At 36.7% G+C, this 124894-nt stretch overlaps 2 protein-coding genes and 1 non-coding gene across 7 annotated transcripts; 1 reads left to right on the plus strand and 2 right to left on the minus strand.

Moving 5' to 3' along the window:
• Positions 1-1592: 1592 nt before the first annotated feature.
• On the minus strand, positions 1593-49422 carry U4-U6-60K (U4-U6 small nuclear riboprotein factor 60K). Of its 4 annotated transcripts, none has more exons than XM_081763363.1 (10): positions 49268-49422; positions 45398-45611; positions 38472-38676; positions 33588-33718; positions 31210-31414; positions 21250-21432; positions 19814-20029; positions 10933-11040; positions 8025-8193; positions 1593-3058 (listed from the first exon to the last, which is right to left on the minus strand). In XM_081763363.1, exons 2-10 carry the CDS (start codon positions 45591-45593, stop codon positions 2915-2917), a joined length of 1557 nt encoding a protein of 518 aa, XP_081619489.1. In that variant the 5' UTR covers positions 45594-45611; positions 49268-49422; the 3' UTR covers positions 1593-2914. The 4 variants fall into 4 exon arrangements, with proteins under 4 accessions (XP_081619489.1, XP_081619483.1, XP_081619486.1 ...); XM_081763357.1 differs by having other exon boundaries at positions 49210-49278; XM_081763360.1 differs by having other exon boundaries at positions 49167-49270.
• Positions 46325-46396, minus strand: TRNAQ-UUG (transfer RNA glutamine (anticodon UUG)). The gene has a single exon. It is a non-coding gene; the product is annotated as a tRNA-Gln (tRNA).
• Positions 49423-73873: 24451 nt separating the features above from the next.
• LOC145689234 (uncharacterized) lies at positions 73874-114881 on the plus strand. 2 transcript variants are annotated; one of them, XM_081763372.1, is made up of 6 exons: positions 73874-74063; positions 80290-80424; positions 89016-89746; positions 102578-102655; positions 104220-104336; positions 114122-114881. In XM_081763372.1, exons 3-6 carry the CDS (start codon positions 89096-89098, stop codon positions 114776-114778), a joined length of 1503 nt encoding a protein of 500 aa, XP_081619498.1. In that variant the 5' UTR covers positions 73874-74063; positions 80290-80424; positions 89016-89095; the 3' UTR covers positions 114779-114881. The 2 variants fall into 2 exon arrangements, with proteins under 2 accessions (XP_081619498.1, XP_081619502.1); XM_081763376.1 differs by having other exon boundaries at positions 80293-80424.
• The last annotated feature ends 10013 nt before the right edge of the window (positions 114882-124894 follow it).

Genomic DNA, 124894 nt, shown 5'->3' on the forward strand with positions numbered 1-124894 from the left:
CCAGACTGCAATCTGGTTTGATGTACAATTCATCTTTATGCATGATGGAGCTCCATGCCACCGGACCAAAGCTGTGACAAAATTCTTCGAGGACAACGAAATTAGTGTTCTTCCGTGGCCACGCACTAGTCCTGATATGAACCCGATTGAAAACTTTTGAAGCTTCATGAAAGAAAAACTAGAGAAGAAGCACACTAGAACCAAACTTCAATTGATCAAGGAGCTCAACAATTTGTGGTATCACGATGCTGAATTTAAAGCAAAATGTGCTAAACTCATACATAGGATGCCACAAAGGATAAAAGACTTAACAAAGAATAAGGGATTTCATAAGAAATATTAATCTTTGTGTGAGAGATAATTTTCTTGTAAATATTCAATTTCAATTTTTGTTTCCAATTTGGATATACACACTTTATAGTAATTATATTTGCATGTTACGTACGCATTTGTTTTATTGATATTGAAAAGCATATGCCACACTCACAAGAAATTAGGACAGAGTTACAAAGTAGTAATTTGGACTAAGTTCGAACGTATTTTCTCACGTAATATTGTTAAGAACAGTAAAATATTCAGAAACTGAATGTTGAGTCTAATAATTTGAACACGTCTGTAAGTGTGAATGATCTACATTCATACGCATCAGAAAATTGTTAATAACCGGTATAATCAACATTAACATAAGGAACTGACTCAAGATTTTCTTCACTATTTTATTGTCTATCCACTATTTTGTAAATTTATCTGGACATTTGTGTTAGGTATAGTGGGAGTTCAAAAAATGGAAGTTTTATAAGAATTTTATATTAATTCAGCAGTCATAAAAATACAGCTTTAAAAAGAGATTTGGAAAGCACACATTTTATTACACTCAGACAGCTGTCAACTAGTCAGCCAAGATTACCCAGTTTCAAGTAATATGTTTAGTTTCTTAAGAATTCTCTTCACACACCCATTATCGGACCCAACGTAAAATATCTTTGGCTACACGGATTAAACAATCCAGTATGTCTTCGTTGGAAATTCACTTTAAGTTATGATCAGGACATAGTTCTTAATATTTTTACTGTGTACAGGGTGCGACAATGAAACGGAAAACAAGTAAGGAGGGATTGAAGCTCACTGGAGAGTGAGACTGAGGGTTCTTTGCTTGTCGACTTCTATACACCCTACCATTTCAACATTCAGTAACGATGCAGCACTGGACGATTGGGACGATTGAACAGTGCGCTTTTTGTAATTATTTCAACGTTCCATGTAACTAACTAGCTTTACCGCCTAATCTGAAATAAGAACGTGGATAACCAACTTCGATGAGAGTAGATCAACAGCTAAGAAGTGGAAGTGCAAAAGTAGTCTAATCCCCAAAGAAAGACGTGAATCTGCAAGAAGTCTTTACCGATAGGCCAGGCGACATGCTACTCTTCTTGAAATCAGTTGCAAATCTGTGCGGAGGAAAACTTTCTACGACCTTCGCTATCAGCCGTACAAAAATCTCAACATTCGGAATTATGAGGTTCGCTGACGCTTTCGTCAAGAAATGAGGAACTAGATAAATGAAATGAAATCTTTGAGTTTTACGTCCCACGGTTATGTCAGTTAGGCTTATGACCCTACTATATATATTAAAATGAAACTCGTAATGCGGTGACAAATAATACTGCGCGCTTTGTCAATATACTACAGAATTTTTTTACTCGCCCGTTTTCCTAATCTTGAAACTGCATTATTCCAACAGAATAGTGCTACGATCTACATGATAAGAATCTCCACAAATACTGTGAATGTTTTGTTTCCAAACCGTCACTTCCACGAGTGGGGATATCCTATGTCCTTCCCGTTCCCTCGACTTAACCACTTGACGTTTCTTTTGGAGATGCCTGAAGACAAAAGTGATTGAGACTAGTTCATCAAGGACCCAGCACTAATCCAGCGAATTCAAGATGAAGATGCAATTTCTTTGCAGATGTTTCGGGATGTAGTGAACAATTTCAAGCCCCAATTTAAAGAATGTCTACGCTCAAATGGAACCCACCTCAAAGACGTTATTTTTAAAACGTATTCAATGGACATAAAATAGTTATTGCTGTATTTTTCATTTCTTATCAATAAATCTAAAGAAAGAGAAATGGATCAATTATTTTCAGTCTTTAAAATCTTTCAGTTTCATTGTCCCATCCTGTGTTCAACTAAAATATATAAAATACATTTTTAAGTCTTTCTAGGTTTATATTCTGTTTATATATATATATATATATATATATATATATATATATATATATATACAAAAAAACCTTGCAGGTATGCGTGCGTACGTCAAATTCACGTCAATAGTAAATATTTTAGAATTACGATTCAACAGATCAGACGACTGTAAGCGGGTTTATTTATTTATTTATTATTCTTAATAGACTCTTATAAATATGTAGAACTTTGTTTTTGTTATGCACCCGCTCGAAAATTAATATACAATAAGACTGAATTTTGTCTTGAACACGATTAACGTTATGGTCGCAATTTCTTTTTGTCAACAAATATATATATATAGCACATTTTCACCGTTCTTTGCTTCTATTTTAGACAGTAACCTATAAAACCTATATCAAGTTGGCAGTACTTTTTCCGAACCAGTACGATAGTAGGGTACTCTACAGTGAATTAGGCTATTTACATTCTCTTCTAGAATTAATTGTAGTTCATAGAATAGCTCATTGAAATACGTTGCTTCGTAGGATGGCGAAATATTACTGAAATCTTCAAAGAATTTCAGTACAAAATAACTTCTCAGCACGACTTTACCAACAGAATCACCCGTATTTTACTATGGTGGAGGTAAATTGTACACAGGCCTGTTATAACAATACATGCCAATTGTTTATGACCATCCATTCTTGTTGTAGTGAACGTAAGTTCATTCTGGTGCCCAAAGTTTAAATGTCCGATCGTAAGAACATGTTGCAATATACTGGGAGTCTGGTGAAACATCGATTCCCATAACTTTTCCGTCGTGGCCTGAGAGTGTCTTCAACGGCTGCCAAGTTTTGTGAGACCAGACCTTAAAAAAGAAATTATTACATTATATTAAGAATAAAAACATATACTAACAGATAATTCAAAGAAACAAGTGAATCCCGTTTCACATTGTCAAACTCCTAGAATTGGATGAACAGTTTATATATATATCACAATATTGCGAGCGGTGATTATATTCAATGAGAAAAAGCGGAAAGGCTAGTACTCATCCAAGGATGTTATAAATAGAGGAACTGCCCATATGTATCTTCATCCTATTCAACTGATAAAGCAAAGAAAAAAAAAGCATCGGCACGTCTGATTGGCTACTCTCATTTCTGCCATCGTCTGATTGGCTACTTTCGTTTCCGCCATGATTGTTGGCTCAAAACATTGCGATCCTATTGGGCGGAGTGGGCAGAGTAGGGGTGGCGAAACTGTGACGTATGGCTTCAAGATTTTGTTGTAAGGGCAGGTCTTCTATTTTATAAGATCCTTGTTACTCACCGCAAAAAAATATGTAGTAGAATTTTCTTCTACACGCAACAGGTAGCGCTTTCGGAAGATGTAACTTCCCTCATCAGACTGTGGTAGACTTAAAAAAAAAAAAAAAAAAAAAAAAAAAAAAGAGAGAGAGAATGAAAGATGGTTAAAAGGTTAGGATATGTCAAAAACAAATCATCTGTCAAATATTAAAACACACGGGACTCCCAGGGAAGTTGCATCTTCCGAAAGCGCTACCTGTTGCATGTAGAAGAAAATTCAGCCACATATTTTTTGCGGTGAGTAATAGCCCTTCCGCTTTACTATATATATATATATATATATATATATATATATATATATATATAGAGAGAGAGAGAGAGAGAGAGAGAGGCTGATTCACTTATATTCATCCGAATTTGAATGTGCCACTTACCTAGGAAATGCAGTGTTTCCACCACCGGTTATGTTCGAACTGCAGGTCACCTCTAATGACTATTGTCCGGTATCGAGTTTCCATTGCAGGAGACTGCGTTGCAGCTGTACCATGGGTATTTTAGCCCACTTCTCTTTATAGGCTTTCCACAGACCGATGACGATGCGGATTAGACGATGGGACAGGAGCCACTTGAAAAGTTCGGAAGCACAATAGTCCATTGGGCTGGCATCTGAACTCTTGACTGGGATGTGAGAGAAAGCAATTCCCGCAATTCCACTTTCCTATTCATAAGAATTCCTATAGAATTCCACCGATGTTTTCGTCGTGTGGCTGGATGTCTTGTCTTGGAGCAGTTCAATCTGGTTCACGTCTTGTCCGTACAATGCTGGGATTTCATGCTGGTACATTTCAGTCAGGACATTGATTGGACATTTCTGGTAGTATGCAGCATTGATTTTGACGTTCCGCTCCATCTTTCGGAGACGCAGTTTGCCCCTGTACGAGAAATCGAACTCTTCTGGGAAACGGTTCTAGCTAGTAACGTCGGTATGTTGCTCCAGGACTCTGTGCCACATATTTCCGTATAATATGATTCACAGTGACACGATTTACACGAAAACTACGAACTTGACTCATTTCTACGACGCGCGACGCCGTGAACTTAGCGTAGGAAAGGGACACAATGAACTTCTCCCAAAATTTGTTCAGTTTCGGCGGCAACAGATTCGCTCGATCACATTGCTCTACTACGTGACTAAAGAGACACGGCGATGGGTTCCGTATGCGCGGTACAATTGCACATTCACTTCGACTTAAGGTTGGTTTAAAGGGACAAGTTTTGCCGATAGATGGCACTACAGTCTTCGTATCTCTCCCATGTATTTTTTACCTTTCACGAAAATTCACGATTTCTCTTACAAATTTCAACCTAAAGACTTCAAATTTTTAGAAAGGGAACTTCATAATCTATCGAAGGCAATAATCCGTACCGATTTTTTATTTAGAATTTTCTTCATTGTTGAAATGGCTTAATTTCAAAATGGATATCAAAACCTTTAACAACAGAACTGTTTCAACAATGAAGAAAATTCTAAATAAAAAATCGACAAGGATTGTTCCCTGTGATAGGTTATAAACTTACTTCTCTAAACATTTGAAGTCTCTAGGTTGAAATTTGTAAGAGAAATTGTAAATTTTCGTGAAAGGTAAAAAATACATGGGAGAGATACGAAGATTGTAGTGACATCTATCGGCAAAACTTGTCCCTTTACACTAACCTTAATATATGTAAATCAACTTCCGTACACATCCACTCTCTAGAGCCATTGTCACTTCCAAAACTATAAAAATGTAATACTGAAACCGGTAGATCTACAACTCCTAGTTTTAACCTAGGTGGAAATTGAACCTATAAATAGTACTGCGAATCGATGATTTAAAAAAAAAGCTTTTTCTTACTATTTTTGTTCTGATATCAACAGGATATAGTCGTTATACACTGCTAGAAAATGAAAACGTTGGCGTCGAATGCTGTATATCAGCTCCACACTGCGGACGTTATATGAAACTAGTACTATGAAAATTCTCGAGTTCACAGCAACACTTGATCCCAAGGAGTGATCGAGTATTTCCAGCATCGTATTGAGCGTCAAATTGGGAAGGGGGAGGGGGGAGACATGGATCATATGCCAGAACGAAATACTGAGCTCAGTTAGTGCAGTTAACTGAGTTTGGACAAAAGCGTATCGTGAGTTTACGACAGAGCAAGTGCTCACTGCACAATACGATGAACCGTTAAGTGTCCTCTGCGCATTAACGTTGACGTTGCTGATCCGAGGAAGGTTCACACGGGCGGCAGCTGCATACGTATGCATACCTGGATTGTCGCATCCAGGTATCATTGCGGATCCCACGATTTTATCCGCATCACGGATTAGTACCGATATCCTGCACGGGATGTCAACTAGAGCAGTCTGCATGCCGATGTTCTCCAGACTTCCCCTCACAACTTGCCATCGTACAGGCCCGTCTCCAATTGTGCCTTGAAACTATTGAATGGATAAATGACGCACATAGTAATGAAGGCCACTTCTGCGTCGGAGCTAGTGATGGTTTGTGGTGTGGCGTCAACTGGTGAGCAATAGGACACATAACCAACCCCTGGTATCATAGTGCGGAGAGCCCTAGCCCACAATAATGTTCATATAGGAAACATTAACCAAAGCATCGTACATCCAGATCATCATCCAAGCCATTCTTTGCCGTTACTGCACTGTTTCTCAGTAATTTGCTCTTCCAACAAGACAATGCCCCCCACACACTGCTCATATTGCTCAATGTGCTCTTCAAGGTGTGTCAACTTCCCTTGTTTGCATAATATCTGACTGTTTAGCAATTAGAATAACTTTTATATTTTCAAAAAAAAAGTGTATATTTGTTCAATGAATTCAGCATATTTTTCTATTATTCAAACCAGATGTAAATCCATCGAGCATGTGTGAAACTTGAACTCTTTCAATAAATTGTAACTAATTACACTGGAAGATCGGAAGAGAGCAATATGGTATGATGAGTCAATTTTCCTCTGTTTTTAACAACAGGCTGAGTTTATATATGGTGAAGCCCTAAGAGGCATTTGCTCCAAATTACTCCCTTTCTACCGTTCAACACGGCGACTCTATGCTGGTGTGGGCCGCATTTTTTTTTTTTTTTTTCAAATGAATTAATGTCAATAATACGTGGACACTTTAGGTGACCAAGTACGTCCTATGATTCAAATCTTGTTCCCTAATAACGACGCAATCTCCAAAGCTAAGAGATTTGCTCCATCAGTGCTGACGCAACTGAGTATTGTACTACGCGAACAAAACCCCACAATCTCTGGAAACGATCTATGACTTCTTGCCTCAATTTCGAAACGATTCAAACTCTATTAGGGCTGAAAGGAGTCTAATGCCATATTAATTAAGTAAATAAAGTAATTAAGTTCTTTCAATATTTCGATACCTATCTGTATATTCTTAGCGATATTAAATGCCCTTGACATTATTTGGTATCACTTGTAAGTAACTTAAAGTTACTTACGCTTCTAATAATATCCGGAATATAAGGTTACTTTTAGTGTTGAAGGAAAGGAGAACCGACATTATGAGGTAATACTTCAGTTACCAAACGTGTTACGAAAGTTACTGTTGTGTATAATTTTCTTATTTTAAAACCATCGACAAATTCGTGTATATTATTTCGTGTCGCACTTTGTTTTAGTTTTAACTGGTAACAATGAATTCAATTTTTCTACCATTAAATCAAAGAAATAGGTTGAAGTTTATTTAAAGAAAGTATCTGACCCAATTGTAATACATTTAAGAAAATTACAGGCATGGACCTACCTTGCTTGTTGCTTAAGTGAGACTCTCACAGAGTTAGTGTCTATAGAAGATTCGTTAATATTCAGTGAAAGAATTTCTCTACAGAAACAACCGCTTCATCAAGAAGTCAGTCTTTCAATTTTCAATTTCTGGATCTTTACATCTAAAAAGCAATATATTTTTTATAAAATGATCCGATCTTTATGTATGTGACTTAGTTTGTTGAAAAACGCCACAGAATAAGAGGTTGAATTTCTGCAGGTAAACTCTTAAGACGCAATAAATAAGGTAGGCTTATGCCGGAGAGTTTAAAGTTCATTATTATTGTAAAAAGGAGATTTTTCGGTAGCTAAAGTCTTCCCTTTATGTAAGCAAAATTTCAACAAATATCGAGATAAAAAAGAGTTGTTCGTGTTCGATATGTAATTTCACTATTCTGAAGTTATAATTTTTAAAGCCCAAACGAAGAGATATTCGTCAGTCACTCTTCACGTTATATGATCAGAAACAAAACTCATTTTCTAAAGCCCTGTGTTCCTACATGGTAAGAATACAATTTTGTTTCTTAAAAAAGACCATTAAAATTATCTTTATCTTCTCAGAATGGGATGTTTAGGAATCTTAAAAGGAAAACTTAGGTTTTATTTTTTCATGATTTTCAAAACACATCATCAACTGTGTATTTAGATAACGAAGTTGGTTTAAATTTACTATCTTACCTTTGCTGTATTGTCATAGGATGACGTGACTAAAAAGTGACCTCCTGACTGTTGGTATTTCACCTGAGATAAAAGGTTTACGTGAGCTGGAATAGTATAAATACAGGATCGTCTTCTCAAATCCCAAATTTTGCATGTGTTATCTTCGCTTCCAGTAGCAATATGATATCTAAAAAGAAAGAAAAAAAAAATCAGAAAATATTTCCAACTCCATTACCATTACCGTTTTGATGAATGCAGGTACACATGGTGCGCACGTGTTTAGACTTTTTTTTTTTTTTTTTTGTTTCCAAATCAAAAACCCTATTTTGACTGACCTACTTTTATTATCATTATTATAATACGGAGTGCCTTAAATGAGTTTCCACTACTATATCAATTGTAGTATTAAAAAGCTAATTTAAGAACTTACGTTTGAAGGTAATGTGTAATGTATAATTTATAATATAAAACAAGGTTAATCGTTAGTTTGAAATTTAACATTCCCTTCAGTACTGAGGCTATATGATACGCAAACCTACAAGTTAACATAGAATCCTTACCACACGAACTTCTACTGGAAGTCAAACTCAGACCTCCCACACCGAAGGCGCATACATCAAGCATATCGCCACGAGAGATGTCACAAAATAGTACTAGTGTTAGGAACTTAACGATATAACTAACCCTTCTCTGTCTACATATTTACCCAAACAAAGTAATTGTAAGAGCCACACTTGCTATTTTCGTCCGACTAGTTCTATCACTAAGGTAAGTATAGGGTGCGGCAAAAATATCTGACTTTTTAGCTATTAGAATAACTTTTGTATTTTCAAAGAAGTGTATATTTGTTCAATGAATTCAGCATATTTTTCTATTATTATTCAAACCAGACAAAAAAGTTTTAGAAAATATCGTCTTGCAACTATCCGCCATTTTCAGTTTCATTCACACATTGCTGAAGTCTTGTTCTGAATCTATCATGACATCGCGAACCATGTTCAACGGTACTGCTTTAATTTCACGTGTGATGGTAACCTTCCGTTCTTCCAAAGTGCGTGGTTTATCAATGAAAACTTTCGACTTCAGATGATCCCACAAAAAGTAGTCACACGCATACAGACCAGGTAAGCGCGCTGGTCAAAGGATATCTCCGCGACGAACAGTGGTCTGAAAATGGAATTTAGCCGGACAAAAATATTTGCTCAACAACTGATGCTTCGAAAGCCTTGAAATTGTTGTAAGGATCGAAAGGAAACATTGTCTATAATACAATAAGCACAAACAATTCTTTTACTGATAAACTGGAGAGAATATGAATGTCCACATGCATGTCCAGGCATCTTCGTTTCTGGCATTTGCTTCTCACTGGTGAAGGATGAGATGACAGGATTCGACGACACGAGCAATTTATGTAATATATCTGTCGTAACACGGATTTGCGACTTCTTTGTTTCTAGATTCTTGTTCTTCTTACGATAGGATGCCTATAGGAAGCATACTGTGTTTGATTACCTATGATCCGTGCATTAAAATCTTATGCACTGTTGGAAGCATCCGATACCAAGTATAACATTTTACGTACAGTGATGCAGTTGCTTTAATGTACTCATCAAATTTGTCATAGTTAATGGGCCAACCACTGAACATAACTATAACAATGATGCCAAAGCGTTTTGTTAAGATTCAAGTCTAATCCAGTTGCATTTACAGCCTTCCGTGATGTCCAATTCTCTCCTCAGTGACTGCTGTGTTTTGATCGCGAAGTTATTATTTTTTTTTCATATCCCCTGTAGTTCCTCTAAATGAAATCTTTAAGTTTTACGTCCCACGGTTATGCCGGTTAGGCTAAAGGAGACGGATGTAATGTCTCTAACTAGATGATCCGTTTAGAACGTTCCTTACTTTCGTATCTAACACTGTACTGAGAAGAAGAGAATAAACTTTCACATGTTCTTTCTTAATGGTTACTTCTACAGGCTGCAGTTAACTGATTTCATTCCGGACTTTTTCTGTCTCTGTGTTTCTATTTGTTCGAAATACATCATATGATCATCAACCCTCCAAAATTTGTTTGTTTTCCGATGTTTATGATAGTGTAGCGTTTTTAGTTTAGCATGACAAATGTGGTATTGTATTTTCCTTTAACATGTAGATTTGAAATATGTAATAATCCGAAGCAATGTCATTTAAAAAAATACAACTTTATGCTCAGTTGGCAACACTATTATCCTTGTGGTACCAAAGAGTATGTAAAACCATGTACCCCTGCCGTTGTTTGCATAGGACAAAATTTTAGCGTTTCTTATCCATTAGTTTCAAAGTTAGAAAAGCGTATCAGGATAAATGGTCCACACATATATATATTCCGCGGAGAACCCAATAAAAAATCATATACATATTGTCAAATATGATCCGCGTTACTAACAAAAGAATCTGTACAAAATGAGCCTATAGTATTGCTAGCGACTGTGTTTATCAACCGACAGGTTACACTTCAACTTAATATCTTCTTGGCTATTAATTATTCTATTCAATATGAATAAAAAGTCTTTGACCTACGGCACGTACATTCCAAATTTATACTTTCAGCCTTGAAGTGAAGTATATCGCCTTGTAAAATTAGAGACCAACGGTTGTGCTTAATGACATTGGATCGGAAAGAAATATCACGTAGATGATACTAGACATGCATGGAATAATAACACATTTTTCATGAAAGTTAGTACCTTTGTACAATCGCCAGTAAAAATGAATATTTACTACTAACTTTGGTCCGGGTAGTCCAATTTAAGTGTAATCATCTCTGATGTTGATAAAAGCTCACTACCTTAAAAGACACTGAAACAGATATTGTAGGGAGGCAAAATTTTACGACTGCCTGTATTATAAATTTGTGAAATATGATGTTTAATTCTATAAAACTTACCCATCAGGAGAGAAGTCGATTCCATATATTGACTTCAAATGGCCTTCCATAAACATTACACACCTTCCAGTACGAAGATCCCACACTCTCCCAAAGGCGTCGAGGCCTCTGAAATGAAATGAAATATGCTATGATTGGAATATTACACGGGAATGGCAGATGAAACTTTATTCCAAAAGGAACTTTGTACTCACTATTTCAAATTTCAAGACTAACTGTATAATGTATCAAGTTCTTGTGTGACTCTTTAGTTTTAATTACATAAACTAAGCTTTATTGGTTGTAATAATAACATATAACCAAATCTAGTAGTAATATTAATAAATAAATATATATTGTAATAGTAATATATGTAGCATCGAATAATAATAATAATTTCAGTAGTTGCAGTAGTCGTCCTTTTAACTTCTTAACTTTAAAAAAATGAGGGGTGGGGGGACTGAAATTTTTTATGATGGAAATATCGGTAGGAGGACATTGCTTAACATACCTCAGATTAAAAATGTTGTCAACATAACATGAAGTTATATATTTTTAAAATAGCTCTACGTTAGGTACTAGACTAGCATTTTTGGTGGGGAAAAAATACTGAAATTGGTGGGTGGAAAGGTGAAAAAAGAACACGGTATGCAATGAAATGAAAATTATCTTAATAATAATAATATACTGCATCGCAAACACAATTTTAATATTTGTTTATGCAAAGTTATATACGCATCGATGCAAATCTGTCTTCAACATTAAGGGGGGGGGGGGTAAGACCGTTCCCATACTATATAAGCGATGTTCAAAATATTTATGAAGTTGAAAAACAATGCTGTGAAGGATCAGGGCAGCAGAATTGTCTTCAGTGGCGTATTTAGGAGGCTATCGGGCTCAAGCTCCCCTCGAAATAAATTTGTTAGTTTTTCGCATTCCACGTACAACAATAATCCTTCTTACTATTTCTAAGAATGTCATTGACTTTCCATTTTCTTATGCTCTTTGTTCAGAAATAATACTGTATTTGTCAAATTTCATTCCATGTAAGAACTGCGTCCTTTTGTTCTTTCTTTCGTCCTTTCTCCTTTTCTGTTTCTTTTTCTTGACGTTACGTTCTTCCATTTTGCCTATCATACTTTATCGACCGTTGTTAGTTGTGCTTCAAGTAGGCCGTCATCAGTAACCCCAAAACTAAGAGGAGTTAATAAGCGAAACTGGTGTTCCACACCAACTTGCGCGGATATCAACATGACAGGACTTTAGTTATTATAGCAAAGGAAAAAAATATATCGTTTAGTTATTTTTTTTTAAAAAAAAGGAAATGTTTGAATTAAAGAAAATCAAAACTGGGGAATAATTAGCCCGGGATATTAGGAAGGCCAAGAGGACGCTTCCTTTTTCTTGTATGAATAGAATAAAGAGTTAGATTCACTCCTAAATTTTTGTATCATACCGTACACAGGATTTATCGGTCTGCAATTCTTGCCATTATAACTTCAATTTATGCATAAATTAAAATATATTTAATTCTCAAACTCAGGTGAGCAATTGCCCACTTCCTTCATTGTGTTGGGCATAGCCCCTCGAAACAAAATCCTAAATACGCCATTGGTTGTCTTCAACATTGGGAAGTGGGCAGATTTGAGGCTTATTCTAGAGAAGGGAGACCAAATTCACATTACGGTAGATGAATCTGATCAACTGTTGTAGAGTATATTATATATTAGGCGATGTGAAGTTATAATGAAGTAGTAGTACATATCAGTATTACAAACACCTGCCGTGAACACATTCTGAAATCTGAATACATGCATATTTATAATTGATATGTTTCTAATTAGGCATTCACAAAGATCCACGTTAAAATTGTTTTATAACAATATAAATAATGACTTCCCCAACACTATGAAGAAAGCATATCAATTATGTATGACGCAACAATACTCTTTGAGCAAAATGATGATAATAACATTACAGGAATCGTTACAGAAATCTGACGCATGTCATATACTCTTTAGTTAACAGATGTAACTTTTAAGATTATGGAGAAAAATATTCCAGCAATTGAATTCTTTTCTTTGCTTACGAAGCATCCCCTCTCAAAAGAAAAATTGGGACACGCGGAAATACGTAGGAAAAAGCCATGGTTCGAACTAGCAGAGTAGAGAAAACAGGCAAAATTACGTCGGCTACAAAATCCGAATGAAATAACTACGCAAAATTTCGTAGACATCAGGCGGGAAACTTCCAAAACTTTTAGAACAAAGAAACGCAATTTTTTGAAAGCTAAAATTTAGGAGCTTGAAGATAATAGTAAAAATAAAAACATTCGGGACATGTATAAAGGGATAAACGAATTTAAGAAAGGCTATCAACCTGGTGCTTATATTAAAGAATGCTGATAGAACAGTTCTCACTGTGATACAGATAGCATTTTAAATAGATGGAAAGATTTCTTTGACGATTTGCTTAACACGCAGCCAAAAACTAATGTGCGTGGGAAAGGGAGATACACACCGCAGAACCGTATATTTCAGAACCCAACCGAATAGAAGTAGAAACCGATATAAAGAAATTAAAGAAACACAAATCTCCGGCTGAGTTAATTTTAGCTGGAGGCGAAAAATTGTGGAACAAGATACACAAACTCATTCTCCTTATCTACAACAAGGAAGAATTACCACACGAGTGGAAAGAATCAATCATTGTTCCAATCCACAAGAAAGGCAACAAAACTGACTGTAATATCGAGGCATCTCTCTTCTATCAACATCCTATATTTCCTGTCAAACATTCTATTAGCAAGATTGACCCCATACGCAGATGAAATTATTGGAGATTATCAGTGTGGATTTAGACGAAATGGATCAACTATCGACCAAATATTTACCATTCGCCAAATACTCGAAAAGAAGTGGGAATACAATAGCCCGGTACATTAACTATTTATTTATTTATTTATTTTGAAAGGCTTACGACTCGGTTAGGAGAGAAACATTATACAACGTTCTTCAGAATTTGGAATACCGAAAAAGCTAATTAGATCAATTAAGGCATGTTTAAATGAATCCCAAGGTAAAGTCCGGGTAGGAAAATTTTTGGCCACGAGCTTTCACGTCGAGAATGGCCTGAAACAAGGAGATGCGTTGTCGCCATTATCATTCAAGTTTGTCCTGGAATATGCTAAAGGAAAATCAAAGATAGCAACCAAGGCCTAGAGCTGAATGGTGTTCACCAGGTTATGTGTACGCTGATGATGTAAATTTAATAAGGGGTGATAAGAGAACAACAGAAAGAAATGCAGAGGTCTTATTAAACGCTTGCAGGGACAAGGGATTAGAAGAAAATGTAGAGAAAACTAAATACATGGAAGTGCGTCGGGACCGTAATACGGCAAATTATGAATGCGTTAAAATATTAAATAATACTTTTGATAAAGTGGATACTTTCAAATATCTAGGATCAATATTAACAGACGAAAATCATATTCACGAAGAAATTAAATGTCGACTAAAAGCAGGGAATTCGTGTTATTATTCAGTTCAAAATCTCGTGTCGTCGCGAATTCTGTCGAGGAATTTGAAGCTTAAAATATATAAAACGATAATCATACTTGTTGTTCTGTATGATTTCGAAACATGGTCGCTTACTCTGAGGGAAGAACATAGACAAAGTATTTGAGAAAAAGATGCTCAGACGAATATTCGAACCCAAGAGAAACGGGAATGGGGAATGGCGGAAACTTCATAACGAGGAACTTCATAAATTATATGGCTTACCAAACATTGTTAGGGTCATCAAGTCTAGGAGGCTTAGGTGGGCAGGACATATAGCCAGGATGGAAGAAAGTAGGAATGCTTTCAAAGTGTTAGCGGTAAGACCAATCGGAAATCGACCATTAGGAAGACCTAGGCGCAGATGGGAAGACAATATTAAGATGTATCTCGCAAAAATAGGAATACAAAGTAGAAACTGGATCTAGTTGGCTACGGATAGAAGTCAGTGGAGAGCTTTTGTGAACGCGGCATTGAACCTCTGGGTTCCATAGGCTATACAGTTAGTTAGCTTACGAAGCATGAGTAGATGCCTAGACTGATACTACAAATAGATTAAATGCGCATTTACTGACAAGATGGGTTCTACTGACATTGGATAGACTATATACTCTTCGTGTGCTAGGGCCTAGGGGGGGAGAAGAAGATAAGATTTCATATCAGGTTACGTCACGCACAGTCGCACGCCTTCATTTTCATTAAAAATGGAAAAGCCAAGAGAAACAAATTTCATCTCACTTTCCTTTGAGGCAGTCGGACACAAATCATCACATTTATCTGCAAAAAGCACTTTTGAAATCAGATTATTGGAGCCTCCAGTTCCAACATTGGGGGGGGGGGGACATGTCTCCCCATTTCCCCGGAATTTGTGCCCGTACCTATAGCTGAGACAACTTTCCAGCATGAGGAGAGGGGTATATCCTCCTCTGGCATTTATTGTAATTTGTACCCAAGTGGCGGAAGTGGAATTAATACATATTGATGAGACTACTAAACGCACTACAGCACGAAGTTTAGTTTGAAATACTACAGAATACGATTCTTTTTTTAAAAAATGGAAAAGCTAAGAGAAACCAATTTCATCTTACATTCCTTTGTGGCAGTCGGGACACAAACCATCACACTTATCCCAAAAAGAACTTTTTAAAATCAGATTATTGCGGGGACAGTCCCCCCAGGTCCCATCCTCAATGTTGAAAATATCCCACTTTCTCGCTTCACCAGGAGCACTTTACATTATTTCCAGAAACAGCGTTTCATCGTCTGTAAATACCAAAGGAATATACTGTTTGCATGAAAAATCTCCAGGTTCGTCACATCAGTTGGATCTCCAGCTTCTAAGAGGTAGGGTTTTTCGCCAAACTACTTTCAAGTTAGAGTTTTGCTGATTCCTACAGATTATCCTTTGCAACTTGAAATACATTCCATTTTTCCTGCTTGGAAATGCACTGTGCCCCCAATTTCGTTATACAGTTGACAACCATTTCGCAATCATAAGCTTCATGCAGTTCCTTAATTGTCTTCATCATCAATAAGTTTCTGAGCATTGTTCACAGATTCTGCCTCCGACGGATCAAGCTTTCCCAGAAAGTCTTTTATTATCAAAACTTTTACACCAGAATACTATGGCACATACCCAACTGCTTTATCTCGTGACAACCGGATCTGGAGGAAGCGGAAATTTCGTTGTCTTCTTATACATTTAAATATGGTAAGGACACGTAAGTTTATATATATATAAGTAACGAAAGGAGTACTTTACAATATTTCGATTGCACAAATTCACATACACACTGCAATGTCTATGCTATAGATGTAACATGACGCACTTTGCTCAAATATTTCAGCGATCTGAATGCAGACAACACATACGCTGCCTCGTCGGTTAGAACTAATCAAATCATACTTAGTATCAAAACGGCATAAAGACACACAAATGTCGCTGAACGCCTGCATTACATTCATAGCATTATTTTATTTACGCAATACATCTTCAAAGGTTAGCTTAACTGAATCACCAGTTACGGGAGCAGCCAGAATATAGAGAGTACATATCTTTTCATAGAATCTATAAGCTTCGTCCAGAATAAAATATAGTGGATGATTCCACCGGGACTGACAGCTTGTGTATATTTCGAGAGGACTTCACAGCACGGTATTTCATTTTATTTAAAAAGGCGGAAATTATATCTGCAGCAAATTCATATTTTTCACCATGAATATTTCTAGAAGAAATCAAACGTTCTCACATGAATAATTTTTTTTTCCCCTGTAATATCACGCAGTTTCTTTATTGAAACATGCTTCGTGCTACGTATATGGCTAGTAATCCTTAAGGACTGGTGATTCTCGTCTACATGTATCACTGCATTACATGGTTCACATCGTATTTTCTCACCATCTGTAACAATTCTTTTAATTTGCATGTCCTTTAACAATCAATCTTAGCTTGGCAGCATATAACTTAACCATTTTAAAACAACAAAAATGCAGCAATGATGCTAAAAAATCACTCAACACTCCTAAATAAAGAATTCACTTAATACTACAACAGAGTTGCCGGTTACAAAGAAGCAAATTTCCAATCAATAATCAAATATCCCATATCAAAATTAATTTGTATCCTCAAATAAATGTAAATAATTCTAGTTAGAATGTGATATAACCAATGCTTCATCTGTGTGTATAAGAAATGCTGGAGTAGTTTTATATGTGCACATGAATATGCACGTATGAGATGGGACAGAAATAGGCTTTAAAAATCGTGTATTACGTTTTCTGAATGTTTCGCTTTGCTTTTGTATGTGAATACATGCTATTATACTGGGCCTACAACTCTAGATGCAGAATGTAAGATATATTAAAGAGATGTGTGTGGAAACTTACAGGTAAAAATAAATAAATAAAATAAAAAATAAAATTTGACTTTATAGCTTCCACGCGTTTTCCATCGCTAATTTGCTATGTACGAAGTATTTTCAAACATTGGCTCAAGCTCTTTTATGCTACGAAAGATAATGTGTGATTTTACTCCCTTTAGTCGAAGTTTCAGGAGGTTTTTATATTGTCGCGTCAGTATTTACATTCTCCGCAATCTAAGAGATGCCGGGAAACTGTTTCATTTCTCCACCTCATGTCTTGCTAAGCTTACTTTTTATATATATTTTCTACTATATTGTGACATATTTTAAACAAACTTATGTGCATGTTGTAGATAATGTAAGGATACAATAAATCACCATTAATACTGGTAGGGAACGAGAAAGAACTGAAACTTACATTAGTACAATATGTACGGATAACACATGAGAACTTAAAATTTGGTGCTTATTTGGTGGACATAAATTTCAAGTTTGGAGCCCAAAAGTAATGCGCTAATTTGAAAACGTTGTTTCAGCAACACCTTAAATTCTGATTTGGTGGAGCACCAAAAATCCGAGCACTAATTATTACATTTTTAAATTTACACATTAAACTAAAACTTATAGTACCAACCATCCAAATTTTGGAGGCCTCTACCTCAGTAACAAGGCAAGTGAAACGGACGAGGCAATGCACATCCAGAGAACTCTAGCGTCTAACACCTTGATCATAATAGGATTTATTTCTAATAAATAGCAACAAAATTACAAGGAGTTGAAATTTTGACTTTTTTCTAAAGGGTTTTATTTTGAAAAACTTAAATGGGTATCATATCCAATCATGTACATGGTTTTTGATGGAGGTAGAAATCATTTGATACCTTAAACCGTTCCGGAGATATGATGAACATCAGTGAAGTCTCAAACACAGATTAAAATTATGTAATAGAAAGTTGTTATTGTACATAATTATACCTACCAAAAACCAATGCTGTACTGTTATAAAAGCAGAGAAAAACAACAATCATTTTAATATTTTCCCATAAATACATCATTTTAAAGAGTATAGCAATATCTACCCATGCCTTTCCTATCCGAAATGGTTTCAGATATTGAATTGCTGTAAACAACATTATGATCTTTATTTTTACTACAAAACATTTTCGTGATTGGATGTTATATAAGCAGGTTTTCGAAATAAAACTCTGAAATATGTCGCACCCTAATCATAGTATTAGATGCTACGATACTTTGGTTAGGCATTCCACTGTTCATCTCATGATTATTATTTCTGTTGTAGAAGCCTCCAAAATTTGAATGTTTAATATTGTACCGTTTCTAGTTTGTTACACTAAATAATAAATCTGGTATTTCAAGTTTTCTTTTTTTAACATGTAGATCTTAAATATATACTGTATTAACGTGAGGTAGCGCCATTTGCAAAACTAAATTTTTATATTATGATGGCAACACTCTTTATTTAACATACTCTGTAATATTATCAGATTATAAAGGTGTGTTCTAAAAGTATCGAACATTTGGTTGGCAAAAGTACATTTTATGATTTGGAAATCCGAAGCACTAATCCCCTTCAAAGTAGTCTCCTTGGTAATGTACACACTTCTCCCAGCGCTCCCGCCATGGTTGAAAACACTTCTGGGATGCAGTTTTTGGAATGGTGAGCAACCATGCCCTCGCATTCCGCATGACGTCCTCTCTTGACTCAAATCGGGTCCCTTTTAGTGGTATTTTCAGCTTGTGAAATAACTAAAAGTCACATGGAGCCATATCGGGTGAGTAGGGAGCCTTACGTCATACAGGAATGTTGTGTTTGCCGATGAAAGCCTGAATCAAATTTCGAGGACATTCTGCTCATGCCCAAATTCTCTTTCAAAATTCAATGTACCGATCCGATTGAATGGTTTCCACTTGAGTATCACCAAGCTTTTGGCAAAATTTGATACAACATCGCTGTTCAAGTGTTTGTCATTTTACCAAAAACTGGAATCCGACGTCCGTTCACTACACGTCTTCACTCGTTGGCCGACTGCCAGCGACTGACACTTTCTGCGGGCGGAAAAAAAAACATGATTGCGCATGAATGTTCCCTCTATATCTACAGTGAAGTAAGTCTCCCGCGCTTCATGGTTTATGCGGGAAAAAAAGGTTCGATACTTTTTGAACACATCTCGTATATACACATAAAATCAAGAAAATGATGTTCAGTTTTGAAACAACTTTGTAAATTTCAGATCTCAAAAACTTAGACGATTACCAGGCACACACCGCTCACAGGATATTTCTAATTATCAGAATATTACACATTAACATATAAGCTACATTAACAACAAACAAAAACCTTCAAAAACTTCGGAGACGCTACTATTAATCCAGCTATGGAAATAATAATAATAAAAATAAAAATATTTACACACTACTTCTTTTGTTTTCTCTTGTAAAATATTTAGTGCGATAACATCTTACCCCGTAGCAACGACAGAACCATCTATCTGGAACGAAATACAATAAACAGGTTTGCAGTGACCCTCTTGATGCAGGACTTCTTGGCACTGTTCTAAATCCCACAACCTCCACGAGCTATCGAAGCAACATGTCCCAAGGAATCTTCCGGAAGGATGAAAAGCGAGTCTGGACACTCGATGTGGTGTATGGCCTTCAACGTCAGCCAATGGCTCATCACTGCAAACAATGATTTCTTAATACAAAAATGATGGGAAATTTTCTTCAAAAAACAAAATCACAGAAATACATTGCATAATTCAGGAATAAAACTTACTACATTGCATGCATTAAAAGAGTAATCAAATACCTGTAATCTTAGCACGAGATTCTAAATATTCTTAAAAGGTTTTACTATTTTTTTTTCTCCATGAAGAAAAGCAGAATTGCTGTTTTGCTATTCCATTTTCGCTATTATTTTTCTACGATATTTCAAAAACCTCCATTTGCTTATTCATGTAGTCCAAATCTCCGGATTACTTTCTGAACCGTTTAATTCATGTTTTCCTCTCATGTTCGTTATAAAGGTTCTGCCATCTTCCTTTTCTGAAACAACAGTGGGCATTATTTAGTTTCCCCCCAAATCATTTGGTAGTGACTCTGGTTCACTTGGCAGTGATTAGATTAGGTTAGGTACTGTTAGCTTTGATTCCCGGTAATCGTTCACAATGGCTCACTATAATTCACAGTACCGGCTTCGAAGCCGTCGATGGATTTGGGGGGAGATGCTAAATGCTACAACAGTGTTTTCATATCCATTAACACTTGTACTACATGGATTTTTTTTTTTTTTTTTTTTTTTTTTTTTTAAAGTATACTGACTCGAATGATGTAGAAATTTCGTTTCAGCAACACTACGTATAAGATTTTATTGTTTGTTGTCATTTATGATTTAGTTCTATTATTTATCTACATTTCCTTTGTCCAGATTTAGTTTTGGTTCCTTGATCCTGATCAAATAAGATCGTTCTTCATGGCTCTAATATATTCATTTATTTTAGTTTCAATTTTTCTCTTTACCATACCTATCTAAATTTGGTCACAAATACACAGAATAATAGAGGCATATAAATCGTAAATAATAGAGGCATATAAATCTATAGAATTTCAATCTAAAGTGAAGTCATCTCTTTTAATGAACGCACGAGAACAAACATGAATTATGCGGTAATCCAGAGATTTGGTCTATATGAATACACAAACCGTGAAATTTCCGAAATATCGCAGTAAAACAATACTCCAAAATGCACCACACAGGTAGCAATATTTGCTCTCTTTTCTATAAATTAGTGCGTTAAAATGCATACAACAAAGTAGTTATATCATGTTTTTGCAACCACAGATTTATTTCTTATAAAATATGTATAATAGTTTACTTCTATTCTCTCTCTATTACTTACCTATCTAAATTCCACAATTTCACACTACCATCCTGCGCACACGACGCCATGGCACACACTCGTTTCTCTGATGAGTTTGTAGCATGAGGATGAAACACTATGGCTCCCACATTACACTTATGACCACGCAAAGTTCTTATTAATTCACACTGAGGCACAGACCACAATTTACACAACCCACTCCTGAAATTACAAAAAAAGAAATTTTAACGATATAACATTTCACAGAACTCTTCTATTTTTATTTGTTCATTTAAAGAATACAAACGATCTTGTAAAAGTATAAATATTGTTATCTATATGGTGCGTCTTGGAATTATATTTTGCTGCGATATTTCACAAATTTTCCTGTTTCCTTTTTCCAGCAAGCCTTTTCTCTAGAATACTTCTTGAACTGCTACATATTGGTGCTGCTTCTCTAGTATATACGGGGAACAAAATATCACTGCAAATAGGGGGGGGGGATTTCGACTACTTTTTAGGTAAGTTCATTTTTTACAAGAAATTACTTATACCTAGCTTTCAAAAATAATTAGCTAATATACACTTATATTCTTGATACAGATCATTTGTAACTATGCATAGGGGCATCAAAATTATTGCTACAAGGGATACCATTTCCCCGTATACACGAGGAACAGAACAACATAAGTATGTAGTGGTCCAATAATAACCAAGAGGAAATGTTTGCTGGAAAAAGAAAACAGTAGGCTTGTGAATATCCCAGTAAACTATTATTTCACAACGCATGACACGGATACCAATATTAGTTCTTTTATATAAATTAGTGCATTAAAATGCATACTTTGATGTATAAACTCTTAAATATGAATAGATAAGATAATCTATCTATTCATTACATTATTTGCAATTCCCCGCTACTGTCTGATACTAATAAGAGCACTTTATTCAATAGCGATTTAAGAGTAGAAGCACAATTTTTTTCTCCAAAATATTTGTCACGGCTCATCAGTCAATGAGTGTTAAGACTTGAAACATGGATATCAGTCTGATACATGATCAAGTCATGACTAGAGCCCGGAAGTTGAGGAAAAATACTCTTTTTTACGAGTGCCCAAAGACGAGGCTTAACATAGTATATGTTCACTTTGGGTTATTGTAAGCCGGAAAATGGTAGATTTTATTTGTTCTTTTTTTGTCTTTTTCGGTGTTTCTTGTTTATTCTATTTTCTTTTTTTAAGCTTTTCATAGGTCTTAACGTCTTTTTTTTCACTTCATCTTTTGACAATAAACTTACTGGCCATTAATTCGTATCACCATTAATTCTTAAACATCTTTTCTTTAGTAAAGAAAATTTAAAAGACATTCTTCAACGACTGGACTGATAAGACCAGATCTGCAACAATCACAAGTCAGATAAGGTGTAACAATGTCCTCCAGTAATGCGGGGGTGAGGGAAAGTTTTTTTTTTTTTAAATCTTAGTTTGTACTTCAGTTTGTGGAAGGACAGACCGTTAACCTACCAGAAGCTTGTATTTCTTGAGCATTATATTCATTCAGTATGTAATTCTAAGTAAATTGGTTCTTATTTTTACTTCCTTTTTTCCACTTTTAGGTCCTTTTTTTTTAGGTCTTTTATAGGTCCTTTTTAGGTCTTCAACTTCCGAGCCCTAGTGATGACCAACACCCACTAAGGTCTAAATTAGTGCTGTTGATTTTTTGTGACATTTGCGGTTTTCGGTTTTTGAGAAAACCGGTTTTCTGAAAACCGAAAACCGCAAAAGCGGTTTTCAAAACCGAAACCGCAAAAGCAGTTTTCAAAACCGAAACCGCAAATGCGGTTTTCAAAACCGAAACCAATGTTTTTAATTACACCTTTTAACAATTGTGAAAGCATCTATCGATCGAGACAATTGTATTGATTTATGTCTGTGTTTCAACTTTTTTTATTTGCTCCCGTTTCCTCCCACTTTCTTACGGTTTAGAACTCCGTAAGTACTGATGTGAACTTGTGTGTTACAAATACTGACCTGGGATCATTTGCACTTTTTTTTTTTAGTTACTTCTTTGATGACACTTCCAAGGTACTTTTCGGTTGCAGGGAAGCAAACTGGACCCCACCTGATTTATATATATTTTGTAAAGTAGAGCACGAGGAACACGAATCTTAAGGAATTTTGACATACCGACTTCCCGAACTCGAGATACTAGAACTTATACAGTAGTTTTACATAGTATGTATAAAATTAACGAAGAAAGTTCTGTGGCTTTTTGACCTATCACCTTAGAACATCGATATGTCACCAAAGACCAGGGGTGTAGCCAGCAGGTTTCTGTAGGAGGGGCCCGTCGTTTTTGAAGGGGGGCAGCTACAATCTAAAAAAAAATGTGTTACAGCTAGTGTTTTTGAAGCCTGAAAAAAACTGGAAAATTTTGGTTTCCTTCCGGAAAACTAAAAACACTGTTTTAGCTTATTATTATTATTATTATTATTATTATTATTATTATTATTATTATTAATAATAATAATAATAATAATAATAATAATAATAATAATAATAATAATAATAATAATAATAATAGTAATTTCATAAATTATATTACAGATAGTTTGTATTATGTTTAACCAAGAACTACTGCCCCCGACCAAACATTATACCTTTGTGCATAACTATTTCAATACACAGAACCGATCTATATAGGTAAACAAGAAAGTTCTATCGCTTTCTCACCCACCACCTCCGGACATTCATATGTCACCTAACACGTATCTGGAAGATCAAGAATAGATCGACAACCTTCTGCAAACGTTCTGGAAGGCCATTTATCCCATCGCGGTAGAGGTTGGTGTTCCGTGAAGTGAAGAAGTTATCAAGTGCATTTTGCACCTCTACTTGGGATTTGAGCTGGCATCCTTTAAAGTGATTGTCCAAAGAAGGGAACAGATGATAATCGGACGGTGCAATGTCCAGGGAGTATGGCGGATGCAATACTGTTTCCTATCCAAGGCGTAAAATGGTGTCCCGGGTCATCCTAGCCACGAGGGGCTTAGCGTTGTCCTGTAACATAAGGACCCCTTTGGGATTCAGAAGTGCTGGCTCCAGAGTTTTGAGTTTCTCTTGAACACAGCTCAACTGCTGACAGTACACAGTTGGATTGATGCGATGACCAGCTGGTAGCAGTTCCCGATGCACGATGTCACGAGCAGTTCATCAACACACAGGAAGACTTTCTTCTGGTGTAGTACTGGTTTCGGCTGTCTTGGAACCGTTTATGGGATGCTAACCAATTATGACGGCGCCGTGGAACTTCGTACAGGACCCATTTCTCATCACATGACATTGTCGGCTGAGAAATGGGCTCCTTCCTCAGACGAGACAGCAAAGAAACACAGGTGTCTGCTTGCGTTGCCTTTTGACCCGGAATCAAGTTATGTGGGACCCATCGACCCAACTTCTAGTGTTTCCTCAGTTGATGAAGGTGCTGCTGAATGGTTTCGCCACTCACACTGAATTGTCCCCATGCCGTAAGCGTCGGTGGACCACAAATGGGCAATTAGCGACATCACGCCAAACATTGGCGGCGCCGCAGCGACGATCCCTGGTGGCCCCTCTACCGTTTTAAAAATTATGCCACCAGCGGCAGAGATGCGACAAAACTCCAATGAACCACAAAGTTACTCCCCCAAAATGTTAAATCGGCTATATGTGTGATTTAGTTACATTAAGGTGAGTCTAAAAAACACTTTTAAAAAGTACCAAAAAATTACCCCGAAGGGGACTCAAACCACACCAACCTTATGATTACTAGGCAAGTGTTCTTCCTACTTCGCTACGATGGCGATGAAGGAAACGTCGCTTGTAAAGGGATAAATCGTTAAGATGTTTTTAATTTGGTCAGTCACAGTGCTCCTTTAACCGTGTATATTCGACGATAACTGTTTGGAATTAGATAAAATGTGTTCGCCATGTAATTTTGTAACAAAATGACGTGTGTCTATTTACTTTTTCATAGTTCTCGCATACTCACTTTCTAATGATCGACGACAGTTGTCATCTAAATTCATACAATTATCGCACTTATCTCAAGATTTTTCACGTCATGATGTTGAGGCAGAGGTTATTCTTGACCCTCGGAGCTCACTTTAGGAACAATTCGTCAGCAAAAAATAATATATAATAATAACCGCATGCACATGACTGGCGACAGTTCGTGTTGGTCCCTTCACGATTCTCCGCGAAGAATCTAAGAAGTGCGGACCAAGACGAAGTTCTCGCTGGTCGCTGCTACGCGGTGGTACTTCAACACCCCGACGCGAGATATATGTTTCGACTCGACGAAACCCGGCCGCCAGTGAGGGCCAACTATCGCAGACCTACGCAAAAGGCGACAGAACTTTCTTGGTTAATTTTATACATAAGGCTGATTTTCTTTGAAATTGCACTTAATTTATTTTAAGATTTTCTGAAAAAAATGTTTATTTATTATTCGTGACTAAAAAGACATAATTATTTTATTAACAGCTATATCTCACTTCCTGTTTTACAAGAAATAGCATTTAAAAATGCGAATGAAATCCAGACTGAAAAACTGAATAAAAACGTTGCTTTTCACCAAATTTTCCATCTGATAAAAAGTTTTCTTGAAACACTAATTACAGCATATATATAATATAATGTACTTACGATTTAGTATAGTACCATTGTTTTTTGATAGAATTTATAGTGGGGGGCGCGGTGGCTCAGGGGTCCCTGGTTCGATCCCAGCTCGCGCCGTGTGGACTTTGTGGTGGACAAACACCGTGCTCATGGGTTTTCTCGGGGTTCCGTTTCCTCCCACTTTCTTCATTCCACCATTTCATTCATTTCTCATAATCACCGTCTCCTTTGGCCTAACCGGCATAGGCGTGGGACGTTAAACTCAAAGATTTCATTTCATTTCATAGAATTTATAGTACCTTGTCAAAACGTTTGTCTTCAAACTGTCAAATACAAATCGCCGTAAATTGTGTAATCTACTGTCACAAAAAGTATATCATACTATTTTCGGATCGCTATAAGGAAGAAATACCATAGTATTTTGTGATCGGTATGGTAAAATACTATTTTTCCGTACTATTTTACCGTAAATTATTAATTATATGTAAACATTGTTATTTTTAATCTCACGATGATGTTTTAACATCTGGTCATTAGGGGGGCCAGGAAATCATTTGGGGAGCCTGGCACCGATGGGCCCCCCGTGGCTACACCCCTGCCTAAGACGTACCTGGAAGATCAAAAATAATACCCATCAGTATCAACGACCTTCTGAAAAATGTTCGGGATGGGCATGGATTCCTTCGCGGTAGAACTTGGTTTGCCGTGAAGCAAAGAAGGTATCAAGTGCATTTTGCACCTTTACTACGGAGTTGAACTTTAGTTCTCTAATGTGAGTGTCCAAGAAATGGTTCAGGGATAATCGGACGGTGCACTGTCCAGGGAGTATGGCGGTTGCAATAGTGTTTCCCATTTAAGGCGTAGGATGATGTCCCGGGTCACTCTAATCATGTGGGGCTTAGCGTTGTCCCGTAACAGGAGAACCCCTTAGCGATTGAGAAGTGCTGGCTCCAGGGTTTTGAGTTTTTCTTGAACACGGCTCAACTGCTGACAGTAGACAGTTGCATTAATGTTCTGCTCTGACCAGCCGGTAGCAGTTCCCGATGCACGATGTCGCGAGCAGTCCACCAAACACACAGCAGGACTTTCTACTGCATTACTGGTTTCAGCTGTTTTGGAACCAGTTCATGGGATTTTAACGAATGATGACGACGCCATGGAGCTTCTCATCACATGTCAACATCCTGTCCAGAAATGGCTTCTTCCTCAGACGAGACAGCAAAACAACACAGGTGTCTGCACGCGTAGTCTTCTGGCCCGGAGTTAATTCATGTGGGACCAATAGACTCAAATTGTAGTGTTTCCCAAGTTGATGGAGGTGCTGCCGGATGGTTTCTCCACTCACATTGAATGTTAGCCCCAGTTCCTCACAGGTCTCTCCACTGTTCGCCTCAATTGCTACCTGAAGATCTTCATTTTGTAAATGTGTTGGTCTTCCGGCACGTGGTGCGTCTTTCGTGAGTGTTTTGTCACCGTCCTTAAACTTTCTAAACCACCCTTGCACTGTCTGCGTAATCACGACACCCTCACGAAAGGCCTGAGATATCTTCCGCCCTACTGTAGTGGCGTTTGATCCAAGTTTGAACTCTTACAGCATACACACCCTTATGACGCTCTGTGGAGGTTCCATATTCACTCTGTCCTTACACAAGTTCACGTTGTAACTGAACTGCCACAAGCAGGTAGAATGTTGGATATACCCACACCAACATCTGACCTTCGCCTTTTCTCCATTCGCATTCAACTCACGGTGTAAGGATCAATTGAACACAGACCTCCACAAAAAGCGACAGAACTTTCTTGGTTACCTTTATATATCTCACAGGACATATGTTTCGTATAGAGAATATATCTATATTAAACTTAGTTTTAATATCTCGAGGTCCGGAAGTCGGAATGTCAAAACTCCAGATTCGTGTTCCTCGTGATCTAGTTTACAAAATATATAAAAATCAGGTGGGGTCCACTTTGCTTCCCTGCAGCCTACTTTTCAAACGAAACTAAGTTTTCCAGAGTGTACATTTTGCTTCAAACTGAGTTCTGCCCTGGCTAACATACGTAAATTCGCTTCTATAAGTGTCGTTAAAGTTACACTTGAAATTGTCGTTCGGCACTCTTGTAGCTTATGAAGGCATGAATAATTCAAGTATGTTTGTCACAACATCTACAAAAGAATATTCATTCGTATAGAACCTCCAATACATTACATTAAAAACACATGAATTACACAAAGAAAACTATTGTGCATTAGAGCAGATCTCTTATTAGCGAATGGCCCTACACCCGCGCACTGCTCAGATAGCTCACAGCCTGAGCCTGAGCACAATTCCAAATTTAACTCAATCGCGATTAAGATTGTCAAAGGTGTAGCGGTTTACGTTGAATATACCAACACTTTATTCACTAAGTCGTCTTAGATTTTTCTCCAATCCCAAAAAGCAGGTGGTTTTTCGTGATTAAGATAGCGAGGGACGAATATAGAACCTGACAATCGGGTGGTACCCGCAAAAATCGGGTAATATGACAACACTAAGCTAAATAGAAAATAAGGTATATCCCTATTTAAGATCACTACACCTGCAACTCATGAAATTCAATTTGAAATATCATCCACTTAGACTGAGATCTTTTATATTATCATTACTCTTTCACTTTGTTTCTAAATAGTACTGCCACTCTTTCTTTTGTTAAAAAAAAAAAAAAAAAAAAAACCATCACCTCCCTTTCTTAGAAAAAAGAAAAGAAAAAAATTAGATCGCAATTCAAAATTTTATTGTTGATTTGTTGCCACTCCGATAAATATGAATGTTGTGGTTTAGCATGTGTTGACTGGTTTCTTATCGCAAGTCCCAGACACCTGCAATAGTTCATACGTGAAGGGAACACCGATCATATTTTATTCTATATCTTTTTACTTCCCAATAACGATAGCCGTGCCTCTTTCTGAGAAACTGCAACTTATTTTTTCTATTCTGCCAATTGTAAAAGAATACTAAACAAGAATTTCCCTACACGTTAAGACATTTTAAGAAAAAGTATCTTCTTTCACCTCTGCAAATTTTGAGCATTTTTTCCCTACGCCGGGGAAAATTTCCCTCCATCTGGCAACTGTGAGCCGAAGATGGGAAAGATTCTTTGCTGTTTCCTCGTCGTTACTTGATATTAGTGCTGTCGAATTTTTGTGACTTCTGCAGTTTTCGGTTTTTGAGAAAATCGGTTTTCAAAACCGAAACCGCAGATGCGGTTTTCAAAACCGAAACCGCAAAAGCGGTTTTCAAAACCGAAACCGCAAATGCGGTTTTCAAAACCGAAACAGCAAAAGCGGTTTTTAAAACCGAAACCGCAAATGCGGTTTTCGAAACCGAAACCGCAAATGCGGTTTTGAAAACCGAAACCGCAAATGCGGTTTTCAAAACCGACATTTCGGTTTTATGAAATTTCACTTTTTTCAAAAACCGGTTTTCGGTTTTTTCAAAAACCGATTTCGACAGCACTAGTCTAAATTACATTTAATACAAATTTAATGTAGTATACTTCAGTACCGCGAAACGTGACAAACTTAACTGACTTTAGTATTAAGCAACTATATCAAATTTTAATCTTTGCTTTTTTTTTTTTTTTTTAATGAACAGTGTAATATTGTGAGTGGTGATGCTATTTAATTAGAAAAGCAAAAAGGCTAATACTCACCACAAAAGATATATAGTACAGTTGTTTTCTACATGTAACAAGTACCGCTTTCGGAAGTAACCTCTTCCTTCATCGGCTTGTTTAAGTTTCAAAAAGGATTTAAAACATAAAGGAAAATTTGGAAGAGTAGAAAAGGTTAAGAAATGTAAACAACAAATCTTCTGTCAAAGAATTAAACACATGGGAATGGCACTCACTGTCATTCCACACTCTTGTTCACTGTTTTCTTTTCTTGCTTTCCAGATGGCGAAAGTATGTAGTGAAAAGATTATCCAAATAATATTTATTTCTCCTCTATTCAAATTAAGTATGGGTCTCTCTTTATGGATGTAATTTGATCATTTGATGTTTCATTCCGTTGGTGTTTTTGCTTTTTCAATTAAACATGACTCTGCGATGTGATGGTTAAAATCTCTAAGATGTGTTGCTAGACCAGACAACTACTGCGGGTTCCGAGACTTCGAAGTACGAACATGTTCAATTATTCTAGTGCAAATGTTCCTTTTTGTTTGGTCTATATACACTTTATCACATTGACATTTTACCCGATAGACGCCACTACTTTTTAAAGAGTCAGTAAAAAATTCCTTAAAATTTGTTAAGAATTTGTCTATGGATTTAGGAGGAACTTCTGAAATTTTGATGTCCTGTCTTTGCAGAATCTTCGTGACTTTTGCCGAGAAGTGTGGAACCAAAGGAACATCAATCCATTTGTCAGTTGCGGCATCTGTTGGTTAATGGTGGGTGCCGACGATCTCCTATGCGGGGTGGTGGGTGCATGCTGATGATACTTTGATTTTGTACAAGGACTCTCAGAAATTAAATAAATTGTTTGACGAGTTTAATCAGATTCATCCTAGAATAAAATTTACGATGGAACTTGAAGAAAATGATGCTCTTAACTTTCTTGACTTTACCATCAAAAGACATGACAGTAAGTTTGTTACTTTGGTATATCACAAACCTTCTTCTGGTACAAAATGTATCAACTTTAAATCATCACATTCATGGCTTCAGAAATTAAATGTCTGGAAAAAACTTTTTCAGAAGAGCTCTTTTACTTTTAGACCTCTCTGAGGATCTCAATAAGGAAATACAATATTTATCAGAAATTGGACAACAAAATGGTTTTCAAAAATCTTTATTATTCATATGGTACAAACAGGTAGAACAGGATATCGTGGGCACCCACCATCAACCAACAACAGATGCCGCAACTGACAAATGGGTTGGTATTCCTTTGGTTCCACACTTCTCGGCAAAAATCAAGAAGATTCTGCAAACACACGACATCAAAATTTCAGAAGTTCCTCCTAAATCCATAGACAAATTTTAAGGCATTTTTTATTGACTCTTTACAAAGCAGTGGCGTCTATCGGGTAACATGTCAATGTGATAAAGTGTATATAGACAAAACAAAAAGCAACATTTGCATTAGAATAACTGAACATGTCCGTACTTTGAAGTCTCGGAACCCCGCAGCAGTTGTCTGGTCTAGCAATGCAACGAGATTATAACCATCACATTGCGGAGTCATGATGTATTTTTTGAGCGTGAACCATAAAACTGTATATTAAAATGAAATTAAATTATGTGGATTTATTAATAAGTTCTTTCAGATAACTACTGCAGAGATGAACATGAAACTAACCATGAGGCAGTAGCTAGTAGTTTTGAGTCTGGACTAAACTGACAGAAGGACAAAGGTCTTGTATCTCCAATCTGACTACAAAATATTGCGAATGCCTGCAGCTTCTTTTGAAGTTCTTGCCGTCGAGCTGTCCTTGTGGCCTCGGGTAACCGACGTTCTTCTCTCGCTCTCGCCAGTCGTTCTCTTGCTCTGGGAAGGGAATACTCTGTAAAGAAAGAAAGAAAAAAAATGTTATAACAATGGCGTCACGAAACCGGAGCTTGAAACATCAAATATCTTCGAAACAATCGGAGATCCAAATAAACGGACTGAAAACTTAATAAAGATTAATCCAGTTATCTCCCTTAATAATGAATTATAATATAAATATTTATAAGTGACCGAAAATGGCCATATTTGATACTATTTTGTCTATTTATTAAGATATAGAAAGAGGCAAAGTTATCCATGGAGTCCCGCATATTTAAGCAGTTATCCATTCCAGGGTTCCTACTGATCTGAAGAAATCTATTTCCCTGACTTCTCCCTAACCTTTGGCAGCAAATTCCCTGACTATCATGACAGGTATCGGATGACGTTGACATATAAATAAGGACTAAATAACGATGACTATTTATATATGAGAACATTTATTTCAGAGAGACAAATAATAAATTGTTCATACGTACATTCCATTCACCACCCATAAAAATCTGAGCAACGTTCCATACTGTGATCATCAATGGCTGGTTAAGCTGAAATTGGTGTACAATTAATGTTAGAAAAAATATATTTTATAAAATTTCCCTGACTTTCTCTGATTCCCAGTCTTTTCCCCTGAGTTTCCCTGACCTGCACCATTTTCCCTGAGTTTTCCCTAATTTCCCTGATCAGTAGGAACCCTGCATTCACTATTGATGTAAGTAATCCAAGTTTCTATTACCGGTTAGAACCTCAATCTCAATGCGTGATAACCATGCGATGTAAAGCAAGGAAAAACGTAAGTTTATGCACACCAAGTAACAAATTATTAGTAAATCATCAAAGCGTTCAGTTCGCAATGTTCAACAACAGCATATAAATGCAAATTAAATTAAATACAAAGGAATGAAAATGAGCTACTGGGTGAAGAATCGAACCTAAGTTTCCGACTTAGAGAGCCGGAGTGATAACTACAACCCTTTTCAGTCCGAAACTTAACTGAAATGAAATTTGTACTTTAACGACCCATGATTATACCGATTAGGCTAAAAGAATCGGATGATCAATAAAGGATAACTGGTGGAATGAGAATGTGTGAGGAAACGGGAGAAGTCGAGAAAATACACACACACACGATATTCTCCCCACAAACTTGCATGGCTCGAGATCGATCCAGAGATCTTCCGTTTCTCAATTCAAGACCACAACCTCAGTTGTGCTTGAACAACGCAGTGTCTATTAAATTCGTTTAACTTCAAATAACAAATTAATACATGAACAGAGAATACAACAGAGATATGAGTAAAAGAAATCTTTTGATTAATAAATAACTATCTCTAAAAATTTATATGATTAACCATATTGAATAATATATCTAGAGAATCGTGCACACAATACTGGTTCATTGTCAATCCTATACGTGTGCCGGATAAAATGAAAATACTTCTTTCCTGCAGAACACATTGTTTAAAGGTTAATTTATGGAGCAATGTGCATAAACAATATTACCCAAAAATACCACACCTAATATTCCTTTATGTACCGAACAATTAATTAATCTATCTAGCAGATTTAGGTGTAGCAAAGCCAAAATTGAAGATAAAAAGAAAATGAAGTTGCTCTTACTTCTACGGTTTTTGAATTACATGTAATTACAATCAGTCAATATATTTGTAATTTCAAGTGTTCAGATACGATAGTCATAAGGCACAAGACTTAAAAAGAAAAACACATAGTAACAAAAACAGAACCTGATTTTGTAACTTATAATAGAACTGACTTCACTAATCTAGTCTGTTATGCTTTGAGCGCTCACTTGAAATGATTTTCCTTGTTTGATCTAAAAAGGAAACGAATCTCTGTCATTTCCAGAGCACTTACACTATGGCAAACTGGATTTGAGGAGTCTGATTAAAATTTTGTGCGCCTCTGCAATACTATCTAATGTATTTTTATAATTTTTTTTAATAACATTTTTGCCTTTGCCCTGATGATGAACAAAGCTAAATACTTGAAATATATTGATTGTTATTATTTGTAACTTTTTTTTTTTTTTTTTTTTAGGCTAATGGTTAACTTATTTTATTTTAATCTTCAATTTATTTGTTGAGGAGAACGAAACAAGACAAATAAAATATCACTGAAACGCTGAATGATACCGTTATTTGCAACTTATTATCTTAATACAAGATCCTTACGTGCAATCCATAACCTCGAGATCTTCAAAGATTCTGGTCCTTCGTGATACCACGTAGTTTCTTGATCCTTTTCCTGTTGTATTCGTTCCTCTTCTTCCTCTTGTTTCTTTTTAATCGCGTCTTCTCCCAATCTGTAATAGAAAAAGAAACAGAAAAAATTGTTAAAGCGCTATATGCTCAAGTTTCAAGTTGTTAAAGAGGTGTTCTGAATGTGGATACTGGATTGTTCAAACACAACACGAGTTGTGGTACAAACCATGTGGTCTGAGTGAATGAACACAAGCTTCAAGAGTGGGGGAATGCATGGCTTTTCATGGAGAAGACTGGGTAGTATATTGGTTAACGCATCGGCATAGTACACCGAAGATTTCGGGTTCGAGTTTCGGTCCAGTTGTACATTTTTCCACTCTTTGTGATCATTGAATTCCCAACTGTAGATGAACTATGTTGTTTCCTCCATTTATCAATACTTGAAATTATGTCCAGGTTATTGCGCACAGATGGCTGTTTATATTCACACAATAAGAAAAGAGTACTCACCATTTGTTTATTAATCTTCAATACTACATTTCAAGTTCCAGCAGAACTCGTCTTCTTACATAATTAAAAACTACAAATATAAACATACCTAATTCTAAGAGTAAAAATGTAATAGATAATTTTAGATATAGGGAGTATATACCATACCACTTAAACATAAACTGCCTGTAAAATAATTTCGATAGCTGTAAGACAGTTTACAAGTTTTCTCGTTGATTTTATTCTTGCACTTGAACATATGTTAAAATAGATCTTTAAAACTATAATTACCCATTTTAGATTAGACAAACATTTCACTTTCGTCCTTCATAGAAAAGTCCCATCACGCATGGACTGTGTTCATCATTTTGGTGTGTGTGTATGTGTAAGATAATTTCTTTTCTTTTAATCTTTAGTTTCTTTTCAGATGATATGGCCCTTATTTACCTTATTTGTGAAGGGTGCGCCAATTCGTACTATATATACGTAAATGCAACCATGAACCTTTATATGGAATTCATTGTTTTTACGATATATTAATAAATCTAAAACTAATAACTTTTCATAAATTTCTTGTTCATTCTTAACCCTGACTTTTGATTAAAATATTAGAGACACGCTCCTAAAACTTCACTTGATTTCCCGTTTCTGTACAATGCCTAGTAAAGTTTAGAGTGAGATGATGGATACGCTATTAGCAAGGAATGAAGATAATTTATTATCCATTGCTTATCCATCTTGTTGACAGCAAATTTCCTTCTCCAATTCAAAATAGTTATACAGTGATACCTCTATTAAGTGAACAGCTGGTTCAAAACTGCACGTTAAAAGGAATGGTCGCTTAATGAGAGTTGGCATTTTTTTTTCTTTCTTTTTTCCAATACAGTCTCGTTGTTGAGGACACTAAACATGCTAAGTACAATAATAAAATGAATATGGGTAGGTATTCCTGTCAGAAGAACAGAATTAAACTGAAACTTTGACACTTTTTATTTCCTTACAAATAGCCGAAGACCGTTGAACATCGAAGCTTCCCAGTTCCGGCAAGTGACCTGCCAATAATGGTAGAATACCTATGACTACGAGATTATAACATCTAGACCTATTTCTAACGACCTGGTATTAAGTAGACTGTTTACAAAGAAGGTATTAATTGTAAGCTGTCTCTGCTTCGTACACTTTTCTGGAATAATTAGTTTTTTCAAACGAGTCTTTAAAACGAAATAAGTCATGAATATGCATCCTTTAATCATTTTATTATTATTATTATTATTATTATTATTATGCAATTGCTCTATAGTTTCAGTGTCTCCGACACAGTCAATAGATCTTACCTTCAATCATTTTCACACGGCAAGGAAGAAAATTTAAAAACAGTACTCTCATGATTCAATTTTTGTAATTTTTAGAAGCTAAACTACGTATAGTATTTACAAGTTGCAACTACTACATAAAGTAAAGATATTTGAGTTCGATTTATTTCGGTTCAATATACGAAGAACACTGACATTCAAATTCATTTTCATACTATAATTTGAATTTTCCTCAACTTTCGGAACTTTACACGCAACACTTTTTAACCTGTTGCAAGGCATTTCAGATAAACCTTCTCATGTCGAAATCTTATGTATAAAATTTCTTAAGTTCAAGACAAACAAAGCTTCCAATAGGCTGGAGTACACGAAATAAAACATGAATGTCACAATTCTACCAGGGACATAACTACATAAAAACACTGGCACAAGAATCAAGTAGGAACTCGAAGGAAGGTAGTGCAATCATGTCAAGATTATCAAAGCACTTGAACACCATAAAAATGACATACGACAGATTTAGTTAACACAAGTGACTTCAGAATTACTTGAAAGGAGTGTATCTGAAGCATTTCGCATTAAATGTAAAAAAATCCACAGCGAAACACGAATAAAGGCACTTTGGTTAAAGAATAGAATAGTGTGTTTACGAATTTTATTATTAATAAAAATCAAAACCGTAATTAAAAACAAGCACCTAACAATTTGAGATGTAAAAGAAGTCCGGTGACGCAGAAAAAAAAAAAGTTGCTGAAAATGATCCCCGTAAAAATGAAAACATTCAATTAAAGGAACAAAATTGAGGCTTTTCTTATCAATATGTGTTCTATAGTTTCAATCAGTAGATATGTATAAGAAACCTAGTTGTTAACATTTGTGACGTCAATCTTCTTCAACATTATACATACTAAAGTGCAAAATAAAAGAGAGCTGTGAGATGACTTTCCAATAAAGAACTTCAATACGCTGACGATGGTACGGTAAACTGCTGAAACTGTTTGGAAAAATCATAGCAGGATGCAATAAAATTGCCAGTTCCTATTATTATTATTATTATTATGAACACACATTACACCTCCAACATTGATTAAATTGTTTTATTCGTACATTAAATAGAAAAGAAATCAATTCTTTGTAACTTCAGAACGTCCGGATTAGGAAATACGAAGAATTTCGCAATATAGGGAATAAGTGATATTTTCCCGTATTTACAGCATTACATGTAAGAAATTTTGACTTCCAAACGACTATAATGAATAGCTTCACTATTTTTACAAGGCAGTATTTCTCTTTAAAATTACTTTAGCAATCTCTATGTTGTATATAAAAAAAAAAAAAAATAAAATAAAAAAAAACTGATATGTACTTTAACTGAATTACGAGTAATAAAATGGTAAGAGATCCTCGCTCGATCTCCAGTGTCAATATATGTGAAGAAAATCTAACAAATCAGCCAACCTAAACCCAATAAAAATGAAGTATAGTTCACTTCCTGAAACTATTGTTCATTACATCTAAGAATTTAGGATTTGCCTGCTTTGTAGAGCAATTGCTTAATACACGTGCGAAAAATTACAGAAATTGTTAGATAAATCGAAATATGATAAAAAGGTATGGACTAGCAACATCATACTTAAGTCAACTGATTTATATTTGTAAGTTTGATTATTTTCATTACAATGAACATGTTTTTTTGAGGTTGTGATTTCACTTTTTTATTTCATTCATCATTATAAGTCATTTTTAAGTTAGCTGTTCGAAATCTTTGGCAAAATTTTCAATACCTGGCTCTTAATATTTTCTATACCTCTTGACACATTTATCTTTGTAAATTTGATATAAGGTATAACCAATGAAACTTTATTTTCACATAGGCTTTATATAGAGTGTACTCATATAAAATGGCCCAATAATATACATCCTAAAGACTGTAGTCAACTTAAAATTTCATCCAAATGCCGCTAATTTAAACACAAAATATATCTTCGAAGGTTAATTACTGTTACAGGAATTTCAAAATTCTAATATAACTATTCCATTACTTATTAAGAGACGAAACCCATATTCACGAAGAAATTAAATGTCGACTAAAAGCAGATAATTCGTGTTATTATTCAGTTCAAAATCTGTTATCGTCGCGAATTCTGTCGAGGAATTTGCAGCTTAAAATATATAAAACGACGCCTGCTGTTCTGTATGGTTGCGAAACATGGTCACTTCTTTTGAGGGAAAGAACGTAGACTGAAAGTAATTGAGAACAAGATCCTGAGACGAATATTCGGACCCAATAGGAACGGGAATGGGGAATGTCGGAAACTTCATAACGAGAAACTACATAATTTACACCGTTTAACAAACATTGTTAGGGTCATCAAATCTAGGAGGCTCAGGTGGGCAGGTCATGTAGCCAGAATGGAAAAAGTAGAAACGTTTTCAAAGTTTTAACTGGAACTCCAATCGGAGAACAACCATTACGAAGACCTAGGTGCAGATGGGAGGACAATATTAAGACGGAGCTCACGATAGAAGTCAGTGGAGGGCTTTTGTTAACGCGACATTGAACCGTCAGGTTCCATAGGCCATAGAAAAGAAATCTTTGAGCTTTACGTCCCACGGTTATGCCGGTTAGGCTAAAGGAGACGGTGATGATGAGTAATGAATGGAATGGTGGAATGAAGGAAGTGAGAGGAAACTGGAGAACCCCGAGAAAGCCCACGCACACGGTGTTTGTCCACCATAAAGTTCACTTGGTGGAGACTGGAATCGAATCCGGGACCCCAAGCACCAGAGGTGAACGCTCTACCACTGAGCCACCACGGCCCAACATAGGCCATAGAGTTAGGTAGTTGGTTACTAGTCCTTTACTTGGAGTTATCATATTTGTTAGGATGTTAGTACTAACAAAGATCATATTTATAGTATTCTTTAACAATTGATAATATCTAAAAGTAGCTAATTCTTACTATTAATTTATGTACTAACCCTACTGCTGTTAATAATAATATGAACATGAATTAAGGGTAACGAATAATTAATTAATTTACGTACATACCTGGCAAGAAGATCTCTCAACCGGCTACGACGATCAGCTGGGCCTTCACCAAAGAGACAAATCGGCTCTCCGAGTTGACGGAGGTTCTTTTTTACCTCCTCGTCATCTGTGGACACATTAATTTGTCGCGCTCTCTTTCGTCTTTCAAACTCCTCCAGCAAAGCTTGTCGATCACGGGAAAGCTCCTCTTCCAAGTCCATATACTCTGCGAACACAAAACTCAGATGGCTTATCTCAGAAAGAAACCATTCATTCACCAGTAGCCAAAAGTAACTACGAATATTATGAAGTTAAAATAAAACTTGATATTTCGCCGCGCCTAACTCCTGTAAACATTGTCGAGTCTTCAGTTTCTTCTTAAGTACGTTTTTTTTTTTTTTTTTTTACATCTTTTTTGATACTTTCTTCTTAAAATTGAATACCTAACTTTTTTTAATTATAAATTTGTGAGCAAACACTTCCAATATTCGATAACCACCAGTACTGGAATATGCCTGTCATTTTATATCTGTACTCACTACCACCAGTTATTGTTATTCACTGTCCCATATCCTTACTGGCACAATTATTATATTTGTGAAATAACAGACACAATTGTGAGTTGAGAAATTCCAAGATAGCGTGTTCGTAATATAACATCATTTGTTCCAAATAACAAAATATGTAATCATAAATTTTCTGACATATTTCAGATAATGTAACACTTTTAGGCACAATTTTGAAAACTGAAGAAATTTAAATTGTTAGGCATGATCCTAAACTTAATTAAATTCCGAGGCTTAATTTCTATTTTATAAATATGTGATGTAATCCCATTGTTTGATTTGATTTGATTTTGAAGAAAGTAGGAGGAAACGGGAGAACCCCGAGAAAACCCACACACGCGGTGTTTGTCCACCACAAAGTTCACTTGACGGGGGCTGGGATCGAACCCGGGACCCCAAGTACCAGAGGTAAACGCTCTACCACTGAGCCCCCGCGGTCCCTAGAAAAATTAAATGAGCAACTAAGAATACTATTTAGCAATAACAAATATGTACTCGTGAATGCCCATTGTAAATTGAAGATTAATTGCTATTCTAAATAATGGAAATTATTATAACTATTAACTTTGTATACATGAGAGACGATTGATTCTGTCAAAGTTAAAAAAATAAAATAATAATAAATAAACCAGCAGTAGGCCAATTAGCTGACACCGTACAAAGTCAAAAAAAAGTAACGAAAAAAGAGGTTCATCTCTCAATATAAGATCCCCATTAATTAAGTTCTAAAGTTTCTATCAGAGGTAAAAGTGTTATATCCTGTTGACAATGTATTGTAATCGTGCGCTACTCTATAAAACATAGAGCGCTTTACAATCGATAACGTAAGTGGCTCATAAATTAGCAATTGAGAGAGCGAGTTCGCCGCCGAGGAACACGAAAATTAATCTGCGATAGTAAAAAACTCAGAATCAATTTTGCCATTGATGATCTTATAGATAAAGTAGATCAGCTCCGCGGCTTCGTTTGTCAGGGGATTATTTGTTACGTAACTCAGGAATTCTAAATCTATGGTAAGAAAGAAGATCAATACAGAGTCAATGCGAGATAGATTAGTAGGTACTGTCATGTTCCACACAGGAGAACAATATTCAATGGTCGGAGAAATAAACGTATTATAGAATATCGTTAAGAGCAGGGAAACTGTATTTCCGGAAATCTAAAGAGTAGACCAGTTTCATAGCTCTGATGAGATCGAACTGATATGATCCGCAAAGGAGAGTTTTTCATAAAAGTCAACACGTAGATCTTTTTGAGATGAAACAAGTTTGATACGTACATTGTTAACATTATATATCTGTCGAAGAACATTCTTTTTTTAAAGAAAAATAGATTTAGTACATTTATTGGGGTTTAGAGACAGATTCCAGTTAGAGCACCAATTACGTAACATATCTATGGCACCTTGCAGTAAGGAGCACCGTTTACAGTGTTAACGATTCTGAAGAGTTTACAGTTATCAATGGAAAGCAATATATTTGATGAAGAGGTCGAGAAGATGCTAGGAAGTCGTCCGTATACAATAAAAGCTTATTTCAGAAGACTGTATAAGATCAGGCCCGTATTTAGGTAAGATCTATCCTGTGCTCGAGCACAGGGCGGCAAATTTTGAATTTTTTAAAAAAATATTCACAATTTAAAGTAATATTTAAAACTAGCAACCCGCAGAGTCCCGCGCAAGCACGAGAAAATATGTTAATGTGTTTAATTCCTTCTAATTACAGTTGTTACTAATTAACTAGCTTATCTGATTATTTTTAAAAAATCATCCTCTCCCACTCCCAGCCCAAGCGGTGAGGATGAACTTGAACATAATGCAAACTGATACCGTTAAAGTCTGCGACCTCGAAAACTATGAATTGAACACTAATATCTATCGTTTTTGATTACTTTTAAAATCTCGCCTCCTCCCTGGGAAGTGGAGTATGACCCTGAAGTTGAACTGGATTTACTATTCATCTCAGCGACTCCAAAAACTATGAATTCAACTTTAATATTGGTCGTTTAAGATTATTTTTAAAATGTCCTCATTTTATTCTTACGGGGACTTTGCACTTCCGTATCTCAGCTCAGGTGTGACATAGGGACTTGGAATAGGTCATTTGGATCATTTCTCTGTGACTTTAAAACGTACTGCATAACACATTAACCTAGAAACCGATGAAACAATAGCAGAAAAACACTTTCTTTGCGGATATTCTGGTATGATTTTTTTTCGAGTAACCTAAAACATGAGAAAACACATACAGGAGAAAAACAATTTCTTTGTAAATACTTTGGGAAGAGATATTTTTATTCGAGTAACTTAAACAAGAAAAAAAACGCATACAGGAAAAGAAGTTTCTTTGTAAATACTTTGGGAAGAGTTTTTTTTTTTTTAATTCGAGAAACCTAAAAACATGAGAGAACGCATACAGGAGAAAAACAATTTCTTTGTAAATATTTTGGGAAGTTTTTTTTTTTTTTTTTTGGTTAATCTATCAATATGAGTAAACGCATACAGGAGAAAAGCAATTTTTTGCAAATATTTTGGGAAGTTCTTATTATTATTATTATTCAAGGAACCTAAAACATGAGAAAAGAAAATGCATACAGGAGAAAAAGGCAATTTGCAAATACTTTGGAAAGAGTTTCATTTATTCGTTCGAGTAGCTTAAAGACATATGAAAGAATCCACACTCATTATGTAAACTAATATAATTTTTTACATGTAAAGTTTTATAAAATGCTTTTTATTAAACTCAATATAATCTTTGATTATATGATAAGTTCAAAATAAACAATGTCAAAAACAGTGCCTAGTTTTTCTTAATTCCTTATTTTACTATTACAATAAGAGTAAATATTTAAGAAATTCAATCATAATTCAGATGAAATTATGAAATATGAAAATGACATAACGGTTGATTAAGGAATAATAGAATGCATTTTCTCCGGGCAGTAAATTAAAACCTACATGAATAAATTACATGTCAGTATTGAGAAAATGTGTTCCTATTGGGTGAGTGGTTAAGCTCGTTGCCTTGTAATCAAGAGGGCCCGGGTTCGATTCCCGGTAGGAACATAAACGGTTAGGATCCCAAGTTAAGCTGTAGGTCCCGTCCTTAGTACATCATCATCATCCCAAGAGGGACCTACGGGTCAAACATCTACTTCGGGCCATAATCATCATTGAGAGAATTAGACCATTTAAAATTACGTTGTAACTTTGTAATTTGTCATATCTAAATTGCTACTGAACAAGAGCTGGTATGTTTGCAAAATCGCGGCTTATTTCCTTGTTTGAGATATAAGTTTGTCCGGGGGGCGGGGGGATTATTTCGAGCACATGGGCGCACAATATATAAATATCGGCCTGTATAAGATATGAACCTACAATTTTATACGGGCCACATTAACGCACTCGGATCTCCCGCACAGTAAGCGAGAACTCAAAACGCTTAACCAGAAGGGGGTTCTAGTCCTTTATTTCAATGTCTCGAACAAATTGTTCGAAGCTATATTATCCGTCAGTTCACCAAACTGTTTGTAATGTATTTGGATTACTACAGTGAAACCTCCCTTAACGGACACCGCTATAATACGGACAGAGTTTTATGTCCTGGCAAAAATAAATGTTTTCTTACGGAACAAAACCCTCCCTTTTACGGACACTCTCAGATACGGACGCGGACAGTCCATTTTCCCCCAAAACGTTTCAATAACCTCTTCATAACGGACAGGAATTATTCTCGTTTCTGTGATATATTACAATAGACAAAAAGTGTTTTCGCCGCAAGGGTATCTATCATGAGTCTAGACCTGGTGAACCATCAAACAGAATAGTTTCAAGCTGAACTTAAAATTCCTCTTTTTTCTGCCCGCAATAGACTGCTTTCTGGTGGAAATCCTAGAAAACCTTCAATAAGCAATAACAGTCATGCAGTCGTATGGCCAAGACTTGTATGCGAAAGATCTTCTCTGCCCTAACAAATTTAGTCCTTTTTCCCCTCGGTCTTGCATCTTTTCGACAATTTCATAGATAAGAAGTGAATAAATGGATATCTTTTACAGGGTAATGATATGTACTTAAGAAAATTACCATACACGTATTAGCTTTTGCAGTATACGAATATATTAACACATCCCTCAGCAGTAGTATTATTTAACAGAAATGAATGTCTCCTTCATCCCTACCAGTCATTTAAATACGTACGAAATACAGTATTTTCATATTGAATTTTACGTATTTACGCACATACATAATGTATTTACTGTATATTACTACATACAATTACCGTAGTGAGAAATTAAATTCCTGTAACCTCTCTCTAACGGACACCTCTCAGTAACGGACAAAAATTCATGTCCCATTGGTGTCCGTTATTCAGAGGTTTCACTGTATATAGTTGCTGTCTGATTTCCGTAGGATATTCTGTCAATATTTACGTACATAAGCATACATTTACATAATTGTAACCAATGTGCCACGTAGATGACTGCAATAATTTCTACTGTACATTGTACTGATCGCAAGTTCCCTTGAGCTGAATGTAACTATTTAAATCTTCCGTGGTCTAACTTTTAACGCTACATTTAGAAAGTACATGAAAGTCATAAATTCGGTGTACTTTCAGGGAAAGATACAGGCACAGCTTCAATGGTCAATAAATTAAAGATGCACTTATTGAAGGTTCGTACAGCTTATAAATAAATGTTCACAGTATCCACCGATGATCACACGATTCACATCTACCTTGTAGTCCAGCTTAGTTCATGCCTGATTCAGCAGAGCAGGTGTGATTGTGGCTGTAATACGGTGTTGCATATCCTGGAGGTACTATAGTGGATGTGGTATGAAAATTTTGTCCTTCATATAACTACTAAGAAGTCGCATGGGACAAATCTAGTAATTTGATGGGTAGTGTGTGTTTTTGCTCATGCGCTGTGATATACCCATGTCAATGAAGAAGTGATTTCTTACCTAAGTACACATGAAAATCAGTGTGAAATTGTGGAGTAGGGCCGTCTAACTGTAAGATGAAATGCCATGTAACACGTCCAACTGACATTCCAGTAACTGTTACTACAACAAAGAAGCTGGAACCATATACTTTCCTTTAGAACACAACGCAGAACACATTGATTTGTATCGAATCCTGAACATGTCCGACTGTTAGAATACGGATTTTCTAATTCCATATGCGGATGTTATAATGGGTTACATGTTCCGAAATGTCACAGGTTGTCTCGTCGCTGAAACTTAACTTGTTGCTGCAACACTCCTCTTATATGCGCTTCGCGTAATTTCGAGGGACAGTGCTAAAAAGACCCCGTCATTACACGATCAAAAAGAAAAAAAAAAAAATCAACGTGTAAAATGCTTTCTCCAATTGCAATATCGCCATTTCCACACCATGAATCTGACATACAATAGAAAATATTACAATTCACAATTCGATGAGAGTGTAATGATCATTTAAGCATATGTCTACGTATTTATACCCATTTATAACGTTTCACTGACTTTATGAATATGTTTACCACGAAACATGCCTGACCTGTTTCAATTTGGAATACCATTATATGCTGCTGAATAATCTTGGTAACGTACATAGTTTGATAATTTAAACGTTACTCAATTGTACTCAGCAAGTCTATCCAATTGTAGTACTTTTTATACCAAGTGTAAACCTCCATTTTACACTTGTAGTAAACTTATTTATGAGTTTTAAAGTGGTTTTGCCCTTCAGGCTAAAAGAGACAAAGAGAAATGATAATGCAATGAATCAGAAAGACAATACATACACTCATGTCGCAAACAGGATTCAAGACTGCGATAGGCTGTGATTGTCGGCTTAATGCCTTAGACGGATAACCATCCCAGTCTGCTATTTATATGTACATTCCTTGAAACTTTCGATAATTGTTTCAAACAGTAACAATGGTAATAGGCCAACGGCTACTAACCGGTGTGTTGCGACACACTGATGTATCGCGTATTTCCATACGGTATGTTGCGAAATTTTAGAATTTAAAAATCACGAAGCATTTAATAAGTAAAATGATTTCGAGATAGATTGTACAGAAGTCAGCATCTCTAGCAGCAGCAACAATATTCAGTACTACATAGAGTCACTATTTTATAGATATTTATTATCTTACACTATTATAGTTTACATTATTATTAATAAAAGATTAAACTAGTGTCATGATATTGTGCGCCTTTAGTAGTGTCGTCAATCAAAAAAGGTTAAGAACCACTGATATAGGTTATATTCAGATACATGCTGCTCACCAACCTTTAGTTAAGGAGACGAAATCCAAACAATAAATTAAGTTTACAACATTAAAAGTCGACTGTACAAATAACAAGGAAAAGAGAACAAGTGAATTCTATACCATCGGATATGTTAATATTTCCAGCTTCTGTTCCTGGGGCGGTAAGAGTCTCCATTGGAGTTCCATCATTACTTGGTGACCCAACAGATGTGGCAGCTGCAAGAGAGGCCAACCGGGCTCTCTCCGCTTCCTCCAAGGAACCATAGTGGATTGTTTTCTGTTTCTTCACAATAAGAATTTCTTCATCGTCTGACATTTTGCTCTTTTAGAAAATCTGTAAAGAAAAGAGAATAATTCCGGAGCTACTTATCAGTTATTCTTACATTATATACACAAATAAAAACTCCTATTTGTAGTTTACACACTATTTTGGTAGCACTTACAGTCATTTGAGCAGATTAAAAATCTAGATGTGCCTAGATTTTTAAAATTCGGTTGAAATTACTGTCACGAATAAAGATTATTAACGCAAACGATATACAATTAAGTAAAGGCAAAAATGATATACGCGTCATTACCCTCAAGAGAAACACACAATAGACACGAATTTACTTTACCACAAGCCATAGTCACCTCAAAAGCGCAAGCCTTCACAACCTCATAGTCTGTGCTACTCATCAACATTTGCATCTGGATTCACTTACATCGCACCCGTGTGACGAAAGGATATGAAATTAGGCAATCGACTTCGGTGAATGATATGCATATTTATAACCACCCAATATAGTACGTAGATGAGTTGGTTGGATCATTTGGAGTTTAGCGTGCCATTCAGCACGCAGGCTATATGAGACATGGACTTACAGCTTAACGTCGGATCCGAACCACACAAAAATGAAATCTTTCAGATTTACGTCCCGCGGTTATGCCGGCTAGGCTAAAGGAGACAGTAATAATGAATGTAATGGTGGAATGAATAAAGTGGGAAGAAACGGGAAAACCCGAGAAAACCCATGCACACGGTGTCCGTCCATCACAAAGTTCACTTGGCGCGAGCTGGGATCGAACCAGGGACCCCATGCTCCAAAGGTGGACGCTCTACCACTGAGCCATCGCGGCGCACCGAATCACACAAGCTGGCTGGCACGGGAGACTCGGGAGCTGCTAATGTTTCGCAGATGGCGACCTCGGATAAGACACACGCGAACCTGTTTTCAACGTTGTATTACTACTTACCTGTTGTTATTTTAGTATACCTTACCTACAGTTATTCCTTTTTCATTTTCGGCGTTTACTTTTCACTGTTAATGACAAATATTCATTTTCATGCTTCCTTGCTTTTTCCTACATCGGTATGCACGTACATAGTATTAACAGAGCAAAATTAGTACTCTCCAGCTATTAAGTGTTGCAAACCACGCTATTCAGAAATTACTGAAACAATGAATCCTTATAGTATTAGGTTCCTGCGTGCTATCCCATTCTATAGGAACATACGTATTTAATGGAAAATGCACTTATTTTAGCACGACACGCAGTAAATAAGAAGCTCCATTACTTGTTTCAAATTGACTAAATAGTATAAATAGTGTGAACATTCAGCAGAAAAACTACAGTGCATGAAACACCAACTTATGCTAGGTGGCCACTAAAAGGCACGAATGCTATCTAATCGAGGCAGGACAGGAACACAACCGGGAAACCATGCGACAGCGAGAGAGCAGGTACGTCAGCAACGCTGGGGATACGGATAAACGAGGATAGGGATAAAATACACTTTATATGGTATAAAATACATGCCTTGTGTGTTGGACAGCTTTGCAATACTTGTATCATTATTGTGTATGCTGCCTAGATGTAGCACTTCACTTCATTATGCCTTCCTTATGTAGTACTATGTGATAAAGAGCACTTTCCATTCGGTATTTCGGGTTAATTGCCGCAGATGACAGCAGTTAACCCAAAACTTACAGAGAAATGGACAGAATTAGACGAAATGTTATCATAAGAGCAACAAAAAAGGTAATGAAGGTCATCAGTGCAGGTTGATTAGTAAAGGAGAAAAGCGATGTTAAATTTTGGACCAAGTGAGTCCACAGACTGACGTGATATGAGGTGAACAGTTACAAGAGCATAATATAACAGTGTTTCAAATCCATTATGTCATTAACTAATGTAGGATGTGTATGGTACCGCAATGGAGGGAAAGACAAATGTAGAGCTAGAGCTAGTAAGAGGGGAGTTGTATCAAATAAATGTAGTGAACTGGCGCAAACGTTTGGATGATACCCTATGTTATGGGAGCATAAATTCGTAAAATCCACGAAAGTTGTGTATTTGATTTTGCAATACGGTTGTAAAAGTAATTTTAAAATATCGGGATGTAACACATTACATGTATAATAAGGTAGAAGTACGAAATGGAAAGTGTGCTCTGTATCATACAATACTAAATAATGACATGATGAAAGGCAGTACTATGTCAAGACAGTGTGCAAAGTGATAATGCAAGTGTCGCAAAGCACTGCGACACACAATGAATATATTTTTTTTGCCGTATGAAGTGCATTTCACTATCCTCATTTATGCGTAACCCACCGTCGAAAACGCGCCTGCTCCATACGGACGCACCTCCTCCAACCTGCTTGGTTAGCATTCGTCATTTTTAGTGGTCACCTAGCACAAGTTGCTTCGTACTTAATGCACTCTACGTAGTTTTTATGCCATTTGTTCTCACTGTATTTTTACTCAGGGCCCCTGAAGTCAATCTGCAACTAGTAATAGAGCTCCTTGTACTTAGTACATGTTGTGCTAAAAGAAACGCATTTTTCATGAATATATGTATGCTCCATAGAATTGGATAGCACGCACGAAAGAATTATTTTATTACAAATTTTGTAATTTTCACTAGCGCAGGGCCATGTGTTTGATAGGGGGCACAAGCCCGAAATCTCCTCTAAAATTTTATTTGCTTAATACTGGAAGAATTCATTGTTTTAGTAATTTCTGCGTAGTTTGCAACACTTAACAGTTGAAGGGTACCAATTTTGCGCTGTAATACCGTACAGTATAAATACATACGGATGTAGGAAAAAGCAAAGGATCCATGAAAATAACAAATATTTGTGATGAAAGTGGAGACCTGATACAAGGCAGGAGTAACTGTAGGTAATGTATGCGAAAATAAGAATAGACAAGTAGTAATACAACGATGAAAACCTTGGGTGCTATCCGGGGCTACCATATGCGGCAGTTTAGCCGGTATTCCTATTTTAGAATACACGTAAGACAGAAGATCCCGGTGTCTTTTATATTACTTGTGTAATTCTATTGTGAAAACAAGTAAAATAGTTCTTGTGTGAATTAGGTATACAATTTGAAAGAGACACCGGGCCATGGCCCCAAACACACACACATAAAATGGTATAACACCCAACATTTTGCCCCATTTCAGTACATTGAGTTCAGATGCAACTCCCCTCAATTAGTCTCCACTCTACGCTTCTGTACTTCCCTTCATTGCAGTAGCATATACGTCCTACGTTAGTTAACAGTACAGTGGGTTTGAAATACTGGCATATGCTCTATTACTTGTTTACCTTTTTAAAGCGGCTATACTCTAATATACCCTTTTAAAGCGGCTATACTTATCAATGCGGAGCTGGTGCGTGTATTGAAAAGTATACCCCTTTTCACATTATAATATGCATGAATAACATCTTAATGCAGCATGGAAAGACACTATAATTTTATTACAAATAGTCCTTGCACTTAAATGTAATATGCTTCATTACATTATTTTCGAGAAATAATTATTGCTGATAAATTATTATCACAGATAAAACATGAGTGTCTCTTTCCATATATCTGCAACATTTCGTGTACAAACCTATAAACTGTTTCGAGTATATTTAATTCACCTCTCGAATTACCAATTCAAAAATATGTTCCTAAACAAATCACAAGCAAAGCGCTGCATGGTGATGGTACCTGTAATAAACCGTAGAATGAAATTTTGCTTTTTCTTCTCTTCCGGATGGGCACTCCACTCGAAATAATTGTTGAAAAATTACCTTTGATAGATTAAAGTTATATCAAGACTTATAGACCTCCAAGCGATTTGCGTTGGGCAACAAAAAATATTCTACTTATTATAAATGAAATTTAAGAAGCCCACCAGAAGTAATTGTTGAGAAATCACAATACTTTTATGATTTGCGTACAAATACAGCGTCTAGACATAATAATGGGCCTTATGCAGAGTCGTTCTGGAGGGTGATTAGTGCAATACTAAAGCGTTCGACTAACATAAGTTGCCTGCAGTAGTCTGGCCTTTAGTATGACGCTAATCACTTTTCAAAACGACTCTCCATAAGTCCTTGTGTACTGTACCTTATTTATAGTCGTTCTGATGCATGATTAGTGTAATACTAACGAGTTCGATCAACATATATTTGCTGCACTAGTCAAGCCTTTAGTATGATGTTAATCATACGTGAAAAAGAGTCTGCATAAGGCGGCATGTCATTAACATTATAATACAAAAGACTCAAACCAACCAGTGCTAGGTGATTACTTTAAAGGACAATTGCTACCTAATAGGGTCAGGGTAAAGTTAGCTCGCGCCGTAGTGTAGGAGGTCGTCTGGAGGTAGTAGGTGCGTCAGCGATGTTAGGTACGCGCCTACACGAGTTTCCTCAGTGATACGAATTCTTATAGCCAGTGGCGTATTTACGATTTTCTTTCGGGGGGGGGGGACTTTGCCTGAAAATGTGAAAATTCTGCAAGATATTTCATATACTTTACTATAGTAAGTAAGATTTCGGGGGGGGGGGGCTTAAGCCCGGAAGACCCCCTAAATACGCCACTGCTTATAGCATTTGTTATGATTTCACGCTAATGATGCAAAACTTCTAAACATAAAATATGGCTTTTGTACACTGTACAGAAATATTCTGTAGGTGGAAAATAATATCTAATACAGTTTAGATATTGTAAAGCATTTGTAATGATTTTACATTAGTAATCCTACACTTGAAAATACAGCTGCATTACTTTCCATTTAATTGTGCCGCCTGCAGTAATTTGATTCTATGCCATATCAAATTTTCTTTCCATTATCTTTGGTTTCGCCCATACATTCTGTCGCTGATGTGCCTATTTCCTATGGCATGGATGCACCTAGTAAACAGAGAGCCTTTTTGCGCAACTTGGGCGCATTCGAATCTGATTGACTAAGAGACGTCATGTGACCTAATCATGTGATATGACGTCATGGGGGTCAAAATCCTTCTGACCGACTGGGGTACCGTACCTTGACCCATTCCCCAAGTTTTGGGAAGGCTGCATAGGATCACTCCCTTAAATTTTGGAAATTGCCAAAACTAAAATGTGGCATGGTAATTAAAACAGGGTATGCACGTCTCTGTCTCGTTCCTTTTTGTGTAAAAATAAAATAAAATAAAAATACAAAAAATTACAATTTCGAAGGTTGTTGACCTATTTTATCCCTTCTGATGACTCTGTCTAGTTATGTTATATGAACGAGCACAGAAGTCCGTCATCTTCCGTAATTAATGGGTACATGGACGCACCCTTCTTTAGGGAGGCTCACCTGTCTTTTGCTCCACCCCTTAAATCTGGGGTGTCAAAAAACATAATTTGCTAAATGTTCTCTAGGACTCGAATATATAGTTCTCTATGTTCAGTTCGCCTGCTTGTCCCTTTCTATGGGTAAGAAATCGCTAAAAAAAAAAAAAAAAAAAAAAAAAAGTGAAATCAATACGTATTATCATGTAGTTCATTTTTGACCTGATTTATTTTTTACTATGAGGTCTTATAGCATTATATAGTCCTACAGATTGGTATATGAGTGTATTCTCTTTGATATAATAAGTGCACCATAGTACGCACTTCTTAAATTTTGGGAGAGGTGTGTTGATTCACCCTGTAAATTTGGAATTTTTAAAACTAAAAATTAATAATTATTTTCTAGGTCTCAGGCATATACTTATATAAATTTGGATGATCCAACTTGACCAGTTTTTGGGTAGAATTGTCAAAAGTATATACGTAAATAATACAGTTTTGGCATGTGGTTGTTTTTGTCTTAATTTGTGTGTAAAAATGAGGTTTTATTGCAACATATGAACATCTATATAATTATAGGGTTCATATTCTTTCATAGGTCATAGGTACCTTGATATTCTCATCCTAACTTTTGACATGGTTATACATTCCATGAAAACATTCCAACACACACATTATCTATGTTTAAAGTTTGATCGAGATCGGTCGGGTGATTCAAGAGTTATTAAGTTTTATTTATTTTTATAGATTTCTCTCCTCCCCTCCCCCTCCCATATGTTCTACAGTTAAAGTGATATGATAAAACCACCTTATAAGGTAAACGCACTGGATTTCGACAGGTTAAGAACCTTTTTCAAAATCAATTGCCTATTGTGGCCATAATATCGGTCGGTGTTGGCCCATTTTTTCCTTGAAATGTACAGTCTCTACTAATACTAAAAGTCACTTCAAGGCTCAAATGTTAATGTTAAAATTTTTTTATGAAACTGGAACTCGCCAATGGAACCCGAATTCGACACACTTCACGTGGTTTCGATAGTTGCGGTATCTGAATTCGACACCTTCAATTATATCCATGTAAAACATTAAGTCGGCATTATTAGTAGTAGTAATCTCTTCTCAGCTTCAAATATTGTTTTATTATTATGCAGAAATTATTAGACGGGCAAAAGAACACAACTTAAATTTTCTGAACTGAGTAGTTACTTCGATGATCCTCAATTCAACATGTAGGAACCTGATTTCGACATTCCATATCGAACTGAGGTTACAAGTATCGGAGAATTATACAACAAATTGCTTTATGAAAGACTTTGAACATACTTGTACGTTTAGATATTCAGTCAAAATTATATTTGCACTACTGAGAATGAATTCGATAACCTTGTCGAAATCCGGTTCACGTTACAAATAAAGGCTCGTGTTTTCGACAACCCCCCGTTCAGGTTACATCACAGCCTTTGTCCTCACAGAAGAAAACAAAACGCACTGATTGAAACTCCTTTACAACATTAAAGTACCATTATTTGCTTGAAGAAAACCTAACTTTAATAAAAGTCTTACGAAAATAACCTGCCGTCTTATGATTTTCTTAAGATTATATGTTTTTTCTCGAAGAGTGTATCACACACACAACAATGTACTTCTTTTCTCCAAGCATATGACTCATCTACTGTAACCGGACTTTTGACACGAGAAAAGACACTCCCATAATGTTGCCACTTCTATTCACGATCGCAGGGATGACATCTTACGCTTATTTCACACATTTAAGCACAGGTATGTCGAATTCGGGTGCCTTTCGAATTCAGGCACGTTTACCTTATCTGAACCTCATGTATGTTGAAAATTTGGTTAAGATCGGTCGAGTGGTTTAAACGTGATGAAGTCAAAGACAGTCACTTTTATTTATTTTTTTTTACATATATCTCCCCCTCTTCCTCCCCTTCGCTGCATTGTAAAAGTGAAATGAAGAAAACATTCCAGGCCCGAATCTCATCTACATTGAAAATTTGATCAAGATCGGTCGGGTTGTTCAAGAGTTATTAAGTTTTATTTATTTTTTTGTCCCCCTGCTCCCCTTCCCCTAAGTTGTACCGTCAAAGTAAATAGCTAAAAACACTCCCAGGCGAGAATCGCATCTACGTTAAAAATTTGATCGAGATCGGTCTGGCGGTTCAAATAGATTATGAGTGCAATAATTTCACCAAGATTTGGGGTCTTCATATACATCTAGTACAAATACCTGGGTAATGCAGTGTATTCTAATCGGTATACACTCTCTACTCCGACCTACTTAAATACGATCCTAAGCCCTATCTAACATGTCGGAATATGATGAGACAGGCCTCACCCTCAGCCGGTTTGCGTCAATGTCCGTCGTCTAAATAACCCATCGTGAGATCTATAACAAGCGTGAGTCATCGTAACACAGACAGATATACAGCATCTGAAAGAGCGGCTGCATGCCGGTGTGGCAGCAGGGGTGGTTATTCGCACTATTAAACTGAGTACTGCGAAAATCCTATATACAATTATCATAGGATGCTATGTTGGAAACAATACTATCTAATATCAGCATCTTCTGTTCCAAGTTTGCTCAAAACTACTGAATTCTTACTGGATGTTCTTAAATGCTATACGCAATCGTAGTTCTACAGTCCTCACATGTGGCATTCGATTTTTAGGTGAGTCAGTGACAAAGTGCTCTCTTCAGGTGCGTGGAGGTTTCTGGTTCGACACTAACTCTCGCTAAGTTTGTTTTCTGATGGACAAGCACCATGTGCGTGAATTTCGTTTTGGTTTTCACATTTCCTCCCACCTTCTTTATTTCAACATTTCATTCCTTATAACCATAACCGCCTTCTCTAGCTCCTTAGGACATAATCGTGTGACATCAAATGAAATATTTAATTTCACTTCATTTTGATTTTTTATCTAATGGAATCTTAATACTTTCCTGGGAGTCTTATGGTGACTTGAATCATTGATTACGAATATTAAACATCTCTGTTTTTCCTTCATTCCGTATATTTGTATAAAGGTATATTACCTAAGTTTCCATTCTTCATTCCGCTATTTTCTCTCGAATTTATCCCTCAGTATTCCAAATACTTTGTCATCGCCTTTACGTATTTTTCTTAATACCTAAAATTCATAATCTATCCTTGCTATGATACAATTCATGAATGTATCCTGTCCAGAGATGGAGTGGGTCAGTGGGTCAAGTTTTCTGAGTGGGTCAGTGGGTCGTGGGTCAACAGCATGTGACCCACCACCCACCATGACCCACTGTGACCCACCACTCACCATGACCCACTGCGACCCACCACCCACCGTGACCCACTGCAACCCACCGACTCAGTATGATCTACCGACCCTCTCTGCTCACTGCATTGTAGACAGTATCTTCTGATGACTGGTAAATTTGTTTCCGTTTTACTTTCAAGACCTTCATTTCCCTTTCTTTTCCATTTGTTTCTGTCTACTTACCTGAGGTGAGTATATCTAACCAAGTGAAAAAAGAACTCGGGACACTTTTGGATATTGATATTTTTATTAGCAATAGGACTTACACTACAACTTGGCTTTCGAGAGCTGTGGGCTTTTAGAGCTAACTACTGGAAAAAATACATTTTTGAATCACTGTAATATATAAATTATTTATAAAAAATTGAATGTAACTATATGTGCCTGATCATCACGGTCGAATTGCAAAGGGAAAAGAAATTATTTTTGATGTAGTTAGGCCTTAATCCAAATTGGGATGTTATATTGCTTTTGTTAAAATATAATGCATAATACCCTAAGAAGGTAGTGAGGATCCGAATTTTTGCGAAAAAAAAATGAGTATCTCGCAAGCCGTTAAACTTACGGAGCTGAAATTCATTGTATTAACTCTTTATTGAAAATAAACAGAATGTGTCCTAGCATTTTCAAAATTCTCCTTTATGTGGGGGGGAAGGAGGACTTTCTATATATGGAAAATTGGTAGTGAGTTGGTTTGTAAAAATGATCAAAAACAATTGATGTTATTTCAGAAAAAAAATCAGAATCAAAAAGTATAGTGCTTGGCTTCATATATTCATTGCTTTCTGCTATAATAATTGCTGAAGCTTATGTTTATTATGTGGAGCGCTCACAGCACAGGGCAATCAACCCATAAAGTTGTGAGAAAAATAGGCATAAAATTTGTACTGTAAGCTTAATTACACGGAATTGTACGCATAATTGTATGGAAAATTTTACATTTTTTTCCCCTTTACGTTGGTCTACTTACTTTGATTTGGAACTTTGAAATTTCATCCTTTTTTCCACTGAAAACTATTGATAATTCAACAAGGAAATAATTATACTATGATAATTTAATTGAAATTCATCGTAATTTGGCACATGGCAAACAGCAGTGTGGTAATTGAAGTTGAAGAAGGAGGGAAATTCACATTCACCTCTGAATACTTTCCAGAAACCTCGTTCCCTTTCGCTTTCTAGACAAGGGAGGGAACTTGGTAATGGTATCAGACCTTCATGTGTAATTACAAAAATTAAATTTATAAACAAATAAGAAATCATCAGTTTATCAGGCTTTAATTGATAATTTATTCACAAGATTCCCTATCAAAGGCGTGGTAGATGAAGTTTCTGTTCTACATGGGTCGACATTGCCAACTGACATGGTCGATATGGAAAAGATGTATGGTGATAGAGAGATGATACTTCTTGTTGAGTATTTCAAAACTGACAGAGAAAAATCGTTATCAGACTTTACGTCTAACAAGTAGATTGTCGATGAGAAGTTGCAGAAATCGGGTGGAAGTATTATCAATTTCCACGACAGAGTGCGAACGGGGATGAATTTACAAATGACTGATATTAGAAATAGATTAAGTGCTCAAATATTGTCTAACTTGTTGCTCATCAATGTTAATAGCCCACCGCTAGACATGCTCAAAGTAGACGAGCTAGTTATTTCTTGGCTGAAGGATGGACATCATTCCATTGCGGATGATTTATCGCCAAAGTGTTACCAACAGGAAATAAATCCGATTTCAGATTTGTTTTAAGGTGGTAAATTACGAGTTACTGAAAATGTATACTTGTATTTCTAATGGCTTATTTGTGTTATTCAACTTTGTACCTACTTTTTAGTAACTCTCTTCTCTGCTTTAGGTAAACTACTTTATAATAAATATTCATAATAATTGCAATTATGCATATTTGTAACTTAAATTTAACGTGGTGTTTTAGTGATTACACAAATTACAATTATGAGCATGGAGATGCTCTCACATAGGGTACCCGAGCACCTTCTGCTTTAAGCTCTATTTCACTCAGTACAGGCTTTTCCATCCTTAGTTGTCATATTGTTACAGTATTTCTCCCTTATTACCTATTTTCAGTGAATTTACCTTTATATTCACTGTACAAATTCACCGTTATATTCACTATTCAACTTTCTATATATTATTTTCACATTTTCAGTGCAATTTGTATGCATATATCTCTTCAGCTATTTTCCCAGGGTTCTTTCTGTAACTCAATCTTATGAAAGTTCTGCTATCTTCATTATATCTACCTTTACGTGAGAAGTTCACAACTTTCTTTCTGTGCTACTTCTTCCCAACTTACATACTTTTCTTCGAAATTTCAAACTATGTTTTTCCTTCTTCATCTACAAACTTCTCAGTATCTATCAACTTTTCGCTTTTCAGGATTGGCGTTTTAGCACAAATTTAGAAGTTTTCATACACAATTGTCGTGCCTTGATACAATAATTTTATGTTTTAATACTAATACTTAACTGTAATCTTCTCTATCTCTCTTATTTTATTTTTATCACACTTTCTATCATGTCACTCAAAAGACAATTCTTCCCCTAACTTCTTTTTTTTTTTAATTATCTCTGATTATATTCTATTCCTCCATCCGAATGCTCTCGTTGGCTTATCGTTGAAACCAGCTAAGTTTCTCTATTCTTCTGAACATAACACTTCCGATAACTCTAGTTCTATTTTTGGTTCAAAACTATTCTGTATCATTATAACGGGGGCGTCATTTAAGGGCAGGGAGGGGCAATTGCCCCCCTGAGTTTGAGATTTATATAGACTTTATCAAAAGAATAATGGTAAATCAGTGAAAAACGAGAAATTTTACTTAAATCAAGGGGTCTTGCCCCCCCCAAGCAAAATCTGAAATGACGCTCCTGCATTATATGATGTACTTAATATCTTCTCTTCAAACAGAGAATAGTAGGTCTATCTTCCTTACTTGCACTGATTGAATGTTTTATACTCATAATGCGTTATTCTTAATGAAATCATCTCTCTTACTTGCGAATAGGCCTAGTTATTTTGTGCTTGTATGGTATTTAATTTAGCGCCTGTTTGTTACAACATTCGCAATATTTATAATTAGGAATGGAATTTTTGCAGTAGCTTGCGCCCTCCTTGCTCGCTCTTCGCGTCCTTCAGGTTGAGAACCACTGCTTTAACCAAACCAGAAGTAGTAGAAAGTAACCATTTCCGATATCAACGTTGATCACTACAGAATAAAAATGGTAACATATAGCGACATTTTGGAATCTAATCAGCGTCTCGTCTCAAGAAAAGATAACGACTTTACTCATATTTCTCTATTTAAACCAGAAGCGATAGAATATTACTAATACTTCTGGCTTTACTATCGGTCGCCATAGAGCAAGAACAGTAATAATAATAATAATAATAATATACCGTATATATATATGTGTATGTGTGTGTGTGTGTGTGTGTGTGTGTGTGTGTGTGTGTGTGTGTGTGTGTGTGTGTGTTTGTGTACAGAGTGTTAATGAACTATACCGACAAACTTTAAGAGGTCATTCCTCACATCGAAATAAGGGAAAGTTCATATGGATCTATGGCCAAATGTGCATACTTTCAGAGTTAGGGTTGTACAAAATAGCGAAAATGCCAAATTTCAAGAGGCCCTATTTCGAATTCGAGAGACTGTGGATAGTGGTTATCAGCGTAAAGGAAGCCAGGCATACACAATCCAAAAGTGCATATTTCATCAATTGACAATAAGTGTAAAGGTTATTCCCTACAGGGTATAATTCTCAGACATGTTTTCAACAGAGTTTTCAGATATACCCTGATTTTAAGAAGGATCCAAAGTAGGCAGGAGGTAAACTTTGACAACAATGGACATCCAATGCTTCGGAGGAAAGGCGGAAGTGTTAGGAAACGACAGCTCCATGTATCTTTGTGTTCGCAATAACGAGTGATGGTGTGTATTTCGTCACGGTATATTTCACTTTTTCTTCACTTGTAAGCGTGAAAGAAAACATCGCACCTTCCTTTCTTCCGAGTACGAGAGATCGTGCTGCTGACGATCCTTAACACTTCCGACATCGCGCTAAAGGATTCCGTGTTCATTGCTATCAAGGCTTTTCGTTTGCCTACTTTGGACCAATCATAAAGTCAGAACATATCTCAAAATTCTGTTGATGGCATATCTGGGAATTTCACCCTGTAGGATATAATCAGTACACCCATTGAACATTAATGAAATATGCATTTTTGGATTTCGCATGCGTTACTTCCTTTACTCTGATAAGGACCACCATCCACAGTCTCTCGAATTCGAAATAGGGTCTCTTGAAATTTGGGTTTTTCACGATTTTGGACAGCCCTAGCTCTGATGCTATGCACTTTTTGCCATAGGTCCATATGAATTTTTCTCTTATTTCGGTGTGAGGAATCACCTCTTAAAGTTTGTCGGTATAGTTCATTAACACCCTGTATATGATATATATATATATATATATATATATATATATATATATATATATATATATATATATATATACATACGGGTTAAATGCACAGAACAAAGCTTCTAAGTTATCTTGCAACACAGGGGCGTCATTTAGGGGGGCAGGAGGGGGCAATTGCCCCCCCCCAAGAGTTTGAGGAACACATATACTTTAATCAATTGTATACTAATATACTAGTACAAAACATGAAAGTCTTATGTCGGTGGTGCTCTTGCCCCCCCCAAGCGAAGTCTGAAATGACGCCCCTGGCAACACTGATTAATATGCAGATCGCGTGCAAGCCTTTGCATGGCAAGAAGAGTTGCAGAAACGAGCGCTGAATTTTGGAGGTAAGTTGAACATAAAATATCACCTATATATTTTAACATGTTATGATATACAGGAGGTAGACAAAAAATCTAAAAACACTTCATACAGAACAGGTAAGTTTGGCCCTCCACTGTACAACACGTGTTGCGGTTGCCGATCATTTTTTTCTTTTTTTTCTTTTCTTTCTTTTTTTTTTCAATGTGTCATGTGGACCTTCCTCTTCCGTTAGGAGTAACCAGTTCATCTGTGAGTGTTAGGCCGGCTATACACTACAAGATAGATCCTAGGAAATCTCTTACGATTTATCCTAGAGTCAAAATCTCAACGTGTATGGCAACAGATCCCATGTCATTTCCTGTGTTCTGAACGATCCTATGAGATTTCTCTTGTTTAGAGCACGCTCTATTTCGGAAAGAAAATTCGTAAGATTTCGATTTAAGCGACATCAGGTGAGAGAAAGTGAAAACAAAACAAATGAAAACACAAATGATGAGGTATCTTCTGATCGTGCAGGTTTACTTTAGATGCACCACTCGAAATAATTGTTGAAAAATTATAATTTGTCACTATTTCCTAAATGATTTGCGTTGACCGACATGAAAATATCTTACATAGCATAGATAAAATCCCTGAAGGGGACGAACAAAAGCAATTGTTGATAAACTACAATTCTTTTACGATTTGCGTACAAATACGGGGTCAAGATATATATAGTATAAAAACTATAGTGCAAGAAACGCAAACCAAGTTGTGCTAGGTTGTTTCTAGAAAGTACGAATGCTATTTAACCGAGTCAGAGCAGGGCTAAGCGGAGTCCCGAGCGTCAGTGAGGGGGTGCGAGCGAAGGAAGCAGGCGCGTCAGTTGATGTAGTGAAAACGAGTGCGTTTTGGCAATGATACGAGTTTGAATAGCACTTGTCATGGTATCGTGGTAGTAACGCTCCACTCGTAAACATAAATTATAGCTTCTGTAAACTATGCAAAAATACACCGGTGGTGGAAAATAGTAACACCGGTCAACTTTCATATGCACTCACTTACGTAAAAGTTTCGCAGGAGGGGTCCAGAAGTAAGCAGAACATACAAAATTTAGAGGAGAAATGGAAGATGCAAGTACTTAGATCTAACACAACCTAACGAAATCTAACCTAATGAAGTTAACTAGCTTAAACTAACCTAATATTAATAGAAGTAAGCGAAATTCTATCACTTTTTGAAAATTGTGTTAGACCCATGTACTAATATAATCTAACGTAACATAACCGTAACTAACCTGAACCAACCTAAACTAAACTAATGTGAATATAAACTACCGAATTTGTAGCATTTCTTAGAAAAAATAGCTGGACCCTTTCTGCTAAACATTGTCTCACCTATTTTAACCGTCGTTAAAACATTTATAATGATTTTACACTAGTAACCCTACAGTTGTAAACATAAAATACAGGTGTATTACTTTGTATTTAATTATGTTGCTTCCAAAAAATTTGTTCCTTATAAATATGTCTTTTCATGCAAAGTATTAAATTTTACTTGTAAATCTTCTAAAATGTGGTGCGCCAAAAGTATACTAGCATCCTTCTGACTTATGCTTTTTTTTTTCTTTTTAGAGGTATCCAATTTAACAATATAGCGCCTGATATTAATATCAGTGGGATGTGCAGTGTGGTTAGCATAGTAATTCTTCAACTTTATACTTTTATTAAATAGAACTATTTCACAATGTTGATATACGTCATTCGGTCAGACAGGAAAAATCTTCACGTGTATGGCACACAAGGGTAAGATTTCCTACAAGATATGTCATAACATTTTTCCGAAGATAAATCCTAAAGCCCGTCTCACACGGAACTGAACTAAGGTCTCAACTCAGGCTACAACTTAACAGTGTTGCTTAACTCAAACTTCCATGGAATTTCTTTTATCCTTAGGTGATGTAGGGGTCTCAGACGATCCTTACAACTAGATAGGTTTTACCAGCAGAGCCTCTAGTGGTCGCTGTATTAAACAGACGAAAAACGTGATACGCACATGGCAATCAACTGTCGTAATCGTAAATATTATTGTTTTTCTATTTCACAATATGAGTTCATCCAAAGAGGATGAAATAGCCAGAACAGCGATATCTGCTGTGTTGCTGACACAAAATCCGACCTCCCCTCCCCCCCCCAAAAAGGGAGAGAAAGAGTAAGGGGAGCAGGTGGACCAGGGAGTGAATTCTTCGCCGCAATAATGCACATGAAAGCACCGTATTTTCAATGGTGAATAATGAACTACTTACAGAAGATGGACGTAAAGGTGACGAAAATCGACTGGAAGCCTTAGAAATGTGGGTGTGGAGAAGAATGGAAAGAATTAGTTGGGTCGAGCGGAAAACGAATGAGAGAGTGTTAGAAATGGTGGGTGAGAGAAGAACACTTTTAGATATTATTAGGAAGAGGAAGAGAAACTGGTTGGGACATTGCCTAAGAAGAGATTGTATCATGAGGGACGTCCTAGAGGGTATGGTGGCGGGAAAGAGAGGGAGGGGGCGAAAGAGACTACAATTAATGGATGATATTAAAACAGAAAGATCATACGCGAAGACGAAAAGGTTAGCGGAGGACCGTGGAGCATGGAAGCTTCTCAGCTGCAGCAAGTGACCTGCCAATAAAAGCAGAATACCTATGATGATGATGATGATGATACAGAAGATCTTCGTTCCTACAAAAAAATCTACAGAATGGATTATTCAGAATTCCATACGCTATTAAAATTAGTAACTCCGAAAATTCAGCAGCGAGATACGAACATGGGGGAGTTCGTGTCAGCTGAAAAATGGTCTGAAAAATGGTGGATCCAAGATTGTACAACTGAAAATCAAATGATTTGTCCAAATGTGTAAATGAGGGCAGTTATCAGGCGCGGAAATCTAAAATAAAGAGGAAAGAGCAATTTCCTAGTATAGGTACCGAGTGCATCCGCTCAGCTCATTACCCACAAAAATGCCCACATATTCCATAAAGTAAACTTATACCGCACCGGGAACACATCTCATGCACTACTCCCAGAATGTTTGTATTGTGCCAGCATTGTAAAACTGTTCCCTAAAATTTCACGAAAGCCACATAACACTGATGACAATTAACTCATTGTTTCTGTTTTTGGCTCTGGTTTACTTTTGGAGCATCACATATGAATTTTATGTTTACAAGTGTAATATTACTAGCCTAAAATTATTACAAGTGCTCTACGACGGATAAAATAAGTGAGTTGATATGAAAGATGCCTGTATAAAAATTATTTTCCACCGGCGGTGAATTTCTTACAAAAGTTGTATTTTGTTTACAAGTGGAACGCTACTAGTATGAAACCATGACAACTGCTATTGAAATTCGTATCATTGACATGACAGAACCCACTCGTTTTCACTACCTTCGCTTATGCGGATACCCACCTTCGCTGAGGCGCCTGTTCCTTTCAGACACACCCCCTCGCTCATGCTGGGGCCCTACAGCTTCGCTCTGCTATGACTCGGTTAAATAGCATTCATGCTTTTTAGTGGCGACCTAGCGCAGGTTGTTTTATGTTTCTGGTGCTGTAGTTTTTATACATGTATCCGGACGCTGTATTTATACGCAAATCGTAAAAGAATTATAATTTTTCAACAATTGCTTATGATACCCCCTTGAATTTTAACTATGCCATGTGGATATTTTCATATTGCCCAGCATAAATCATTTAGAAAACAATAAGAAGGTAATTAGTGAAAGAATTCTAATTTTTGAACAATTATTTCGAGTGGTGCGACAAAAGTAAACCTGCACGCTTTTTTTAACGTTATATATATATTTGGTATACAAATTGCACACTATACTTAAATCACCTATTTTTATTCTTTTAAAAGATGTAATTACATTTGTTCACACCTGTAGAGTTCGGGCGGATACCTTCTCTAAGGTCTTTATTCTTGCATTTTTTAAATAATATAAATCGTGCTTCATGTTATACAAAAAGTCATATTTTTCGTATGACTATTAATAATACTATTAATGCTTCTCTTGTCCAGGTAGCATTGTTTTGAACTTACAGCGAAAAATAAAGTTGAATGTCGTCAAGCGCTACTCTTTTCTGATTGGTAGTTGTATGCAAGTCCAGAAGAAAATAGAAACTGCTTCTATTTCTTCCAAGTCAGGATCCAAATAAGGACAGCACAAAATTTCAACTTGAACTAGGGGCAAGTTACTTCTCACACGATCGTTAAGTAAGGTCGTGAATTTTGGATCGTGAATCGCAGCCTTACTTCAGTTCCGTCTGAGACAGGCCTAAGATATTTCCTAGGATTGATCTCGTAATGTATAGCGTGAGTGGTGTGAAAGTGATGCGGTAAAATGGGCGACCTGACAGACTTCCAAAGAGGCATGATTATTGGTGCCCGTCTGGTTGGAGCTTTAGTGGCAACAGTGGCGAACATTGTGGGGGTATCGAAAGGCACTGTGACGAATGTCATGAGGGCAAACTCAATTCATGGGCATGAGCTCCTTCGTGGCTAAGCGGTTAGCGTACGCGCCTTTGGCGTGGGAGATCCGGGTTCGATTCCCGGCGGGAGCTCATGTGGTTCGGATTCCACGTTAATCAGTAGGTCCACGTCTCATATAGCCTCGCTGCTGAACGGGACGCTAAACTAAAATCAACTCAACTCAACTCAATTCATGGGCAAACGACGTCTGCAAAGCACAACAGTGGTCGAAAGACAATCCTGTGAGATAGGGACCGGAGGGCATTAAAACTGATTGTAGCAGATAAAAAGAAGACCACTACAATGAAAATTACGTCTGAACTCAAATGCGGCCTTCAGAACCCGGTTTCATCGAAAACAGTGCGACGGGAACTTCATAATATGAAAATTCATGTCAGGGCCGCTATCGCCAAACTCCTGGTCACAGCAGTAAAAGCGAAGAGGCGTATCCAGTAGTGCAAGGACCACAAGGCGTGGACTCATGAGCAGTGGAAACACGTAATGTGGTCTGATGAATCGACCTTCACCGTGTTTCCAACAACCGGCCGTGTTTACGTATGGAGAACACCGTCGCAGGCATATGATACAGACTATCTGCTCCCAACTGTAAAGCATGGGGGTGGTTCTGTTACAGTATGGGCAGTGATATGGTGGTTTTCTGCAGGTCCCATCATAGCCCTGCAAGGAATGATGAATGCTAAGTGGTATGAGGCCATTTTGGGGGACCAGGTTCTACCCATGGCCCAAATATTTTCCCTTGATGGTGATGGCATCTACCAAGATGATTTGGCTCCTTGTCACGCTATAAAAATTGTGAAATCATGGTTTGAGGAACATAACCAGGAGCTATCACACCTCCCCTGAGTCTCACAGTCACCAGATCTGAACATCATTGAACCATTGTGGTCTGAGTTAGAAAGGCGTGTTCGGTCTCATTATCCTCCACCAGCATCCCTTACGGAACTGGAGCATGTTTTGGAGGAACAATGGTACAAAATTCCACACATCACGATTCAGGAGCTGTATATGTCCATTCCACGTCGGATCCAAGCTGTTTTGGACGCAAAAGGAGGCTCCACACCATACTAGGTATGATTTTCACACTTTGGCAAACGTTTTAGATTTTTTTTGTCCAACCCCTGGAATATTAAGACATTGCAGAAACGATTGTGTTTGAAAACAATGTGTAACATTAGTGGATATATGCCAATTTGGGGTAAGGTAGGTGAAGTTGTAAATACAACTCTATGGCCCATGTGGCTGAGAACAAAGCCTGTGATTAGTGTTTCCACATGTACGAAAATTATGTGTTAGGGGCAAAATGCTCATATTGTTGTTGGGTTAAAACGCACACATGTGGAAATTACCCCAAGTGAGTGGTGCAAAGAATTATATATATATATACAGGTGTCCCAGTAAGAAGGGGCAATATTTTGGGAAATGATAGTATGGGTGATTCTAAGCAAAAACGTTCATATGAACATTGGTCCTAATCTCAATGGTTTGAGAGCTACAGGTTGTGAACTACTATTGACTTTATGTTACGTATTGCTCACTCTGTAATTACTCTACATAGAGTATTTGAAAGGTGATGGAATGACCTTTCCAACGGCATGCAGCGTGCTGCAGTGGTGTCTTTGGAAGGAAAGCTATTGAGGGAAATTTGAGAAAGTTGAAGTTATTTAAAGAAATTGGGTAGCAACACTGATTCCCAAATATTCGTCAATAACTTCCCTTCCAAAGACACAACTGCCCAAATGCTGCATACCGATGGAAAGGTCATTCCATCGCCTTTCAAATCCCTATATCTCGCCTCTGTAGAATAAATACTGGGTGATGAATAAACAACATGAATTCAAAAACGGTTCACAACCTGTATCTCTCAAACCGTTGAGATTAGGACCCATGTTCATATGAACATTTTTGCTTAGAATCACCCATACTACCATTTTCCGAAGTATTCCCCCTTCCTTCCGGGACACCGTGTATAATGCGTACATTTGCATGTGATTCAAGATAATACGTACTGGTACATACATTTGATTGCTAGTTGTATATTTAAAATGGATGAACTGTGAACTATATATACACGTCGGATCCTTTATAGACTTAAATATAAATAACAACAAATTAGATACAGTATTTGATCACTGATGTTTATGTTTGATGACCAAGAGCTACATAAATACAGTATTTTCCTTCTGTTTCAGTCCAATGGTTAGAGATATCAACGACACACCCAACGATGTTCATGTAGAAAAGCAGAAGCACAGGCACCTTTGTCCGCGATAAAAGAAAGTATGAAAATATATACTTCCAGTAAAACACTTGGAATTCCGCGAAGGACATTGCAACACAGACTAAAAAAGGCAAAATGAAATGAAATCTTTAAGTTTTACGTGCACGGTTGTGCCGATTAGGCTAAAGGAGACGGTGATGATGAGAAATGAATGAATTGGTGGAATGAAGAAAATGGGAGGAAACGGGAGAGACCCGAGAAAACCCACGAGCACGGTGTTTATCCACCACAAAGTCCACACGGCGCGAGCTAGGATCAAACCAGGGACCCCAAGCCCACCGGAGGTGAACGCTCTACGATTGATACCACTGAGCCACCGCGCCCCCGACTGACTAAAAAAAATAAGGACAACGGATATAAACGTAAATTAGGTCTCCCAATTCCACCTGGTTCTGGAGAAGAGGAATTGCTCAACCTATGTTAAAATTATAGTCGAAAGTTTTCCCACTTACAATGGCCGATACTGAGCGACTACCTTATAACTATGCAACGAAGAAAGACGTTTCCAATCCGTTCAGTTCAAGGAGAAGTAGTGTAGGATATGACAGGTTATGTGGACTACTCCCTCACCAAAGGCCTAGCATATCTTCCGCCCCGCTGCAGCGGCGTTTGACTCAGGTTTTTGGTGAAGGTGTCGTAACTACGCGGACAGTGCAGTGGTGTTTAACAAGTTTAAGGACGGTGAGGAAACACTCGAAGACACACCATGTGCAGGAAGACCAACACATGTACAAAATGAAGATCTTCAGGCACCAATTAAGGCGTACAGTGGTCAGGGTGTGAGGAATTGGGACTACAATTCAGTGTGAGTGGAGAAACCATTCGGCAGCACTTCTATCAACTTGGGAAGCACTACAAGTTGGTCGATGAGTCCCACATGACTCAACTCCGGACCAGAAGACAACGCTAGAAAACACCTGTTTATTTGCTGTCTCGTCTGACGAAAGAGCCGTTTCTGGACAGGGTGTTGACATGTGATGAGAAATGGATCGTGTACAAAGCTCCACGGCGCAATCATTATTGGTTAGCATCCCATGAACAGGTTCCAAAACAGCCGAAACCAGTACTGTACCAGAAGGTCTTCGTGATTGTTTGGTAGACTGCTCGCGGCATCGTGCATTGGGAACTGCTACCAGCTGGTCAGAGCTCAACTGTGTACTGTGTCTTGAATAGAAAAAGGGTCCTCCTGTCACAGAACAACGCTAAGCCCCACGTAGCTAGGATGACCCGGGACACCATTCTACGCCTTGGATGGGAAACACTATTGCATCCGCCATACTCCCCGGACATTGTACCGTCTGATTATTACCTGTTCCATTCTTTAGACAATCATCTTAGAGGAGCCAGTTCTTGCTAGTAGAGGTGCAAAATGCACTTGGTATCTACTTTGCTTCACGGCGCACCAGTTCAAGCGCGATGGAATCCATGGCTTTCCAGAACGTTGGCAGAAGGTCGTCGATGCTGATGGGGACTATTTTTGATCTTCCAGGTACGTCTTAGGTGACATATCGATGTTCGAAGATGGTGGGTGAAAAAGCGACAGAGCGCATTGGTTACCTTTATAGTTCAAAATGTTACAGTATTTCTAACCCTTCTTCTTATCTTCCAGTTACTTCTACAAAATATTATGGGTTCAGTTGAATTGATTTTCAGTTTAACGTCCCGTTCAGCAGCGAGGCTATATGAGACGTGGACCTACTGATTAACGTGGAATCCGAACCACATAAGCTCCCGCCGGGAATCGAACCCGGGTCTCCCACGCCAACAAAATATTATGGGTATATACCACACTTTCAATGTATGATTTCCTACATGTGTTCATATTATACATATATGCGAATATTACCCCTATATTGGGGGGAAAATACCCAATTCGTAGATTTCAGTTTAAGCTGCACTAACATTGTCACTTGTAACATTATCGCTATGTTACTTGTACACAGCAATAAGGGAAAGTCTACTCTATATTGTCTGAACTTTTCATGCTGAAGAACCCTTTACACTTTGTAATACGTGATCAAAAAGCTTAATGTGTGCATATTCCCCCGAATGGCTATAAATATGTATATACACTGCGTTTTATTCCTAAAAATTAAGGAGCCGATACGCCGGACCATTTCATAAATTTCATACTTTTCACGAAATAATAATAATAATAATAATAATAATAATAATAATAATAATAATAATAATAATAATAATAATAATAATAATAATAATAATGTCCAGTAGCATATCACTGCAGTCTTGTAACTAAAAGCTCTTACGTACATATAAAAAAAGGTGCTTTAAAAAGGCTTGATTCTTACATCTTAATTTTATAATACAATAAACGTAATGAGAATATTTCTTAGTGATTTGTTTCTTGCTTTTTTCTCGTATTGTAAAGGGGAGAAACTAGGCTGCTGTTGTTTGTTTTCAAAGGGCATTAACGTTCCAGAAATATAGAAATTCAATAACAAAACTCATACAGTACATTGTTCACATAATGTTATTCAGAATACTATCATGCTATCAAAATGTTCTACAAACCTCAACTAAGTTAATGGTTAAACTTTGCGAAAAAATCTAGGGGACGTTTCCACTTAATCTCCTATCTAATAATAAATAAAAACTATTAATTAATATATTATAACAGGAACTGAGCAAAGGCACCTCTGCAGAGAAAGTACAAAAGTGGAGTTCCAACAGGAATTTTGTACTGACTTTCAGTTTAGTCCGACTTCAGCAAACAGACAAATTTTTGGGTATAATTTCGTTTTGGGAAGTCAGTCTTTTCTGAAAAAAAAAAAAAAACTGATCGGTTCAGAGCCTCTATAGTTTATATTATCGTGCGAAAAAAGGATTTTTTTTTAAAGTAGGCGCGAGGACGTGCCAGTGAGCGAGAGATATAAGGGCCCAAATATTTCTAGTCCCTAAATACAATTAACTGACTTCAAGAAGAAACAAAGGATCACAACTCTTTCTCTAGAAAGAAAAAGGGGAAACAATTGAAACACTGATTTTCAATAAAACTATGTTTACTATTTGGTATTTTCGAAGTTTCTCGTCAACCGCTTTTTAAGGACAAAAGAGTAAATATTCCGTTCTCAATAAAAAGACGCCGGTACTTCGTTCCGACAGAAATAAAACATTATATAGATATATATATAGATATAGATATAGGTGTCCCGACAAAACGTACCAGCGACAAAACGTACCACTTGAATTTTCGCGACAAAACGTACCACTTTTGACGACCTGTCATAAATGACAACCTGTCATGGATTAATTAAACCATTTCTGATATTTATTCCACGACAAAACGTACCACTTATATAAATTACAACCTGTCTTGGACTAATTAAAACATTTCGGATATTTAATCCGCGACAAAACGTACCACTTCAAGCATTTTTTTTTCAGCGTGTTCACAGATTATTCTCCAGATCGAACAAACTTCTCTTAAAGGTTCTGTACGTGACAAACGTAACATTAAACACGTTTATCAGCGAGTAAGAGAACACGAGTCTTCCAAAATACATTAGACCGATGTGGGTGCTTACATATCTAACAAAAGAGAACATAATGCTAAGAAACTACTTCCTCATGAACAGGTAAAACAACGGCAGTATAAGGTTGAGAACAGACAGGTAATGTATCGAGTTGTCAAAGTGCAGAAACTCATTGGTAAAAGAGGGCTCATTTACAGAGGAAATGTAGCAGCCTATAAACTGAAAGACACAGCTATAGATCATGGAAACTTTTTGGGTATTATTCCTTTCTTAAGCAAATTTGATCTTCCGCTTAAAAGTAATTTAGATAAGGTCACCGAGAAGAGTCATATACAAGGAAGTAAGCAGGATAGTGGTCGCATAACTTTTACTAAACACGGTGAATTTTGTTTTGAATGCTATCAACACACTTATCAGAGAAGATATTTCGAAAGAAGTCTCTCAAGCTTCAATATTTTCTGTTCTATTAGACACTACTCAAGATATAGTAGTTTCAGGCCAGTGCTGTGTTGTTTTACGGTATGTTGTTAAAATGGTTGTTAAACAAAGTATTGTTGTCATTGTAAAATGTATATCTACCACAGGCCAGTGTCCTTGCGGTTTACTGCTGGACATTCTGCAGAAGTTGAACCTTGATATTAAGAAGTGTATTGGAAATTCAACCGATGGCTCAAGTAACATGCAAGGACAATATTCGGATTTTTTCAATTCACCTATGATCAGTTACACTGTGATTCAGTTGATTTTAAGTTTAACGGCCTTTCTAGCAGCGAGGCTATATGAGACGGGACATACTGATTTACGGGAAATCCAAAGCACATGAGCTCCCTCCAGGAATCGAACCCAGGTCTCCCACGACAAAGGCGCATACGCTAACCGCTTAACCACTAAGAAACTCAGTTATACGTGTGGTGTTACGCTCATATACTCAATCATGTCATGTGATCTGACAAAAAATTGCATTGATTCTGTGTCATTGTTCTGCTGAATGACTGTGCGATATTTATGCGTGAGTCTTATCAGCGAATGGACATTTGGAAGATCAAATGTTAACAAATACGTCTTACAGTTATTGCGGAAACAAGATGGTAGAAAACACACTGTTTTTCAGAAAAAGTTTGGTCATTTTTCGAACCCAGAAAGTGCTTTGTATATAGAGTTGACCATAATAATTAAGAAAATTGCTTCTACAGAAAATATCAAACCAAAAGCTAGGTGTAAAGCGAAAGGATATATAAAAGATCTTCTCAAGTTCAAAACAACTCGGACAGCACAAATGTTCCTTAAGATATTTCAAGTGACGACCTCTATGTCAAACTATCTCCAAATAGAGGGTGCTGCTAGTGTAGTCCTATCGGATGGTGCAGACTACTCTGTTCCAAGTGAAAGAGTAGAGAGATGATTTTGAATCCGTTAAGAATGCAGCATTAAGCTTTGCAGAATGGTCCAATAACAAATTTGAAGACTTAGAACGTGATTTCTTTCTCTCTCTCTCTCTCTCTCTCTCTCTCTCTCTCTCTCTCTCTCTTTTGACCTGTCGACAATTCGCCTTCAGAGGTGGACAAAAATTTTCCTGTGAATATGAATATGAAGCTGCTTCTATCCAATGACCAGGTACTGCATCGAAGCATTCAACACAATATTGGACATGGTAGTTTCGAGTATTTCTTCAAGATTCAAGAAGCAATGTACTTTATGGATTATTTGGACCTTAGACACTTCAACCAAGTAACAGAACTTCCAGACGTGCCTTCCGATAAACTTACATATTTTCTGAAAAACTTCAGTAAAGAAGTTTCCAAGGATAATATAAATGTATTCTCTTGGACTTTTGAAGGATGTGGATATGCTTGAAAACATTTATGTTGATGTCTATTGAAAAAGATTTATTAAAAAATATTTCGAATGCAAAAGTGATAGATACAGTAGCATCAAAAACTAGTACACTAAAACATCTGCTAATTTTGTAATATAGTATACGTTCTCCTTGAACTTCATATAATATTTTGAACAATTCAGAATAATATACTGATGAAAGAATTTCATGTTTTAATTGTCAATTGTTAATACTATTGACTTACTGTAGAAAGAAAACTGTGCAACTTGATTTGTGACATTGAGATACTGGTGGGGGTGGGAGAAAGCGCCCGCGCCTCTCTAATAATACCTATCCGTCCCTGGTCCAAAGCCTGGATAAAGTGTGATGGAAATCAGCAAATATTAAAATATTGCATATGCAAGATTCTTGCTGGTATTGGTCTGACGAGAATCTTGCAGGTATGGTCTTGGTGTTGCGAGAATCTTGAAGGCATGGTCTTAGTCTTAGCCTTAGTCTTAGTCTTGGTCTTGCATCGGTACTTTTCTCACCACCAATCTATTCAACTTTTAACCTTATTTTGGCCGATATATATATAAACTTATATGCTGTCCTATCAAGTGGTACGTTTTGTCGCCTGTCATTATTTGATGGCTGATTGGAAGACTCTTCGCAAGTAGCCCTCCAGGCAAGTGGTACGTTTTGTCGCTTGTCATTATTTAAAGTGTTTTTAGAAAACCCTTCACAAGCATCCCTCGGGGTAAGTGGTACGTTTTGTCGGTGGTACGTTTTGTCGCTAGTACGTTTTGTCGCGTATTCATAGATATATAGATATATATATAGATATATAGATATATATATATAGATATAGATATAGATATAGATAGATATAGATATATAGTAAAACTCTGTCCCATATAGGTTGTAGGTAGAACATTAATAAAAAGAGTGTCCGGAATCGACTCCCATTACAGGTTTTATTATAAAAATTTCACTATAAACAGTATTTTACAAAAAATTTACAAAGAGAGTTTCTCTATACTTGTAAGGTAAGATATAAGTAGTCTTTCACCGAGAGGTCGCAGACAGGATCTCCACAAAGTCCCGAAGCAGGCTAGGCAGAGTGGCTATAGGGAGCCCAAAGCTCCAAAGCAAGCAGTGAGCTGGTTAGGTGGTCACAGAGCCCCGAAGCAGGCTAAGCGACTGAGGTTGGGATTCCCGACAAAGCCCCGAAGCAGGTTAGGCCAGGAGAAAGGAAAAAACAGAAGTCTCGAAGCAGACTAGGGGCTTGGGGTTATGTTACTCCTAATGTTTCGATGCAAACAATAGGAGGGGTACCAGAGAACTAGTACAGATCCGCTGTCGGCCATCAAATTTATACGGTCCTCAGACGGCGGTGGCGCTGCTGCTCCGTTATCGTCGTCTGCTTCGTGGGAGGAGCCAGAAGTCCGTCGTCTGCAGGTTGTAGTAGATCCACGTGGTGTGTAGTATTCTCTCGTAAAACCATGTGGTGATGTTTATAAACATAAGCGTAAAGAGTTGTTTGTATACACAATACCACGTAGGACATTATAATATATATCTGCGTAGTGGTTTTATGAAATCGATTCAGTGTCTCAACAAAAGATACCATCTACTCAGTTAACCCTTTAAAACTGGAAGTACTATAAATTAATCACTTCCAATTTTACCGTTCATCGCCATAGAAAAAAAAAAACGTTAAAAAATAGCGAGACGCGAGTTTCTGCAATCGATTAATCATCTTAGAATATATTTCATCTGCATCCTAATATTCAATATTAATTTTCATAGTACGAGAAGCGGTAAGAAAAAGTTTAATCTCCACCTTCATTCCTCTATGCAATCCGAAAGTGTTGGAAGTCTACGATTTCTGGTTTCAAGGTTAGTCACCATACTGAGAAAACAGTAATAGATAGCGAGAAGCAGTTTCTTGATATGGGTTCAGTACCGGAAAAATGTGTCTCATCTCCGACTTTATTTCTCTCGTACAGCCGGAAGCTGTAGACATACACCAACACTTCCATATTAAATATTAATCTTCATGTAACAAGAACAGGAGAAGATAGCAAGAAATGACTTTTTGATATGGCTTTAGCGTCTTAAAAATTATGTCCTTCTCTGAATATATTCCCTTATTACACCTGAAAGAGATAGATCTACCTCATTCAGTTCGAGTAGTGAATTCAGATAGTTTGGAAATCTATCGTATTTTCACAATGCGAAACAAAATTCCACTTTTTCGGTTGGTTTCAAGTTTAGCGCCTCTCAAACATTTATTTTCGTCCTTCGAGATATCAAGGATCTACATGTACATGTGTATGTAACTGAAGAGTGACAGCAAACGACCCTTCCGATGGATGTACAGTTATGGAATTTACATATTGCGTGTGAGCTATTGATAAGATCCCTCAGCTACAATTTACGGATATAGTATAAATGAAGCTGCATCAGTTCCCGAAGGAGCAGGACGCTCATACTTTTAGGGATTATTCATTGAGTATGTACGAACTTATAAAGGGGGTAACAAAGCGACTTTTATTTACTTATCGACTGATACGAAAGGGGGTTCTCATGTATACTATTACCCAATTTACATTTCAAATGTTATTATTACCTAAGTTAAATTTAATTTTCAATAGATAGTATGAGCGACTAATGCAAGATGCTACATCACATACGAGCACAAATCAACAATTTATGATTTATCTATACCAATATATCTATTTCATAGCAACACATTTCAGTTTAATTGTTAACATCCTTTTTTAAAAAATAAATCTCAGAAAGTAAAGGGTTTTGACCCTTTTCCTTCCAGCAAATTCACAGTTCCATTTTTCTTTATTATGACTAGCAGTGCATAATTTAAGCCTCAACCTCTTCACTGAAGCTGGAGAATCATCATGAGGCATAAGTAAATAAATCAAATCAAAAAATCAAGTAATACCAAGTAAGTTATGTCATTTATTATTGTAATATATATTATATATTTAATTACTAAATATAATAGTTTATCTTCATTACGAAAAAAGGTAATTTACCATATATTCGTTGACTATAGGAAAGTATATATATATATATATATATATATATATATATATATATATATATATATACCGTCAAATGGGGTGAATAGAAACATGGGGGTGAATAGAAACAAAACTTCCAGATTAGTTTTGGATTTATCTGGACGATAAATTAATCAAGAAAACTGAAAATTTTTAACATAGTCTTATACGGCTAAAGTGTTCAGGGCAGAGACAAAATGTTTTACTGAGTTGGAAACACTGAGGTAGACGGCAGTAGCATTAATGTGTTACTGAAATCTTACACGGTATTTTAGCGCTCCTCAAACTTTCTTGGTAAGTATGACATTTTCATATTTGTTGCATCTGAACATATGCCTATTTTGTAGTTTGTTGTTTCATTTACTGACGTTCATAGTAAAAGTTTTCCTTTTGTAAATTATTTTTAATCAAAATTTAACTTTACTGGGTTATTGTTATGATCTTTAATTAGTGGGGTGAATAGAAACACTTCTTGAGGAGCGGAAAAAAGGACAGGAATGAATCAACAATCTCTAAGAACAAATTTTCAAGTGTTCTGAACAAAAAAAAAAAAAAAAAAAAAATGTGTGACAAACTGAAGGAGGAAAATATCAGGGCTGGATTTGAAAAGTGTGGAATTTTTTCCCTTTGTCGAGACCAAATACTGAGGATGCTGCCAAAAAGAGACAATGAACGAGAAGAAACAGAACAGCAAAAGGCATCTCAGACTGTAAACCGTTCCCTTATGGATCTTCTCAGGAGCATGAGAGAAGATGAAAAAATTAAACAAGGAAAGAAGAGAGTACGAATAGATGTTTCTGGTAAGAGTTTTGATTTGTTTTCTGAAAATGATGCATTTTCATCAAATCACAACGAAACTCAACCTACCCTTGTATTGTCGGAAGAGGAGAAAGACAACACTCCAGAAGACAACATTCCAGACGATCACGAACTAGATGATAGTTTTCTAAAGCTGGTAATTTGGCTGTGGTAAAGGTTTATGAGACGGTAAAACTCGATGAGACTATTCACTACCCAAGTGCGAAAATGTGAACATGATGGATATGTGGGTGTTTTATAAGAGAGCACATAAACAATGAAATTTTCGGAAACTTCTGAAGAATCGTTCTTTCTACATGAGGATATTGTTACGAAACTGTTGGGTTTTATTAGGAGTTCGTCAGCACGCTTTGAGTATATGATAAGTTTCGGGCTCCTTCGTGGCTAAGCGGTTAGCGTACTCTCCTTTGGCGTGGGAGACCCGGGTTCGATTCCCGGCGGGAGCTCACGTGGTTCTGATTCCACGTTAATCAGTAGGTCCACGTCTCATATAGCCTCGCTGCTGAACGGGACGTTAACCTCAAAATCAACTCAACTCATGATAAGTTTCCCTGGTGATTTCAGTGGTTTAAATCTTATTCATATATCATCAAAACTGTATGGTCGTTTGTACCTATATTGTGCATTGTATTGTTTTATAAGTTTGTAACTTATGTAATACTGGTCTTATTGAACTTATATCCTGCAGGTATCAAATAAATAGTTCGTTTCAACAAATACGCTGTTTCTTTTTCCATTTTCAATAGTATAAAAGAAACAACAATGAAAATAAAGTCATTGTTTCTATTCACCCCAACTCATGGGGTGAATATAAACATTAAGAAAAATCAAGGTGAAGAAAAGTGGAGTTGATAAATTAATATGACGTTTACTGAACTTCATTAGCATGTTAAGACCTTTTTTTTGAAATAATCTGATACGCAAAATCTTTAACATCACCAAACTTATATACTCATATAGCCTAAAATGTGTTTCTATTCACCCCATTTGACGGTATATATATATATATATAGTTTTCTTACAGTTACCGTACATATACAGAAGTTATCAATATAATGCAAAAATCTGCAGTTCATCTTCGTAACACGTAAGACGTGTGAAGAGGTAACACTGAGGATCCATGTGGAAGGTCTTATGTTGTTAGTGGCATGTTGAATGGGAATCGTTTATAATACGCCGGAGGGGGAAGGACGGAGGCGTGAATTGATGCAGGTAGACGGTGGTGAAGCAAAATTTCAGACCTCTGTGTTTTGAAGAGGCGGTTAGTTGGCTCAAGCGTATCTAAGGTGCCAATGTATTACGTGTGTCGCCAACAAAACTGTTCAAGGCAAAGAAAGCCTACAAAATTCATGGCAAAAGAACGTCGAGGGAGAAGAATAGTGAATGGTAGAGAACATTTAGTAACAGGGATCGCCGAGAATCGAATATAGATGTCATCAGGGAATATAGAACGAATGCTGCAATAGTGAATGTGGAACTCAGTCACCACCTAGAACAATCTATTGCTACAATCATAGTTGAGCGCGAGTAGCAGAACTTGAATATGAGCTTGCAATTTTCAAAACCTCTGATCACCGCCAACAGTGCTTAGAAAATATCTCCTTTCTGAATTTCACAACATTATTTCATTTCGCACGTGATTTTTCACGTGATTCCGCCAATAAGTTATTATTAGCTTTAACGGTACATGCAACGTTGATAAAGCATTAAAGGAATAAAAGAAATTATAAATAGTGATCAAACTTACAACTCTAGTCGCAATAACGATTCTTTTAAAAGTGTCACCTTACCTTCCTATCTGGTTTCGATTCCTGGCGGGAGCTCATGTGGTTCGGATACCACGTTAATCAGTAGGTACCGTCTCATATAGCTTCGCTCCTGAAAGCGACGTTAAACTCAAAATCAACTCAACCTATCTAGAAGAAGGGCGAAACAAAATTCATTACTGTTACCAACTAACAAATATTTACCCCTCCCTTTCTTGTTGTTGTAAAATAATAGTTCTATATGTCAATTCATAAATATAATAATACTATTACGTTCATGTGTAAACCTAAAAAGAATATGACATAAAGTACCGGTATATCTCTTCTCTTCCTATCATTAGCTTCGACTATGTGGCTTTTTCTTTCCTTCTATGTCATTTTAGTAATACTACTACCACTACAACAAGAACAACAAGAACAACATTATCAACAACTACTACTACTACTACTACTACTACTACTACTACTACTAATAATAATAATAATAATAATAAATATACTGTTTCCGTCAGAAACTTGCAAGTTTAAGGTTTACAGTGTAGAGCACTGCCGACGAAACCACACTGAACGTTATTTATGAAAAGACCGAAAAACATTATTCACTAACTTATTGTCCACGGTTTGAACTGCAAGAAATGATATTTCTTCGCGATAATGTGAATACAAAAGTGAAATGTGTTTCTACACAATTTTCTTTTTTCTCGTATGACTGGATAATTAAAAAACTTTTATTGTTGTAAAGAAAATAAAACATGCCTTCAGCGGGAATCGATCTGAGGATCCTATGAACTTGAGCCCACGGTGTTACCGATTACGCCATTAAGATCTGCTCACACAGAAATCACCACATTGAGTGATTTGTCGAAAGATTCAAAGCACTTTACATCGTATTGTATTTTTCCTAGTTTCGTTCTTATTGTATTCACTCTTTGCGTTTTTCGTACAATGCACGAAAAAACAAATACATTTTCCGCTACGATGTCCAGAAATACTGTTTTAACTAATCAGCAAATAGGAAGCAACTGGCGAAATGATATGGGGTAATGTGTAGTATTTTATTTTCATAGCAGCAAAGGGCAAGATACTATCCGCGGAAAACATGCATATAATTGTTTGACACATAGTACCAGTTTTTGGTGCAATGTTGTTGTTTTGAAAGCAGACATATGCAGTTCATTCTCTCTTTTGAGTTTAGATTTGCGGCGCCTAAGTCCACATGCACTGATACATTAACCGTGCAATGCATAGTGGGACTAGTGATGAGCAAATGCAAGACCAAGACCAAGACCCGGGTGGTCTTGGTCTTGGTCTTGTACTGGAACCTTTGGTCTTGGTCTTGGTCTTGGTCTTGCACACCCAGTCTTGGTCTTGGTCTTGCTTGCAAGTGTCTTGCAAGTCTTGCTTTTTAGAAATCTTATGCTTTTCATAGGTAAATTTTACTCTGGATATAAGGGACAATAAATTCTACAATGCGCCAAAAGTAATGGAAACACAATGTAGGTTTCTAAATATAATATAGTGTAATCATGTAATCATGGATGTAATCAACCGTATAGGTATGATGATAGTGTACAACATAGGCGATGACCTTTATTTTTTCAATGGGTGCCCACGCTCACTACTTATAAATCACAACGTTTCGTAATCTTTTTATATTTTTTAACAGATCCAATACTCCACTGGATTCCAAACTGGGGAGGCTACTCCTGAGACGCATGAAATAAATTAAGACGGCACAGATTACTGAAATATCATGAATTGCAAAATTATTTTCACATTGTAAAGCCGTCAGATTTTTTCTTTTCAACCACGATTAGCTAATCTTTGTATTGAACAAACTTACAATTAAATATTGAGATTTTGTTTTGCTGATCCCAATATGTACTCTATGGAGCAGAAACATGGGCATTACGCAAAAGCGATGAAAAATGGAGGATTTCGAAACGTGGGTATGGAGAGAAAAAAGGAGAGAATTAGCTGGGTTGAACGGAAAACGAATGAGAATGTGTTAGATGAACAAGCAGTAGGGGAGAAAAGAATTTTAGACGTAATTAAGAGGAGGAAGAGAAACTTGTTGGGACATTGGCTGAGGAGGGACGTGTCGACTACATGGGTATGGTGGAAGGAAAGAGAGAATGGGGGAGGGAAAAAGAGACTGTAGTTGAAGGAAGATATTAAAACAGAAAATTGCTACGTCACGACGAAGAGACTAGCTGAGGACTACCGTATATCGCAGCTTCTCAGTTGCAGCAAGTGATCTGCCAATAATAGCAGAATAGCTATGATGATGATGATGATATGTTTAGCAATATTGGCGAAGAAAGAGACAAAAAATTAAAATAATAATGATTATTATCAAACGTCTTAATATTTTAGAATAATTTGGGTGAGAACTGAAAACGACTCAACTGCGTATGTCTTTTGTGTAAACTCAATATATATAAATACTTTTGACCTATATTAGAAATACAAAATAACGGCATCGAACTCCAAGTTATTTGAAATAACTGTACAAAATCACTCTCACTTGTGAATATGGATTATTTATTGCTGTATAATGTTACATCACTCAATCTTCGATGCGCCGTCTACCTAAGGAGGCTAAAAGTTGTATTGATAAACGTATAAGCATATTCAACGTATGAGCATCCGCTCATGAAATCAAACTTGTGGTCACATGCACTAAGTTTTTGTCAATGTCATGAAAATGCTATTTCGATATTAATATATAAGCAGACATTAAAAATTTCCAACCGATGCTTGAGCCTCGGAGCCAAGGCCATACTCATGTTGTCGGCACCTATCGTGTACGGAATTACCGATGTTCACTACTACATCCCGCTTTAGTTTTGGAAGAACTCCACTAATACGCGTATGTTTTCAAATGAAATGAAATATCCAGTTTAACGTCCCTCGATTATGCACCGAGGTTAAGGGAGACAGTGATGATGAGAAATGAATGAAATGATGGAATGAATAAAGTAGGAGGGAGCGGGAAAAACAGAGAAAACCCAAGCACACGGTGCTTGTCCACCAGAAAGCTCACTTGGTGCAAGCTGGGATTGAACAAGGGACCCCATTCACCAAAAGTGAACGCTCTACTCCTGAGCTGGTACTTGTGCAAGACTCTTGCGCAAGAGTCTTGGTCTTGGTCTTGGTCTTAGTCTTGCAAAAACTGCAAGACCAAGACTCTTGCGCTCATCACAGATATGGATCATAGTGGTAAATGATCTGTGTTTTCCTACATAACGGTATGTAGTTGCTAATGCATGTTGAACGAAATTGGGAATGTTGGAAGCTAGTTGTAATTCCACAGTTTCCGCATAGATGGCACTATTAAGTGTACCGGTACTTCCGTTACTCATTTTCATTTCCATTTGCAAAACTACTTTTTCACAGAAAATAAGGAAATCATGCATTGTAGGGTTAAAGGAAAATATGACTCGAAGTAGTCAATAAACCTTTCTAACGATCCTCTTCTCGACTAATTGAATTCCCTATTTTCTTTTCTATTGTCATTTAGCAGTTAGTATGCTTTGCATATGTAGCATCCAGTGTTTGAAGAAGACCAAAGAGACACATCTGAACGGCTTATCTTCAGCATGACTTTCCTGGAAACTTTTAAGCTGCTTTTCAATATATTTATCAGTTCTATAAGGTATGATTTTGTTTATATTGCACATATATAAAATTAGTATTTACATTCTTTAGTTGTTTGATTTAAAACTATTCTAAACTTACATTTGCAAGATATAGGCTGGCCATATCTCTTTGAGAGAAAAACGATACATCGGACTTTATAAGAACGAGACATTAACGTTTTATTGCATAAGAATATTGAATTTATCATTATTCTTTAGCATTAGAACATACATAAAAACTTAGATATGGACGAATTTCGTGAAAAATGTAGTTTCGCCTGATAGATATCACAAGGCTAGATCCAAAACGTCATAAAACTTTCTATGAATAAATTACTGCAGATCGATTAGTTCAAAGCAAAGAATGATGATGTTAATACAACTGCATTGTAACACTGGTCAGTGGTCCCAACATGCATATCACTTTACTGTGTTATTTCAACAGCAAAAGTCCGGTGTCGCGGCTAACACAATGCTATTACTGCTATAGAATACTTTTCTGTACTTCATATAAACTCCATATAAACTGAAATTCTGGTGTTACCGGCAATTTAAGAGACGTCAACTTTTCTTCACAGAACAAGTAAATCATTATTAGAATCTATGTAATTTTTCCTCTGTGCCTTTGCACACAATGAAGAAGCACAGTCCTTCTTGTATTTTTTTTTGTCAGTTTACTCGAAAAAAAAAAATAAAACAGCCTTTACACGCAAATGTGTAAAAAGAAGAAAATTTACTTATGAAGTTGTCTCAATCACAAGGGTTCATTTTATTACGACCTTACTCACCTTCGAACTTGCAGTGGCAGTTGGCCCTCGCATTCGTTTACTCTCGCCCTCGTCTTGGAAACTTATCTTCACCCTCGCACACCTTCACCCTCGCCCTCGTTCATCCTCACCAATCGCGAAGGAATTGTCCATCTCCCTCGCCATCGTGCTGCAAACTTCAGCTGTCTTACTAGCAGCACTTTAAACCTAACAGTGTAGACCTTTTTTTTCATCTACATAAAAAGTTTCCAGCACAGGCAGGGCAACAATGAGGCACACCCGCTTCTAAACGTAGCACTGTTTCTATCCGAAAATTTTCATGGGAAACATGTAAATATTGTTTTTATTTGCATTATTATTTTTAATAATTATATAGAAGTACACAAAAGAAATTGTTGACTGCAATTAAATGAAAGGAAGAATATTACCTATCTATAATCTTGCTATGACGCTAGCCTTTCATCTAGGAGATATGGGAAATGTTATTTTAAGTATTACCTCTCTCCAAAATTGGTCAAACAGCAAATTCCAAAATAATTGTTGTTAAGGAAGCTTATCCTTCTCCCTCGTGTGCCCTCGTTCCCGTGAAGGAAATTGAACAGCTCACAGATGACGAGAAGGATAAGTAGTGTGATGTAGGTATGGGCTCGCCCAGTTTTTGCACGGGGGTTTCAAATGACACCACGGAATGGCACACATATAACTTTATCCGGAGTAGCAGACGACATCTAAGTATAGACCACACCCAGTGGCGTATTTAGGGGGGGCTTCCGGGCTTAAGCCCCCCCGAAATCTTACTTACTATAGTAAATTATATGAAATATCTTGCAGAATTTTCACATTTTCAGGCAAAGCCCCACCCGAAAGTTAGCAAAGCCCCTCCCGAAACAAAATCGTAAATACGCCACTGACCACACCTCAAAAACCGAAAATGGACTTGACCGTGTCGTTGACGTTTCCCCGCTATCCCTGTTTTAGGGTTCTTCTCGTCATCTGTGAGCTGTACCTCGCCCTCATTCACCCTCGCCATCGCGAAAGGAGTTGTCTATCGCCTTCGCCCTCGTATTGGTAATTTGTCCTCGCCTTCGTGCACCCTTGCCCTTGCATTGACATTTGACCCTTGCCCTCGCGAAGGGAGTTGTCTATCGATCTCGTTAAACTAGGAACGTTAAAATAAATGCTTATTAAATAAAAAAAATAATATATCCTTTATCTCTCATCTTTAGGTTCAAACGGGACCATCCTTAATGTCAACACATTATAATTTGAAATTTTTACTTCGTAAATAGTTACTGGTATAATTATTGTCCTGTATACCATACTACTGTAGAATGTATGTTAACCAGTGGCGTAGCCAGAGGATGACTGATCTGGCTCTTGACTCCTCTCATTAGTATAGACACACCAAAAATGATTCTGCTTACATGTAGCACGCTCAATTTATGATTTCGATGTGACGGCCTTAAAAAAATACCAAAATAAATTACTGTACAGCCATGTTGAAAAAAGCTCACTTTCCAGAAGCTATAGTCATATACTGTATACTTGGAATCTTTCTTGTTAACATTTCTCTTCAAAATTCACCATCTGTGGATGCGAATAGAAAGCATTAGAAAAGAAAGTAAATGCTTATATTTAATTTACCGTACATGTAGTCACTCCCTTATATATTCGTGCTCCCGAAATAAGCATAAGGAAGCTTATATTCTAGGTATGTGTGTTTGTGTAAGGGTATGTACGTATTTGTGTATATATAGTGCTTTATTTCTCGGGAACTACTGACTGGATCTAAAGTAAATTTGGTGGACAAACAGCTCATCGTCCAAAGAATAAAAATTGATATATTTGGTGGCCGAGCTCAGGCAGGGACAGCCTCGTCTTGTATTTGGTACTTTATTTCTTGGTAACTACTTGCCGGATTTTACAAAAATTTAGTAGACAAGTAACCCATTATCTAAGAATATTTTTACTAATAGGCTCCATTTCCCCCGCCCTGGCCAATTTTTCCGGTCCTATTTATTGTAAACGCACATTTCAATTTACTTTACTTCAAAATAATATACATTGAAAACATAAAATAGGAAATAAATTGGTTTCTCATTTTCTTCCTTTACCATCTGTTAAAAATAAATCTAGTTGGGTAAATTCTTCCCAATTAATTCCTGTTACCACCGCCTGAAAATAAATAGAATAATATGGTGAGAAAAAGAAATTTAAGACGAAGACACACTTCTAACAACCAACAGGAATGTCATATTAAAGCTTGTTATTGGTTTCCAAAACATCTTTAAGTTCTGTTTCGTTCAATTTTCCATTTGATTTGTTGCCGAGCTAAACATAAATACTTCTTCAATAACACACACACACAAAATGAAATGAAATCTTTGAGTTTTACGTCCCACGATTATGCCGGTGAGGCTAAAACAGACAGTAAAGATGAGAAGTGAATGAAATGGTGGAATGAAGAAAGCGGGAGAAAACGGGAGAACCCCGAGAAAACCCATGAGCATGGTGTTTGTCCACCACAAAGTTCACACGGCGCGAGCTGGGATCGAACGAAGGACCTCAAACACCGGAGGTGAACGTTCTACCACTGAGCCAGCGCGCTCCCTAACGCACACACAATACCAGGTATAATTACACACACAAAAGAACGTGAGGTTAAACTGTTCTGGATTATTTTCAGAAATGTTTATTTTATTGATAACATATTTCCAAATCTGCATCTACAGGGTGTTTCAAAACAGCACCGACAACGTTTGGGAGGTGATTTCTGACACCAAGATAAGACATAAAGTATAGACCATCCTGGGTGCACAAATGCTTCCTTTCAAAGTTATAGGCTGCTGAAAACACGAAAAAATGAACTTTAAAGGCCCATAGCACCAAAACTATGGGACCTATCGTAGTCGAGTCAAGACTTCACTTAGGAACTATTATGTGCTCTATCCAAAATGCGTGTCTCAGAATCCTAAGCTACTCACGCAACAATTTTTGTAGAGGCAGTTTGGCCAGGGGCATATAATATGAAGTACTCTTCAACTACCTCCATAAAAATTGTTGCGGAAGTACTACTGAATTCTGAAACTTGGATATTTGGATAGGGCACATAATAGTTCCTAAGTGAAATCTTGGTCCGACTACGATAGGTCCCATAGTTTTGGAGCTATGAATCTTTAAAATACATTTTTTCATGTTTTTGGCAGCCTATAACTCCGAAAGAAAGCATTTGTGCACCCAGGATGGTCTATACTTTTTGTCTTATCTTGGTGTCAGGAATCACCTCCCAAACGTTGTCGGTGTTGTTTTGAAACACCCTGTATAAAATTTCATAGTTTGGTGTGTTAAAAATCATATGCGCCCACTTTCTCTTCTTTCCTCGATTCTTCTCCACGTATTCTCCACTATGTTTAGTGAAGTTAATTAATTTTATTGAATAACTTCACTAATTATTAAAAATATTTAGAGATATTATTTAATATTATGTTGACCTTTCTAATGTTATCCTTTGCCTCATTCTTAGCTAATTTCTAATACCCATTATGTCCTCATTTGTTGTATAATGTTCACAATCCCAAATTACAAGTACATGTTCCGGTATTTGGTCTAGTCTGCAATTACATGTTTGTTTTCTGTTTAATCTGTTAAGGTAAGATTTGAAAGGTTCATGGCCTGTGAGTACTTTCATTGTCTTTTTTATTTAATTCTCCTATTTTCTTCCTTATTTTAATGGCCGGAATATATTCTTTCAATTTCTATTCTTTAGTCTAATTTTTCCACCCTTGTTACTACTTTCTTTAGATATGAGCGTCCAATTCTGCTTCACTATTTGGAATTAATTTATTTCTAACATTTTTGCCAAATCTTTGTTTTTAATTCAATTTTTAATTGCTTATCTTAGTACTTGGTAATGTGCAGGTTCTTCTTGCGCCAGTAATAATTGAGACTTCTCTCTCTGTGGTCTGTTTATGGTTTGTCTACATATTATGTTCATAAAAAATCTATGATACCTTATATTTGTATAATGATTATAGGTTTGTATAGATCTGGAGTATTTTATTAGGGATCTGGTAGTCTCTCCGTACAAATGTCAGCAGTTTGTGTACAACCTTCTTTTGTTAATACCACTTCAATACATCTTGCGTGCTTAAATTTCTCATCGATTCATACTCCCAAGTACTTAGACTCCTTTATTTTTATTTATTTTATTATTTTTTTTTCTTACCAACTTTAATATTTTAAGAATAACGTTTCCTTGAATCTTTTGGTCGAAAATAGTATGTTTAGTTTTGTTTCCGAAAGTGTAAGGTTATTTCTTTTGCACCAGTTTTGTAATTTGTCTAATATTTTATTTCCTTCCCTTTCTAATTCAACTCTTGGGGGCGCTGATATAGCAATAGTTATATCATCTGCATATCTTATTACTTCTGTTTCTTCCAAATTTTCCAATAATAATAATAATAATAATAATAATAATAATAATAATAATAATAATAATAATAATAATAATAATAATAATAATAATAATAATAATAATAATAATAATAATAATACATGGCTCTATTGCAACAACCCATATTAATAACAAGGGAACATCTTATATTGATAGTAGCATTGCTCAATCAAACAATGTGCAATCGATAAAGGAGTGAAGAAAAGTAAGAAATCCAAAGTTTTATGGGCCGACACGCAGAAAAAACAGGAGATACAGATGAAAGAAGAATCTAGAATCATGTGAAAATAGCAATGCAAAAGATACACTGACACAGAAATAACTTCAAAATGTTTAAAGTAATCAAAATGGTATTTACACAATAGTATAGTAAGCAAACATTGTACCCACAGACATGCTCAATAACATCATATGTAATGCAGTGTTGCCAACTGAGCACAAAATGAAGTTTTGTTAAATGGCACGAAACACAAATTATAGCATGTAGAAAATCTAAGTATGATTAGAACCATACCTGTGAAGTCATGATGCACCGTGTTGCCAACATTTGAAGATATGCCTATATGAATTCCTGCATAAATTTCGGATGTAGAAGAGTACATACATTACCAACACACTGCGGAGCGCTTTATGAACAGCAACACTAAAAAATTGACCACTAATAATGTGTGAGGTGATACAATATTACGCGCATCAGAAACGTGAGCCTGCTAATCAATTGTCAATCCAAGAGCGTGCATCATTTCAGTTTTGTGTGTTGTGTTTTATACTATTCTGATTTTCCACTTGGGCAAACCTGCTTCAACACTGTGCTTCGTCCCTTATTTTCACGCTTCAGTGATTATATTATTGTTTGTGGGCTCATATTTTGATTTTAACTAGTTAGAATCGTGTACTATATGTTCTCTTATTATACTCTTGTGTAAATATCATGTTGATTACTTTAATCATTTTGAAGTTATTTCTGTGTCAGTGTATCTTTTGCATTGCTATTTTCACATGATTCTAGATTCTTCTTTCCTCTGTATCTCCTGTGTTTCTGCGTGTCGGCCCGTAAAACTTTGGATTTCTCACTTTTCTTCACTCCTCTATCGATTGCACATTGTTTGATTTGGCAACGCTACTATCAATATAAGATGTTCTCTTGTAAGTACCCCTGTGTGCATCTTTTGTAGTTATTCTAGTTATGTCTTTATGAGTTGATCTATACGTTATATCCCGATCTGTGCAATAGTTCAGCATGAGTTCATGCATTGTTTTGGCTATAGATTGTCAAAGCTTCCACTTATTTCTATCACTATCCTATTTTTTCCTGCTTCAACTAGTTTCATAGCCTCCTAATAGCTACTCCTTTTGTGGAAACCATGTTGTAAAGCATGTTTTTCCGTTTTTTAATATTTGTTTAACCTTTTTATTATTACCCTCTCGAAGAAATTTCCAATTATATTTAAGAAGCACATTGGTTTATAGGCTTTTGCGTTGTCATTTCATTTTTCTTCCCTTTTCTTGATAATTACCTGTTCCACTATTTTACAATTTTTAGATATTTATTTCAGTTTAGACATATGTTATATAGCCTTGACAAGTATGACGCTCATTCCTTCATTTGCTTTTTGAATATTTCTGATTTTACTTTCTCGGTTCCTCTGGTTTCTTTCTTTCTCTCTCTCTCTCTCTCTCTTTTTTTTTTTTTTAAAAAAAATTATATTTATCAACTCTATTTCTATTTTCTCCGTTAGTGTGTCCACCTTATCGTTATCTTCTATTTCTAGAAGATTTATTATCTTTTTCTCTAATTTTTTCAGTCATTTTTTTTTAGTATTACATATTAGGGTGTTATCTGATGAACCATTTGTGGCTTTACTATTTATTTCAAATACGATTAAATTATGTTCCCTTAGAGTAGTCTCGTTCAGTATCCTCCAATTTGTGATTGGAGCTAATGTAGTCCTAGTAAATTTATGCTAGTAAGATTATGTCTATGTTGGACTGACTGCTCCTTGCGTAACCCTGCAGGTATGTGGATGGCCTCTATTTATTACTAATTCACTTTGTGTGACCATTTCTTTTGTTTTTTTCTTTTTTAATCAGTGACCCTGCTATTCCAGATTGGTGATTTTGCATTTGCTTCCATAGATATTAGTATGTTGTTCTTTTTCACATATCTTTGTTAGATTTCTTTAAAAAGTTCGAGGTCTAGAATAAATTCACAGTAACAGTTCATAATTTTGAAACTTCCAAAATATGTCCTGAGTTCGATGTTAAATGTCCATATATATCTCTGTACCAAATTTAAAGTTTTGTACTTTTATTTCTGTTTATTATCATAGCTATATCTCTCAAGTACGATTTTGATCTGGTTTCTCTGCCATGTTTCTAGGTTTTTCACCTTCGTTAGGTTTCTCTCGTGCGTAGATCACCTATATAGTTCCCATTATTGTTTATTTGTTATTTCTAGAGTATTAAAATTAAGTCTATTTTATCTTTTCCGACAGGTCTTTATCATGTCCATAACTGTTATTGATCTCCCCATGTTGATTTGCATTATATTGATATCCTCCCTACTTAAAATAACCATTTTTTTTTTGTCAGAGATTAAAAAAATTAAACGAAGCATTGTCTAAGGAATAAAGATCACTATAATTAGTGGCCAAGTTCGGTTAGGAACAGGCTCGATTCGGCAACAGAGATTGTGCTCTACAGCTTTATACGCCGAGAGCTTCTGAGTTCGGGTCGATTTGTTTTAAACTGCATAGCTTCTGTTTAGCCAAATTATTAACACGCATGACTTTAGTGTGCTTGCTTCCTTACTAATGGAAGCACTAAGGGTTTTCGGTGTTGATCCAGTATCACGATGTAATTGGGAAGCAACGTGAATTAAGATGTATCGGACGGAAGCCGTAAGGAATTAAGAAAGCCTGAAATAATGAAGCTAGGGTGAAAGTGAGATGATCAATTGAACCTAAGTGAACAAGCGCCATCTAGCCTGCCACAGCTATTTATGGAGTGTATCGAAAGTGAGTTTAGTACTTCCTTCTACCTGTTAGCTAATTTAATCAGTGTTTCAATACCATGCAACAGAGAAAAACTGGAAGTAATGGACGCGTGCGGTTAAATACATTGGCTTTTGACAATTTTTTCTGCCCACCACAGCAAGACATGTAATGAGGTCTATATAATGCCTCATAATGCTTATATGAGGCAGATATAAGCATTATATATATCTAGATAGATATATAGATATATATAGATATAGATATGCGTGTGTATGTAAGCCTTTTAATTAGTTTCCAGATACGCCACTGACGTAAACAAAAATCATTATAAATATATAGACAGACCATTGATGAGTATAAATCATTGTATATTTTTATATGATATTTTATAGAGGCCAGCAACAGAACCTGCAAAAGTGGAAAGCGTGTTATTGGTTTCTTGTAGCATAAGCATTAAATCCCAACTTAAAATATGGCGGATGATGGTGCTCAAGAAGCACCAGGAGCAGAAGAAGCTCCAGCAGAAGAAGAAGCACCAGCAGCGGAAGAAACTCCTGCTGAGGAAGCTGCACCAGCTGAAGAAGGAGCTGAAGCAACTGCTGAAGAAGGAGCGGAAGCACCAGCTGAAGGAGCTGAAGGAGCTGAAGCACCTGCTGAAGAAGGAGCTGAGGCACCTGCTGAAGAAGGAGGTGAAGCAGCAGCGGAAGGAGAAGAAGGACCTCCGCCTGGCGAGGAAGCAGCTGATCAGCCACCAGCCGAAGAGGAAGGTGCAGCAGCTGAAGAAGGTGGAGCTCCAGAGGGCGAAGCTGAAGGAGGTGCTGAAAAACCTGAAGAAGCACCCGCACCAGAACCTGCTGAAGAAGCAGCCCCACCGGCTCAAGAAGAGCAAGCTGCACCACCAGCTGAAGCTGAAGGAGAAGCTGAAGCAGTAAAAGCAGAAGGAGAAGAAGGAGGGGGAGAAGGTGAAGGAAAAGAAGCAGAAGGAGAACCAACTAAAGAAGAAGCTCCGCCACCACCACCACCACCGTCTGAGCCTGAAATTCCAAAATTTGAAGAAAAGCCTAAAAGAATTCCAAAACGGTTTGGACCTCCTGATCCTAAACTAGATGCTCTTCATAAAGAGGTAAGATGATCTATAATTTCAATTAATTTCATTCTGACATGATATAAAAGTTCCAAATGTATATTGATAGTTATCACAACTTAAACTTAGTAGAAACCTACATTCATTTCTATTAAGAAAATTTTATCGATAACAACAACTCATACATTCAGTCAGGAAAGTATCCGGAATTTTTCAATTAAAAAGCCGGTGTACTGTACATTATTCTGTAATTCTTTTGCTGGTATAAGATAAGAGCACTATGACTAATTATGATGTGCAATAGGAGTGTGATCGGTCAACTAATTTGTTCGTATCTGCTAGCTTTGTTTGTCAACCTCAAGTATCTCTTGCGATTTTTAAAATTGATAAAAATATAGAGCAAAGAGCTTGCATAAAATTTTGTGTGCAGGATCGTTGGAAATGTCTTAAAAAGACCTTTGGTGAGTCATGTGTATCCAAAATTAAACTATACGACTGGTACAAAGCATTCAAAGAAGACCGAGAAATGTGTGAAGATATGCCTCGTTACGATTTTCCTTCAATGTTTTCGACGGTTGAAAACATTACGAAAATGAAAGAAATCGTAATGAAAAATCGGTATGCGAGCTTGAAGGAGATGGTACTTGTGCTCAATATTTCACACCAAACCTTTCGTCTCGTTGATAATTTGGACATGAGATGCGTCGCCGCTCGACTTATTCCGAAAAAGCTGAATTTTCTCCAAAATGAACACCGAAAACAAATTGCTGAAGACACGCTCGATCGTTTGTGATCTGCTCCTACATTAATGAAACGCATTATTACGGGAGACAAGACTTAGGTTTACGTGTCTGGCATGGAAACAAGTTAGTAGGCTACTGAATGGAGAAGGAACAATTAGGGAAAAAAAAAAAAAACTTCAAAGTTACTCCAAAACAAGGTAATGCTGACCATTTTTTGATTGTGCATTAAGAATTCCTACCAGGACAAAAAGTCAACAACGAGTACGCACTACTTGAGCGGCCGCACATGAGACGTTTACGTGAAAATATCTGTCGCAAAGGAAGGACCCGAACTGTGGAATCATGATAACGCACCATCAGAGAAGATGATTATTGTGACCGAATGATTTGCGAAAAATTCAAGAATATTCTTGATCAACCTCCATAATAATCTGGTATGGTCCTAGCTTATTTTTTTCCTGTACCCAAAATTCAAATTACCTCTTTTTGAAAGGCGTTTTCACTCAAGTGACCCCATCAAATGACATTCGCTAAGTGGTAAGTGGCAAAAGTATTCGAAGGAGCTAAAAGCTGTCCCGGAAAATAACTCCAAAAATATTTTGATAATTGGGTTAATCGTTAGCATATGTGTATTGCTTCAATTGGGACATATTTCGAAGAGGACAAAATAAATTTAGATGATTAATTAAATATTTTGTTTTACCGACAAAATTCTGGATTCTTTGTTGACAGAATGTACAGATAAAAATGATTTAAACTATAAGATTTAAGTTACATTGAAAAATCCTTTAAAAATAGGTAAGTAACCTATTAACTCCTCTAAAACTGTGCATTGAACACAGTTAAACCTAGGAGCAGTACAGGCAGGAGACTGAATATTAAGTGGAGTGTAGATGCAGCGAGAACCAATGCAGGCAAAGGTCTCTGCAAGATTGTGATCTCGACTGTTAAGCAAAATGGAAAAGTAGATGAAATTGTTAAGATGCGTTAATTTTTTTATAATTCTGGCCATGAAAGCTATATGATAACTAAGCTAAAGAATAACTTAAAGAGTAAACTAACTGATAACTTAGAAAAATAGAAATGATTTTTTTCCTTTTAGTTTAACATTCCACGGTTATGCTCTTTAGCCTAAAGGAGACTACTATTATGCATATTTTATTAAATATTATATTTTATATAAAATAATGAAGTTAATCATGCTAATAATAATTCTGACGCGTTTATACCCTGTTAAAACTTAGAGTTATCTTTTAGTGCAATGCTTTGAGACACAAGGATGCAAAATATGCGAGAAAGAAAATAAAATTATACGTAGAATTAGTGAGAAAACAGCGAGGGAGGAGAGAATATTGTTTTTATTACAATTACGTACATTACCAGCCTCACACATACTTCCTTTGTGTATGACAAGCTTTCATCTTCTCGGGTTACACCAGGTCATGAGCTTATTTGGCTGACTTCTAGTCTCAACTCTGTCTGTGTGACTCTGGACTAACTTCAAAGTCTTCGAGGTCACGGGTCACTAACTTCCATCACTATTGACGCCAGGCACGACAATTTAAAAAAAAATCACGAAACGTGTTTAATTGCAAGAAAGTAATTCACTTCTGCTAGAACGAGTAGTGTGAATGCGTGAAAATGCAATTTAGATCCATAAAAACTTTATTGTCATTGTTTCAAGTCTATTCTTCTCCTTCCATGAGGCGTTTCGAGTTGTAATCGTTGCTTGAAGTGATTGGCAGTAGATCGCTAAGAATCAGAAACGTTAGTTTCGGAAAACTTCAGGTTCACTTCTGCATATTTCCAAAGATGAATACTGAGGCTTTCATCTTCCTTTACTTACCAAAGATGAATAGTGAGGCAGCACTCTGAAAGACTTAGAATAGACCATTGTTATCTTGCATGCAAACGTTTTCGTTTATTCTATGTATAATCTCAGGAGAAAATGCTATTAATGCTGCTTCTGGGTTATCATATAAATAAATAAATAAAGTTGAAACTGTTGTTAGTTTGTAAAATAGAAACTGGCTTTGTATCGGTTGATTCCTGACCATTGGCGATAAATTAATACATAATGATCGAAGCCCGTATGTGAAGCAAAACTGTCCTTTGGATCGTATTACTTGACTATAAATAATCGAGGGAAGAAAACAAGACAGCAGTACCTCAATTGTGATGCGTGGTGTCTCGATTCAATCCATGTTCATGTCAGATTGTGGTGGACTTCATCTTGGTGTGTTTTCTCGGGGTTCTTCTGTTCTTTTTTTTTCCTAAATCTCAGTTCACCACCTCCTCTTCAACATTAACTTGTATTCTATTATTAATATCCCTCACATTTAGTGCATAATCATGGAACGTTAAACTGAAAAAAAAATAATAATAATTGAAGGGTAAGGAAAAAAACAAGGAATGTCCATTTGTGTAATTCAACCCTATTCATTTCGTACGCGGTTTTCAATAGGGTCTATTAAAAAGCCGTTTTCTCGAAAATGTAGTTTTGTGACATTCCTTCTTTTTTTCCCCTTACCTTTCAACTTCATTTTAAAGAGAAAATGCTACTCACAACCACTGAACAATGTTTAAACAACTGATCATGAATGGGAAATTAATTCAGTCTTAAAGTACAGAGCACTTTATTTTTATAAGACCTACTGTATAGAAATCTCAGTAAAGAAAACCGGGTAATTCTATTTTATTATTAGCATTTAGCGTTAAAAGACATTCTCGAAGTAAGATACACACCAATCGGTAAATATCATTGAGCTCAATAAATGAAATGCGTGACTATAAAAGTTCATGTGTAGTTCTTGAGAAAACTGAGAAAAGATAATTTCCTTGTAAACCTAAAAATTGATGTACTACGAGAACTACACTACTTAGTGAGGGGAGAATGACATTAAAGAGCTCATTAAGCTCTTCGTTATGTCACTAGCAAAATGACATGGTTAATGAGATATAGCGTGAAACTATCATTATCAAATTTTAATGAGCTCCTCCGTGGCTAAGCGGTTAGCGTACGCGCCTTTGGCGTGGGAGACCCGGGTTCGATTCCCGGCGGGAGCTCATGTGGTTCGGATTCCACGTTAATCAGTAGGTCCACGTCTCATATAGCCTCGCTGCTGAAAGGGACGCTAAACTAAAATCAACTCAACTCAATCAAATTTTAATGTTTTGTTTAGCTAAAATATTGTTCAAAGATAATACTATATCAGTCAACAGATCATATCAAGATGAACATTATCATGCGTAATTTTCGAGAAAATCGCGAAAAACAAATGTTTGTGACGCTAAAAAATAAAGTACGTCCTTCGTTGCCAATAATAATTGACAATTTTATTTGCTGAAAGAAATTGTTTATTTATGAACTGTAGGCCTACATATAGCAACACTGTTAACTAGCAGATTGTTGTTTGACTTCTAACCGTTGCACACATACTCCTTTACGCACATACTACTTGCAATTAGTTTCCTCGAAACGTGAACACTGTAAGTGCGTCGATCTCTTCACATATTTGAAACGAGAGTTTTGAATGTCCCATTGTGAAGGGCTTCATTATTATTATTCTCACTGCTATTTACGCGAACTACAGGGTACTTAAAGTGTTTATTTATGAGGGACAATCACCCTCAGACATGAAAACCAAACACACGCGAAAAAGTACCAATGGAATGTTATTCATTCAAAAATAATTGTCAGACGCGTTAATATATTTATCCCACTCGGAGACGGGACGATCAATTCCAGTCTTGTAAAAGGAGTTAAGTCGCTGACGGATCTTTAACCTCATCCACTCTTGCACTTCCTCATCCGACTGAAACATCATTCACGAATGTCTTGTTTCGGGACACAAAAAATGTGCAAATCATAAGAGGAAAGGTTGAGCTGAACGGGGGATGTTGAAGTGTTTTCCAACCAAAGATCTGAAGCGTATCCCTCACCAGATTGGCAGTGTGGGGACGGGCACTATCGTGCAAAAGGATAATTCCGTACGACAGCATTCCAGGGCGCTTTGACTTTATTGCGCGTTTCAGTTTCTGCAAAGAGTTTTCATAGCGCTTCGCATTTATTATGGCTCCATGCTCAAGGAAGTCAACAAACAGAGGGCCCCTGCAGTAGCAGAAGAAGGTCATCATGACTTTACCGGAACTTATGTGAATAGCTTTGGATTTCTTTTGCGGGGGAAAATTGGGGTGTTTCCAATGTTGACTTTGCCGTTTCCTCTCAGGTTCAAAATGGTGGCACCACATTTTGTCCCATGTGAGGAGGATACGGGACAGAAATGCATATTCTTCGTTGTGGTACAGCTGCACATGAATCAGACACGTAGCCATTCTGTTAATCTTTTGTCTCTCCGTCAGTTGATGCGGAACCCACTTCGCGCATTTCTGGAACTGCAGATGTTCTTTGATAATGGCATGCACGGAGCCATGGCTATACACTAATTTCTTCCTCTGTGATTCGTCGGTTTCCCCAAATAAGACCATCAATCTGCGCAATCACATCAGGGGTAATGCCTCGATCACTGGCGGATCCACGGAGGGGGCGACCGCCCCCCCCCAAAGGTCTTTCTTTTTTTTGTTTCCAGCATTTATCATTGGCAAATATAAATATTGCCTTTTCAGGACCGATCCAATTTGTGTAACAAGCCTAAGAGAGTCTAATAAAAATGTGTTGTATTAATAATACTTAATACAGACATATTTTAATTATGAATACTTTTGTCCCTAGTTCCTTAGGCAGACACCATAAGCCCCAAAAGAGCGAATATATGATTCATTCGTTGGACGAACAGCTGTAGAAAGGAGGGTACGGCTCACTCTTTGAATTAAAGACGTATATTTTAAAATTGTGTCCTAGGAAAAGGATATGAAAATGAAATTCTGGTCCCGAAACTTCAATTACCTTTACCTGAATAAAGAGAAATGTAGGAAAAGAGCTGGGGGTGGTTCACTAAAATCCCTTACGAGGTGTTTGAGGTGAGGTTAGCTCAATTCAATTCTATATGAAAGATACAGAAGGAAGAACGCTAAATATTGAACCATAGTTACACGTATGAGCATTTGCTATATTGGATGAGCCCGTATTCCAAGCAAATTGGGGGTCTGGAGACGAAGCCTCACCCTAGGTGAAGGCTAGTATAATATAATTTTATTGTTGTTATAGGAATAACTATAATTATACTGTTTCTAAAAGCTACATTTAACAAATTACTTAATAGAGCCAATTTCTAACCTCCTGTTCTTAGTCTGGTCTATTGCTTTTTTTCTTTATATACTCAATTATACCACTGCAAAAGCGGTGAACTTGGACAAAATACCCTATATGGTGCTCATGGTCCCCGGTTCGATTCCCGGTTGGAGTGCATTTGAACAATAAATGGTTCGGATTCTACTATAATCAGTAAGTGAACGTCTCCTTTAGCCGCCGTGTCGTTACCGCTCAAGCAACAAACCAAAATACCCTTTGCATACACTTTTGTAACAGTGTCCTATATTTGTCTTCTCGCTCACTTCTGTTTAAGTGAAAAATTCCTGAACGTACCAGCAATTGAATTCCTGATATATTCATCTTTAAATACATCAATTGAATACAGTTGAAAGTTTTTTCTTGAGAAATGAACAATTCTATGGATACATAATGCCAAGGTTTATCAGTAACTTCCAACATCTCGTGAATCCTGGGTTCTATACCGATCATAGAAAAGTTTTCCTCACCTTTGATACATCAGAAGATTTTGGTACGATTTATGGAGCCGCAATCCGAACACACATATAAGAAAACCTCAACAATGTTGAAAAATTGAAGTCGTGGTGAAATATTGAGTTCCATAAAACGAAACGCATCGAAAATCCAACAACATTTTGCCCATCAGGAAATGTTCTTCCCATAACGCTATAGTTCAAAGATTATGTCCCTCTCAGAGAGGACAATGGAAAAATATAATGGATAGAAGTCGACGATCGGAACATACCCTTGCATTCTCTTGGATAGTGAAATCGATAGATTTAGGTCAAGCTTCATGTTTTCCTGCGATCACTTTAGTGCAACAAAGGAAAGCTATATTTATCTACACAGAGGAGAAATGCGAGGGGCTTAATGGCAGATAACAGATGACAAGATAACTTTTAACCGTGTGACATTGACAGCGATAAAATATTTTTTGCGTGACTGTAGTTTTAACATATTTCAAATTCAACCCTTATATATTAATTTACGGTGGTTCTATTAGTGTGTGTGTTTGTGTTGAAGATGAGTAAGAAACTGAAGAACGTGACTCTGTTCTCATTTTTGGTGAAGCGACCGAGACTGGAAAAGGCAATATAAACATGTGAAAATCCCGTAATGAGAAATTCATGCAATTCGGCGAGGCACATGAAAACAGGGTGTATGTGTGGCTTTCAATTATTTCGAAATACATGCTTTGTTTATCATACTTTGGCTAAAATCATGGACTCGAATCAAATCGAAAGAAGTAAGCGCTTTACAGGCTTATACCACAACTCACCATGACACCCCTCCCAAATATCAATATCAACAAAATATGAAGAAAGCTTGTTCCTTTTAGCACCGATGCTATATGAAACGTACATCTGCAGTTTTAGGTGGAATCCGAATCACTGTAATGCGCCCATTAAGCGATATTGCCACTAGTAGAAAGTGCCTACTCTTGAATAAATTTCTAATTGCTATTTTCATACTAATTTGAGGGCCCTGAATCCAATTGAACTATTTTAACTCATATCCATTCATGGAGTCACGAGAATGGAGTATGCATATCCATCCATTGATGTCATTTTTCTCGTCGCTTCATACACCAATGTGTTGAAACATCCTTGCATTGGCCTCAGTGTCCTCAAATTAGTATCAAAAAGAGCAATTCGAAACGTATTCAACCATCGAACTTTTACCATTGGCACAAATGGAAGTTCAAAAATTCCAGTTTTGAGGTTATTTGGCTAGTGACCCCATGAACGGATTTGTTTAAAAATAGATGCATTGGAACAAAAATCAAAAATTTTTCCTAGCGAGGGCACTTTTTACCAGTGCTATTGGCATTAGTTAGTCCTTTCAAGGCTGTAACACCAGGACCTCATGAATGAAGAAAACGTAGTAAGTTATACGTGTCTTATACCTCGTGATAGGCACGTACGTTGGACTATTTCGGGAGGGAGTCCAAATTTAAAATGAGAATAAATTATATTCAAATTTGTAAAATCAAAACCAAAATTAGACTAAATTTACAGAAAAATCTAGATTTTGTGGAAGGGATCAGGACTCCCTGGATCTATCCCCTGCGTACGTCCCTGCCTTGTGATGTGATACTTCAACATCTCTCCCTCTCTGTCATTTTTGTAAAGGAATATTTACGAAGTGCAAGAAAGAGTTTTATAGAGTTTTAGATGGATCTTTAAGTAGACTGAGAAGAAGAATATAAAGAGTAATCTTATGCAAGCAAATTATGAATTACTTAATTGGTACAGCGCAAGAGAGGATGCACTTGCGTTCTTTTGTTACTGCGGCAATGAATCTACGGGTACATTAAGCCGTAAGAAAGAACATACTTTCATTTTTTTAAAAAAATACATACACACACAAATTCGGGTCCCAAAATGGAATCTGGGAATCAGGTTTACACCCCACCCCCCGCATTGGTATACTTGCTAACTAAAATTTTAGTCACCCTGAAGTTACGCTCATCTTCCAGAAAGCGACCGCCCCCTCCAAACGATCCTTCTGGATCCGCTAGTGGCCTCGATGGACCTGTCCTGGGCGCGAATCGTCTTGCAGTGATGTGCGTCCTTCTCGTAGTCTCTTATGCTACTTCTGCACACTTCTCAGTGCCATACAGTGTTCGCCATACACAGCAGATATGCGACGATGAGTTTCGCGTGTTCCAAAACCCTCAGGCACCAAATAACGAACCACAACTCTCTGCTCTTCTTTGCTTGCCTCCATTTCTAATGGTGGGCGAACACAATTTTTACTGCGCTCATCTATGAGCAATAAACGGGGGATAACTATGTGTATCTGTGAGTGCCACTATGCATTTCTACTCCCGAGAGATGACAGTATCGATAAGTAACAGCAGTGTTGCCAACTTTTGTGAGAAATATGTTCTGTTTTCATTTGACAGCTCCTCATAGATAACAACGTGAACTTGCAACCACGAACCAAGAAAATAAATCAAATTGCCTTGAGAAGAGAAATAAAACGACGATTGTCAGTTATCAGAACCGACCACAACGTAACGCTGGAGTGCGCCTGCACAGCAGGGAAAGTGTAGCATGCGATGTTAATGACATAACTACAAGTAGTATCAGCATTGGTTTCAAGAGGAGAAAATTGATTTATTCATTTGAACTGAATGATCTGAGCTTTTAGTTTATTTTTCCCGTATAGTTTTGTTAAAATAACATAACTTCTTTGATAACTTATTTTGTTATTTTGTGAAATAACTAGTACATAACAGTACATATATTTTGTTTTAGAATACAAAATCGTATTATTTATTATAAAATAAGTATTACATAGTAAATTTACTTTTTTTTTCAAACTCCAAAACAGTAGCTATTACATCTGCGTAATGAAACTTAATGGCCAATTTTTCGGAAAGAAATAGGATACCTACTCTGATGATACGATGATGGGGCGATTGCCAAAAATCTACTGTCGAGAACACCGTTAGGCGAAGGAAAAATCATCGTAAACGAGAAACAGGATCGTGAAATTTCTGTTCGACCAAAATAGGCGAAAGCTAAGACAAACAGTCGTTCGTTTCAAACCCTCACCTCAGCTGATGTAATCTTCTAAACAACATGACATTAGTCGTATAGAAGAAAATTAAGTTCCACTCATACAGAAGTCATCTGATACACGAGTTGAATGAAGATGACGTTGATCGCCGTGGAAAATTTTGTGAAGATATGATTAGACGATTTAATAATGATCCTACTTTTCTTTCCACCATTGTTAACTCTGATAAAGCCATGTTCGAACTAACTGGTCACGTTAACAGACACAATTGTGGCTTTTGGTCTGACAATTCTAATTGTACCGCTGAAATACGTACACAATATACTGAAAAGTTGAATATCTGGGCGGTAATACTGAACAATACAATAACTGCTTTCGTTTTAATCAATGGCATTTGAGTATGAGTATGAGTAGGCGGGATTAATGGGGACGTCAGCAACGAGACTATATGTCCCCGTCACGAATAGCAATTTGACTTTTAAGATGTAGGCTTATGAGGATATGCTGCGAAATCCAGTAGATCTAGCAATTAGAGAGACTGTAGAAGATAATTTTGCTCCTATATGGTTCAAGCAAAATGGTGCAAGACATGCGCGCCGACTATGTGAGTGCTCCGGGGATCCGGCACCCACAAAATGATCTTGTGCGTGCGGCGCACCCACCAGATTTTTACTTTGGAACTGAGTTTGAACCCGTTTCTCTTGCGTCAGCCGTATTACTGACTGAGCTAGGGTAGCCCCAATTTATCCTTATAGTACCGGTATATTTTACTTTATCACAGCACAGCCTTTTATGACAGTGTTCATAAAAGATTTTAGCAAATAATAATAATAATAATAATAATAATAATAATAATAATAATAATAATAATAATAATAATAATAATAATAATAATAATAAAATGGAGACTTCTCTAAAAGCATATGGGCTAACACGCCTCGCCATTGATACGCACCCACATAAATTTTGGAAAGTCGGCGCCGTTGGTGCAACATCTACTTAGGGGAAAAAAAATAGTAAATGTTAGGAAATTTCTGAACATGCAATTTGCTCCACGGTGTATTGGCAGAAGAGGCGAGATTGAATAGCCTACTAATTTTCCTGAGTTATTTCCATTTGACTATTTTCTCTGTAGCCATCTCAAAAACTCTGCGAAACAATGCCAACCCTCTTCGGATTATCTTCGTCAAAGAGTTATTAATGAAATTGCATTTGCTGGACGTCATCAGAAATGCTATAGTTGGCCTTTCCATCATATTAGTCATTGTCAGATCGAAAAAAGCTCCGCAGTTCGAGCACATGCTGTGGAACATAAGTTACATTCTATGTAATATCCATATGTAAATCTGATAATCAACCAGATTTAAGGTAATTAATCTACTGTGAAGATATGAAGGGACTCACGTTAATCAAGCACCTTGATTCATGAGAGGCAAATATATTCTTGGTAATCAAGCACTCCGGAAAGAATGGGAATCTCTACCACGATCAAGTTGTTCTCGAGTAGCAACATTCAAGTTGGTAATATGTCATTTGTATTCATATCTTCATCCAGTCAGAGTTAAGAGTTCCAAGTTCATAAAATCAAGTGGAACGTCTTTGTTTACAAACTATTAATCACTTATTTCGTAACGTAATTGCAAGAATTTCTTTAGATATGACGAACAATTAGTTTTTTTTTTGGTGGTTACAGCGCCATCTACGGATATAACTAAAATGTGCTTCAAATAAAAGTTACTCAGCTTCGGTCACAGAAATCCAATTCCAATAAAAGTAGATTATGTATGTTTGAAATTTTAAAGTTCCCCCGCCTTCACCCTTAGGGAGCTTGGGGAAATTTTGTTTTAGAATGTTGAATAACTCATAAAAATATTTGACACGTATTTCGTGGCTTTGAAAATTACAAGTGTATTTCTCGAGATATTCCGCCGCCCCAACATTTATATGGCACCCTATATATTCAAAATAAGCAAAAATTAAATATATATATATATATATATATATATATATATATATATATATATAAAAATCTTAAAACATACAATAACAAAGTGTCGCGTTAAACAAGGTGGTCCAAAAGTGTAGAAACACCTAAATAAAATCCAACTCGTTCAGAATTATGAAAAAAGGAAAAGTTATTATAACAGGCGAGGGGGGATCTTGTGAGACATATGGCACCATCGGACGCCATCCTGAAATGGCGGTAACTTTTTTAAATGGGAACTCTACTGTGTGGAACATCAAATAGGACTGAAATTTTTCCAGGAATCCAGTGATGAAATGTCTCTGGTTCTACGACTAACCGTTGCTAAGTTTTAACCGATTTTCTGCACTTATCTGGAGATAACACTGCGGGCAATGTGTGACCCACTGACCAATGTTACAGCAATTGTTCAATGTGCCGTTCCTCCTGAGCAATTGTTAAATGTATCCGCTGTTGCCAGTCCCATCCGCGGCCCACTCACAGAATTCGACTGGGCGGTCTGGATCATCCTCGGTTATATGTTGGAATAGCTGTATCTTGTATGGGTACCACTTATGCACAGATACGGTTCGTAGGATGGACGTACGGAACACCACATTCTTGGGCTAGGCGGCGAACTTTTCGCGAATGATGCCAACACAACAGTGGATATCGCTTTGTCCGTAATTGTCTGAGGACAAAGACGTTCGACCACTGGATTAATGGTAAAATTTCAGTCCTATTTTATGTATCACACGATAGGGTTTCCATTTAAAAAGTTTCTGCCATTTCAAGATAGCGGCCGATGCTCCATATGTCTCAAAAGATTTTCCCCCTCGTCTGTTATCACTTTTTTCCTTTTTTCCTTTTTTCCCCCAATTCTGAACGATTTGGATTTTATTTAGGTATTTCCGCACTTTTGAACCGCCTTATATAACGGAATAATGCACTGGTGGTTGACTTTGCAGGGCCTGCTGACATATAATACAGCCATGTTATTCCACTACACATACCGTATGTTTTTGACTTAGGTTTCTATTACTTAAATAGGACTGAATAAATTTAGCATCTTACAGATACATGCATTCATCTATTTTTGATAAACAGAGGATCATTCAATTCTGTTTTTTCCAATCATGAGTTTGGGCTACATCGAAATATATTGAACAGTGGATAGCTTTTAATGACGCAATTACACAGGAATGAGGAAGAAATACAATGTTCGAACCAAATAACTAGTGGTTTCACCAAAAATCATTAAAAATTTAACGATGTTTAACAAGCAATTTCATATTTTAAATATCCATTAAATTAAGTGATTTGGCCTGTACTGTAGTTAGTAAAACGGTTTGTACATTTCATGTAAGACTAATTAGTTTATTTTGATTTCTTTATTGTCTTTAAAGGGAAAATTAAGTATTATTACCCTTGTCTTCCCGCCATCACATGACTATGCAGTATGGCAACAACGCGCTATGTGGGATGTAAGTTCTCTTTAATCTACTTTTTAAATTAAAACATACTTTTATTATTAAAATTATGACAAGAAGACTCGACAGTTAGTTGGTGAAACTGTTACACAGTTATTATTTTAAAATAAACGTTGTTTTATTTAGTGATTTGTTTTCTAGTTTATGTTATATTTATGAACGTCGCAGCGAAAAGCTACTGCATAGCTCTGTCGCCCTTGAAACATTGTCAGCCTTTCTCCCGCGATAAATGAAAAAAAATCTCACCTTCCGAGTACCCTTTCCTTCCTTCCTTCTTTCTATGAGTATGTAGCGTGCGATCAGCACACAGTTTACAGCCTAGCTCTATCAAATTTCCTCCTCTCCCGGTCTTCGCAAGGACATAGAAAATTAGGAGTTCGCAACCACGAAATATATATATGATTATATTGTATGTAAGACTAGGCTTTTAAAGAGTTGTTGTGTGGCAATAGCGGACGCTAGAAAGAACCAACCAAGAAGTCGTGAACCAAGGATAACATTAACATTGTGTCTTACGCTATGTATCATATCTCTAATGAACACATATTATCAAGGTTACAGGCTTCATATTAAAATAACTAAAAATTTTGTTGAGTCATTCCTCATTCGTAAATAGGAATAAATGTCCATAATGTTTTTTTTTATTATTTTTCTTCGAATTAATTCAGAAGGCACATGACTTTGTGACTACATCATAGAGCCGCTCCTGATGGGTAGCATCAAAGTGCCAACGCAATAACGGCTGAACTTGAAATGGTAAAAAGACACAAACATACACATTAATCTTGTGCGACCCTCTAATAAACCGACATTTTCATATCAAACTTTTTTCTTTAACTAGAAAAATACGAATAAAATAACGCAGTGTAAATTTAGATTTGATACGATTCTGTATCTTAAAAACGATTCTCTACAAGATGTGATCAGCATCTTGTTCTTCTCTTTTGCAATGGCAAGGAGAATGAGTAGAGGAGTTTACTTTGATTGCTTATTTGCTTACATGGAATGGATAGTAGTATTGGCTATTTCTAATGTAACAGAGTTGTAATATAATGCACCACGTACAAAAATTGTAAACGGGAAACTCGAAAAAAACTAACTGTTATTTTAAGACACAATATTATTACAAATTTCTTGAAAAAATGAATATTACATTAAATAAAACCTATAATTTAACATCCAAGACATATTCTTCAGTTTAAAGGAGAGGATAATTAGTGAAATTGAATGACAATGAAAGAATTGGTGGAATGAGAGACTGAGAACTTCCAAAAGTGCGACGAACAAGATGTTGTCTACCACAAACTTACATGGCCTGGAATCCTACCAAAAAAATCCCTCGCAGCTTGCACAAGACATAATTGCTGCACCATTGAGCCATCACACTTCAGCAATACCCTTCGAGGAGTCATTTAATGAAAAGATACGGTAAAACAGGCATCGTGTTACTAAGATGATAACTTTAAAAACTTTTTTCGAATACTAAGAAACTAAATAACATGCTTTTGATGTAGATTATTTGTTATTTTATATTTTGTCGTTTTATTTTTTCTTCTAGGCAATGAGCCATGCAGCTGAAAACGACCAAGTAGAGATTACATGGAGAATGTCACCATCTGGAATTATCCCAGTTCTGCGCAAGCCACCAAAATGGAACAGCATGGAATGGCATAGAGTAAGTATTAACCTCATAAAATAAACAATGGTAGACTTCCAAGCTATGCAAATTTAATACTGAAACAGAAAGTAGTAGACAAATAAATTCCGGTTGGAATAAAGGGACAAGGTTAGAGACACAAGAAGTTCTATGAACGGTTTATCTATACAGTCTATTTCTTACAATTATTATGGAATCCGGAAGTTGTACACCCAGACACAAAAGTAATTCCCCCCTAAGCGCTCTAATTCCATTACTTGGGGTCCAGATCATTTGCGGTTGTGAGAACGCCTAGACAGATGCAACCCAACTTACACGTAACTTTTCCCGTCACTGACAGCAGTTGGTAGCACTAAGTCAAGTCTGTATGGAAGTAAAATTGTGAGTAGATGACGCACGAAACATTTCTCCATTCTGAGATCAATCTCTCTGGTTCAGAGCGAGTTGTCCAATGAACACCATATGTTAATCTCACTATTGCTGTGTATGTAATGTATTTCTTCATTATATACTGTATATTCAAAGAAATAAAAATACTAATCACATATGAATCAGAAAATGCTTGAAAGTAGCTTAAATCTAGAACAACTGCTGGAAACAACTTTGTAAATGATTGCCTCCAATGAAAGACCTTCTTCTATTCTCCTCATTCCAACATCTTCTTTCTAGAGGAGAGAAGATCTTGCTTATCACACTGAGTATGTATTGAAATTGAAATTGAAACAAGAAAACTTGAAAAAGCTTCAGACTGGCCGTTACTCGAATCCGGGTTCACCAAATAGAAGTTCAATTTGCTAACCACTCACAAACCGCACCATTTAAACTTCCACCCAAACTAATACCTAGTTAAAATCGTTTCATGGAAAAATATAAACAAGATACTCAAATATAACAAAAACCAATCAATATAAACAAAATATAAATAAAAATATAAATAAGAAAATATAAGCAACTTGTGTGAGTGTCTTAATGACTTACTCGAGATTTCCTTGTATAACTCAAAAACAAGTTATATAGACGTTCCTTAATGAGGAAAATGTAATGAAACGTTCAAATTGAGGCTACGCATATTGGCAGAGCCCTAGAGAAGCTCCCCGCCGTTCAAGGGCCCCATTTTCAGACAAAATTTTCTTACTCCATATACGATAGGAACATGAAATTAGAAATGAAGCATCAAATAGGGTCGTCACATTACATAAACAAAACAGCACATAAAAAGTAAATAGAACAAAAATGAGTCGTAGACCCATTTCAGTAAAAAATGTCTACTATTAAGGGCTCTAGAAATAATATTTATTCGTATGGCTTTGAGATTTATCAATATTCTCCGCTTAATAATTTTGTCATGTACGGAATGGGCCCAGGGAGTAACTAACGGAACCACAGACCTTCCCGTGCGGGAGGGCCCACAGGCTTTGCGGCGCCCATAAAGAATAAGACAAAGTTGGAAAGAAGGGGCCCAAGAATTAAACGAAAACTTTTCCTAGGGGACCCAAATAAGCTTATTTTTGCTTGCACCCCCAAGAAAAAAATCTAAGTTACGGCGCTGTTCATCGGTTGCAGGGATGGTCCCGATTTACATTACATTTCTTCTTTACCACAGTTTCTAATTTCCAAAGAAGAAAAGACGAAGGAAATTATTTTCACATTCTTTAAATTGTATCAACACGTGTAGAAATAGACAGTTCTATGTTTATGTTCCATAACTACTAGTTTATTTTTTTATGTTCGTATGAGGAATTTGTGGCACATTGAAGCCACATGATTATGAGGCTGCTGATCATGAGGCGCAATCCACTAGGGGTTCCAATTCGTCTCAAGAGCTAGGTCGGAATTTTACCTGTCCTCAGTATTTCTGCGTTCGTGTTCCTGTAGTGTTTGGAATACGTCGAAAGGACATGAGGTGCCAGTGGCGAATAATACTCCGGTCGGGGGGAATTGTTTAAAATTAACTCCCAATCCAGCTACCTGGGTTCAAATCCCGTCGTAGCAATTATTAATTTTTCTGAATGGGGAGATAATATTTATGTAATTCGTATTGTAATTATGTCATTCCTTTATTATTATTATTATTATTATTATTATTATTATTATTATTATTATTATTATTATTATTATCACAATGGAAACAAAAAGTAACATAGTGGAAGGTATTCATAGGAACAGAAAAGATATAGAGTATGTCAGATGTTTCTTAGGTTTACACATGAACGCAATAATATTATTACGTTTACGGATTTACAGATAGAATTACCATTTTATGACAACAAGAAATGGAATATAAAGATTTGTTAGCTAATAAAGTAATGCATTTTGTTTCGCCCTTCTTCTAGGTAGAAAGGTGATGTGACATCTTAAATAGGATCATTCTCGTGACTAGCGTTGGAAGTTCGAGCACAATTTGCAATTTGTGCAGATCTATAAACAATTCCTTGGAACTCATTTTTGGCCCATACTACAGCAATAAGGACGTATTTAGCCCTTATGTATTCATCAATTCTTGTCCAAACCCATTACTTACCAGACGGTTACGAATGAAGTTGATACAGATTACGTAATTTTGTGTTGTTGGCATTTCATCTGTGAAGGAGGTTGTCTCAACTTTTAGACCCAGGGAAATTGAATATTTTTCATGTTAGTATACATCAAAAGTATCAGTTTTGTAGATTGTAAAAATTTACTGAATTGCCACCCGGAATCGAACTCGCGTCCCCAACATTACGAAACTAACATTTAAGCCACTACTCTAAGACATCACTGTTCTGGGAGAAGGAAAATGGAGCTGTAGTGAATTCAGTAATTACACACTTTTACGATTCCAGTGTAATAATACTGAAACTTTCTGATTTCAGTCATGATAAAATAGTAAAGTTTTATGCAGAAAGAATAGTCCAGAGAAGTCAACTTTAAATTGACAATTCATATGTACGGAGGCGCTGCCATATGCTCTCGCCTCGGGTCCTGATTTTTCACGGCACGGCATTGGACAGATACTTATATTGATTGGAGTCTGGTGTTTCAGGCCACTGGATTATGTTTTTAAAGTTAATTAATTTAACGAACCTTCCTCAGTACCTTGTTTCCTATTTTTACGCGTTTTATTCATTTTTAGTTTTTCCACTAACACTTTAAGAAGAGGGACAAAAACACAGAAACATTGCGGACAGTAAAAGTACAAACACTATTCGCGCGTTCTTCCCTGAAGTAAAACAATAAAATATGAAGAACATGCAATTTTTGGTCTTCCATCTTCTATGTGTTGTCAAATCTGTAAAACCAAACCAAACAAAGACCAATACTACTACACAAAACGCTCAACATCTTAGCTATTCATGACATAACTATTGCATGATCCGAATAACTCTAGTATATCCACAAATGATCGTTTTTCATGTTTTACCGAAATACGTCATGACTTTTCCGACAACCTGATACTTTAAATGTTGTTAATACGCAAAGTTCAATGATTTCAGCATTTATTTACTTACTCTCTTATGATAATCACAACCTGTAGGGTATTTCCCGTAGATATAGAAAGGTGGAATGTAGTATCGAGGCTTGATGTAACATGCAAGTAAACAAATAAAAAGCAACAGGATGATATTTCTCTTCGCCAAGTCTCCTTCAATGGTGTGTGTAGTTTATTCAACAAAAAGACTTGAAATCCAATCAGAAAATTCATAAAATATAAAAATTGTAGCCAACTCTCGACTTTGCAATAGTAATAATAATAATAATAATAATAATAATAATAATAATAATAATAATAATAATAATAAAGGAATAACAGAATGTTAATATCAATTACGTAAACAATACCTTCCAATCAAGAAAAAATAATAAATGCCACACCGGGATTCGAAGCCGGCTGACTGTAATGGCAGTTCCCTGCTCTCACACTTTGCCATCAATTCCTCAGACAAAGATGAGAAAATAAACTAGTAGTTATGTTAGATAATTATAACACACATTATTTTTACATGTGTTGATATAACTCAGAGAATGTGAAAATAATTTCTATCGTCTTTTCTTCTTCGGAAACTAGAAGGTAAAGAAGAATTGTAGGATGGTCACGAGCGAGTTCGAGCAAGTTTTCACTCAAGCTCGACTCGACTCAAAACAGACATCTTTGAGCTCGACTCGAGAACTCAACTCGAAAAATTTCCTCCAACTTGACTCGAGTTTCGATTCCAGTCGAGTCAAAACGAAGAAAATCGAGCCAAATGCTGTGTGTAGTTTCATGTACTTTCTTCAAGTATCCTACATAAACAACATAATTATCAATGATGCTACTACTACTACCACTACTATTTCTACTTATTATTATTATTATTATTATTATTATTATTATTATTATTATTATTATTATTATTATTGCAAAGTCGAGACTTGGATACATATTTTATATTTTATGAATTTTCTGATTGGATTTCAAGTCTTTTTGTTGAATAAACAACACACTCCACTTTAGGTGGTTTCTAGGAGGGAAATATTATCCTGTTTCTTTTCATTGGTTTACTTGCACGCTACATCAAGCCTGGATGCTACATTTCACTTTTCTATATCTACGGGAAGTACCCTAAAGGTTGTGATGATCATAAGAGAATAAGTGAACAAGTGATGAGATCAATGAACTTTGCGTATTGACAAGATTTCAAATGTCAGGTTGTCAGAAAAGTCATGATGTATTTTGGTATAATATGACAAATGATGGTTTGTGGATATACTAAAGTTATTCAGGTCATGCAATAGTTTGTCATGGAAAGCTAAGATGTTGAGCGTTTTGTGTAGTAGTATTGCTCTTTCTTTGGTTTGGTTTTACAGATTTGATCAGAGATGGCGTGGATCAATGAAAACTTGACCCACCACCCACCGCGACCCACTCTGACCCATGATCCACCACCCACCTTGGCCCACTCTGACCCACTACCCACCATGACCCACTCCGACCCACCAAAACACATCGTCATCAACTCTGACACATGATCCACGTGCTCTTTACTACCGACTAAATAGTTTATACTTGTAATAAAACCAGGTTATCAAATTCTAACTAATCGGAGTTTGAATTTCTACGGTTAATCCCTCTAGCACCACTCTGTTACAATAATGATGGATCTGGCCTTTACTATATAAAATGGTAAAGTGTTTGTCATGGGCAAACTTACGATGAATTTCAATTAAATTATCATGGTCTAATTATTTCCTTGTTGAATTATCGATACTTCTCAGTGGAAAAGCGGATGAAATTTGAAACTCCCAAATCAAGATACGTAGACCAACATACAGAAGGTTACATTATAAATTTCATGTCTATTTTTCTCACAACTTTATGTTTTGATTGCCCTGTGCTCTAAGCGCTCCATATAATAAACAAGCTTTTAGCAATTATTATAAAGCGCATGATAAGCATATATGGGTGTATGATGCGAAACACTGTATTTTTTGTTCAGTTGAATTGATTTTGAGTTTAACGTCCCTTTCAGCAGGGAGGCTATATGAATATGGACCTACCCCATGCCGTAAACGTCGCCAACACCTAGTGGCCCACTTGCGGGTAAACGTCGATCATCAATATAGAGACGAATCGAAGGATTGCCGATAGTGTCCCACTGCCGGAACGGTTTCGTCAAGTCGAAACAGATATCTCGCATTGGGGTGTTGAAGTTACCACCGCGTCGCAGTGAGGACTTCGTTTTGGTCCGCGAACCTTCGAATCGTCGCGCAGAATCGCGAAGGGACCAACAGTAACTATCACCAGTCATGTGCATGCGGTTATTATTATATATTATTTTTTCCTGACGAATTGTTCTTAAAGTGAGCTCCGGGGGTCTAGAATAACCTCTGCCACAACATCATGAGGTGAAAAATCTTGAGTGCGATAATTGTATGAATTTAGATGGCAACTGTCGTCGATCATTAGAAAGTGAGTATGTGAGAACTATGAAATAAAGTAAATAGACACGCGTCATTTTGTTATAAAATTACATGCCGAACGCATTTTATCTTATCCCAAACAGTTATCGTCTCATACATACGGTTAAAATGGCACTCTGATTGACCAAATTAAAACGATCTCAACGATTTATCCCTTTACAAGCGAAGTCTCCTTCATCACCTCCGTGGCGAAGTCGGAAGAATTCCCGCCCAGTAATCATAAAATTGGTGGTTCGAGCCTCCTCCGGAGTACTTTTTTAAGTGTTTTTTTAAAGATTCACCTTAATGTAAACAAAATCACATATAGGCGATTTAACATATTTTGGGGGAGTAATTTTGTGGTTCATTGGTGTTTTGTCACGTCAGAAGATGCTGTCTACAATGCAGTGAGCAGAGAGGGTCGGTGGATAAGAGTGCGTCATAGTGACTGATGGGTCACGGTGGGTGGGGCGTCGCAGTGGGTCATGATGGATGATGGGTCGCCGTGCGTCACATGCTGTTAACCCACGACCCACTGACCCACTCCAACTCTAGATTTGACAGCAAATAGAAAATGGAAGACCAAAACTTGCATGTTCTCCATATTTTAATGTTTTACTTCAGGGATGAACGCGCGAATAGTGTTTGTGATTTTTACTGTCCTCAATGTTTCTGTGTTTTTGTCCCTCTTCTTAAAGAGTTAGTGGAAAACTGTAAAAGTGAGTAAAACGCGTAAAAATAGGAAACAAGGAAGGTTCGAAAATTAATTAACTTTAAAAAGATAATTCAATGGCCTGAAACACCAGACTCCAATCAATATAAGTATCTGTCCAATGCCGTGCCGTGAAAAATCAGGGCCCGAGGCGAGAGCATATGGCAGCGCCTCCGTACATATGAATTGTCAATTTAAAGTTGACTTCTCTGGACTATACTTTCTGCATAATACTTTACTATTTTATCATGACTGAAATCAGAAAGTTTCAGTATTATTACACTGGAATCGTAAAAGTGTGTAATTACTGAATTCACTACAGCTCCATTTTCCTTCTCCCAGAACAGTGATGTCTTAGAGTAGTGGCTTAAATGTTAGTTTCGTAATGTTGGGGACGCGAGTTCAATTCCGGGTGGCAATTCAGTAAATTTTTACAATCTACAAAACTGATACTTTTGATGTATACTAACATGAAATATATTCAATTTCCCTGGGTCTAAAAGTTGAGACAAATTCCTTTACAGGTGAAACGCCAACAACACAAAATTACGTAATCTGTATTAACTTCATTCAGAACCGTCTGGTAAGTAATATGTTTGGACAAGAATTGATGAATACATGAGGGCTAAACACGTCCTTATTGCTGTAGTATGGGCCAAAAATGAGTTCCAAGGAATTGTTCATAGATCTGCACAAATTGCAAATTGTGCTCGAACTTCCAACGCTAGTCACGAGAATGATCCTATTTAAGATGTCACATCACCTTTCTACCTAGAAGAAGGGCGAAACAAAATGCATTACTGTTATCAGCTAACAAATCTTTATATTCCATTTCTTGTTGTCATAAAATGATAATTCTATCTGTAAATCTGTAAACGTAATAGTATTATTGCGTTCATGTGTAAACCTAAGAAATATCTGACATACTCTATATCTTTTCTGTTCCTATGAATACCTTCCACTATGTTACTTTTTGTTTCCATTGTGGTAATAATAATAATAATAATAATAATAATAATAATAATAATAATAATAATAATAATAATAATTATTATTATTATTATTATTATTATTATTATTATTATTATTATTATTATTATTATTATAAAGGAATGACATAATTACAGCACCAATTACATAAACATTATCTTTCCATTCAGAAAAATTACTAACTACCACGACGGGATTTGAATCCAGGTAGCTGTAATGAGAGTTTCCTGCTTTCACAATTTTTTTAAAGAAATCGCCCCAAACGGGGTATTGTTCGCCACTGGCGCCTCATGTCTTTTCAACGTATTCCAAACACTACAGGAACACGAAAACAGAAATACTGAGGACAATTAAAATTTCTACCTTGCTCTTCAGAGGAATTCGAACCCCTAGTGGATTGCGCCTCATGATCAGAAGCCGAACGCCCGAGATCACTCGGCTAGTGCCACTGGTTCAATTTGCCACAAACTCCTCATATGAATATAAGAAAGTAAACTAGTAGTTATGGAACATAAACATAGAGCCAAGGGCGACCATGTTGTGGTTTCCAAGGGGGGGGGGCAAATATAAGCGACATTTCAAATGTAGTCTCAAATTTTGCGGTAACTAAGTTATTATAAAATATCTATTGAGTTTTCGATCTTCCGAAGCACAATTTCCTCTAAGGGGGCGAGCGCCCCACCTTGCCCACCTTGATGGGCGCCCTTGCATAGAACTGTCTATTTCTACACATGTTGATACAATTTAAAGAATGTGAAAATAATTTCTGTCGTCTTTTCTTCTTTGGAAATTAGAAGTTATGGTAAAGACGAAATGTAATGTAAATCGGGACCATCCCTGCAACTGATGACCAGCGCCGTAACTTAGATTCTTTTCTGGGGAACCTTTGGTGTGGGAGACCCGGGTTCAATTCCCGGCGGGAGCTCATGTGGTTCCACGTTACTCAGTAGGTCCACGTCTCATATATACTCACTGCTGAACGGGACGTTAACAAATCAAAATCAACTGAACTCTTCTCGAGGTAAGCAAGCATTAATAAGCTTATTTGGGCCCCTAGAAAAAGTTAATTTCTAGGAAATTATTTGACCTCCTCTCTCCAACTTTCTCTTAATTTTTATGGGCCCACCGGAAAATGTTTGGCATCTTCTACAAATAAAATTGCACAAACGATCACCGAGTTCTACACACAAACAGTTACCTGAGGCAACTCGTGACAACCTGTTACAAGATACCATCGATGACTTATAGTATGCCTGTCACTGTGGGATGAAGCTTAACGTATTATCAAAGAGATCTCCACCAACTACTAACTTCAACATCAAGAATAGCTTTTTCTGTACGCTGGTATATAATATTGATCACACTCATTTTTTTGAATGTCTATTTACTTACATCAGACCAGTGTGTGTGTGGAAAAACGAAAAAATAACTAAGTGAAGTACTTTTGCTAGGTTTGGAATACAGGGGATTGTGCAAATTACTGAAAATTTCGTACTGTAAATGTACAAGTTTTATTGGTAAAAAAAAAAAAAAACATCGTAATACGCTAACTCAAAAATTTTCAATGTGAACCCCCTTTGTTACTTTACATACATCAATTCGGTAATTCGATTCCTTCCTGACCCGTTTCAGCACGTTTCCACCAAGAGTTTGCATTACAGCAGTAATGCGCTCGTGCAGTTCACGGACGTTTTAAGGTAGAGGTGGTTTGTTCGCAATGACTTTGAGATGTTTCAACAGAAAAGAACTGCTCATTGTTCAATACTCATAATATGTAACCAGTTCCTTTAGATTTCAAAAGTCAGTGACTTTAGAAATTATGCCATAGATACTTGATGTCATTGATGTCTTCCTTTACAAACCATCTACACTGATAAATTGCACTGAAGGTTGCATAGATTCACAGAGTTGCAAAATGAGTAAATATTCAACGTCAAAATAACACAGTTATATTCACAATTTTCACAGCTCTAAACGAACAAAAATAATATTTTTTATTATTTTTCTAAAAAGAAATAACTGTTTTCAGTGTCATAAGGCAGTTAGTTATTTGCCTGATTTTTTAAAGATTCGTTTCCGATTATGTAGCTGCCATGTTCATAAATGGACTATTATTCACTTATGTAAGACAGCTTCAGTTATTGTTGAAGGTACTAATATATATTCTCTTAATTCTTGTCTATAGCTTCCCAGAGAGATGAAAGACCAACTTGCTACTCCAAAAGCTGGGACAGGACCTATATTGGATGATGTACTCAGAAATGCTGTAATTGCACCAGAAGAAACTCCCCCTCCTCCTCCCCCTCCACCTCCAGAACCTCCGAAGCCGGAAGAAATGGAAATCATTGGTGAGGATGAGGTTGTAGGTGAGGCTCCAAAACCACCGGAAGCCCCTGCTGAGGAACAGAAACCACCAGAAGGTGGTGGCGAAGCACCAACAGCACCTGAGGCAGTTGAAGCAGCTCCACCAGCTGAAGCTGCTTCTACCGCGGAACAAGAGGAGAAGAAATCACAAGGTTCACGACGAGCATCACAAGGCAGTAGAAGAGGTTCTAAAGGAAGTCGCAGAGGTTCTTCCGGATCAAGACGACCCTCCGCAGGAGCAGCGCCAGGGAGTAAACGTCCCTCACAGGCTACCCCTGCAGCTGAAGAACCACTCGCTGAAGAAGCACCAACAGCAGAAGAAGCAGGAGGAGAAGCACCAACAGAAGAAGAACCACCACCACCGACTGAAGAGGTGCCAACAGAAGAAGAGGCACCAGCACCTGTTGAGGAAGCAGCTCCTGCAGAAGAAGCACCACCTGCAGAAGAAGCTCCGGCTGAAGAGGCTCCAGCAGAATAAAAACACATAAAATCTCCATTATTATTAAATCAGCCACATTTTTGCACAAAAATTAGTGTTCAGTATCTTGTCAAAAATCTGAGCAATAGTAAATATTCCATAGTAACAATTGTTCTCTTTACCATTTTAAATTATCTAAGGGTATGAGCGATTCAATTTGAAAATAAACCAAACAAGTATGTTTCTGTGGTGCACAGACAATACAATCCGTAATAAACTGTTAACGATCTGCTAGAGAATACAACAACAGGAAGTATTCAGTGTTCGAATATCATAAGTAAGAAGTGTCTTTAGCCAATTCAAATTGAATAGATAGTAACTGAAGATGAACACAGGTAGGTAGAAGGTGAGTAAATACGTAGTATGTTGATCCAGATTAAAATATGATACACATGATAATTATTCAATATATTGGGTAGATCTAGAAATAGTTTATGTTTCCTCGGCGCACGTATAAGAATAACACTAGTTGTTCTGAATAAATATTTAGTTGGTAAGATTTGTTACTTTTTATTAATTGTCTTTGTTTGATTTTAGGTCCGAAGATATGGTTTCTGAAGATGGTCCCAGAAACGAATCAACCGGTCAACAAGATGACACAACCAAGTATCCACTTTCTCGGTATTCTCACTTATTAATATTATTATTTTATTTTATTTTACACAACTTTTTTGTTGTCTTTCTTTTATAATTTTATATTTATTTCTTCTCTTTTATATTTCAATATCATTTATTAACATTACTTTATACGTAACTTTAACTATTCTTGAGTTTATTTCCAATAATCTCCGCCGGGCAAAATCTGTGTACTAAGTCAGCAATAGAAATCAAAACAAATTTAACCTAACCTAAGCTACCCTAGTCTAATCGAAGTTAACCTATTCATAGGTAATTATTTTCATGCTGAAAGGTTGGTGGGGCTTAACGGAATGAAGGTCCTATTCTTAATTAATGACTTTTATTTTATTTTTGTAACTAATATATACTGCTTTCTTCTTTTGTAGACACCGATACTGCAGTTACTACCAGGTCTTCGCTGCAATACACCTTAACACTATCTAATATTAGTCACCTATATCATGGATTATCAACTATCAACTCACATATGTCTCACATTGCAGTCATAATTAGAGAGAGAGAGACAAAGTATGAAGAAAAGTAAGAAAATATTAAAAGTTCAAAATATGAAATTCCAATGCTACAAATTAAGATGAATTTGCAGAAATAGAAATAAAAAAGTAGAAACTGGATCCAGTTAGCCAAGGATAGAAGTCAGTGGAAAGCTTATGTGAACGCGGCATTGAACCTGCGGGTTCCATAGGCCATAGAGTTAGTTGATTTGGAAATGAAGTACAAATGTATAAATCACCTTACATTTATAATTCACGTATTCACTGACTTTTTGGACACATGTTACGTGCAGATTTACACTCTTTGTTTCAATAATAAAAGCTTTAGAAAAGTAATTTACGAAGGCTAAAGAAATGAAAAAATACAATACCTGGTTAATGAAAAACTACAATGGCCAAAGTGTGTGGTCCTCACCTGCTCCTTCACATTTTTGACATCGCGTAGCCGACGATTAGAGTAAATGGCGAAAGAAGCCTGAGTTCTATGATCGGAAGAATTCAGGTTGCTCCGCCCGATTATTCTCCAAAGCCCTCCCCAAGAAGTACTAGAAGAGATGGTAGTTAGTGAGAGAGACCACAGGAGAATACGGTGGATGAGGAATGTTCATACTGCAATTCATGAAGAGTCTGCAACATCCTTTGAGTAATATTTGAGCGTGGACTGTCATGCAACGTGACGCCATGTCTTTTGACAACTTCTGGATGCTTGCAAGAAATGGTGTTCAGCAGTGTAACGATCCACAGAGACGTTCTCGCTTTGACGGGGAAAGACATGATGAATCAACCTGAACGTAATTCATCCTATGACCAACATCGTCTACGGGGTTTGGAAACTGTCCTGCACTTTGATCAACCACTATCTTGACCGTCTACAATAGTCGTAGCAGAACCATTTTTCATCAAAAGTGGAAGCTTTCCCAGGTATTCCTTACACTCAGAGAACTGCACACCTTCACATGGCAATTCTTGTTGGCCGGTGTCAAGTCATGTAGCATCCACAACTTTTTCACCTTAATGATTGCACGGAGCTACAGAACAACATTTGCATGTTGTATACCTAACGCATCTGTAATGGCACGAACACGTTTCTGTGGGTCTGCTTTCACGATGTTCCTGAGAAGGTCATCCAAACATGATATAGTTCGGTGCCCATAGACTTAATTTTGCAACATTATGTCGCTGGAACGAAATTTGACAAATGGCGAATGATTCGTTCGCTATTCCTGGCCCCAGTGAACTTTTAATGTTTTGCTATACAGAATGTTCATGTCTGTCCAGAAAAGCCAGTTTCAAGTCGTAAAGAAAAATTCCTCGCAACTCTCTGTTATCCGTAGTATATTTTCACACCACCCTGCTCAATAATCACTGTTCTCTGATCGTTTGGGTATCTCAGCCTGTTTGCTGTACGTGTACAGACTTTGTAATTTAGAAGCGTGACTTTGGTCCATCTCTGGGATGTATTGCTGATATGAGTTTTTCACCATACGTCAAAGTGAACATTTCATTTGCATCAACCAAATAGAAGAAAATGTTTCTCCTGTAATTCTCTAATAAACCGATATTTTCACATTTCATGCAACACTATAATAAACGGACATTTTAAAAATTGTAACACATTATGAATTAAGGGTTCGCTAAGGATTAAAGCTGCCACAAATGAATGTACGCCATAATTTATTACAAATAATTGGAACGAAGCTCCTCTTTACTCGAATTAGGCGTCCGTTTATCCGGATACTCCTCTGAGGCGCTTGAGCCGTTCTTAACAAAATTTAACATGGTGATTTGAGAGTGCTCACTGAGTGTCGTAAGGGGTCGCATGTCCCAATCCGACATACTATTGAGGAATAATTACCGCAAAACTGGATCTCCGACATACTTGAACTATTCTTTATCAAATTTGTCACTGTGATTCGAGAGTTCGTGCTGAGTATCGTACGGAGTAGCATGATCACACACACACACTACTGAGAAATAATCATTAAAAACGGAATGTCCATAGACAACGTTGGAAAAGCATTTGGTGCGTGAATTCTCATTATAAACAATGGAAAACAGAATTTTCATCATTAGAAATAGGGGGAAGCCCTTTTCGTTTTGTTCTGCGAATACAATTTTTCAAAGCCATTTTGATTTTCGCTGATATGCCAAATTCAACTATTTACATGTATTTGTTCACGAAAACAATTGATGCACTAAAAAGTTCTAAGACTAATCAATAAAAAAATGATCACTTCGCTCCAAATTTACGATTAATGCGTACCTTGTACATGTGTATTACACACGACATGCATGCAGGGGCGGATCCAGGGGGGACGATCGGGGCGATCGCCCCCCCCCCCAGAAGAGGAAACTTCCTTATTTTATATATAAATAAAACCCATCCGAGAGCTCTTAAAAGTAGCTCTAAGTAGCAGTATTACGACCTACCGCCTCCCCAGAAGTCCGTCCTGGATCCGCCCCTGACACAGACATCCGAAATTAGGAACAATATATCTTCTTTCTACCCTAAACTCATTGGCAAATGAGTGGTTCGAATTTAAACATCCACACTTCGGATTTACAGAAACTTGATCAGTTCTAACAATATATTAGTTTTCGAACATGAAATCTTATTTGGCTCACAAAATTAAAACCTGTATTAAATATCAACAAATGAAGAAGTTAATTTTACAATAGCCTCTTTTTGTTCGTTTATTTCGCTACATCACAGCAACTTGAGTATAAGAAAGATGTTCGAATTCTTGCCAAGACTGAGTGAACGTGAGTTACCGTTCAGTGTTCGGCTTGAAAGATTCTAAATGGTGGATCGCAAATTATCTTTTTGACTACATAGTACGAACTCGGGAGCTCAGCTCAATGCAGCTGATAAGGAAGCTTTGAAAGAGCACTGTCATGTCAAAATAGGTTTCCCTATGTAAAGTTAAGATACACGGACATCTTTGGTCCGTGAAATCTTCAGGGAAGTTGGTCTTGTTATACAGTATAAAATTCGTCCCATGGCAGGAGTTAGGCATTACATTTTAAAGAAATTTAATAAAGGATTTTATAATCCTATTCCTATATAGAAAGTGGACTTTTCTTGTAACATGAGAACGCTGTTGGGCTTTTCATAAGACTAGTCTGTTTTTGTATTAACAACTTTGTTTGGATGTGTTTGCGAACTTTGAGAGTGAAGATTAGAGTTCTCTTGAGGGAGAGGTTGCATAAGGTCTGACTTCTAGAGTAATATTGAGGCGACTTCTAAGGTGGTTTGTACAGATCCCATAATATTTGTTTATTTTACCCCATACATTTCATAATCATAAGTGATTATCGAAGGTCTCAATTGAGAAGATGCTAACATTCACCTTCCAGTTACCTCTTTAGAATTAATAATTAGCTAGCACCTTTTTTTGATAGTCAGTTTGTGTTTGGGAGTTCACCCTTCAAGAAATTAGACCGAGCGCTAATCAAGAGAAAGAAGGCGTTATTGGAGAATAAAGCTTAGTCAAACTGCTTGTGAAAGCACGTAGGTGAGACCAATTCCCATAGTCTTTTATAAATTACAGAATTGTAGTTACTATCGAGTCTAGAGTCACTAAACTCCAATAATTTGTTGTCTTTTTCATAGGAGTGCTACAAACTACTAATGGAGTTATAGCACTAATTGCCGGTCAAAGAACACAGAGGGGGTTCAAATTACTAAGTCTATTGAAGAACAAAGTTTATTTAGCCTGAAGCAATAAATAAGAAAAAGTATTACGAGAAAAGTATTTCTTGGAATTTTGGCTTTAATACGAAACATGAATTCGGAACCATTTTAGAAATCTCTTACCTTTAAACCCTAAACATTTTTTTACGAGTGTTCTGATTTTGTGCTAATATTTTTATTATTATTCATATTATTCATGTTCATATTATTATTATTCGCATCTCGAAGTATAACATATACTTTGACTTCTAGCCAAATAGAATGGAAAACATACAAGGCAGGAGGGCAATTATCATATCAGAATCGCCAACGGAACTGGCTTTGTCCCACCCGAACTCACAAAAATCACTCTGGGGCTTTCAGTGGTTTTTCACTTTGAAGAAATTCCTTTAATTCTGGTGTGAGCCACAATTACTGGAAAAATAACGAATTTACCATTGTATAATCATATATTTAGGATATGACTTACATGAGGAGTTCAGCACTGTTGATTCAAACTACAGAGATTGTTCAGTCTACATTTGGCCAATTTCGACTTACCTAAAAATTTAGAAGAATCCATGGCGCCAGGTCCGTAAGTGCTCGATGTGTTTTCCTTTGTTCCTAACAATAGCTCTACAGCGTAATTTCCACTGTAATAGGCTTCTCTGAAGAACTGGGAGGGGAATCTTGTCCCATTCCCTTTGCACAACTTTTCAAAGTCCTACCACAGTTGTCACACGCCGTTTCCCCAAAGCCCGCTTCAGCAATCCAAATCCACAATAGTCCATAGTGCTTGCATCTGGAGATTTAACAGGTACCTCATTGAAAGGTATCACCTGTATACAACTTGCCTCCTCCACAGGGGTTTAGCCAAGGGGGGGCCATCGGGGCCAGGCCCCCCAAATGACCAGCTTTTAAAACATCATAGTAAAATTATATCGCTTCATTTATTTAAAAGTAACAAAGTTTATTGACAATCAATAATTTATGGTAAAATAGTATGGAGAAATATTGTTTTTCCATACCGATCGAGAAATAGTATAGTATCTCTTCCTTATACCGATCGAAAAATATGATACTTTTTTGTGACAGCAGATTACACAATTTACTGCGATTTATATTTGACAGTTTGAAGACAAACGTTGTAACAAGGTACTATAAATACAGCCATAAAACAAAAATACTAAACTGATTTGTAACTACAGTATATTTTTATATGCTTTAACAAGTGTTTTAAAAGACATAGAGGATGGAAAATTTGGTGAGAAATAATTTTTTTATTCAATTTGGATTTCATTCGCTCTCTCTTTTATTTCTACTCAGTGTAATAAAATAATTATGTTTTTTTTTTAAGTCACGAATAATAAATATTTTTGTCAGGAAGCCGTAAAGAAATTAAGTGAAATTTCAAAGAAAATCAATCTTGTGTAGATAAGGTTCTGTATACAAGGTCTTAAATTTAAATATAAAGGTAACCAAGAAAAGTTTTGTTGCTTTTTCACCCACCACCTTCAAACATCGATATGTCACCTAACCTGGAAGATCAAAAATAGTCCCCATCATCATCGACGACCTTCTGAAAGCGTTCTGGAAGGCCATGGAATCCAACGCGGTAGAACTTGGTGGGCCGTAAAACGAAGAAGGTAGCAGGTGCATTTTCGACTTTTACTTGGGATTTGAACTGGCGTCCTCTAAGGTGATTGTCCAAAGAATGGAACAGGTGATAATCGGACGGTGCAACACCCGGAGAAAATAGTGGTTGCAATATTGTTTCCCATCCAAGGCGGAGAATGGTGTCCTGAGTCATCCCAGCCACGTGGGACTTAGCGTTGTCCCGTAAACGAGAACCCATTTGCAATTCAGAAGTGATGACTCCAGAGTTTTGAGTTTTTTCTTGAGCACAGCTCAACTGCTGACACTACACAATTGCATTGATATTCTGACCAGCTGGTAGCAGTTCCCGATGCACGATTCACCAAACACACAGAAGGACCTTCTTCTGGTACAGTGCTGGTTTCGGCTGTTTTAAAATCGGTTCATGGGATGCTAACCAATGACGACGGCGCCGTGGAGCTTCGTATAGGACCCATTTTTTTTTATCACATGTCAACGCCCTGTCCAGAAATGGCTCCGAAACAGTAAATAAACACAGGCGACTGCCGCGTTGCCTTCTGGCCCGGAGTCAAAACCTGTGGGACCCATCGACCCAACTTGTAGTGCGTCCCAAGTTGATGGATGTGCTGCCGAATGGTTTCTCCACACACTGAATTGTAGTCCCAGTTCCTCTTTGTACATGTGTTGGTCTTCTGGCACGTGGTGTTTTCGGGTGTTTCGTAATAGTCCTTAAACTTTTTAGACCTCACTGCACTGTCCGCGTCGTCACGACACCCTCACCAAAGGCCTGGTATATCTTCTGTCCCGCTACAGCGGCGTTTGACCTCCATTTGAACTCGTTCAGCATACATGCTCTTATGACGCTCTGTGGATGACCCATGTTCCCTAGGTGCGTGAAGTTGGCCCGCCACTTGTCGCCAAAATTCACCAAATTTTGACTAGAGTTAGTGCTACGTTAGTGTTGTTTTCTGCCGTAAAGATTTCCGTTTGTGCTGCTAAACTACACGAATTAGAGCAACCAAATGGGTTCGGCGAACTTCTCCTAGCCTGCCAAACTTCACTAAATTTCGTCCATCGTTAGCGCTACGTTAATGCTGTTTTCTGCCCTAAAATGCCTCGTTAGTGCTATTGAAGTTCACGAATTAGAGAAACTTCAAAATGGGTCCGGCCAACTCTCACAGCCGACACTTGTCGCCAAACTTCACCATCGTTAGTGCTAAGTTAGTGCTGTTTTCTGCCATAAAATGTTTCGTTAGTGCTGTTAAACTTCAAGAACGAGAGCATCTTAAAAATGGCTTCAGCGTGAAATTGGCCTGCCACTTGTTGAAAAACTCACCAAATGTTAGGAGCGTTAGTGCTACGTTAGTGCTGTTTTCTGTCGTATAAATTTTCGTTAGTAGTGCTAAACTTCAAGAATTAGAGCAACTTCAAGATGCGTCCAGCCAACTTTACGCAGCCCGCCACTTGTTTCCAAACTTAAGTAAGTTTTGACCATCGTTATTGCTACGTTAGAGCTCTTTTCTGCCATAAAATGTTTCGTTAGTGCTGTTAAACTTCACGAAATTAGAGCAAAATCAAAACGGGTCCGGCCAACTTCACGCAGCCCGCCACTTGTCGCTAAACTTCACCAAATGTTGACCATCGTTAGTGCTACGTTAGTGCTGCTTTCTGCCGTAAAATATTTTGTTAGTGCTGCTGAACTTCAAGAATTAGTGTATCTTCAAAACGGCGTCAGCGTGAAGTGTGCTCGCCACTTGTCGCCAAACTTCACCAAATTTTCACTATAGTTAGTGCTGTTTCCTGCCATAAATATTTTCGTTAGTGCTGCTAAACTTCAAGAAATAGAGCGTCTTCAAATGGCGTCAGTGTGAAGTTTGCCCTCCACTTGTCGGCAAAATTCACTAAATTTTATCATTTATAGTGCTACGTTAGTGCTATTTTCTGCCGTAAAGCTTTCGTTAGTGCTATTTTCTGCCGTAAAGGTTTCGTTAGTGCTGTTAAACTTCAAGAATTAGAGCAACTTCAAAATATGACCGGCCAACTTAACACAGCACACCACCTGTCGCCAAACTTCACCAGAATCTGTCCATCGTTAGTACTACGTTAGTGCTGTTTTCAATTTTTGATAATGCTGCTAAGCTGAATGTATTAGAACAACTTCAAAACGGTTCCGCGTAACATTATGCAAGCTTCTTTTCAAGTAACGTCAGTAGATATTGTCCATCGTTATTGCTATATTAATGCTGTTTATTGCCAAAAAATGTTCATTTGTTCGGCTAACTTCATAAATTAGAGCAGGTTAAAAGTGGCACCAACGTGAAGTTAGCCCGTGACTTGTATGAAAAATTAACCGATATTTCCTTCATCATTAGTTCTATTCTATGCTATTGTTATTTTGTACCTTAAGGACCTTATGCAGAATCTTTTTGACGTATTATTAGCGTCATACTAAAGGCCTGACTACTGCAGGAAACATATGTTAGGGAAACTGACACTAATCACGAATCAGTATGAGTCTACATAAGGCCCTAAATCTTTAGTTAGTGCTACTTAATTCTTGAGTTAGAGGAACCAGAAAATAGGTCCGATGAACTTTACGCATGCCTGCTACATGTTGCCAAACTTCAGCAAATTTGCCCACCGTTAATGATGATTTAAATCTTGAAAGTCAAGTGTTTCCTTTATGTTGTAACTCTAGGTAGTGTCATTAAGATACTTAAAGTAAATATGAATATTTAAACTAACGTTAGATAAGTATAGTAAAATTAAGTAGTGATAAATTACATGATTATATTTCTTAGCAAGTTGAATGACATTTACTCCTTTGTATGAGGTTTTTTAGAGAGTAGATTTTTTTTATATTTCAGAATCGAGGAACTGAGAAATTGTATCTTTTTATATATTGCACTAGCAGCGTTCACCCCGCTTCGCTGGGGTCACCCCGGAACGCAATAAACTTTGTTACTTAGATAATTTTTACTTTTTCGCTTTCAAGTGATATGATAAAAACCATAGAAGATTGGAGTAAATGTTAACATTATATCGCCTGTCATTTATGTTAACCCGCCGAGTGACACGGTCATGTGGGTTGCATATAAATACGGTTAGATTTAGCTATGATGAGCTAACAAAGGATTTGTACGTTATGGACACTTGAATGGTCAATTATCTCAAGACACTGGTAATTGAAAATTAAAGTGATATGATAAAAACCATCTAGGGTCCAAATCTTAATAACCCCCCAAAAATGAAAGAAATTGGTTCAGCCGTATTAGCGTGATGAGTTCACAAAGGATTTGTGCGTTCTCTTTTATATAATAGATTGATACTGCGTATCTGTGTCCTAATTACATAGATTTGCTGCTTGACTAAGCGGTTCGGCCGAACGTAATTGTAAGGCACCCCCTTCCATGAAGTTGAATTATTAAGTGAAATCGTTCGGAATTAAACCCCGAACAAAATGTAGGTAGTTTAGTTTTGGTAATCTAACTGCATATAACAGGGGAAGCTTGTTTGGTATGTGTCATTGCGTTGTTTTGCATGGGAATGTTGAATCTTATTTTGCAGTGTACTCGGTTAGACAATGTGACATATCATTATGTTCCCCTTACCAGCAAAATTGTTTAATCAACATAAAAACTACATTACAGATTACTTTAGACATAAGGCACACACTCTAAATGGTGATGTGAATGC

Source organism: Thermobia domestica, chromosome 1, assembly GCF_964235325.1.
Source record: "Thermobia domestica chromosome 1, izTheDome1.hap1.1, whole genome shotgun sequence".
Taxonomy (NCBI): domain Eukaryota; kingdom Metazoa; phylum Arthropoda; class Insecta; order Zygentoma; family Lepismatidae; genus Thermobia; species Thermobia domestica.

Bases quoted from the DNA above. Each gene is read 5' to 3' on its own strand.
- U4-U6-60K (XM_081763363.1), bottom strand. From the start codon at position 45,593: ATGTCAGACGATGAAGAAATTCTTATTGTGAAGAAACAGAAAACAATC. The intron at 8,194-10,932 runs GTAAGTTTTATA...CTTTCTTTTTAG, and splicing joins ATCGACTTCTCTCCTGATGG to ATATCATATTGCTACTGGAA. The intron at 3,059-8,024 runs GTAAGATAGTAA...TTCTTTTTTAAG, and splicing joins CCTATGACAATACAGCAAAG to GTCTGGTCTCACAAAACTTG.
- LOC145689234 (XM_081763372.1), top strand. From the start codon at position 89,096: ATGGCGGATGATGGTGCTCAAGAAGCACCAGGAGCAGAAGAAGCTCCA. The intron at 89,747-102,577 runs GTAAGATGATCT...TTGTCTTTAAAG, and splicing joins TAGATGCTCTTCATAAAGAG to GGAAAATTAAGTATTATTAC. The intron at 104,337-114,121 runs GTAAGTATTAAC...TCTTGTCTATAG, and splicing joins ACAGCATGGAATGGCATAGA to CTTCCCAGAGAGATGAAAGA.